The 138098-nt window shown below is 50.3% G+C and overlaps 4 protein-coding genes, 1 long non-coding RNA gene and 1 other non-coding gene across 7 annotated transcripts; 4 read left to right on the top strand and 2 right to left on the bottom strand.

Moving 5' to 3' along the window:
• The first annotated feature begins 2764 nt into the window (after nucleotides 1–2764).
• ABHD2 (abhydrolase domain containing 2, acylglycerol lipase) lies at nucleotides 2765–34995 on the top strand. Of its 2 annotated transcripts, XR_009115195.1 has the most exons (12): nucleotides 2765–2834; nucleotides 12438–12518; nucleotides 13301–13501; nucleotides 21622–21797; nucleotides 22709–22876; nucleotides 25647–25830; nucleotides 29324–29416; nucleotides 31060–31170; nucleotides 32373–32442; nucleotides 33162–33246; nucleotides 34148–34786; nucleotides 34819–34995. XR_009115195.1 is itself a non-coding variant. In XM_058033372.1 (11 exons), exons 3-11 carry the CDS (start codon nucleotides 13308–13310, stop codon nucleotides 34342–34344), a joined length of 1278 nt encoding a protein of 425 aa, XP_057889355.1. In that variant the 5' UTR covers nucleotides 2765–2834; nucleotides 12438–12518; nucleotides 13301–13307; the 3' UTR covers nucleotides 34345–34995. The 2 variants fall into 2 exon arrangements, 1 of the variants encoding a protein (XP_057889355.1); XM_058033372.1 differs by having other exon boundaries at nucleotides 34148–34995.
• Nucleotides 34996–41415: 6420 nt separating this feature from the next.
• On the bottom strand, nucleotides 41416–47694 carry RLBP1 (retinaldehyde binding protein 1). Its single transcript, XM_058033519.1, has 8 exons — nucleotides 47568–47694; nucleotides 46725–46768; nucleotides 46372–46500; nucleotides 45323–45524; nucleotides 43695–43873; nucleotides 42737–42895; nucleotides 41993–42103; nucleotides 41416–41883 (listed from the first exon to the last, which is right to left on the bottom strand). Exons 2-8 carry the CDS (start codon nucleotides 46734–46736, stop codon nucleotides 41725–41727), a joined length of 951 nt encoding a protein of 316 aa, XP_057889502.1. The 5' UTR covers nucleotides 46737–46768; nucleotides 47568–47694; the 3' UTR covers nucleotides 41416–41724.
• A 2504-nt stretch (nucleotides 47695–50198) lies between these two features.
• Nucleotides 50199–74390, top strand: FANCI (FA complementation group I). Its single transcript, XM_058033237.1, has 37 exons — nucleotides 50199–50282; nucleotides 50364–50436; nucleotides 50979–51109; nucleotides 51510–51666; nucleotides 51745–51802; nucleotides 52232–52273; nucleotides 52528–52651; nucleotides 53552–53637; nucleotides 53802–53934; nucleotides 54146–54238; nucleotides 54734–54870; nucleotides 55658–55838; nucleotides 56422–56509; nucleotides 57655–57785; nucleotides 58437–58507; nucleotides 59400–59514; nucleotides 59902–60024; nucleotides 61118–61186; nucleotides 62238–62339; nucleotides 63157–63342; nucleotides 63437–63558; nucleotides 63950–64114; nucleotides 64365–64544; nucleotides 65805–65968; nucleotides 66369–66445; nucleotides 66884–67000; nucleotides 67700–67751; nucleotides 68304–68431; nucleotides 68556–68624; nucleotides 68750–68837; nucleotides 69143–69327; nucleotides 69955–70011; nucleotides 70095–70154; nucleotides 70896–70982; nucleotides 72030–72125; nucleotides 72637–72762; nucleotides 73484–74390. Exons 1-37 carry the CDS (start codon nucleotides 50199–50201, stop codon nucleotides 73547–73549), a joined length of 4023 nt encoding a protein of 1340 aa, XP_057889220.1. The 3' UTR covers nucleotides 73550–74390.
• On the bottom strand, nucleotides 73170–85621 carry POLG (DNA polymerase gamma, catalytic subunit). Its single transcript, XM_058033238.1, has 23 exons — nucleotides 85554–85621; nucleotides 84086–84694; nucleotides 83089–83284; nucleotides 82559–82726; nucleotides 82171–82317; nucleotides 81607–81686; nucleotides 81228–81410; nucleotides 80977–81143; nucleotides 80652–80775; nucleotides 80353–80577; nucleotides 80114–80228; nucleotides 79859–79930; nucleotides 79647–79766; nucleotides 79306–79466; nucleotides 79151–79204; nucleotides 78947–79064; nucleotides 78065–78200; nucleotides 77731–77977; nucleotides 77137–77259; nucleotides 76672–76843; nucleotides 76209–76417; nucleotides 75040–75197; nucleotides 73170–73965 (listed from the first exon to the last, which is right to left on the bottom strand). Exons 2-23 carry the CDS (start codon nucleotides 84664–84666, stop codon nucleotides 73904–73906), a joined length of 3618 nt encoding a protein of 1205 aa, XP_057889221.1. The 5' UTR covers nucleotides 84667–84694; nucleotides 85554–85621; the 3' UTR covers nucleotides 73170–73903.
• Nucleotides 85622–85724: 103 nt separating this feature from the next.
• TRNAR-UCG (transfer RNA arginine (anticodon UCG)) lies at nucleotides 85725–85797 on the top strand. The gene has a single exon. It is a non-coding gene; the product is annotated as a tRNA-Arg (tRNA).
• Nucleotides 85798–96096: 10299 nt separating this feature from the next.
• On the top strand, nucleotides 96097–131603 carry LOC131088989 (uncharacterized). Its single transcript, XR_009115203.1, has 4 exons — nucleotides 96097–96172; nucleotides 96370–96624; nucleotides 106238–106307; nucleotides 130972–131603. It is a non-coding gene; the product is annotated as an uncharacterized LOC131088989 (long non-coding RNA).
• Nucleotides 131604–138098: the final 6495 nt, after the last annotated feature.

The following is a 138098-nucleotide window of genomic DNA, read 5'->3' as shown; positions in this document are numbered from 1 at the left end:
CTAAGAGGTGTTTTCCTTTTTGCTCCCGCCACACACTGCCATAGATGAACACCCTGATGTTTCCTCTGGCAAAAATGTTTCCTCGGGGGTGCAAAGTCCGCAGGAGTCCTTCAGTGCACAGCACGTTTGCTGAGCAGGAGAAAAGCTGGGCCAGGGGAAATGAAGCAGAAAAACAGTTCAGAGTTGTGGCAGCAACAGCCAAAAGAGAGAGGGATGTGAAGAACAAAAGGTGATTGTCACCACGGTGTTGCACGGGGGTGTCTCGGGCTGGCTCAGCAGCACGTGGAGCTCTCTGTGCCTGGTACCTTTCCAACTGCTGCAGCTAAAAAGGTGGGATTTTCATTAGGCTTTTTTTGGCCTCTCTGTACAGAGGTAATTGCCTGCCCAAAGCACAAGGCAGAGCTGCATTCTTCCTGTGCTTGCAGTTTCCAGCATGTACAATTGTCCATTTTTGCCACACAGCTCAGAGAGGGATCCTCCTGTCTCCAAAGCATTGGGGTGTTCCTGGACACTCCCATCCCACCTCTCAGCAATACCAGCAGGCAGAAATATCTGCTGGGCTGAAGCAGTTAAATCCTTCCCTAGAAGACTGGAAATGAAGCTCAGCTCTTTCCAGCACTGTTCCTTTGGGATGGCTCAGGCTCAGATGGCATTTTCTGGGTATGAGCTGTTCACTGTGAGTGGCACAACCTTGCCCCTGGCTCTGGGCCAGAGAGCTCCACCCATGGCACAGGCACCCAGGGCTGCTGCAGCACCAACCCTGCAGAGCCCACCATCGGCCACAGCAACTCCCCACACACACCAGCTGTTTTAGCTGCCCAAAGTCGGATTTGCATTCCCAAAATGTGCCTGCTTCCCCCCAGACATGCCTGCTCCCACGCTACAAGGTGTAGCTGGAACCCCTCAACACTGCCCAGAGTAAAACACCAACAATCTGCTCTGGTTCTTCCCTCCCTTTCTGGAGACACAGCACCTTTTCCATCACTTCCCTCCTTGGGAACACTGCTCAGGATTCTGGCTCCCACTGTAAATTTATGCTGCCACCTCTTCAGTGTTCACCTCTCCTCAGCAAGAAGTGAGCAGCAAGTTTGGTTTGCTTTGTTTTGTGACAGGTCTGTAACAATGCTGTCTTCTAACAGCTGAGCTTCTCTCACTCCAACAGTCTCAAGGACTTAAAATAAAAGCCTTGCCTGGAGGCTCAGCTCAGGTTTGAGGCGTATTTTCCTGCCTGGATCTGTTTGTTCCTGCCCGGATCAGATGGTGAAAGAACTAAGGTACACCTGGAATCAATTGGACTGCAATTTTCTGCAATCAAACTCAAACACATTCCTCAAATACCTAAAGCTGAGTCTGATACCGGATGTTTATCTGCTGAGCCTATCTGCTAACTTGATCACAAGCATAGCTGCCTTGAGACGCACCAAACCTCAGCCCAGCTGAGCCACTGACAAATTTAGCAACCATAAACCCTGGGTATTTTCACAAGGTTAATTAAAAGATAAGGAATACAACTCTGTTTGACTGACTGGTGTGGGATCACACCTGTAGCAAGCGTGGAGAGAGGAGGATGCTGTTTGTTCTGCCACCTTCATTCCAGAATTTCCCTCTCTGCCCTTACCCAGAGCTCCCTCCTTCCCTGTGACTCAGGCTACAGCAGTTACTCATCCCTCCACGTACACAGCGCCCTGGAAAATGTGACTTGCTCCTTGAGAGCTTTCTCCACGTAGGAAGCTCCAACACCCGGTAAACAGAGGAAACATTTAAAATATCTGAAATGAGAGGAAGGATTTTTCCATCCAGTTATATAAAGCAACCATTAACACAGCTCAGAACGGTTGATGTTACCAACAACGTAACGCAGGGCTCTTCTGGAAGAATATAAAAAACACAGGTTTATAAACATCACATCAGGGACAGTTTTTTAACTTATAATTTATTTTCCTCCCAGTGCCATTGAGATAGGGTAGGGTCCATCTACCTCTGAATGGATTTTGCTGTCCCCATCACAGACCCCACTTGGTGGGACAGTGCTGAGGGCTCTGAGGGACCAGGACAGAGCCTTCACTGCTGCCAGCTCTGAGGGACCCTTCACCACTGCCAGCACAGCCCAAGGCTGCTCCCAGCCTTCGCCACCCAGAGCTGGGCCCATGATAAACAATCCCAGCGTGCTGAGGGCCCAGCCACCATTCCTAAGGCTCGAAGGTACTGTTTGTAAAAGACGCAGTATTATGTAAGCAGCAGCGGGTACACCACACGGCTTATCGGCAGCCTGGAGGGATCTCTGCTCCTCACCACCACCCAGCTCCGTGGCACTGAGGAGCAACCGTGTCCTGCAGCTGGAGCCGCTCCCCAGGCTGCGTCCCCCACGCCACGGGGGGTGACTGTGGCGGCAGGAAGTGGCGGTATACTGAAAATACAGCTGAGGAGAAGGCTGAGGCCGCCCCCACCCCTCCCAGCCCGCCGTGCCCTCAGGTCCCGCTCTGTCATGGCCGCGGCACCACCGGCACTGCCGCTGCCCACAGCCCCGCCCTGAGCCCACGGCCGCTGCCCATCACCGTCCTCCGCCCGACTGACAGGTTTCCGAGCCATTGGCCCCGCAGTGTCCCGCCCCCTGCTCTACTCTAGCCAATGGCACCCGCGCGTCAGTGATGGAGCACCCGCCCCCAGCTCGCCTTCTGACCAATCAGCGCGCGGGTCTGGGCGGAAGCGGCGCGGCGGTGGCCAATGGGACGGAGAGGGCGGCCGGTAAAGGGCAGCGGGCGGCGGGCCCGGGGCAGACGGGCGGGAGCGGCGGCAGGAGCTGGCGGGGCCCTTGTGCCTGGCCGGGGCTGCAGGTGAGGAGGGGGCGCCCGGCAGCGCCTTCCCGCAGGGCCCGGGGAACGGCTGAGCCTCCTTCCGTTCCTCTCGGCACGCCTGGGGGGCTGCCCGCGGCCGGGCGGGTCCCTGCCCAGCCGTGCGCTGTGTGCACGCTCGGCCCCGCGTGTTCGTTGCCCGGGGGACGATGGGGATGTCGCTCGGGGGGCTGTGGCGGTTGGGGCCTGGGCCCCTCGCGGTTCTGTCGGCGCTGGGAGCTCTGGGGATGGCGGTGCGGTGACAGCTTCCCCCGTGGCTGCCTGCGGTGCGGGGCTGTGCGGGGCAGGGGCGGCAGCGGGGAGAGGGATGCGATCGGGGCTGGAAGCGGGGCGGAGAATGAGAGCGTGAATGAGAGCCGGGGGATCGTGCCCCTGTCAGGCCGTACTGCTCCCGATACACCAGGCTCTTCCCTGGTGCTCCCACTCCAAGGTCCTGACCCTGCTACCAGCATCTTGTATCAGCCTCAGGCTCCCTTTTGTTGCCTGCTGTTTGTTACCCTGTGTGATGGGGCTCTGCCCCATCCCGAACCTTCAGGTGTAATTTGTGCATCTCCTCCAGCACAGGAAGTGTGGATGTGTCTATCACAATTGATGAGTTACAGCTGCTGAGATGTCTCACCTGATGCTATCTTGTTTGCAGAGGTATGTCAGGAGCAGCTTTATCCATGCAGTTATGGCTGGAGGGATTGCATTCTCTACTTTCAGTCTCATGTAGGTTCTCTCAGAGAATTCCTAGCAGCTTCCTCTTATTGTTGATGAACAATTGCCACTGGTCTGGCAAGTATAAAGATTCCTGTCAGCCTCTTAGATTGCTTTTTGGCTTTCACAGCACTGGTGTGTCCTTCTGTAACAAGTGTTCCTGGCTTGTTAGTCAGCTAGCTGGTACAGTGTGTTCATCTTTCATGCCTCATTTATCAATTATTATCATGCTCAGCCATGTTCATAATATTGCTTAGGTTGATATGTTCAAGTCCCTGCTGATGTGGTGTCCATAGAGCACTCAGTTCAGTTGTTTGTATTTGTGATATCTCATTTTTAGACTTTCTTTGATAACATGTATTTCCTGTGCAGGGAGTTTTGTCTCGGGTTGCTGTCTTATCTTTCATGAGTCACTGTCCCTCTGAGGTGCTTGCTTAGTTCTCAGATCACAAGAGAAGTTTCAATAGCTTCTCTTGCCTCTTCTTAGATCAGAGGACATTCAGCCATTCTTCTTATTCTAGACATCACTTATTTTGGTCTCAAAGTCAAGAGTAAGAACAGGAAGGATATGAAAAGAGAAGTAAAAGCTAATGTTTAAGTTCTTCCATTCTCCTGTCTTAGTCTTAAAAATAGTGCTTTTGCATGGGAGGTCCTCTGTGTTACTGAGTGAATTAGCTGCACAAAAGATGAGGCTGACCTAAGATTGTGCCAGACAGTCTTTTTTAGGTGTGGAAGAGAGGTGGAGGTTGTGGATAAAATCTTCTACCTTGCAGAACTGTTTCTGAAGAAACTTAAAAATTAACTTGTTCTTATTTTCCTTTAAAAGCTGTGTTTCTCTATTCAGAGAGTGAATAGCAGCTTAAACTCTTAGTGTTTCATAAAGCTGCTTTATTAAACCTGTCATGTGAAAACTCAGAGATTAACACATTGAAAGAGTTGTACTGGGAAGGAAAGGTGGTGAAATAAGACTGTTTGACCTTGACACAGGCACATGAAGAGGTTTTCTAAGTTCCAGCTATACTCCAGATGGGATTTGGTGTAGGATAGGAAATGATTGCTTTAGAGCAGTGAAATGCCTGGGTGCTACTGGCTTTACAGTGTCCTGTTACCTTTCTTCATCCACATCTCTTGCCTCTTCATCCAGACTTCCACACTGCCAGCTCTGTACCAGAACTTGGATTAAGCTAACCAAGAGCAGGATTTTTCTGGTAGGAGTGTAAGTGCTGGGCTTGGCTGCTTGTAATTCCTACTGAAAGGTGCCAAGACCAGCCTGAAACTGGTCACTTGGACTTTGCAGCAAAAGCCTAAACAATTGTGGCTTGTTAGTGCTTTGGAGTCTTCATCTACACTTCTGAGTTTCTCTGGAAAAGTGTTTGGTGATGTGTTACACTCTGAATTGCTGTTGTTAATGTGCTGTAGATCAATTGATCTTCTGTGCAAGTATTTACCCTTCTTCTGCCTATATACCTTGCAGAGTTTACACTTAGATGCAGTTAAACATCTGATCAAACTCAGCTGATTGATTGAATTTCAATTGATTTCATTTCAGTGTGCAAGGGCACACTGTCCTTCTTGTGCAGAAGCAGAGTCCCCCTTGCCCAGCACACATGGGTGGGGGGCAGTGATGGTGCCCTGTGGGGCAGCTGTCTTAGCATTTTCTGGCTCCAGCAAGGCTTCTGCACCCAAGGGCTTGCCTTTCATTTAGCTTCTTCAGCTGACTTAATAATAAAGATTGTCTCTGACTGCCAGCCTTACTCAGCCAGTGTCAGGCAGCAGTAATTGAAAATGCTTTGCAAAGCAGTTCAGTACAAACCAGGTGCTTGAAACGTCATTGAGTTCTTAGAGGTAATGGCAGTGGGAGGCAGTGCCAGGCTTGGCAGAGAAAAGATTTTTATCTGTATCTCCAGACTGACCAACCAGTACAGTTGCCTATTACTCTCTCTGCTGTTGAGTAATGTTTTCATTTCTTCTTATCATGGGTTCAGTCTGACTAAAACAAATTACACTTAAAATGAGTTGAGCTCTTGGAAATGCTGAACTTTTCTGAAATGTCTCATGTCTTACTTGCAGGTAACTGAGCTGCAGTCCTATTCAGGGCATCAAGTACTCAAAAAGTATAGTACAGATTCCTCACAGGAAGGGACAAGTGACTGACTGCTGCTGAGAGTAGCTTGTCCTGCTTCTAAACTTACCTCAAAGCATCCTCAAAGATGCTTTTGTATAGAGCTGCAGGTTCCAAAAAGCTTGTGCAGAGGGGATTCAAGCCTGGCTCTCTTATCTGGAACAACCAGTTCTATGAAGTGTTGGTTGAGCATATGTGAATATGAAGGGTTGTACTAAGTGAAATAAGCACATGCACAGTCATTTACAGTGACCCTCCTTGTAAGAGGTAAGGACAAAATGTCCTAAAACACGAGCCTGTAATACCCTAGCCTGTCACTGATTCAGCAGGAGAGAGGGCAATGCAGCTCTTTGCACGTTGAATTGCTGGTGACTGCTGTAGTGCTCCAAAACCTCTCTTTTACTTGCAGTCTGGGAGAACCTAAGTATTCAGCAGTGGTGGTGGCTGTGTGTTGGTCCACCCCTGTCTCTTTGTGTGTAGTTCTTCTGTCCTGAAACGTTTTTGCTTCAATTTCGAGGTTTCTTGTGTGAATTATGTTACTCCTCCAGTGCAAGCCTTCTATCTGTCATGGGCAGGCTGTGAGAGAATGACTCTGCAAATCTCCTGCTCCCCTGTGGAGAGGAGCTGCTCTTCAGGGGAACAAAGTAAGCAAGGTGTTTGTTATTAAAGACCGCAGTGAAACAGCACCTCAGCTTTTCATCCTGTTCAATATTTTGTTTTCAGGCTGCTTGAACTGGACTGTTCTCAAATAAAGTTCTCTTACCTGTGATTTGTTGTAGGTGGGCTCTCCCTGCTGTGTGTGGAGCGTGTTCCCCACTTGCTCAGCCCTCTGGCTGAGCAAACAGCTGTGATGTATTTGCACTTTGAGCTATTCCTCCAGTATGTTCAGCTGAGCCCTGTGGCAGTGTGGGAATGGAGGAGTTGCAGTCACAGGATAAATGAGGCTTTAACAATGTGATGCTTCAAAATATAATGAAGGAATAGAGCAGACTTCCTTGAGAAGAGATGGTCTATAATGCAGTTTTTATTAGCTCACTTAGCTCTCTGTGGCTTGGTTCCAGCAGCATTCCCTCAGCTACTGAGCATGGTTTGTTGGGTTCTCTACAGTCTGCTTACTCCATTTCTTCCCTGGAGCTTAATGCTGGCACAGTTATGTGGTAGGCAAGGGACACCTGCTAATGCTTTAGGACTGTGCAAAGGTGTTTTCCAACATTCCTCTCTGTACCTGGAAGTTATCTTGACCTCTTCAAGGCCTATAGTTACATAAGGTAGTGGTTGGAGAGACAGTCCCAAGTCTCTGCACCTTATCTTATAGGAAAGGCTCATGTTATTTGAGCAAACATAATTATTTGACTACTGCAATTAATAGATTTCAGTGAAGTCAGCGTCTGCTCCTGTCTTGGTTTAATCATGTTCATGAGGTGTGTGCAATAAAAGGTAATGCAGAGGTTTTCAATCCATTTGACACAAACAGGAACCAGGATAAGGTGATGTAACAAGGACTCTACATAGCAACCTTAACTAATGTCTAAAAGCTGCCTGTCCTGAAATAGAACTATTTCTGATTTAGTTAAGATGATATTGTGGGGAAACAATGGCAGTTCCTGTAGTTAGGAGGAAATGAATATCAAGGCTCATTTGACTGCAAATTAACATTGTTAGAGAAGTGAAAGTGCTGAAGAACCTTTGCCCCTCTTGGCTATACATTTATTCTTGGGTGCATTTTTAAGCAACCTGCCTTGGGCTGTACACCCAGCCCTCTGAGATGCTTGATTCCTGCTCTGAAGGTGTAGAACTCCTCAAGGGCAAGGTAAAAAGCTCTAGTTCAAGGCACCTGTCTTTCTGACTGTGCTGCTGTGCTGTTCCTTGTGCTGTGAACTTTATCCCTGTAACCTCACAGTACCTCTGAATTTAGTGTGAGCCAAGTTTGTAGCTGATGAAAAGGTCAAGTTCCAATGAAGGCACCAGCCAAGAATTTTTTTCAGAGCAGGGTGTAAACAATACTTGTTGGTTTCTGTACTTGCCAACCAGCCAAATCCTGACCTGGGTATGGCCCTGGCCCAGGGAGGGATTTGCACTGAGGACTTCAAAAGGCTGTCCAAATAGTGTTCTTTAAACATCCTTATGATGGGGCATGTCAGTGTGCCCTCTTTATTTTGGAGATAAAATCTGTCACATGTTAGACAACAAACCTGTGGTGGGCTTTGCCAAACTCCTGAGGACTGCACTTTATCTCTCATGGCCACATCTAACCCTAAACTTAAGTGCCTTATGAGCTCAGCTAATTCTTAATCATACCCTCTGAGGTCTGAGACTTGGCTGGCTCTTTTAAATGGCCAGAAGTACTGAGTGATGCATCGAGATCTCAGCATTTGCCTCTGACGTGTTCTCTGAGCCACACTGAAGGTAATGGGAGGTTCTGCACTGGGTGAGCTTGGGCTGGGTAGATGCCAGTCTCAAGATAAATGGTGTTATGACTTGCTTTTTGTGCATAAGCTGATGAGGCATAGTATTGGTGTGGCCCTAAAATACTTGTGCCTGTAGTTTTCAGAGAACAAAGCCATTTAGATTTAGGTTTTTCCCATGAAAACAAAGGCAAAAGGATTCCTTTTACCCTGCTGGGTAAAAGGATCTGAAACTGTGCAATAAAACTTGAGGCTTTCCTCATGAGTCCTCTTACACAGGTTCTGTACTTGTCCTCCAGTGCTTAGTCTGGCAGCCTTTCCCATCAGGACACATGCTTCAGAGCCCTTCTCAAGTGTTTTCATCTTCATCTGCATGGTCTCTAAACATTGTCCTCTGCATTTAAGCTGCTGAAAGCTCAGCAGTGTGACACTTCCATGCACTTCCTGGAGTGACATTTGAGTAATATGGAGGCATGAAACTTGCCTTTGTTTCAAAAACTATGCAGGGCTCTACTTTTTACCCTTTCCTTAATGAAGCTCCTTTCCCCATAATGTGGTTCTAAATATCTTACCTGGTAGTGACAAGCCTGTACCTTCTGGTTTTGCAGTGTATCTTTCAGAAAGGTCATTAGCTTTGGCTGATGTTAAAGGTGTTAATTTCCTGGAAACATTCCATAAAGAACTAACTTCAGCCTTCCTCCTTAAAAAGGTGGGAAAAAAACACACCCTATTTCTGATCCCAGTCTGCCTAGGCACAACTCTAAAGTAGGGTAAGTTTGCTTTCCTCTTGTCTGATATACTTGTTTTCAGGGTTTTATTCCCAAACTAAAATGTATAGAGCCAGTCTGAGAAATGTCTGATATGTTAGTTAACAAAGTCTGCCTGCTTATATCTGTCAGAAATGGCCTCTCTGGCTCTTGTGAGTCCTAGTGGGTAAGAGTATTACTGTGCTTGGTAAGCTGTAACTGAATAGGAAAGGGAATTGTTAAAGCCTCACTGTTGGCCAGGCATGTTTCCAGTGTTGTGGTGTCCAGCTGAGCTCTGAGAGCATCAGTCAGCCCAAATGCTGAGGGGTGGGGAGGCATCCATGAGGCTTTTGTACCAAGCTGCCCTTCCTGGAAATGGCATTCCTTCCAGATTCTTCAGGCCATGTAATGGAGAGCAGGAGATCTCGTTAGTGCAGCCCCTTTGCTCTTTGTGTTCCATAAAGCTGCATCCTTGCATTAGCCCAAAGCATTTCTAATGCCTCAGTGAAATAAATGAGTCTGCCAGGCTTTCAATGGCTTGTTAAAAGGAGGGAGGATCCTGTGGGAATGGCTCTCTTTAATATCTTTGCTTTTTTAGTGTTGCTTTTCCAGTATGAAGAGTCAGACTCTGCTTTCGTGGGTGGAGGAGCTGTAAAGCTTGGTAGCTACCAAATCCTGTGTGTGCCCTGTTGAGTCACAGTGGCTTCTGTCTCTGGAAGTTTCCTCTCCACAGGAAACCAGAAACTGAAATGTGTACAGGTCTTTGATTTGTTGATAGTTATGAGTTCACTTACTGAACAAGTAAATATTTTGATTATAGATTTCCCAAAAACAGTGTTTTTGAAAGGCCACATAAAGAATTCACTGTAGCTCTACTGACTTTTGTTATACTTGTGTCTGTTTCTGTCTGGAAAGGGTGAGACTTGGGATTTTTTCTCATTATACTTGTACAGATGATGTGCACTCTGTTAACAGTAATGCTGAAATGTTTCCTGTAACATGATTTTCAGCTTTTTGTGATGAAAGGGCATATCAAAAGGTCACAAATCCAGCACTCACTGTCCAGTGATTAATTTTAAAGTTATCCCTCAGTTAAAATTGGGATTTAACAACATTGCTTGAGAGGCCTGCAGGTCTTTGGGGCTGTCATGCCTGTAAGTGATTTAAAAAAAAAAGAATTCTGCAATTAAGATGCTTCAAAATAACATGCTTGAGGCCAAGAGCTTCAACTTCCTTGGGTTCCTTAATTTCAAATGCTTTGATGGATTGACAGGCTAGATTGCTTCCAGTGGTGTGCTTTTTGGTAATTTTGCCTAGCCTGCCAGCAGTGAATCCAGTGTTTTGTATATGGAAAAAGCCAAATGTTTGTCCATTTAGATTAATGGTGACCCAGATAGGGGAGATTCTAGATTAAAATTTGTCTGGCTCAACCCTGTGGTTATCTATCTTTTTTGTTTAAACAGACAAATTTATTGGGTCAATGCAAAAAGGGTTTAACAAAACAGAAGCAAGGTGACCTCATCCCAGCTGGTTAAAGAGGGAGACATTTGTCCTAGGTGATTAGAGGCAAAGCTCAAATCCATTTTAGTAAGCTAAAGCCTTAAAATTTTAGAGCTTGACTCAGCCCTTGCACATCTGCCCTGGCTGAGACAGGTGTGTTTGGGTCTTCAGAAACACCAGGCTTTGGAGCAAGTGCCTCAAGTGACACAGCTGAATCCACAGAGCATGGAGTCCTCATGGGCTGCATCCACTGCTCAAATAATCACTGCAGAAAGCTGTGCCATTGAAGCAGTGCCAGCTTTGTGTTACATCTACAGGCTGATCTGAGCTTTTGGGTAAAGATTTTGACAAATACATAAACCTCTAGCACATGTTTGTGGCGTAGGTTCTGTGAATGTGTGCTTTAGACTGTCTAAAATGGAAAATACTAGTTCATAAGTGTCAAACATAATCCTGCCTACCAACAGCTGATTTTTCTGAAAGTAATGGCAAGCTTGTATGCTGTTTTAAGGGAGTGACAGGCTAACATGAGATATAAAAGTATGAGAAAAGATGTGGTGTGTTTGTAATCTGAAGATCATATGGGAGAGAACATTTTAAGGGAGGTAAGATTTAGTTGGATTAATTAGACTGAGTCACTATTACAAAATCCTAATGACTAATTGTGCTCAGTTTTATTTTTAAAAATTCACTTAGGTGAAAGTTGTAAACAGCAAACTAGCTTAAAATCCAGGTGTCAGGATGGTCTCAGGTATTAGTGCCTTTTAATTTTCTGAATAAAATGATGGGAAGATGTCAACAGAACTTCAGGGATTTTGGTATGAGAGAGATTTGCTTGAGCACCTGATTGTCCTTGAGTTCAGGAACCTGGTCTGCTCTTCAGCCAGTTGTACTTTCCCTGGGGAAACCATTGCTGTATTTTGTCTGTTGTCTCCTACAGAACTGATGCTGGTGTTGGTGAAATATTACCAAGCAGAGATGTGGGATAACATCCTGCAGCTAAACATTGTACTGGAACTCCTCTCATGATGCTCATGCAGAAGAATAGAAGGCTTTTTATGGCCCATCTTCTCACTTCTGCTGTACTGCTCAGAACTGGAAAAGAAAAGCTAAGGAGTTGTCCAAGATTAAATGTCTCTGCTTCCCTCAATCTGTTTTGCTGTGCAGATGGTTGTGGTGGCAGAAACTTGAAGCTTTCCAGCATGCTGTTAGTCAATAGCTGATGTCACACGTGTTTTCTTCCAAAGGGTTTTGATGTAGCTGCACTGAGTACAGAAAGTACTTCTGAGGCTCTTTACTCCTGCTGTAAAGGAGAGTTAGGCTTTGGTATGGTCTGTCCTGGTAGTGTTTTTCCATTTGGAAGCAGCAGCTGTGGTAGGGAGCAGACAGTTCTGGAGCTTTTCCTGGAAGCCCCGAGTCGGCATCGATTTGTTGTGCCTGTGGGAAGGCAGCTCTAATGGCAAGTATTGCTTACCCTGGTGTGGGCACAGGCTGAAAGCTTTCTCTTTTATTGGCAGCATCAAATTCTTGTAACAAGCCTTCTTGCATGTGCACTGGTGTTAATTAGGTGGCTGTGTCTGAGCCTCCTGTGGCTCCCGCTGTGGTGAAGTGTGATATATTGTAACATCTCAAAAAGCAAGTGTGGGAACAGGCAGAGACTGTTTACAAGCTTCCATCTGTAGGAGTGAGCTGCCTTGCTAAGCCTGAATAAAAGTAGCAGAAACTTCTTTCAGACTGGCTTCACACTTCAGTAACATTGTAGATACTGCAAAGTTGAGAAGACTATCCTGCTAATCCTAGTGCTTTAAATAGGAAGAGATTTGGGTAGGTTTTCTGAGTACAATGTCTCGCTGTCTTGCAGGGATGGAGTCTCTCTGCTCATGAAGTTGCATTTGCACGCTGCAGATGAGTTAACACTGTAGGCAAGTGAGCTTGTCTGGAGTCTGTCCACTGGCAATGAATTTCAGGTGCAGATGGATCAGAGTTGGTGATGATTAACTACACAAATAGCTTACCATGTCTGTGATGGGACCTTTATATAAATTTGTGTTCATCCTTTCTGGCTGAGGAATGCAGCTTGATCATTAATAATCAATTTGCTTTCCCCCCACAGGGTAGCTCAGGCAGCACGTGAATCGGTGCCAAGTCTGCTGAGGACTGGCAATTTTTTCTAGCTTGAAGAAAATTGAAATAGGTAAGACTTGGCTTGTCACTTAGCTTATTTGGGTTACCCATGTTACTTAGGAAAGACCCAGGGAAAAACCTGTGCTTTCAACAGTAAATGCAGCCGGCTGTTTGAACTGTATATTCAAAATAAGCTGGATCAGTTTAAGAATTTGATTTCAAGCTGGAAGGATATATTTTTATACTACTTTGCTTCTGTTCCTTTACTCTGAAGACTAGATATTCATCTAGTCCTTCAGCTGCAGAATTGCAGTGAATAAAAAGAAATGCTGAAAATGCCAGTACATAAAGTGGCCATCTTAAGTGCAGGCAGGATTTAGTACCAGTGTTCTCGTGGAACTGCAAAACTCAGGCTGAGGAGCTGACACAGTAGTTCTTTCAGACTTGCTCCTTTTCAAGTCTGGCTTGGACACCTGTGAAGGAACACCTGTCCAAAGCTGCCAAGGTGCCTTTATAGCCTGTCTTTTCACCCAGCTCCTGTTTGACCTGACTAGTCTTGGCCAAGATCCTGCATCTGTTGACTGACTGCTGATACCTGAGACACTGGTGCAGTTCTAGGACAGCACTGATTAGGAAAAAATCTCCTTCACAGCTGATCATCCAGTTTTCCTTCTGTTGGTCTGGGTGTTTAGAACAATACTAACTAAATTTTCTTCCAACTCAAATGTTGGTATGCTAGGATTTCCTGGCAGTGTTGGCTGACAAATCTACTTGTGTATTTAACATGACAGTTGATATTCATATCCAATGCTATATTTCTAGAAGCTGTAATGTTGTTTTTTATATCTGCAGGCTGAAAATGAGTACAATATTGGAAACCTCTGAGCTGCCAGCAGTGTTTGATGGGGTGAAGCTAGCTGCAGTTGCTGCTGTTCTGTATGTTATCGTTCGCTGCCTGAATTTAAAAAGCCCCACTGCCCCTCCTGAACTCATTTACCAGGACTCTGCTTTGGCTCGCTTTCTACTCAAATCCTGCCCACTTCTGACCAAAGAGTAAGTGGTAAATTTTTTCCATGCTGACCTGTATTATAGGAAGAAGACCTGCACTTATCCATTCTTCCTCATGTGTTTCAGAGACTTGGGTTCAAATGAATGTCAGGGTATACTCTTGCTAAAATAAATCTTTTTAGCATTTCTTTGTCTCAGGTACCTGGATTTGACCAAGCCTTGTTGTGTGAAGTCTTCCACAGACATAGAAAAAGTCATCACTGTCCATCTTTATAGAAGAAGATACAGAATGTTATCTGTATGCTGATGTTGTACTATACCAGCACCAGCAGCTCACTGTGCAAATGGGGGAGGGATGGATGCAGTTAGCACTTGTTCATGATCTTGTACTCCTTTTTATTAGGAAAGGAGTCTGTTGGGGCTCACAGGAGGGAAGCATTTTCATGGTGTGTCAGTGCCCTTATAATGAATACAGGGTTGGCTATTAGTTTTAAAGTGCCTGCTCTTATCAGAAGTACTTCAAGTTGATTGAAAACTAATGAAATTTATTACTGGTAGAGCACATCCTAACTAGTTTAATAAAGTAATGACATAGAGGCCAGCTCCAAGCCTGTTGAATGCACTTTCAAATTGACCTTGTGTCAGCTGTGTATTTGAGCAGGCTGATCCCTGATCTTCCATTCCAAGACCTCCAGAATCAGTGCAGCTGCCCTCAGCTTCACCAAGAACATTCTCCAATAATAGCAAGCATTTAGTACAATTTCATGAGGCTTTGGAGGGACAAGGACTTTGATTACAGTATTTCTCTTCTGCAATCACTTTGAAAACTTGCAAGTCCTATTTAGAAGCTCTAAGTACATCAATTATATAGTAAGTGCTGAGTGCAGCTGCATGAACTTTCCTTTTGGATCTCAAAAGTCAAGCTGACTTAAGGATAGTCATTTTAGGGGAGATGAGAGGCTTTTAGCAGTGCTGTGTTCAGTGCCTTGATTACATAAGGTTTAAGATGTTAGGCCGTGGGCTCTGTAAACTTTTAGAGGAAACAAAGCATTGTTATCTGTTGAAATTGGAACCCGGAGAGGTTTCTGTGATGTACTCCAGGTTAGTGATAACAAATGTGTTTGGATTCTTGATTATGTGTACTGCTTTAACTGCAAAGCAATTCCTTTTCTAAAAAATACCTTGAGGAGGTTTGAGTAACTTGGTGCTTCAGGTAGTTGCCATCCCAGTGTTGCACTCCAGTATGACATGTCCCTAGTCACTGAAAGAGCAAGCATGAAGCTGATTTACCTGCCTTGAAGGCATATTGGTATCAGGCTAGTCTTTGGAAATGGATTGTAAGCTAATTTAGAGTCCATTTGCCTGCTATTTCAGCTCTGTTCTCACAGCACAGGCTCCTAGCACTGCTGTATTATTGACTTTCAGTTGGAGAACAAAGCACTCCCAAAAGAGTGAAAATGCAAAACATGTCCAGCAGGATTGAGGCATCTGTTGTGCATTAATTGCAGGAGTGATGAGCTGCTTGCAGAACCCTGGTGTTGTGTTGGTCGTGTGCAAGTTTGATTTGTTTGCTTTCTCTGGATCAGCTGAGCTCAGGCTTGCCAGCTTCTCTGAAAACTATAGCAGTCCTCTCCAGTACCTGGTCCTTGGGCAAAATATTGTCTGAGAGACTTCCATGACAAAAGGAAGCAAACTCAGCTGAAACAAACCAGAACAAGATGTGTCAATAAATAACTGTTCAGTCCTCTTACCTCTATATCTCTGTTAAGGAAGACAGCACTGTTAGGAATATAATTGCTGTTGGGTGCTAAAAGGATTTACAGGAAAGACAGCTCTAAGATGTGTATGTGATTATTTCTTTTTACTATTCTAGTGATGTTATCACAAACTTTTTTTTCAATATAGAAGTTTTTTAAAAATCAAAGAAATCCTGTCTTTAGGCATAAAAGTCACCTGGAGACTACAGGGAAACAAATGTATTTAAATTCCTGCAATTATGCATGAAACTGTTTGTAGGATAATTAGGGAAAAGCTATGTGAAAACAGCTTGTGCAGTACTCCACCAAAAAATCTTGCAAGGCTTTGATTACTTGCTAATTATTCAGAGTGTTAGGAAAGCTGATTAAGCAGCTCTTTTCAGATTCTACCATGAAAGCAAAATAAGTAGCCCAGCAATCCCTTCTGTTATATTAGTACTGAGTTTGTTGTCAGATCTGTTTTAAGACCAATTCTTCTGTGCAGAGGAATGTTCATAGCTGTGAGCTGACTTTCAGGCCTGGTCTGTTCAGCTCCTGCTTAAGGGAGGAAGGGGTGAGGGCACTGCTATGAAAAACAGGCTGGCAGGGAGAAAGAATAACTTTATTTCTGCTATCTATGCAGGTGTTTAAAAATTCTTAGAGTAAACACTTTTGGACTTTATTTTCCCTTTATGGCACAATCCTAACCTCTGGTCTAATTCAGTGCATTGTAACTGTGGTGTCATTCAGTAAGCCAAGTGGTGGTGGATGAATAATTTAAGAACTTTGAATTGTAAAACTGCTTGAGATGGCTGTGTGCCAGGTACCTTGTACTTGTAGATGTTAGTACTGGTTTTTACAGTTCTGTAAACTGCCAGAAACCTTCTACATATCTGCCAAACATTGGGAAGCAAGAGAATCTGTCTTTCTAGAGCTCATATTCTCTTACCCCTTTTTCCATTGCTCTGACCCTGTCCAGCTCTGTACTTTGGCTTACCAAGTGGAGTAGCATAATCAGGCTTTTCCATTCAAACTGCTGCTTCTTATATGGAAGCTCTTGCAATTCAGCACAGCTATTGGTGCCCTTGAGCACTTGGGCCCAACTGCTGGTGGCAGCTGTGTCCTTTTCCTGCCTTTCAAAAGGGTACAGAAAGTCCTTCATCTGCTCTTATTCCTGTAGAAATGCAGTGCTGGCTCTTTGATTCATGAGGGTAAATTTGGCCAGTGCTTGCTGTGCTAGGTTAGACATTTTTGGCTGTTTACAGTTTATTCTAACAAAGTGTGGGTATCTTTATTTCTGTAGAGATGTAGCACGTGCCATCCATATCGAAAATAATTATCCTTGCTGTCTGCACACTTTTTATCATCAGTGAAGGCAAGCTCCTCAAAGATTGAGGCAAATGACTGTCAAGCCTGTTAGTAAACACTGTCAAAAATCCAGTCTACATCCTTCTTATCCTTTGTTTGCACACCAACCTGTGCTGGGTGAGCAGGCTGCCTGGTACCAGAAGACTCTTTTACACTGTCACTGCTTTTCTCTTAGATGCAAGGAGATGAGTAGTCAGAAAAGCTGTCTTCAAGCTTTTCAGTGCTCTTTTCTTCCCCCTAATAGCAAAGCAGTGTTTGATCCCTGTCAACTCCTAGGTGTTTTACTCTGGGAGGAACACTTCCAGGAGAATAATAAACTAGAAGAGCGGTGTTACCCCTGAAGCTTTGGCAAGTGAACATGCTGAGAGGTAGAGGAGAATGGCAGCTCCCTGTTGGTAAGTTGAAGCTTTGACCTTGCAGAGGAAGCAGCCTCGGGGGTCTGAGTTTTTGCTGGGTGCTGTGGCATTGGCAGCAGCCTTGTGTTCTCCAGCTCTTATCAGCAAGGGAGATTTGAAGTGCTGTAAATCCTCATGCCTTGTTTTGACTAAAATACTTCTTGTATTTTAGTGGGGGAGGGAGGGGTGTGATGGGCTCTTTGCTAAATAAAAGCTTCTTAAATGGTGAAAGGAGGTGGTTTAGCCAAGGGGCCAGTCAGTACTTTTAAATAGTTCTGACTTCACACAGGTACTGTGGGCAGCAGACAAACACTTCTACTCCATTTGTTTCTTTTTTGAGACTCGGGGAATGTAGAAGCTCCATAACTCGCTTAAATATTTTTGTTACAATTTTTTTTTGCTGTGTCCTCATCACATTGAGCAGTTTAGCTGAGCTGATGCAGAAAAAGCTGCTTTCTACATATTTGGGGTTGAGGGCTGAACCCTGCAGACTTCTATGAGTTTCCTTTATTGGAATTTAATTTGCTTTCCCTAGCATCAAATAAAGGACAAGACTCAAAGTTTGATTTTGTGAAACATTCTTTAAATACCTCCAAACTGCTCTGTAAAGGGGAAAATAATCTTACCTGTTGTAATGCAGGCAAAAATTCTTAGAATCCTGACATTGGCAATTTGTAGACTGTTTTCTCATCATCAGTATCCAGTGTGCACATAAAGGCCATGTAAGAGTTAATGTTTAAAGTGTTAATCTCCTCAGATGAAATGAAGCAATGCACCAGAAATAAGCCTGTTGCTGAACTTCCACTTCACATCTTTGAGGACCTGAATGCTGATGCCTGCTAATAAAAATAGCACAGTTTTTATGTGCTTTGTGTGAGCTGCTTATACAGCTGCTGCTTTCCTAAATTCCTGCATACTGGATTATGTATGTGCTTTAAAATGATAATCTACTGCCTGAGAGCCACTAAATTTAATCTACCATCACATGCTGGAATTGTTTTAAATATAAAAATGCCAGGAGAAATTTTTTGGGAAAACCTAAGAGTTGTCTTGTTCTCCAGCACTGCGGGCAGCCGCCTATCAAGATGTGAGGCTGTGCTGCACAGCTGGAATGCAGGTTTGGAGCTCAAACACTAACACTGGTGAGCAGATTTATGTAACTGGCTGTGAATTCACTTAGCCACTTAAGGGTAGTGAACTCTGTACTTGCTGGGCCATGTAAATGACCTTCCATAAAGAGTAAATGCCATCCCCAGGCCTGTTCTCTCTGCCTTCTGTTACAGAGTTACTGGAAGCTACAGGGCTGCTTACTGGAAGACATAACTGCTTCAAATATTTATCATGATTCAGGGTGCCTGCTATCTATTGCAACTAACCAAAACAGGGGAATGAATCAGTTAAAAAGCCTTTGTATCTGGAGAAAGCTAGGAAGCCATTTTTGGTTCACAGAAATAAAAATCTCCATTTTTGGTACAACACAACTTTTCCCTTGGAATTTTTTTTATCAGCATGTGCTTGTCTGGGTTGTTGTGTTATGCTGTCCTTGTCCTCATGTGGAGGCCTTGGCAAGAGGTCCTCCTGGCTGGTGTTCACTGCTCAGCTCCTGTCACCATCAGCCACTATTGCATAACAGTGGAAATGCTGCTTATGGACATGGTGTTTGTTCCTGGGCTTTTGTACATCTGGGAGCAGCTTCTCTGGAACAGGACACTGAGGGATATGTACTGAACCATCTTTGTGCCCTGCTGGAGTAATCTCTGCAGTACACTGCTTTTCATTTCATTTTACAGCAGACAGAGAGGAAGGAGTTGAAAATCTGCTGTGTCCTTGAGTGCTTTCCTTGTTTCTGCTTGTTATCAATGCTGGAGGAAAGCTACCTGCTTTTGAGTGAAGGGCCCTTGTTTGGAAGATATGGTTAAATTTAGCAGTAATTATAGTTTTAGCATAAAATGTGAAGGGCAGTATTCAAATGCCCCTTAGACTGAATACTCAGTTGCTCAGTCTGCATGGTTGTGTTGCATCCTGCTGAGCTTTTCTTAAGGTAAACCACAGGAACAATGCCCTGAGTACAGGCTCTTCTGTCTGCAGGATGGTTGTTTTGAGGAAGCATCTTTTTTCAGCTGTTTGCCAGGAGGAATGTTGACTTCACTACAAAACAATCTGTTCTAGCTCTTGCTATCAGCACTGGGTAGTTAGGTTTTTTCAGCTGAGTTGAGGATAGGAATGTCTCTGGAGCTGCTTTTCACATAATAGGCTTAAATAAAATTGATCTGATCTGTCCTTTCAGAGGGTAAAGGCATTTTGTACAATTCCTGGCAAGTTTTCTCCCTCACCAGTGTGGTATCATGCACCTTCAGGACTGCAGAGTTCTTTCCATGCTCTCTTCTTTGAGTGGGTTTAGTAAAAGAAAGCTGAAAGTCCACACAAACCCTGTGTAAAAAGATGAGCCATCCTTCAGCCTTGTGCAGTCTTGCACCATTAGGCTCAGTACTTGCTCTTGGAAGTTCTTGTAGATTTTGTCTCAGCAAGAGACATAAAAGTCACATGAAGATTTCAAAAATAGATTTGCCCATTGGCAAAATGGAGGGTCAACAGAAATAGTGTGACAGGCAGATCATATGTCTGATTCTGCTATAGATTATAAGGATACCTTGTCCTCAGCTGAGAACAGATTTTACCTGAATTCAGTAAAAGAGAGCAATCACTCTTACTGTAAAGGCTTTACAGGGTTTTGTAGTAGGTTAGATTGGCAACTTGTGTTGGTAAACAGAAGTAATATTTTTATTAGCTGCCTTGTTTTCTGTCAATCTGGTAAGGTAAATTCTAATGTCTTAGTTTTTCCACTGATAATACAAGATCTGTGCTATCTGGGCAGCTTTCTTCCCTTTTGCTGTTAAAGTGTCGTCGTGCTCAGTGTCCTGAGCCTGGATTAAGGAATGTATTTTGCTTCACAAGTCTGTTGCTTAAAGGCTGATGGGCCTAAACAAAAAGACTGGTGAGATAAAAAGCTTCTGCCTGAACACTTGCATGTATTTCAGAGCTTCAGCTGCTTTAAAACTTATTTGTAGTGCAAACTAGAAATATGTCTAATGCCTCAGTAGCAGTTACAAATCTCTGCATCAGAGTACTAGTACATTACTCATGCTGAAGCTTGGCCCTTAAATGTGGCTTTGACTGTAAGAAGTCCCCCTCCTAGATGAGGGAAAAGACTGGGGAGAAAGAGGCCATACTGCTGCTTTTGTCTTGCTAAACAACCCCAAGTGGTTATTTCATAGGAAGCATTTTTATGGCGTGTAGGGGAGGAGGGAGTTGCGGATATGACACATAAGCACTGGCATGGGGAAAGGTCCAGCTGTATGAAGAGGGAGTGTCAGAGCACAGAGGTAGGGTTTCTGTCACATTCTAGTGGATTATGGGCCTAAGCAGTAAATTTGTGTGCTGAGCTGCCTAGGTTTTTTGTGAACAGGGAAGAACACGATCTCTGCTTCATAAGCTCTCTCAAAGTGAAAAGGAATAATTGCAGGAAGCCCAAAACACAACAGGGAGGGTGTTGCTAATCCCTCAGGATCCAAGGTGAAGTCAGAAGCTCTCAAGCTTCCTCTGGGTACCCTGGTCTGTGTACCAGAGACCACAAGTTCTTTAATTGGAAGTGTGTTCCTTGGGACTGCTGTTGTTCTCAACAATAAATCATTCATGCTTTCCTGTTCAGAGCTGATGTAACTCTCTTTTTCAAGGCATTGGCTCAGTCTCCTTAGAGTGACCAGGTGACTTGCCCACATGGTGTTGGTGCTAGGGCACAGTATGTTTCCTGTTAAACCACTTGCAGTTCTGTTTGTGCTAAAAAAATCTGATAACTAAGCCTTTAATGCTTTCCAGCTCGTAGCTGTGTTTCTCACATATCTTTTTTGAGGCCCTGTAAGCCAGGAAAAGAGAGACAATCTGCTTTGTCACATAGCTTTAAATATACCCTTGAAATTGATAAGCATAAGTAATTGGTAGACTCACCCCTCTTACTGAAAGGGATTTATTACTCAGTGAAGTTTGATCAAGTTCTGACTGATTCTCTTAGCACTGTCCAAACTTTTACTTAATTCTGAAAGGCAAAATCAACCTGTACTGTGCTCTTTGCTTAACTTAGTAAAACAGTTCTGTGTAAAATGGTCCCAGCTATCAAGTCTTGGGGCTTTCCATTTTCTGGAACTTGATGTGAATCCTGTTGTTTCTGCCACTGGCTTGTACAAGTGCTTACACAAGTTCATGTGGCTCAGCCCAGGAGGCTTCAGTGTTTCAATTAAAACAGATTTACAGCACTGTACAGTTCTGGAGGTCACTGTGGTTGGTTGGCAACAGGCACTCTCAATCTCACCCAGGCACAAGGCCTCTGTGTATTTAGTGAGAAGCATTTGTTCCTCTAACATCTCAATATAGGGAATGTCTGGGGTTTGGCTCCTGCTGCTGCTATCAGTGCTGAGTTTTCAGTTTTGAGAGTGTTTTGGTCTCTCCCTTTGTGTAAGGCTGCAAAGATCACTGCTGCCAGTTGAGTCAGAGCAAAAACAATTCCATATTTGTTGCTCTATTTGGGAGCTAGCGAGATTTGTTATGGGAGTGCTGATCCTCAAGGGCTTGTTAACACAGCAGGGGTAAGCAATTAATTACTGCCTTTCAGGTACATTCCACCCCTCATCTGGGGGAAGAGTGGACATATCCAGACAGCTCTTTATGGAAAAATGGGGAGAGTGAGATCACCACATCCAAATGGACACCGAAAGTACCTGACCATGCCAGATGGAGCAACAGCCACCTTTGATCTCTTTGAGCCACGCTCTGAGCACTGCACTGGAGGTCAGTCCAACAGCTGCTGCCTGCGTCTAGCTGCTAACCTTGATTGTGTGCTCTGTCCCTCATCTGCAGATTCCCATGGCTCCCATTTGGCTCTCAGAAAAAGCAGATTTCTCTTTTTAAACTGTCAGTGTTGAGATCTTCATGGTACAGTGCTGCACTAGGACAGTTACTGTTATCTTTATTGCTGTGAGCAGTGCTTTTCTAATGAGATAAAAATTCAGTGGCTAGAGCTGGTAATGTTGGAGCTTTGCACAAGAGAGTTACAGTTAATTTTAAGTGCATATGATAATCCTGAATGTAATTTACTGTGCTTACTTGAATTACAGCAATTACTTTCTTGGTTGATGAAATGATATCTTGTTAAACTAGTGAACAGTGTCAGCAGATCAAATATCATTAGATTAGCCACAAAGTAGATGATGGTTAATGTCAGCTGATCAGAATGTCTGTGCTTAGCAGAGCTGCATTTGGAAAATCTGCATTACACCCAGCTCTAGAGGGGAAATGAGGGGGAAATAGCATAAACCAATCTCCTTGGAGTGCTGGGCTCCACAGCTTCCACGCACGTTGCAGTCACAACAGGGTGTCAGAAGGCAGAACATGTGTAGCATCAAAAATGTCCTTCAGACAGAAGAATGTACTCTGGGTCTCTAAGCAGTGCCTGGAGAACTGTTTGCACAGCTTTCCCTGAAGCTAAAAACAGTTCATCTCCCATAGCATGAATGACTTTTTCCCATCTGAAGCACTAGAGCTGCTGGTCTCCTGTCCCATCCGGGATTTTTGGCAGACTGGTAGGAATTCTAGCTTGCTTGTGGTGGGTGGTTTCCCACGGATCTGAAATGGAAGCCTTCTGACTCTCTTAATTTGCATGAAGTGACATTTGCTCAACTTCCCTCTCTCTCTGAGCACAGAGGATGTCACGATGGTGATCTGCCCAGGGATTGCCAACCACAGTGAGAAGCAGTACATCCGCACCTTTGTGGACTATGCCCAGAAAAATGGCTACAGATGTGCTGTGCTCAATCACCTGGGAGCCCTGCCAAACATTGAGCTCACTTCACCACGGATGTTTACCTATGGTAGGTACTTCATGGCACCTGGGGAATTTATTTTCAGGCTCATGGAACTTCTGGGGATTGATCAGCCTCCTCCAGAATAACAGAACTGCTGAACCTCAGTGGGGGTAAAACGGTTTTGTACTGTTTCCTAAGAACTAAACTGAATTTACATGGTAGGAAGAGAGGAGGCTAATACTAAATTCACTTTTGTCTATTCTGCAAGCTCTTACACATGTATTCTCATCAAGGAGGCAGTTTTTTGTAAGAAAAATTTTGGGGAAAAAAGCCCTTTTGTGCCTACCTAGAGCCTGTTAAAATGATTTTAGCGATACTGAATTTGCCAGTTTGATGGAATGTGAAACAAGCATGTCTCTGAAGGATAAATGACACTTCTGAGGCTTTGTAAAATACAGCCTGAGAGGAGTTTGTACCAGCCTATCCAGAAAGTACATTTATATCTTAGGGGATTCATGTGAGGATTTGCTCTTGGATGTTACACAAGTCAACAACAGCAAGAGTTCAGGAGTGTGACAATAAAACTACAGAAGTGGGTAGTGCTTAACTGCCATGATTATGGCTCTCACCTTGAGTATAAGGAAGTCTTTCTTAACCTAGAAATTAAAAGGAATAAATGATCTGAAACTGTGTGAAGGGTGACTCCAGCCTTAATTCCCCTTTTGGTGAGTAATGTGATCCTTGTAGAATGGGGCCTCTTTGCCCATGACCTAATCTGCTTGTTCCTGAGCTCTCTTGAGCCCTCATCTCCCTCTTTGCTGCAAGTATCTATAGGTCAATTCTGTGTTTAGCAGACTTTAGGCTTTATTTTTTAAAGTTAGCTGCACTACTGCTTAGATTTTGGATTAACTGAATAGTTATCTTGAACAGTTAAACTGTCAAAACAGAAATACTGTGATTTGAGATCCCAAGGTCTGGCAGGCAAATAATAATGCTTTGTTGCTTGTTTTAGAATTATTAAATATACTCCTCTTTGGGAAACACTTCAGGAATACCAAATACCCTCATTTGTAGTGAGGCCCTGGGCTGTTATGGCTGCAACACTACCATGTCTTGAAAACTAAATTTTAATGTTAAAGCAATTGCTGTTTTGATAGAAGAGTTTGCTTTCATGAAGCTTTGCTTTAGGCCTTAGGATGTTATTCTGTAGTGTATCTCTTGGGACATACCTTTCTGAGTCTTTTATAGCCCTGGAAAGGGCAAAGAATGACTAGCACTTCCTTTGAGTAAGACAGTAAATCACTTGGCAGAGTTGCTTCTTAAGTAAAGTGCCAGCAAGTTCAGTAGACTTTACTCTGCCTGCTACCCAAATAACTCAGTGCCCTTTCAGCTTTGCTCTGTTCCAGGCATACTTGCTGAGGAACAAGTAGCCTAAATTTGGGATTTGCTGAATCCCAGCCTCTATATCAAGCTTGACCTGTTGATTTTATCGTTTTGGGTTTTTGAGCTGCCCTGAAATCATGAAGGTCAAACACTAAAGTTCTTTGACTGCTGGCTTCTTCTAGAGGAAACCAGAGCAGTGAATTTGTTATCTTGAAGATTGTTCATTAAAAATGTTCACAAGGAAGTGCCCAAGCCCTGCTGAAACACTCAGGAGCTTGCTGTTCCACTGAAGCAAACAAGCTCTGGTGCTCAGGGTTTACTCCAGAGCTAGGTTAAGTTGGAGTCTGTCCACTGAGGATGCTACAGATGGGGTGGGGATGCAGTGGAGCAGTGTTAGGTTAGTACAGGGTGGAATGCTGGAATCCTAGGATTTATCTCTCTGGACAAGTTCCACAGAATAGAGCTGAGTTTGACTCTGGACAAGAAGAAACATCTGGAGTTCTATTTCTGTTGTCCATGTGATGCCTCCTGTGGTTTGCAGCCTTAAATCCAAAGGGAAGGTTAACAAGCTGCATAAACACTTGAAACCAGTGTACTAACGCCATCACTATTGCAGCTGCTGCTCCATATCTCCTTTTCCCATACTCACAAGCAGGAGAAATACTTGTAGGTACTCACATTGTTGTATGTGTGGAGGCCTTCAAGTCTGTCAAACAGTTGGAGGATGCCAGCACTGCCAGAAACTGGATCCCTCAGTGCCTGTGGGATGCAAGTGGGTGTTTGCTGACAGTGGAACAGATCTCTATAGAGACACTTAACCATTCTCTTGGTGAGAATGTGTCTTTCAGGGAGCTGCAGCATCTTTACCTATTCACTGGCTACAAAGGGTTGAATATCTGTGCTTAAACCCTTCTCCCTGATTCCAGAAATCACCTGCTTAGTCAGGCTCTGCAGCAGTCTGCTGGGAGCTCTTCCTGACAAGCCACTCCTTTCCCCTCCCCACGGCAGCGTGGATTTAGGGATCCATATCATCTTGCTTAAAAACAAAGGAGCAAACTGCATGCCAAATACCTCACTTCACTTTAGAAGTGGCAAACTGCCTCAGGAAAGCAATGATGTGTGCTGCTCTTGCATGGTAATGTCAAGCCCAGAGTTGCTGGACTCTGCTTTTTAAAGCTGCTTTAGAAACAAAGCGTTTTGATTATCATGTTAACTGTCACCGTGATTTTTAAGCAACTAAATTTCATCTTGCTTTGGCACTCTGTCAGAACTAAGCATGAGCTAAGCTCCACAGGACTCACAGATGTATGAACACATGTGAATCAGAGCTGTTAAAACCTTAAGGCTGTTGAAAAGTCAGAAAGGGTAAGAAGCTGAATTCAAAGCAGCTGAGGCTTCAAATGAGAATTTAAATATATTAGATAATTTTTTTAAACTTTGTTCTTCTTTTTAGGTTGCACCTGGGAATTTGGTGCCATGGTGAATTACATCAAGAAGACCTACCCTCAGACCCAGCTGATTGTTGTGGGCTTCAGCCTGGGTGGAAACATAGTGTGCAAATACCTGGGAGAGAGCCAGGCCAACCAGGAGCGAGTGCTGTGCTGTGTCAGCTTGTGCCAGGGGTACAGTGCACTCAGGTGAGTCTGGAGCTTTCTCTGTGCTGCTCTCTTCTGGGAGTGCAGGAGGGAGCAGATCTCCGGAAGGGCAAGGTGAAGATGGGTGTTTCTCTTGCATGAACTGATCTGACAGACTGTGTAGGATAAAACCCTCCTGAAGGAGCACCAGAAGCTCTGCTGATTTGCAAGCACAAGTAAACTTGGTCAGCAGTGCAAACAGGTTTTGTGTACCTGTCCAGGTACATGCTGGCAGCTTCTGGGCTGTGCATGTGATGCTGTCTCATGGCTAGAGTGAAGAGGAGGCATTCCCTGTGCAGTCCTGGTGTAATTAACCAGGCAAGCTGGGCAGCCTGAGCAGCTGCTGAGCTGATGCCAGGTCTGCAAGCAACAGTTTACACTGTCTCATCACTCTGAGAAATATCCCATGGTTTGTAATAGCTTGTTTGGCCTCAGTGTGCAGTTTCATCTGGCAGCTCTTACCCAGGGAGACTGGAAAGGCAGAGCACAGACTCTGTCAGTCTGTGCTCCTCTCTTAGTGTCACTGAAACAGTGCTGGGTGATCGAGGGATGGAGAGGTGCTCACAGCTGTCTTATAGGAGTGGGGAAGGTGGGGTGGAAAAGTATTACAGCCCTTAAGCCTGAAAATATTGATGTTTCCCCACCTGGGAGACAAGGTTGTGGCACTTTAGGAGCTGTGATGGCTTCACTTGCATGTCCTGATGGAGGGTACAGCAGTGCTGCTTGAAAACTGAACTCAACTAATGCACTTTAACCTTTCCATATTTGCACAGGTAGTTGAGATTAAAGCACTGTAACTGGCTAAGCTGCTGTTTTCAGTTTTTACTGTCTGTACATATGGACAATTACTAAGGTGCAGCTGACTCTGCAGTAATTTACCTGCAATTTTGAGCTGTGAGACTACCTACAAGCCAAAAGGGACTGTTAGAACTCAGGTATTTGAGTCATAATCCCTTGGGCTGATAGGAGTGGTGAAACTGTAGCAGGTCTGTGAGGGGCTTGCTATGGAATTCAGCCTCAAAGCCTGGTCAGGGTAGCTGGAACTCTTGGTGCTGATGCTGCCCTGTCTGTGTAGGGGCCAGTTTGTTATTCAGCAGCCTGAAGACACCTTTTATAAATCAGGCTCTTTACCTATTCTCAAAGCACAAGAGGTAAAAGCAAAAAGCTTTTCTGGAAGCACTGAGATGTCAGTAAAAGCTTGATATGCTTGTAATATTCTTGCTATCTAATCCCTTTTGAGGTCAGATGTGACTACTGCTAAAAAAGTGTATAATCTGCTGCTAGTTTACACCCTTAAAATCTGAACAGATGCTACAGGAACAGCTGTTCTGTTTTGTTTCAAGTAAAATGTTCTTAGCTGTCCTGGGATTCTGGCATAGAGCACAGAGCATCCTTTTGAAGCCAGCTCCTTAATTGCAACCATCAGAGAGGGTTTGCAGGGATAATATCTGGCTGTGGTCCACTTGGTTCATCTTCTACAATTATGCAATATTGTATTCCTGATCTCCAAAATGCTGTTGTGAGTAATGCTATTATGCTTGCATGGCAAGGACAACCTGATTAACAATTCTCCACTTGGATATTTGTGTGGAAAAACAACTCACTGGGTTTTTTTTCCCCCGAGTTTAATGCACCCCATGGTGTGGGCTGTGTGGATTATTGAGCTCTTGCCTCCACCTGCTGGGTAAACATCTCCTAGCAAAGCTCCTGCACAAAACATCTGCTCTGTATTACTGGACAGCCAGCAGGAAGGATTTCAGGTCTTGTGTCTCCCTTCCTAATGCCCACATCTGCTGTAAGTGCTAGTTAGCTGAAGAACCAGAGGGAAGCAACATCTACTGGGCAAAGGGCAGGAGGAGGGAGGGCCTTGTGCCCTGGTTATGGAAGTGGGAGGAGGAGGTGTAAAGCACCTCCAGGTAGAATGGTGAAGCCACTGCCTTCCTGGGCTTGGTCTGGTACATGAAAATAGCTGGCTTCAGCCTTCAGGGCTACATGGAAGTGAATTACCCTGGTAGCATAACCAGTTTAATTTACAGTTCCATTTTTTAAAATATTAGCTTGTCCAGCATTTATTCCCCAAATAACTTTCATAAGCAAAGGAAAAAAATTTAGTGAGCAAGGTGAATCAAAGATTTCAAATAGGAAAGCCTTTGCAGAGCAGCAGCAATACTAGGATCTGCCAGAACAATGAGATCTTTAATGAATTAACAGTCTAGGGAATGTGTTCCCTGAGGCTAAACAGGGACAGGTCTCCTTATTCCTTAATCTCTGCCTGCATAGGCTTGATTCTGCTTCTTGATCTTGTGGAATGCATCTTCATCATAGCTCCAGGCTGTGGGGAGAGACCTCAGCTCTGAAACCTGGGCAGTCCTCACAATACTAGAAGCTGCCTGTGGGGTTTTTTTTTTAATGCTTGCAGCTCTTCATATTAGGAGAACTGCTGTACACCACAGGAACTGCAGGGAAATGTAGTAGCTTCAACTTCAAACATCTTGTGATAACTTAATAGATTCGCTTGGAAAACCTTTTGTGAAGAAAGAAATGTGCATTTTCCAGTCTTCTTGGTACGTATAACCTGGCTAGACAAAAAGATAATGGATTTTTCTTTTTTTTTTAAATCCATACTCTCCAACATGGCTAATTACAAGAAAACAGTTTGTTCCTGCCTGGTAGGGGATTTGCAAGCTGTAGCTTGGAAGGTCATGCTAAATCTACAGTAGTTCTCGTGGTATGTTAATGTTTAAGTGGTAGGAGAGCTTCAGTAGCTGAAGCTGCTCCCAGCATTCTTCAGTCTCTCAGTAAATGATAGTGTGTTCCCTCAGCAACAGCAAGCCCTGCTAGGAGTAAAGCTCTAACCTGCCCATGACCCTGCATAGCAAAGCAGTGCTGGTGTCTGCCAGAGCTCACACAACTCTGGATGGCTTAAATTCTGTTTTAACAACAGATAAGCTGTGAAGTGCTCTTCTGCTTTGAGAATAGGTAAAGACTTCAACTCAGATGCCACTTGCAGCTGCAGCTAGTATTTATTCCTACAGTTCCTGCCAATGAACTGAAACAATAATAGTATCTGTATATATTGGAAACATCTGCACAAATTGTTTCCTCTGCAGAGCTGTATTACACAATAGACAACACTGTTGAGCAACAGGTTTTAGCCCTTTCCTTGAAAGTCCCATTATGTAAATTACATTCAACTTCTGCAAAGGGATACTAAAGTCCTCTTGTCAGTGTTATGGATCTTGATTGATGGCTCTTAAATGCTCTGATCAAAACTGCTAATTGTATTGTGCGAGATGAGACTGCAGATCTGTTTTCTGATACTAACAAACTTCATCAAAGTGGAAGTCATTTCCTGGAAAAGGTTAAGCTGTGGCAGAGAAGGCCTGGAGGTTTGTTTACACAGCCCCCAGGCTGCCATAAGATATTAACAGGGTATTAATCTGATCTTTCAAGGGCTCCATTAACAGCTTTGTTTGTTCTGCTGTGTTTTTTCTAGGGCACAGGAAACCTTCATGCAGTGGGATCATTGCAGAAGATTTTATAACTTCCTCATGGCAGACAACATGAAGAAGATAATCCTTTCTCACAGGTACTGCAGTACATCACTCACACTGACAGTATTGATTGGGTCAATTGCTGTATTGGATTTGTCTGCCTGGTCCTTTAAAATAGGACTCCTGACAGGTTTAGCACAAGTTCCTTGGTAGATCTTTAGATGAACCAACAGAGAAGGTGAGCCCCTGTCAATCTCATTATACTGTAAAATAGACAAACAAGCTTTGGCCATTTTGTTAGAAGGAAGACATTGTTGTCTCCTTGTGTTTTGTGGGAACTTGCTTAATGAATAAACAAGACATGCACAGGAAAACATTGCAATTAGACTTCAAAGTGGAGTGTTCTGCATCTGTTTTACTTCTAGCCAAAGAATTCCCTATTGAAGGAGCCTCTTGTTCTGCCACCTACCTGAGGTAGGACTAATCTTCCAGATCTGCTGTATGGAGTTGCTGCATATCAAATAAGCAAATAGTCAAACCTGTAGCTCTGGCTTCTAGCTGTTCCTCTAGAAAGAGCATGTAGCCAGCAAAACACTTAACATTGCTGTTCCTGGAGTGCTGTAGGATCCTTGTGCTGCCCTTGCTGATCCATTGCTCTTGCATAACAAGAAATTTGTGTGCTAAATAGGTGACATGCTCATGTTGGTGTTTTCCCCATAAAAAGTTCTCTGGGTGGTACTTTGTAGACAAGAAAATACCTCATCTGTATTGGAATTTGCCTGACTGAAGAGAAAGGAGGGGAATATCTTAAAGCCTATTTCATTGAAGGAGCATGTGTCACTTCAGACTTCTGGTTCTTTGTTTCCTGTGCAGTATGTAACACTTGTAGAAAGAGGGTGGCCAATGCAGGATGATCCACGTAATTCATTCCAGGTTTACAAATATTTAGACAACTTGAACAAATTTGACAAGTGAAGTTAGGTAAGCTCCCATTAAAGGGTGCTTCAATTCTTAACCCACAAAAGACTGGTGCTGATTTGAAAGGAAGTGTGTTGAGCAAACTTTTTCCATAATCACTCGTGCTCTACCTTGCCCAAATCAAACCTAGCTTGCCCTGCAGCTGCCTCTCAAAGGGAATAAAAATCCCTTTCCAACTTGTGGCCTTTGTTCTGTTAGTTTGGAAGAAGTTTGTTCTGGTAAAGAAACATGTCCTCCCCTGAGGGCAATAGCCAACTATGACAAGTGTCCATAGTAAAAGCTTTCTGCTAAGGGAATACCCTGAGTAATTTCTGTGTGTGGTAGCCTGAAGTCTGTGCTGGGGGCTTTAGAACCAGATGATGCAGGAAATGCTGTCCCCAGCATTGCTGGTGCTCTCACCCAAACCACCCACAGGTTTCATCTGAAGCCAAAAATCCCTCTCTCTAACATGTAGCCTCAAGTCCAAATACCCTTAGTGCCCTCTGTTCTGGGAAGTTTCTTTTAAGAGGGCCCCCTCATGCAATTTTTCAGTAGATAAGGAAAACATTTTTTCCTACAAAGAGGCTTCTGGGGTTTGTTATGTCTTGCTGCTAAGGTAAGTGGACAAACAACTGCTCTTGCTCCCAAGGAAGCCTCATGTTTATATAACCCACTTCTGATCTTATCTTGTCAGATTTGGTAAACTCAGTTGTCCTTGAACAGGTCATGGTTTTGCTGTCCTTGTGTTATTTGGATGTAATTCTTGATGTCACTCTTCCAGGCAAGCTCTTTTTGGAGATAACATGAAGAAGCCACATAGCCTGTCAGAAGCTGATCTGGGCAAGCTCTATACAGCAACATCACTTATGCAGATTGATGATAATGTTATGAGGTATGAAGGGCAATTCCCTGCTCCCCTGTAGAACTCCAGGTACCTTCTCTTCCCAGTGTTGCTCTTGTATGCCCCTTGCTGTGCCTGTGGGACTCTGCTGAAGTACAGTGAACACAACTTCAAATTCTTACTTGCCTCCACATTAAAGAAAACTTAGAAGAGAGGAAAAAGACAAACTTACTGTTTACAGTCACAGCTTCTTTAAAATCATCCAGGAGGCATTTATTTATTGGTAACACCTGAACCTGCAGCCTTCACTAAGGTAGGAAGAGGCCAAGGTCTAGCAACAAAAAAAGGGGAATGTGGAAAGAAGCTCAGAACTGCTTATGGATTTCCTTAACTCTGTTTGAAAAATCTTCTCCCCATAAAACACTTCTGCTTTCTCAATACACAATAGGGCAGGCTGAGATAATGCAACCTTTATTTGTCATACTAACACCTAATTAAGTGCTCTGCTTAATAAACAGTAGCCTGTTATTGCCTGTGTCTTTGACAACATCATAGCACTTTAAGTGGCCGTGTTCATACCATGGCATGTTCTGTATCAGGCATTGACCCCTTTCCAAAATAAAGCTGCAAAGTGTTAGCTAAAAAGCTATGACACTTTTGGCAAACTGGGAGTGTGGTTGGCTGCTTATAAAAAAACCATTCCTTGGGGAAATCTCCCTGCTTGTCCCCCATCACTGAGACCTTTCTAGTTTGGACCAACAGCTGTGTTGTCCCTTATATTAAAAAAAAAAAAAAAAAAAGGCACTTGAATATAGGCTTACTGAATTCTTGGTTTGGTGTGAAAAGATCAAGTAGAACCACAGTGAATTCTGGGGAACTTGTTCAGTAAATTTGAGGTTTATAAGCTATGCTGGGTTTGTATTTGAAAAGACTTTTAGGGAAAGATGAACAAGATCCTAACTTCCTTTCATTCACATGTACAATTAAGTGAAGTGGGGTGTTTTAAAAGAAACACCCTGAGGGCTGCTGGTCTTCACTTTGCATGTTTGACTTGCCCATGTTCTCAGAATGTTTGAGAAGGCACAGAAACCATCAAGGCATATGCTGCCAAAGGGTATTGCAAAGAGACTGGGTATTAAAATATTGTCTATGGAAATCGAGCCATTATTTCTGTTTCTGCATGTGTCCTCACTTAAAAGTAATAGTGACATGGCTGGAACAGGTGATATTAATGACAATCTGCTCTATTTCAGGAAATTCCATGGCTACAGCTCACTGAAGGAATACTATGAAGAGGAAAGTTGCCTGCATTACTTGCACAGGGTAAGCTCTTGCAGCAGGCTGTTCTTGCATTAAGGGAAAATACTCTGTGTTTCCTTTTGTGATACCTGCAGATGACTTAGCTGGGATTTTCAGAAATAATCACCCACAGTATATTGGAGTAGAATTTCAGATCTTGCTGCATCTAACATTGGGGCTAAATTATTTGGGTTCTTCAGTGTGTATAACTCTGGCAGGTGATAGCACCCAAGAGATGGAGACAAAGCCCCACATTCAGCTGAACTGCTCTGAGAGTGTGAGGATAAAGTGGGAAATGGGTGTCTGCATGGAGCCTGCACCTCCAAGGAAGAAAGACTTACTGGATTCTATGGAGGAGACTCAGGACACTGACAGGCAGATGCTTGAGCAAAGTTTTGCCAAAGTGTAATTGAGATCAGTTCTTCCTTTCTCTACTGAACCAGAGAATGGAGATGTTCCAAGGGAGTTTCCTGGACTTTAACCAAGGTGTCCATAACAGAGCTGGCAATAGCTGCCTGATGTGCAAAGCAATGCAGAGTGAAAACAGGGTGTAGTTCTTTCAATTCTAAGAGTGAGGACTCAGTCTGTTTGCTCTCTGCCTCTTTCTTTGAGGCAAAATTAACTCTGAAATAAGATCTTAATTGAGTTATGCTAAGATACTTTTACAGTTGGTAGATTGACATTCAAATACTAACCCCTTTCTGGTTTGGTTTCTTCATTTTATGTCATGTTTCCTGATGCAGATCAATGTTCCTCTTCTGTTGGTTAATGCTGCTGATGACCCTCTTGTTCATGAGAGTCTTCTATCAATTCCAAGAGCTCTTTCAGGTATGCTGAATCAGTCTCCTCCAGCTGGGCATGTTTGTGTACCTACAGCTTGCTTGCCACATCACAGTTCCTGATTTCAAAGCAGCTTGACTTGCCTCCTTACATCTGTAAGCTGTGGGAGGTGTGCTAAGCCTCTTTAAGTCACCAATTGCTAGAACTAACAAGGCTAATCATGAGCAGGAGGAATTTCAGTCCTTTCAGGCACCTCTTGCTTGTGTTGATAGCAGCAGGTTACATTCCTGGATGAAAAAAGATTTCCTCACATCTCCATTGCTCACTGGGATTTAGTAGGAAGATGGGTGGTGGTGACAGTCTGGATGAAGCACAGATAAACTCCCCCTTTGCTGATGAAATGGGGACAGTGCATGCATGGCTCTGTCACTTGGCACTGAACTGGGATCTCTCCCTTGAAAGGAGTTGAGCTGTCTGTCTTCAAACAAGGCAAAAGGTAAATTATCCTTAGAAGCTCAGAAGAGGGAGCTGCTGCTGCTTCATCACACAAAGAGTGGGTGCACAGGGAGGGAAGCAGGGTTCTTTCTTTTCCTGGTCAGAGGATGTGAGCAGAGAATTTATTCCCAGCTGCTTTCAGAGAGAAGCAAGCACAGAGAGTTTTTCACTGTCCATGCAACAAGATGGCTGATGCACTGTCAGAGCTTAGTGCAGTTTGACATGATGCAAACAGTCCTAGTTCCAGGGAATGTGAGTTAAAGGTGTTCATTTGTTAAAGAATGACAATTCTTACAGCAGTATTTTTTTATTATTGTTTCTATTATTATTATTATTACTGTTAGGGCCCAGTCAGCAGCATCTCTTGGGCAGCCATTGTCCTGGCAACTCAAGATGCTTTCATTGTCATCTTAAGATGTTATCCTGGAATTTTCTGCCTCTTTTTCTTTTACAGAGAAAAAGGAGAATGTCATGCATGTGCTGCCCCTTCATGGAGGCCACCTGGGATTTTTTGAGGGATCTGTGCTGTTCCCAGAGCCCCTTACCTGGATGGATAAGCTCGTGGTGCAGTATGCCAATGCCATCTGCCAGTGGGAGAAGACAAAGCCTCACTGCTCAGATGCTGAGCAGGATGTGTCTGGCCAGGAGTAATCGACCCAAAGACTCTGGATCACTTCAGTAAATCTCTATTTGGGAGCATCTTGTTCCCTCACCTGCTGCTTCAGGTCTCCATTCTCCTTGATATCCTATGGCTGGGGTTTGATCACCATGTGTTTTTCCAAAATTGAGTTAAAGCAGAGGTTAACAACTGGTCAGAGCCTCTTTGGATATCCAGTCACGTGGATTTGTAATTTACTGCTCTGCTTGAAGAATTGGGTTGCTGTCTGTAGCTTGTTCCAGGGCTACTGAGCTAAAGACTGCTTGCTTTAATATAGCAGAAGTTTCACATGTCAAAATCTCTTTACCTGCTGGTCAAAAACCTGATCTGCAGCATTTGTTTAGGTGTAGATGATGGGATAACTGTGGCTCTCTTCTCTCTCTGGGTGCTGGAAAATCCCTGTACCAAGCCACAAGCCAGTGAGTGATTCAGCCTGTAAGCCACTATAGTGTGGCTTGGGAAAACAGGTGCTTGACTGCAAGTGTAGTGTCAGCTTTGCACCATCTCAAGGGAAACCTTTTAGTACCTAGGAATGCACTTGCACAAGTGAATCACTTTAAAAATACTCAACTTTTCCATGCTTGAGCTGTGAGTGGATTGGGGTGGCTTTATGCTGCATCTCCAAGAAGAGAAAAGCTGCAGCCTGGTAATGCCAGTTAATGTTTCTGTGTAAACATGTTCTCACTTCAGGACCTGATCAGTCACCTTCTTGTCACCTTTGCCTCTTTTGAAATACTGTTTTCTTTTCAGTACTGGATTCTTTGTTTGACCTGAGTCTTTTTAAAGCTGGCTCTAGCTTCCAAATGGAAACCCATGATTAAGAATCTGCAGGACTTTTTTCTGTGAGCTCAATTTGCTTGAAAGACTATTTTATGGAGAGCTGTTGTACTCTCTTAGGGATTAATTGGTGGGGGGTAGGGTGTATCTGTTTAGATTTACTCCCCTTATGTCAGGGTAAATAATACCAAAATTCCTCCCATTAGCTTTCAGAGCATCAGGTGGGTTTGAGACATGTGACTTGCCTTACAGTTGATGTGGAACTGGTGTCCCCAGCCCTGTGCAGCTGAAATGACATCTTTGCATGGCTGACTACTTCCAGATCTGTGTAATCTGTAGGATTACTGGCTCTGGTAAGACACTGGGCTCTTTCTCACCAGATTTTTTTTTCCACAACCAGACATCCCCTTCTAGTTTTAATGTGCAAAGTGAAGTGTGAAAGCTGTTTGCAGGAAAGCTGGCTACTCACCTGTGCTTTTCCCTCAAGTGGCAGCTATGGTCTGTGCCAAAATAGTTATTAAAGGAAAGTTGTCCCATGACAATCTGGAGACTGAAACTAGTGGTAAAAATCTTTTTTTTTTTTTCCCTTACTGTTTGTTCTCTCAATGTTGTAGAGTCATTAATCCATCCATAGAGTTTCTTTATCACCGTGTCAGTGAAGTTCTTTTCCTGTCACAACTTCCCTCATCAGCACTTTATTGCTTCAGCCTTGGTCTGTGTTCAGGCACTTTAATTTATAGCTTAAGGGTGAAACAAGCTGCAAGTCTTCAGGCTGATAACAACAAACCTGGGGAACAAGCCTCCTGGACTGCCCTGTCCCTGAACTTCAGTAGGTTGAGTAGGTGGGGTTTCATTTTAATAAAGCAATAATTAACAATTGTAGCAAAGATGCATTGTCATATCAGGACGTTCCTTTCATTTGCCTTAGGCCAAACACCTTGGCCTGTGATCCACGGTGAACTGTGGATGTCTGCACATTCTCCTAGTCAGTAAATCTGGGCTTTTTTTCTTCAAAGAGAAGATGAAACTAAGTAAAGCTACAGCAAGATTTGGCTGTGCTTGTGGCTGTTCCTTAAGAACTATTTTAGGGCATCAGTTAGCAAGGATATTCTTAGCTGATGGATATCTTGTCTCTGTGTTATGTTCTTATACTGCATCACTAAAGTATGTCATAAAAGGCATTTCAGTTTTTTTCCTTAAGTAGTGTTCATGTAATATTCATTTGGTATGACTTAAATATCTCCTCACTTCAGCAGTAGTGGAGTGTAAACAACACATGTACACATCAAATAGCTATAGTATAAATTTAGGTGTCTAAGTCTCCCAAAATGAGGTGAGCAACTGGACAGTTCTCAAAGCAGCAGGAGCAGTACCTTTGTCTAATCAAGTAGAGATTTTTCTTTAAACTTGGAGAGCCTTTCTGAGGAGTACTCCTTCCTACCCCACAACCCCAGCCTTCAGAAGTGCCAGTGCTGTGGACTTTCTGAAACTCTCCACTACAGAAGTACCATGGGTCTCTGTCTTGCTCCCTTGCCCTGGTTTTGCACTTGAATCTAAAACTGCTCAAATCACTTGTGACTTGACTGAGTCTGGCTTATTTGGGGAAGGACAGCTTTTGTTGTGGCTTTTTTGTGCAAGGTTTCTAGAGCTTGAGTAGGTGGAAGCAGTGTAAAAAAAAAAAGCTGTTCTCTCCATCTCAACAAATTTGATGCTTCTTTCAAAGCAAGACTTGTAGTCAGACTTGCAGCAGTAGTCAGACTTTGTCCAGTCTCATATGAAATGCTCTTATCTCCCAAAATAAGGCAATACTACTCTTGTTGTGTGGGCAGGTGGTCTTTATTTGCCCAGTGAACCCAGCCTTAAAAGCAGTCTGAATTTTTCAGTCTTAGAGGTGAAGTCTTTCATCTCTTGTCCAAACACATGAGGCTGCTGAAGTGTGCACTTGTAGGTCATTGCAGTGTGGTGTGATAGAGCAGTTCAAGATTGCAGCTTGGTGAATCTGACATGTGCTCTGCTTAGTTTCAAACTGGGATTAGAAAAATCACTAGGAGAGCTCTTCCATGGGTAGTCTCATGGTAAACACACCTTCCCCATCACTGAATGTAAGTAGCACTTGAACATGAACCCTGAGGACCCTCTCAATCAGACAGCAAGTTGCAGAACAATTACTCTTTGATGGTTAGGCTGGTCCAACCATCACCTTTGCCATTTTTCTGGATGTATCTGAAGATGGTAAATAAGCAGTTCAGACTTGCTCTGACTGAGCACAAGGAACTTCAGCTTCCACTACATGAGCTCTGCCAGCATTTTTAATTGTCCCTTTGTTCTAAATCAAGGTGTTTTCAGGTGGGTCTGGCAGTGTTGTAGTTGCACTGTAAAGGCAAACAGTGAACTTCCTTGCAATCCTTTTCCTGAGTGCTTTTCTGCAGTTCCTGTTTATGAAGGTATGGGTTACAAAGACAGGGCATTAAGTAAAAATGTTGGGAACTATTAACTCCAGTACTGAATTTAGCCAAGCTACCTGTGTGTCATCTGTCCTGGGCCTGTCACAAGTTCCTAGACCACAGCCCTTTGACACGTGGTGCCTTGCCCTTTTCCTCCTCCTCCCCTGACATCAGCATATCTAGAGACTTCAGTAACAGCTCTGTCAGAGCTTTTGGGGCTTTGCTTTTTGGTGAATGAATTTTCAGACACTGAGGCACACCAGTGATGCACATGGCACAATTGAGTGCTGACTTAAAGGACCTTTGTGGGCAGCCCACAACTGGCTGCAGTCAGTTTCAAGGCTGAAAATAACAATGTATATAAGCAGTGCATCACTTTCAACTCTCTGCTCCTTTAGCAGTAGGAATTGAGTCATAGAAGCAGGATTTGCTTTGCTTAACGTGTGACTTGTTATCCTGCAATCCCAAAGTTTTTGTCTGCTAACCCTCCAGCAGCATAGCTGGAGGTAAATTGCTCAAGTGGCTGCATCTCAAAGGAAAGAGCAGAGAGTACCATCTTCAGGACTTAATTGCCAGTTTAGTCACCTGGATTGCTTCCAGGTTTTTCTGGAAATGCTGTGCTTGTCTGGAGCTTAATGAAATTCTTCAGTCTTTTTTTGTGAGACCAGAGAAGGCCTGAGCCTTGTGCTGCCTGTGTAAGTCACTTGTTGTAAAGAACATCTTGTTTCTGGTTTGAGTCATACTCCATGTCTGTATCCCTTCTGTGGGTTGGCTCATTTGGGAAGGTGCTGGAGCCACAGTGACTCAAAGCAGTGTCTCTTCCATGGCTTCTGGGAGAAAAGCAAACAGCCCTTCTTTGTGAGGACTTGAGGATTTTTCTCCAAGCTTAGAATGCCTCAGAGCAGCACCAGCCTGAGGGAGGGTGCCCTGTTCCTGTACCCTCCTCTCAATGACAGTGACACTGGCCTGGGCTTCCTCAGCTGTCAGGGCAGCTTAGGCACAAGTGCCATCAATGAGTCAAAGCAGTTGCCAGCTTTCCATGCTGTGCTGGAAAGGTTTCTGGATTACCCTGAACATCTGTACGAGGTGGCACAAAGCCCCTTTGCTTTGGTCTGACTGACAAGCTCCCATTGTAATCAAAGTTTTTGTATGACCAGAGAGGAGATACAGAATTTTCTTCTTGGATCTCCACTATAGTTCTGCTGGGATGTTGACCCATCTCATGGTCTCTGCCAACTAAAAAGTCTTTATTTTAAAATTTTTTAAAAAGCCAAATAAAACCCATTTGTATTTGTTATAACCAAATCCTACTGCTTTGCCCAAGTCAACAGCTTTCCAAAGGGGCATTTTGTCTCATTGTTACATGATACTTGACTGTAATTCCCAGTGACAGATCTCTAGCCATTCTTCTTGAGAAAGCATAACCTCTTTCTCTGAAAGTTCCTAGCCAAAAAGGTGTGTAAAGAGCTTGGGAAGAGGAGACCTGTGCCCTTGTTTCTCTTATGCAGCTGTGTTAGAACAGGCAGAGTGACTTCCAGTGGTCTTGGTGAGCAGTTGACTATGGAAATATTTTCAATTTGGCAAAATTATATTCTGTAACTATCTCGAAATGCTGCCCTGAAGAAGCCTGTATATTGAGACACCCTCCCTGCTGCCATGTTCTGAGTCAGATTCTCTGGAGCTGAGAGCTGCAGGGGAGATGATTTGCAACTAGCAATGCAATTTTTCTATATCTGCTGATGTTTACCTTTAAAATTATATATAAATATATATAAAACTGTCTTTGATTTTTTTCTTTAATTTTTGTTCTTGTGTGGTGTAAAATGGAAGTCATTGCAAAACAAAATGTAATTTTGTTATCTTTGATTCAGTGGGGTTTCTTTATTTAAAAATAAAGGACTTATTGAAGTCAGTGCTCCAGCTAGTGCCTGTGTGTGAAGTTCCATATGTTGGCAGAGGCTCTCAGTGTTCCCTGAGGCTCAGCTTGGGGAGCTGGCTGGGGGAAGGTGATACAAGTGGTGCTCAAGCCTTTCCCTGGTTGCTTTTTGTCTTCTGCCCAAGAAGAGGTCTTTGATGCCACTCTGGTGGAGAATGTATGGCATCAGCTTAAAAAGGGCACATCTGCCATGAAACTACTGAAAAAGAGTTATTTTTGCTGCTGGAATAGAACAGCTGCTATTTTTCCCTATGTGAGAGCAAGTGCAGTGCCTGATCTTTCAGCTGCTGGCAGAAGAAACACAAACCAGCTCCTGTGGCCAGGACAGTGACATGTGTGAGCCTTGAGTGTACAAAAGCACTGCTCACCTGACCTCACAGCTCTCCACTGTGTGATTTATTGCCTACAGCCCAAGGGAGGGAGTTGTGCAGGGTGACTGGGACTGGTGCCATGCTGGGGCAGCTGGACTGGGGTGCTCTGTGGGACACAATGGCCCTCATCTGTAATTTATTGGCCATTGTGAATTAGCTGTTAGATCCACTTCAGAGCTCCTTCCTGCCTTGCTCAGTCGCTCAGCTGCCAGCTCTGCTGTGCTGCTCTGTGTCTCCCCATCACAGCAAGCTCCTGCCTGACAATTTGTCACAGGAGTGCTGAGCAGCCCCAGACACCTCCCAAGAGCTGTGACTGTCCCAGTGCAAACCCCAGAGGCAGCAATGTGATACTCTACTCCTGTCTCTGTGGATGAGGTTTTTTTTCCCCCCTTGTTCTGTTTCCACAAGCTGCAGTTGCTCTGCCTCCCAGGCAAGCTGTGCTGTTGTGTTTGCACTGGCCTGATGCTTGCAGGGTTGTCCTTGGGATGGCTCCAGGTACAGAAAGGAGCCAAAGGAGGTGGAGAAGTGCATTTTGCTCTGTCTTCTGCACAGCCTCAGGCTTCAGGACTCTCCATGCATGGACTCAGCAAGCAGCTGAGGCTGGAGCAAACATCTAACCCCAGGCAGGCCCTGTCCTGTTTGGTTTGAGCCTGAGCCAGTGCCCTGCTGAATGTGGCTCTTGTCAGCCCCTCCACCTCAGCCAGCCCTGGGTAGGGGGGCTGATCTGGATGATGAAAAGGACTCACATGGGGCTGGGAGGGGGGACAGGACCCACTGTGGGAGCAGGCTCAGGGAGAATGTAACCTTGACAGAGACCAGGAGCTTGTTCCTCTCTGAGCCCTGCTGCTGGCCAAGGGAGGAGATGGTCTGGGAATGGGTGTCCAATTTACTCTTTGGAGGAGATGCCTGGTTCATGAACCAGAACAGACTCTCTAGACAGGGACAGCTACCTATGCCTCCCTCCTCCCCACCTGAGCAAGCTGTAATTAGTGTCAGGTGCAGCTGGTTTGCTGCACAGGTACCATCCTCTGCCCTCCATGGTGACTTTTGGCAGGGCCTCCCTGAATGAGCTCCCTTTCACAGTGCAGTGCTGGGAGAAACAGCTGTGCTGAGGCTTTTGAAGGATTTAGGAGGGTATATTCTTGTCTTTCAATTGTTTTGTGATTGAAATAATCTCCTGGTCCCAATGGCTCCTGCAGGTTCTGTTCTCCTCCCTGCCCAAGCAGGAATTGGGCAGAGACAGCTCCACCTGGGACCCTGGTTGGGTTTTTGTTTGCATCTGTTTTCTCTTCCCTGGTTAGAACAGATAAGGAAGAACTGGGGGCCCTTTCTCAGGCAAGAAAAGGACTTGATCTGGAATGCAGGGAGGATGGAGATGGGCAGTGCCTTGGTCCTGGTGCCAAAGTGCAGTCAGTGATGAGGGCACTGGGGTCTCCTGCCAAACACTGGTCTCCTTAGAACCACCAACACAGCCAGCACCCAGAAAGCTGTGCCCCTGCTCCTCACCATGAGGCACCAGAGCTCTGCTTTAAACACTTTATTTCTCCCTCACTGTAGCCCTCCCTTCCCAGAGCAGACACTCTCCTGTCCTCCCCTTGCAGCTCCAGGAAAGGCTGTGGGAGAGGGCTGGTGGCCTCCTTTCTCCAGTAGCTCCAGAGGGAAGGATGCTGTGCCTGGGAGGGACAGCCCTGTGCCTGGAGTGGGGACAGGAGGGATGGGCATGGAGCAGCACACCCAGGCTGCTGCAGCACGAACAGTCACTCGAGCAACGCTACAGGAGAGAGGTGGTGGGGTTAGAGGGCCACCTCTGGTGCTGTGGGACAGGGGAGGCAGCAGGCTCCTGCTTTAGAGAGCTGTGTCCTCAGACTCGATGCGAGGCCCAAAGAGCTTCTCTGCAGTTGCTTTGCCATCGTACTTGGGCAGGTTGCCACCAAAGTCTGCTGGCAAGATGTCAGCATCGATCTCCTGGTAGAAGGATTCCAGCTCCTCGCCGTGCACAAAGACCTGGGGGAGATGGGAGTGACCCTCAGCAGAGGACCAGGACAGCTCTTCCCAGCTGCTCTGTTCCACCCAAGGAGGTGCCTTTGCCTGCAGGTCCCTTTCCCACACTCACCCTCTCCAGCAGTTTGCTCTTCAGGAAGGGTTTCACCACGTTGTAGGTGGTGGTGAAGTACCAAGGCTGGTGGATGAAGTGGACGGCCTTGAACCGCGCTGGGAAGGAGTCCTGGGATCCCAAACCCAGACACAGATGGTTACAGATCTTACCCTTGCTCAGGAGGGTAACCCTAACCCTAACCCTAACCCTTACCCCGATCTGAGCAGGCAGCAATGGATACACCAGCACTGGCACAGCACTCCTTGCTCCATGTCCCCTTCTCTGTTCTGACCCAGAGGATCAACCACCCCCACCTCAGGAGCACCAGGGAGCTGAAGAACCTCCCAGACTGCTCCCACCTCATGAGAAGGACCTTCCCTGGGAAGAGCCAAGTGTCTTTGGCATTTGGTCCAAGGGCAGAAATGCTGGAGTGCCTGTGTCTCCATTCAGCCTGCAGCAGGCTGGGCTGAGAGGCTCATGAGGAAAGCCCTCCAGGCCATGCCCTAGGATGCTGCAAGGAGTGGTAGCACTGCTTCTGGTCAGGCATTTGAGAAGGCAGGGAGATGGAGTGGGGAAATTTTTGCAGGGTTAAGCCAATTAGCTGGCAAGGCAGGGAAAGGGTGATGGGGAACAGCCTCTCCACAATGTTTTCACATTGTTCCAGCACGGTGGCAATCCCAAACCCTGCTAGCCCTGCCTCTGAGCTCCCTGCTTGCCCAGGGTCCCCTCTGCCACTGCTGGGTGCAGACTTTGCCACCTCACCTGCAGCATGTCCACCATCTTCTTGAGCTCAGAGGGTTTGATCCCTGATGCCTGCTGCATGGTGAAGCCCTTGAAGTTCTCAATGATGCAGAACCCATTGATCTGGGTCTCTTCATTCTCCAACAGCTTCTCCAAGATAATACAATAGGCACGAAGGATCTAATGGAGAGGAGAGACAGCAGGGTCTTGTATGAGGTCTCACCTGCCATAGACCTAGGGGGTACTCAGGAGGAGTCCCATGGAGTGTTATCCAGGGTCTGTTGGACTCCAGCCTGCTTGTCACAGCCAGCCCCCAGATTTCAGAGCAGGGACAGGGTGAACACATTCTCTTTTCAAGTCACGAGCATCAGATCTGGATCAGTGATACACTGAGACCAGATTCAGAGCTGAGCAGGAAAGGAAACTGGGAGAAGATTTGAAGACCTCTTTGCCAAGAAGCCCTTCCCATGCCCTGTGCCTCAGTTTCCTCCTCTGGCCCTGATTTAATGGTGTGGTGCCTTTCTTCTGCCCATGTTACAGAGGCTGGGGGATGCACCCATTAATTTGGTATCTTGCACTGCATCCTTTGGGGTGGACCATGCTCTCCCAGGCTCCCTCAAGGGATAAATGCAAAGGGCTGCAGATTTACTTCCACCTGTATGGCTGGACAGATGCACATGTATGTGTAAGGATGCTGTGCTCACAGTGAGTGTGTGTAAGGATGCTCTGTGTGTGTGTGTAAGGATGCTCTGTGTGTGTAAGGATGCTGTGCTCACAGTGAGTGTGTGTAAGGATGCTCTGTGTGTGTGTGTAAGGATGCTCTGTGTGTGTGTGTGATGTGTGTATAAGGATGCTGTGCTCAGTGTCTGTGTAAGGATGCTCAGAGTGTGTGTGTGAGGATGTTGTGCTCACAGGTCCCAGCAGGAAAAGCCCAAAATCAGCACCGCAGCTGTGGGAGCAGCCTCTGATCTGGGCTCACCTCATCGAAGGTGATCTCCTCGTAGTCCCAGTTCTCGATGTTGAAGAGCATCACCACGCGGCCGTACTTGTCCCTGCTGGCCAGGATGCCGGGGTAGCCCGCCTCGATGGTGCTGCGCACCGCCTCGGGGCTCAGATTGTCAAACAGCTCGGGGTACTGCTGCCGGAAATTCACGTAGCCTGCAGAGGCAAAAATTGGGAGCACTGGCTGCTTGCCCAGCCTCGGGAAGCTGGGGGAGCTGCCAGAGATGGGATGGGCTGGTGATGGTGAGATGTCAGAGCCCAGAGCTGTGGAAAGCTCTGCCTGTGGCACACGTGGGTCAGGTCTCCTCCAGCAAAGGGGGAAAGAGGGAAAGCAGAGAGGGAAAGCAAAGAGGGAAAGCAAAGGGGGAAAGAGAAACTCAGCAGCAGACCAGCCCCAGCATGCTTGGTGCAATCCCTCCCCGCTTTCTCTCCAACACCTTAACAAGCAGATAAAGTAATTTCCCCCTCATTTCCCTTCTCCTTTTCCTCCCTGTTTGGGTGAAAACCCCCATCTACCCTCTCTTAGCACCCTGCAGACACAAAACAAGGAATTTAATCCTGGGAAAATGCAGGCAAACAAAACAGCTCGTCGGAGAGCCAGCGCTGATAATTACAACTCATTATCCCCTAAGCTGACACAAAGAAGAGCAGAGCTGGAGCCAGGCAGGTTCCAGCCAGCAGCCAGCCTCTGGGCTGCCCTTCTGCTCCCCCTCCACCCCTCTGGGTCACTCCCAGGGTGAGGAGAGGGTGCCACAAGCGCCCCAACCTGTCCCCAGACCTGGGGGTGCCCCAGGGGCGAAAAGATCCCCAGCACCGTGCACAGGAGCATCAGGAGGGTGCAGAGCTGGCTCCTTACAGGGGTACAGAGGGAGGAGTGTAGGGCATGTACAGGGCATGGGTCTCTCAAGGGGATGCAGCTCAAGCCAGCTGGGTTTGCTGCGTGAGCAAAACCATCACCAAATGTGAGAGTTTTTTTCTGTTTTTTTTGGGTAAATTTGCAAGGAATGGGACTGTCCTGGTGCTGCAGGATGCCTGGTGTCACCCTCATTTATTTCCTCCCCCATCCCAACTCCTTCCAAGCCCCTCAACCTGACGTTTTCTATTCATCCCCTCTCTTCAAACCCTGACTTTTTCTATTTATCCCCTCTCTTAATTCCCTTCCCATATCAGGGTCCTGCTCTGCCAGCACAGCCCAGTCTGGGCTAGGAGGCACCAGCACAGGACTGTGAGCTGCTGGGGGATGTGTACCCTCATTCTCACCCAGCATCAAAGCCCAGGAGCCATCCCCACCTTTCAGCAGGTTAGAGGCTCTGTGCTCTCCCCACCTTTCAGCAGGTCACGGGCTCTGTTCCCTCCCCACCTTTCAGCAGGTCACGGGCTCTGTGCCCTCCCCACCTTTCAGCAGGTCATAGGCTCTGTTCCCTCCCCACCTTTCAGCAGGTCATAGGCTCTGCGCCCTCCCCACCTTTCAGCAGGTCACAGGCTCTGTGCCCTCCCCACCTTTCAGCAGGTCACAAGCTCTGTTCCCTGCCCACCTTTCAGCAGGTCATGGGCTCTGTGCCCTCCCCACCTTTCAGCAGGTTAGAGGCTCTGTGCCCTCCCCACCTTTCAGCAGGTCATAGGCTCTGTGCACGTCGAACTTGCGGGCGCGGATGAAGCGGAGCAGGAAGGAGTCGTCCCTCTCCTGCACCTTCTCGGCCACCTTCTGGCAAACATCCTCACCGCCCGCCCGCTCCTGCACCAGCTCCCGCAGCGCCTTCACCGCCACCTCCCGCTTCTCCTCCGTCTCGTTCAGCTCGTCCTTTGCCTGGGGGGAGCAGAGAGGGCACCCAGTGATGGGCACGCGTGCTGAAACACCCCAGGGGTGTCACAAACATCTTTTATGAAAAATCCTTTCCTTAGAATTTTTCCTCCTGAGAAACCTCAAAAAACAAAATGTAAACGATGATTATCTGCTGCTGTAGAATGCAACAAGTAAATCTGTAATTAATCTCATGCAGTTGTTTCTAATTAATAACCAATCACAGTCAGCTAACTCAGACTCAGTCCAAGTGACAAGCCTTTGTTATAATTCCTTTTTTTTCTATTCTTAGCTAGCCTTCTGATGAAATCCTTTCTTCTATTCTTTTAGTATAATTTTAATATATCCTAAAATAATAAATCAAGCCTTCTAAAACTTAGAGTCAGATCTTCATCTCTTCCCTCATCCTCAGACCCCTGTGAACACTGTCACATGGGGGTCCTGAAGGTACTCAAAAACTGGGGGAGGACAGTCAAGCTCCTTGCAGCATCCCAGCACAGGGAGGGCAAGGTCACTGAATCCCCAACCTGGAGACATTTTGGTGAGTGCATCCCCCCTTCACTGCCACCTCCCTCTTCTCCTCTGTCTCGTTCAGCTCGTCCTTTGCCTGGGAGGAGCAGAGAGGGGAACCAGTGATGGGCACACATGCTGAAACACCCCGGGGGTCGTGGAGGCACCCAAAAACTGGGGGAGGACAGTAAAGCTCCTTGCAGCATCCCAGCACAGGGAGGGCAGGTTCACTCCATCCCCAGCCTGGAGACATTTTGGTGAGTGCAAGAGACAGCAGAAAGTCTCCTCTGTCCCCTGAGGAGCAGGAGCTGCACCTTTCCCCCGTTCCCCACAGCTGCCTCACCTTCTGCAGGGTGTGTGGGGGGATCTTCTCGCACTTCCCGAAGACGGGCCCGTGGTCCTTGGTGGTGAGGCGCTCCAGCTTGGAGCGCAGCGCCTGCTCCTCCTCCGACACAATGCGGAACGTGCCCGTCTGCGGGGAGGAGAGGCTGTGGGGGCTCCCCAGACAGCCCCCAGCCCCCTGCCCCACCTGGGAGCTCTGGGCAAGGGGAGAGGCTCCACACAAGGGGGTGCAGGGGGTTAGGGATGGGCTGTGTGCTGCTTGGACCGAGGTGCACCCTGTGCACCCCATCCCAGCGCTGCAGGGAGGGCATGGTCAGGGCACAGAGGATGGGGCAGCGTGGGGATGGTACTCACAACTGCAGACATGCTGTCCTCTGTCTTCTGTCGGCAGCAGGACACTGGCAGAGGGAAGGAGGAATCAGCATGGATCCAAATGGTCTCCACAGCCTCCCTTATGCCCCATTTCCTGACATATTGCACAAATAGGGGCAGAAGTGGGGGTCCAGAGGAGACCCCCAACCTTCCTCATCTCCATCACCTACTGCCTGCATTTCTGCCTACCCGAGGAGGCCAAGCAGCCTGAAGAAACACCAGGGATGTTTGCAAAAGCAGCTTAAAATCTGTGTGTTGATCATCTGATACTTCATATGTTTTTCTCAGTCTGCCTTTCCTCTTTTGGCTGGGGGTATCTCAGCCTGCCCTCACCCAGGTAGTCTCAGACCACCTTCCCATTGGCAGAGACAAGCATCCAAATTTGGCCAGGCAGCCAGCTCATCCTTTTATTTCTACTACCAAAATAAATAATATTACCAAAATAAATACTCATCCCCAAAGTATTTCCCAAACCCTCGAGTCTCACTGCTCCACCAGCAGCAAGGCTGGACTGCAAACCTCTCAGCATCTTTCCAACGCAGTCTGGGTGAAACACCTTGTTCCCATCCACGAGGAGGAGGAGGGCTGCCTTCATCCTGCCTCCAGCACCTACCCCTGCCTGGCTGTAGCCCCAGCTCCAAGCACAGGCTGTGTGAGCGATGCTTGGCTCCAGCTCACCCATTTCCCAGGGCCATCCTCTTTCCCTCAACCTCCTGGGGAAGGGACAGGCATCAAAACCAATTCAAGCTCTGGACATGCCAGGTTGAGTGAGGTTGATGGTCTTCAACGCTGTTCTTCCAGTTGAAAAATGTCCTGGGTACTCACCAGGAGGAGCAGAAGTGTCCTGAGCAGGTGAGTGCACAGAACTGAGGTGGGAGCAGGGGTGGCGAGGCCGGAGTGGAGCAGGAGGGAGCCGGGCGAAAGCTTTGTAGAGTCACCGGGTTGGGATTAGACCGTCACAAGGCATCAACTCACTGCAGCTTTGCAATTAAGTCAGCCCAGCCCAGGAAAGAAACCCCATTAAAACATTACAAAAGGCAGCTGAGGAGAGAGAAGGAGGGAGCCGGGGCTCCACGGCCAGCGGGAGCGTGCGTGGGGAGGCGGGCTGGATGCCGGGCCCGATTAACAAAGTATAAAAGCTCCTTGTTGTGTAACTCGCTCATTAGCACGGGGCAGGGGCAGAGGCAGGGGGTGGGCAGCCTGCCATCCCGCCCGCTCCCCGGGGTGAGCAGGACAGGTCTGTTCCCCAGCTCCTGCCCCACAAACCCTGGCAAGGCCCTGCTGTGAGTTCGGCTGTGCGGGCAGGGTCTGGCTGCGGGGATGGGTCTGTGGCAGAGGATGGATGCTCCTGAGGCTCTCCAGTTCCTCCCCTATGGGGCCTCCCAAACCAGCATCCATACAAGGCCCCTTTCAGCTTTTATAAAAAAAAGGCACAGATGAAATCTCTACAATGCCCTCAAGTGATGATTGACTGCTCGGAGCTCTGGGAGCTGGAGATGCCACAGACCCATAAGGGAGGGGAGCCCCAGGATGTGGGAGAAACGAAGCTCAGCCCACATGTGGGTGCAGCAGGATGGCAAAATGGCTTTTCTGGGACGCCCCAGCATGCTGAAGCTACACAGGGCAGGAGAGCCCTTGCAGCCTTAATTCTTTGGGTCAAGGGTTGTGGGATCTGTGTGAAGATGTGGAGAGGATGGAGCGGTGCTCAAGCCCAGGAGAGGAGCTTGGCCAGGCTCTTACCATGGTGGGGATTTTGGGGAGGTGGCAGGGCCGGGCTAAGCACCAGAGCAGGGCTGAAAGGGCTTACACAAGGCATGTTTTGTAATGCCCCTGGGATTTAGGGATTTGGTTTCCACACAGGGCTGTCCTGCAAGCGGAGCTGAGACCCCAATGTGAGGGAGGGAGGAGGAGGAAGGCACGAGACTCCAGATGAAAGGCTGGGGTGCTGCTGAGGGAAAATTCGGACCTGTGCCAAACCCCTGAGCAATGCCACTGCAGCCTGAGGCAGCGTGCACTGCTCTTCAGAGGAGACCCCCAAGCCTCCCATCCCCTTCCCACAGCCCTGGTGCAAGGCTCAGCTCCCTCCTACAGTTCATTGGACCTTTGTGTGCAGCTCAGTGCAAAATAGTGCATAACAGGGGTACATCATCAGCATGAGGTTTCCCAAATATACCCAATAATCCTCTGTTGGGGTGCCAGAGAGAACCTGTGATCTCTGGGGCACCTGGGCATCCCGGCCAGCATGGTCATCACAGGTGAAATAATTTTGCAGACACATGTACAACCTCTGGCATCACAAAGCGAGCGTTTTGTCCTGGGTAAAGGGGTCTCAAGGGGGACCCACCCTGATGTGCTGTGACAGAGCCCTAAGTGCACATCTCCCTTCCAGGTCTGGTTATCCCCCTGCCCACAGCCCCATGTCAAACCCTCAGCACATCAACTCCTGATCCACGTGAGCACAGGGCTTGTGAAATATCCCACACTGTGCTGGCTTGGGATCCTTTGGCCAAATCCTGCTGCTTAGAGGCAGGCTACACCTCCTGGTACGCTCAAGGCCACCCCGCATGTCCCCCGGAATTAAGGGGTTTACTCAAACGTATCCGAACCCCACGTGGGTGTGTGAAAAATGCCAATCACTTGTTTATAAAGTTTTAAAAGTTTAATAGTAATTAAATGGTTATAAAAATAGCAATACAATTAGAGTAATAATAACTAGGACAATTTGAATTAGGACAATATGAGACAATAGAAACAAAGAGTTAGGGTCAGTCTGGGTACCTTTTTCTGGGCAGCACAAGCCTGAAAATGACACTCGTTAACAGAGGATTAACCCTTAAAAGCAACAGCCTGTTGCATATTCATACACTACACCTCATACATGATGCATAAATTTCATTAAAATACAGGATTCTGTCTGGTCAACTTCTTCCTCTGAATGCTGACAGTGCCTTCTAGGCGGGAAGAAGTTCCTTTCTTCTGATAAGACGGCAATAAATTCTTTTTCTCTGAAAGATTCAGGTGTCCTGTGGCCGCCATTTCGCTGCAAGTCCTTTCTTTAAAAAAAGTATCTTACACAGCATAGTGTCTATTTTAACATATTGTTTTTATAACTCAAAACTATATTTAACACTCTGCTTAAGAGAATTAACACAGCATTACTTTCTAACACAATATATATAATATTAATTTTAATATTTGGCGAAAAGCCAATCATAAAATATGCATTTTTCACACCTAGGACGAGCCTGCTTGGGCAGGGAGGCCGGACCAGGCGAGGCAGGGCGGACCCGCGCTGTGACACAGCGACACTCCCCCGGCTGGACTCGAACCCGCGGCCCCACGGGCGGGCGGCGCGCCGGGGGCGGGCGCTGTTCCCCGGGTGACGCGCGGCCACTTCCGGGCGGGAATTTCGGGGCCCGGAGCCGCGGCCCGGCGGTCCCGGTGTTTGCCGACCCCATGGCGCAGCGCATCCTGTCGCTGGCGGCCGAGGAGGGCCCCGAGCGGCTGCAGGAGGCCCTGCAGAGCCTGGCGGAGGGCGAGGTGGGTGCGCGGTGCCCGCGGGCCGGGCGGGAGCGGGGGTGCTCCCCAAGCGGGGGCTCACAGCGTCCCCTTGCCTTGCAGCTGGGCGACATGGTGACCAGGCAGGCCCTGAAGGGCAGGGAGACGGCGGCTCTGCTCAGAGGGATCTTCAAAGGTGGGTGATGTGTGGGCTGAGCTCGGGGGGCTACGGGCCCAGCCCCGGTGGGGGCCGGTGGGTGCAGCACACAGGAAAGTGCTCAGCAGCACAGGGAATTGTCACTTCTGGTAAAAACCCGCTGGTCAGGGCTGTCGCAGGGAAGCACGACATCCAAAATACACGCATAGAGATCGCAAACTGGGCTGGAGTTGTGAAGAGCCCGTGGTAAGTGCGATTTGCTTTTGAGAGCCCTTGCAGTAGCACTGAGCTGGCCAGGGGAGAACTAATTGCCCAGCTGGTTCTTCTCAAAGTTTTGACATTTCCTAATCTCTGGCTGCAGGCTGAGTGAACCACAGGATGCGGTAATAGGGTGGCCGACTCTTTTATCCAAGTATCTTGTTTCCTGTTCTCTGGGATTTTTTGTTTATTTTGCCAGATAGGTAAAATAGGAAGTTGCAGCCAGGTGACAGTTTATCCCTGCTGATTTCCTGTCGTTTCACAACATGTTACTTGCATAACTTTTCTCCCCACTCTTTTGTCCCTTTTTTGCTCGCTGTAAGGCTCCCCCTGTTCCCAGAGGAGCGGTGTCCTCAGGAGACTCCAGGTTTACAAGCACTGCGTCCCACTAGTGGAGTCAGGGGACCTGCATCTGGGCAAGGTGTCTGAAATCATAGGACTGCTGATGCTGGAGGTAAAGCTCCTTTGGGCTGGCTTTCCCGGGCTCTGCTTGTATAATTTAATATGTAAATTGAGATACTTCACTAAGCCACCGAGGAAAGTTAGTTGTATCCTTTCCATGGATCTTCCCTGGACTAAATTAGCTTGTATTGCAATTGGCTCAGTGAACTTGATTATCTTTGGATATTTAATCCTAGGCTCAAAACTCTAAACCTATAATCACATAATCTTGATTTATTGCTCTGTTCTGTAAAGAACAGTACAAACCAGAGATCTCAGGGCTGAATATTTCTTTAAAGGGAGCATTTCCCTATAAGAAATTCTGTCTTCTGCTGGGTTTTGGTGACAGTTTGGATGTGTATGTGGAATTCTGTGTACTGTCTCAGGCTCTCTCCTGTTGTATGTTCTGCCAGGCCCGCCAGCTGCCAGGCCATGCATTAGCAGAGCTTGCCAGCCTGTTTGTGGATGTCATTAAAGGGGGCAGCCTGACCAATGGGAAATCCTTGGAGCTGTTTTCCACTGTTCTCACAGCCCTGGCCAGTTCAAAGGAGAACTTGGCTTATGGCAAAGGTAACCCCTATCAGCTCCTTCTCTGCAGCTTGTCCTCCCTTCCTCTGCAATCAGCTCCTAAGACTTGTGCTTTTTCAGGTGAACTGAATGGGGAAGAGTTTAAGAAACAGCTGATAAATACCCTCTGCTCCAGCAAGTATGTATGTCTGGCAGGTCTTGATTTCATGGCAAAATATTGTGTTTCACATTGTGCTTGGAAAAAGGCATCACCATGGGCTGTGTGTCCTGTCATCCTTGAATCTGTGCCCTCGGTGACAGTGTCTTCTCCAGCTGGGAAAGCAAGGGAGCAGCCTGTTCCCAGAGCTTGTGAGACTGCTGCATGAACTGGTCTCAGGAAGTGCTTGTTTTTATTCCTTTTCTGTTATTAAGGGGGCTGGGGCAGTTCAGAACTCTGGAAATGTGGGTGGTTGGATTGGTGCTGATGATTCCTGGTGGAAATCTGCCTTGTAATTTTTGTATTAGAATGTAACAGGGAAGTGGTGCCATTGAATAATTGTGTAGGAGGGGAGAGCTAAATGATAATCCAGTTTGCTCTCAATCTTCCAACATATCTTTGTTTTGCCAGGTGGGATCCTCGGTGTGTAATACATCTTGCCAACATGTTCAGGTAATTCTTTTTCTCTTCAACATCAACTTGTGCCATGGTTCTGTCTGTGTCCTATTTCATAAGCAGTTTGGGGCAAGTACAAATAGGAGCTCTGACCATGCCAGGCAAAGCATCATGGATGGTTGGTCAGTGAGCATCCACACCACATTTGGATGCAAAACACATCTGGGCATGGCATCGTGGTTTTTATTCCATGTGTGTGAGTCTTGGCAAATAAATTTATGAAAAAAAAAAATAAATCTTTGATTCAACAGGGATATTCCACTATCAGGAGAGGAGCTGCAGTTTGTGGTGGAAAAGGTCCTTAGGATGTTCTCCAAATTAGACCTGCAGGAAATTCCCCCTCTGGTTTATCAGCTGCTGCTGCTTTCTGCAAAGGTAAAAGCTCATGGGAGCTGGATTTCCCTCAGGTTTAGTCTAACAGAAAGAAAATGTCCAGAGTGATCTGTAGTCTGGATTTTGGCAGGGATTCTGATTGTTCCCATGCTGTAGGGACACTACAGAACATCAGTTAGGTTTTGTTTCCTCTAACTCCCTCTAGCCTGAAGAAATTGACTGCTCAGAGAAAGATGGGATCTTGGTCTTCTTTGTGGGAAAAGAAGCAAACCTTTGGGAAATAGGGGATGAGCACAGAGCTAGCAGACAGCAGAGAGGATTGGTTTGTTTTTAGTGTAGTTTTGCTCACTCTCTGTGATCTGCATGATACAGTAATAGCTCATGCACTGTGATTGTCTGCTGGGCTGTAGTCTGACTTGTACTGGGAATGTGTCATCTCCTGTGCTCTTCTCCAGAGCAGAGACTGCCAGGGACATCTCTGCCCTTTGACAGGGTGATATGGCTCTTTTCCTTGCTTTATTTGTGACCAAGTCAATGCCAAAATGATCCAAAGACAAATTTTATGTATGTTATAGAGGGTCATTTGGGTCCACTGGCCAAAATGTATTGTTAGATTTAAAGTTAGGAATTTGAAAGCCTTCCCAATTGATTAAAGCATAAAGGATCCTTTCTAATTAATAACAACTTAAAAAAAAAAAAGAAAAAAAGACAATCAGAATGCCTGAGAGCTTGAGTTTCTTCCAGCTATTCTATAATGCAGTCAAAAGAAATATGAAAACTGGAAATCTGGAAATGAGCCATAGAGGAGTGCTCACCTGCCTTAGCAATTTATGGAGGGAAATGAAGGATACCCTGAGATTTGTGATAGGTGTGGGAATTGAGTATTGTTCTCTGGGGTACTGCAGGCCCTGCAATGGCTTATTGTAGTGTCCTGCCTTGCAGGGCAGTAAGAAGACTGTTTTGGAAGGAATCATCAGTTTTTTCAATCAGCTGGATAAGAGACAGAAGGAAGAACAGAGGGTTCCAGAGTAAGTTCTTGCTCTGTCATCCCTCCCTTTACTGCCTGGGTATTTGTAGTCACACTGCTCCTGCCCAGGGCTCCTTGAATTTGAACACTTAAACCTTGTACCAGAACATCCTGCTTAATCATAAGTAATAATTTCTGGCTGTTATTTTCTGGTAAAACTTACAGGTCAGTGGACCTTGAGGTGGCCACAACGCCCCTGGACCAGCTCCGCCACGTGGAAGGCACCGTTATCCTCCACATTGTTTCTGTCATCAACCTGGACCAGGACCTGGGTGAGGAGCTAATTAAACATCTGAAGGTATGGCAAAGATGGAGCAGCCACTGTTCTGGTTTAAAAACTTAATTTATTATCTGGACAAGGGATTTAATAATTTTTATGATTGCAGTCATGTTCTCTTTAGCGAGTGCTGTGATATCTTTGAAGAGACGTGTGCCTGATGGCTGCCTGAATTTCCAGGGTGTTTCAGTAAAGATAACAAGTTTTCTCACTGCTCCTTGCTGTTTCCCAGACTGAGCAACAGAAGGACCCTGGTAGAGCCCTGTGTCCCTTCAGTGTGGCTCTTCTGCTGTCAGTTGCTGTAAAACACAGACTGCAAGAGCAGGTATGTGCTTGATAAGCTTGCAGAGGGCTTCCATGGGGATGCACTCTGCACTCCCTGTCAAGGAAAGGAAGCATGGTTAGGTCAGAGTCCCATCAGAATTAGGCTTAAAATGGTTTCAGGATGCTCATGGGTAGGCAATTAGATCACTGGTATGCTGTACTTTACTGAACACTGTAAAAGACCCCAGAGCAATATCATAATTTTCCAGAGCAGTGATTCCTGTGGGTTGGTATTGTTGGATGAGAAGAAAAGCAGTCTATTTTTCTAATGTTTTGGCTCTGTGGTGGCCACATGAAGAGCATCTGGCAGCAAGTCACCCTCCTTGAGGCACTTAATGAGACTGGTGTATTTGTCCTGACAAAGAAATGAGTTAAGATTTTTGGCAGGCTGTAGTGGAACTTGTGTCTGGCTGGTGCTCTTACTGGAACATACCCAAGACTATACAGGTCCCATTTCAAAGATCATTTCCTCACACGTAATGATTTTATGTTCCAGATATTTGATTTCTTGAAAGCATCAATCACAAGAAGCTGCAAGGACCTGCAGTTCCTTCAGGCCTCCAAGTTTCTGCAGGATTTGTTTCCTCAACAATATGATATAACTGCTGTCATTCTGGAAGTGGTGAAAAATAGGTGAGTTGTGCTGCCACGTGCTGCAGAACATTCAATGGGCTTTAGAAGTGGGGAGAGTTTCAGCTTTGTTAAAACACTCTGGGGTGCTAAATACTTCTGACCATGTGCTGGTAGGGATCAGTGTCAAAATCCAAAGGTTTTATCCCAGTTTTATATTAGCAAATTAAAAAAAACAACAACAACGTGAGGCCTGTATAAATCTGCTCCTTCTACCTCAAATCTCAGGCTCTGGTGGTACAAAGGACTAAACTGATCAGGGCCTAATCTGCAGTGTGAGTCATGCTGCTGGCTGTAGTTTGTGTTCTGATCAAGGGATGAGGAGTAGGTTCACTGTTTAATCTGGTTTACTGGTTAGTCCTTTAAACATCCTGTGGGATAGCTCTGGTCTGTCACCACTTGTCCTTTAGTTTGATGGGAGGCATTCCTCTTCTCTTTTTCTCCAACTTCAAGTTCTTGACATCAGTAGGGTACCTGTGCATCCCAACTGTAACCTGCTGTTATGTTCAGGTCAGACCTGAGGGGCACATCATTCCCAATGGTGAGGAAGCCTTTGGGCTGGAAAGGAATTCTGATGGAGAATCAGGAGCAGAGATGTGCTGAGTACCTGTCCCTCAGCCTAAGGACACTCACAGGCTTGTGAAGGCTGTCATCTTCCCTGCTGTCATCAAGTGTCTCTCACTGCTGCTTTGGACCCTGGAATGACTGCAGAAGATTTTACCTCAGCTTTAATCCAAACTTTCCTATGACTAAGTTGTTTCTTTCCTCATCTATTTCATGTTTTCCTCAGTGCATTTGGTTGGGACCATGTTACTCAAGGCCTGGTGGATCTTGGCTTCAGCCTAATGGAATCCTATGAACCAAAAAAGCCCTTTGGAGGAAAAGCTGCTGATAACAGTTATGGCCTTTCAAAAATGCCAGCCCAGCAGGCTTGCAGACTGGGAGCAAGTATCCTGCTGGAAACGTTTAAGGTAATGTAGGTTTTGGAGAAGGTTTTTTTTGGTGGGAGGAAAACAACTCTGTTCTTATGCTGTCTTGGTAAATGGTGTCAAAACCTTGCCTGCTATATCCATTGTGAGTGTTTTGCAAACAATACTAGATTTTGTCTCCTATTTGACCCTTTCCAGCCATCCTCATGAAGACCTAATTCTAATCTGTTCCAGCTGTCATGATACTTATGTAATCCCTATTATTATAAACTGCATTACAGTTTCCAAGAAATTGCAGAGGTAGAGAAATTCAGAGGTACAAATAAAATCTGACAAGGTGGGATTGAAATCCATTCATCTTGACCAAACTGGTGAATTTTGATCCCATAGATGATTGGAACCATCATGTTCTGAGTGTACTGTGTGTGCCTTGATGTGCTGGTTCTGATTGTCCTGGGATGAAATCTTAATCAATCTGTGTGAATTTAGCTGAAAGGGGACTTCTGGTGACCATCCTTGCTTACCTCTCAGATCTGGATTTGCTTTGTACTGTACAATGCCTGTGATGTGAAGTACAGGAATGTCTTAAGGTTTTGATTTTTATTTATTGTTCTTCTTCATTCAGGTTCATGAGCCCATCAGAAGTGATATTCTTGAGCAGGTCCTGAACAGAGTCCTCACAAAAGCAGCATCTCCTGTCAGCCACTTCATAGGTAACAGAAAAGAGAAATGTGCTCTGCTCTGTGGACAGTCACAACACAGCTCCTCAAAACTCATTATAGAATCACAGAACTGGGTTTGGGTTGGGTGGGACCTTTGAAGGTCATCTAGTCCACTGCCTTGTAATGAGCATGGAGATCTTCCACTAGACCAGGTTACTCAGAGCCTCACCCAACCTAACCTTGAATGTTTCCAGGGATGGGACATCCACCACCTCTCTGGGCAACCTGTGCTAATGTTTCACCACCTTCACTGTAAAAAATTTCTTATTTATATCCACTTTGAATCTACCTTCTTTTAGTTTAAAACTATTATCTCTATTCTTATCACAAAGTTACTCATAAAAAGTCTGTCCCCATCTTATAAAGCCCATTTGTATACCAAAAGGCTACAACAAGGTCTCCCCAAAGTTGGCTTCTCCAGGCTGACCAACCCCAATTCTCAGCCCATCTCAATAGCAGAGGTGCTTCAGCCCTCTGAGCATTTTTGTGTCCCTCTGGACCTGCTCCAGCAGGTCTCTGTCCTGCTTGTGCTGAGAACCCCAGAGCTGGACACAGTGCTCCAAGGGGGCTCTCACCAAAGTGGAATAGGGGGGACAATTCTCTCTCTCAGCCTGCTGGCCAAGCTGCTTTTGATGCAGCCCAGGATGTGATTTGGTTTCTGAAGCACCTGCTGAAGTGACCTGAAGCCAAGAAAATCAGTTGTTCCTACTCCTCTGACTGAGGTATCAGCTGCATCAGATTGCCTTGTATTCATCACAGGTGAAAAATATGTTTGCAGGCAGTTGCCATGGAACAGCTGACGCACAAAAAATCAGAATCATCAGTCAGTTGCCTGTTCCACGTTCCCAGCCTTGCCTTCTCCTCGTCCTTGGGCTTGGGAGCCACTGGGCTGCTGGGATGTCAGTGCTGCAGCCTCTTCCCTTGCATCTCAGTGCCCTCTGGTGGGCGAGGCCCTTCAGCTGGGCTGGGAGCGTTTTTAGTGCTTGGTGTCTGCAGCAGACTCGGTTTGTCAGTGACCTCTGTGTGCCATGGAAGGTCTTTGATTAGTCTGTAATTGTTAGCTCTACAGACATCTTGTGCTCAGGCTTTTCTGGCCCCTTGGCATCAGCTGTTCTTTTTGTCCTTTTATTTTTCAGACTTGCTGTCCAACATTGTTGTGTCTGCTCCTCTCGTGCTTCAGACTTCATCCTCCAAAGTCACAGAGACCTTTGACAATTTGTCCTTTCTGCCCATTGACACAGTGCAAGGCCTTCTCCGGGCAGTACAGGTAAAACTTTGCATTTCTCCATGGATCTCCTTGCTCCTTCAGTTCCAGTGACAGCTCTGGGCCACAATTACATGCATGATCTGATAACCCTCATGAAATCAGCCTTCATTCTCTGCTGTGGGTTGTTTGGTGTAGCATGGAACTGTTCTTCAAGCATGGATTTGCATGTGCCCTCTAGCAAAAAGCATATGGTGTGGTCTGGCACAGGACCAAAACTGCTCTGTGCTGACCTTTCATCTGGAAGATGCCCAGATGCTGCACCCTGTAGAAAACTAAGTCCACAGTGTGTAGCTGAACAGCTGTAGCTGTCACATTGATTTTTTTCTCCTTCCAAGCTCCATGTCAGTGTTCCTCTTTGCCTGGGCTGAGGTACTGCCCTGGTGTTTTACCTTTCACCTGTTTTGTCCAACCTGGGAATAACAGTTATTTTCCTAAGCCCTTGCACTGTGTCCTCACTGACCTGCTAAGGTGTCTCACTGCCACAGCTCTATGGGTTTTCTTGTCTATTTTAAAATGTTTTGGTCTTCCTACTGTACTGATGACAGTACTGGAAATGCAGGGCCAGATGGGCCTGAGGAAGATGAGCTCATATGCCCCAAGGGCTTGGCATGCCTTAGTGCTTTTCTCTCCAAAGGTTATTTTCCTTTCCAGCCTCTGCTCAAAGTCAGCATGTCAGTGAGGGACTCCCTGATCCTTGTTCTCCAAAAAGCTATCTTTTCCAGGTAAGCTGGGGAGAGGATTCTTTGAAAAAAATTCTACAATTCATTTATGGTTTTGGAGCAGAAGTATTTTTTATTTTGAGCTAAGTGTCTTCTTATAATGTTCTTCCCATAACTGGGTAGTGACATCTCCTGTCCCTTTAGCCTGAAATTGTGGTACAGTCACAGCTCCACTGAATGGTAACAAAAATCCCAATCCCCATCTGAATGAATGGGCTCTGCAAGTTCAGAAAGCTGTTGGGAACTCCAAATACATAGGCAAAATTAAAACCAATTCCAACATGTGTCTAACACAGCTAAATACATCCAGGCAGGGTCTGAGAGGAGCCACTGATCAAAATGCTGAGCTGCCACGTTCCCTCTGATCTCTTACAAGGTGTTGTCTTGGTCATGCTTGGAGCAAACCCTCCTGCTGTGGCTGTAGACTGGATTTTGTTGGCCACTGTCTGCCTGGTTATGAATGTAGAATTCAAAATTCAGGATTATTTTTAAAAGCAAGGGACTTGGTCTTGGGAAAGACTTGGTGTTTCTGTGAGTAAAGCAAACCACCAGGTTTTTATTAGGAATTTTCCAACTCTGAGGTCTGTGATACTCTCCCAACTTTCAAGGGATATTTAATACTTGGGTCTTGGCCTGGGCTTTTCATGAATGTTAGCATTGTAAGACAGAAAGGAGTTTGAATATTTTGAGAGTGTAGAGCAGAGGGAGTTTTCAGCAAACTGCCCAGCTTTGACTGTTTGGGACTGCACTGCCCTTTTGGGAAATACAGTTGTACAGGGCCCAGTCACTCTGTATTTGTGGCCTTTTTTCATTGCTGAGTTGATATTTTATGTGCTTCTGAGCTTCTTGCTTCCACATTTCCTTACATAACCCTCTTTCCTGTCCCAATTCCCAGGCAGCTCGATGCTCGTAAAGCTGCAGTCGCTGGTTTTTTGCTCCTGTTAAGAAATTTTAAGGTTCTGGGCAGCTTGTCCTCTTCCCAGTGCAGCCAGGCCATTGGTGCCTCTCAGGTGAGTGCTGTTCTGCAGTCCCATGTGAGACAGTCTGTCTAATAGCCACTGTTTGAAACAACTCAAAAGGGAAGTGTTGCCCCAGAATGGAAATACAGCTTTAGTGAGGATTACTGCTGGAAATCCAGCAAGGATTTCCTTCCTGTAAGGAAAGCTTTAGGAAGTGCAATGTGCAAAGAGAAGCTGGCCTAGAGATGTTGCTTCTCAGAGCCATTCTCTCTCACAGCACCAGTGCTCTGGGGAGCATTCCCACTGCTCTATGGCAGTGATGAGGAGCCTGGCAGCACAAGGACTATCTCAGTGATTGTTCAGGGGCCAGACCCTTGTCACCTTGCTCCTGTGTTGTGATACTGTAACCAGTATAACGTGACTAATGTTCCTTCTCAGGTCCAGGCAGATGTTCATGCCTGCTATAATTCTGCAGCTAATGAGGCCTTCTGCCTAGAAATCCTGGGCAGCCTGAGGCGATGTTTGAGCCAGCAAGCAGACGTTCGACTCATGTTATATGAGGTAAACATGGTTTCTTCTGTCTCTTAAACAGCCACAAGCTCTTCTGTGGTCTGATTCTTCTCTAGCCTCAGGTAAATAGCAGCCATGTTACTGTGAAAAACAGGCTTTCAGCTCAGTTTTGTTCTTCATGGGACATGTGTAACATGTTTTCACTCCTTCTGTTGCTGTTTTTTTGACCGTTATGCACCCAAAGACATTACATTGATGTATCTTCTTCAGCTCATGCATTGTTTAAGAGCAAAAATATGTCAAAGTCTGTCTTGCTGTGGTAGGGCCTAGGGAATGGGAAGGATGTTTGATGCCCTGTGAGGAGGAGTGGTATAACAGGCGCTGGGTAGATGTGGAGCTGTTGAGAGTAAATTGTGGGCTCCAAAGAAAACCCTGTCTGGAGAGTATGGAGAAACTTGCTTAGAGACTGCATCAGGGATGTGTCTTTTCTCCTTTTCCTTTCCAAGTTTCTATAAAATCTTGGCTGTCCTTAGGTCTGTTGTGATAGGCCTGTTATAAAGGGCCATTTTTGGGTGGATATCTTGGGTTGTGTTATAGCCATGGGGTATCACCTTGAAGAAAAAAACCCTGTACCAGTCAGAGAGGTTTTGTTTTCTTCTTATCTTGGGTTGGATTGACCTTTGATGAGCTGCAAGTTCTGGGTGTATTCATCACTGTTGCTAGAAAACTTGTGCTTGCTTTATCCATCCACTGAGTTTTCTCAGTCTGCAGGATCTGTTGCCTCCTACAGTTTCCCCACTGGCTTGTTTTGCCTTTGAAGCAGGGTTTCACAGTTTGAAGTTGGATCTTGTGCTCGTGTTAAATAGCAGTGAAAGTCACTCTGGGCTTGATGCCACCGCTGCTAGGGAGATACAGCTTGTGAGAGGGCCCCTGTGAGGAAATTCATACTTTTTCTGATTCATACCTTCTTTCTGTGGTGCCTTTGCTTTGCCAGGTATGGAGTTTTGCACTGAGCACATTGTTACTTCCTCATGGTTCCTTGCGGTGCCAGAGTGTCGTGGCAGTCTGATGACGCCAGCTTCTTATGCCTGTGGTTCATTTTCTCTGCTGTGTCAGCCAACTTGTCCTTCCTTCCTGTCTCCAGGGTTTTTATGATGTCCTTCGCAGGAACTCCCAGCTGGCCAGCTCTATAATGGAAACCCTTTTGTCCCAGGTAAAGTCCTGCTCCGTGGTGAGGCTGCAGAATTCTGCACTTCGACCAAAATGGCAAACAATTCAGGTTAAATATTGGGGAAATTGTTTTTTCTCACACTGGAAGCATGTTTGGGTGCTGTGACATTTCCCTAAGGAGGTGTTCAAACCCCTGCTACACTGAGAGAGCAGACTGGGTAAACATCTGGAGACAAATTTCCTGCCATCGGGTTGGAAGAGGAAGGATCTCTTGGAGCTCTTTCCACCCCTTCAGTTCTTAGGTGCTGTGGAAAATGTGAGCCCAGAGAAGTTCTTTGTGCTCTCCCTGTTCCTTAGCAGTGCACAGCAGTTACCCTCCCATAGTTCCCCAAGGATATGTGCTGACACAGTAATTATTGTTGCTGTCTTCCCATCGGGAGAATACCCAAGTCCATGTAGGATCTGGGAGGATTAACTCATCCCCCAGCAGTGTTGCTCATGGCAACAAGACAATCACATTTCCTCAATCCATTGGACAGGCTGTGCTTTCTTTGAGACAAGTAATTTTCTTCCCTTTAATCATCCAAAGAGTTCATGCTGACTAATTCCAGCTTTCCCATGACAGTATAGGGTCTGGGAAAAGAACATGAACGGAGCCAAGACAGCTTTTGGGTAACAGAGGGCACTTAATAGTAAGTTGGTGTAAAGGTGTAAAATTTTATAGCATCATTCTGTATCTATAACTTTCTATAGCAGCAGCAGCTATTGATCCTCACTGTTTAAAGGAGGGATAACACTGCAGGTGGGGTGCAAGTGATGTCACTTGTTGAGGCAACAGAACAGCAAGTGGTCAGCTAATCTTGTTTTAGGGCACTGACGTGTCCTGGCTGAGCTACAGGAGCAACTTAAGAAGGGATTTTAATCACCAGTAGAGGAGATGACATGGCTCATGTACTTGTACAGTCCCCTTATCACAGTGCCAGGTTTTGCTCTCTATAATGGGGTACAAAGATGATTGTGCTCTGTTTTCAAACATCTTAAGAGGCTCAGTTACCAAGTAACTGGTTATTTTTATTTCTTGTTTTCTGTGACAGATAAAGCAATATTACCTGCCCCAGCCAGACCTCCTGCCTCCACTCAAACTGGAGGGATGTATTATGGCTCAGGGAGATCAAATCTTTCTGCAAGAACCACTGGTAAGAGCTATATTGGTTGGCCACAGCTGCAAGCTCATCTGTTACTAGCATTTTAGTTGTCCTACATGAGCTGAATACCTTGTGCTTCTTCAGCCTCTTCTAGCCTGGAGCAATTCTTTTAATAGCAACAGAGCTGGGCATCTCACCCCTGCCTCAGGCTATTTATTTGAGCTCCCCAAGCATAGTGGTTGTGGGGACCTGTGTGAAAAATGCTCTAGGAATAGTGTTCTTCTGTTATCCTCCACTGAGTTCACCCTACGGGGTTTTTTCCCCCCTTTAACTTAATTCCACATAAAATAGTTGTGCAGTGTGTATGTGTGTATAGCAGGGGGAAGAATTTGTCCTTTGGTTTTGCTCCTTTGAAATTGTTGGAGATGAAACCTCAATGATTTGTTGGATTTCCAAGGGAACAAGTTCAAATTAATCATTTTGTTTTCCCCTAAGGAAGCTTGTGTGCAGTAGCACACCCAGGAAGGGCACAGACACTTCAGCTAGAGTGAGAGTCCCTTTGGAAATTCCCTTCCCTTCTCCTTCAGTGCCTGTGGTGGCTGGGTGGAGAGAGCAGCGGGAGTTAATTCTTTACGTCCCAGCTAGAAAAGCTCAGGCACAGAGCACTGTCTGAAGCTGGAACTGAGCAGCTTTGTGTGAGATTACTGATCCCCTCAGTTTGGGAATCAGGCATATCCTCAAGGCTCAAGGCAGTTGCAAAGGCAGCCACAACTCCTTACATCCCACCAGAACAGTGTGGCCCCTGTCCCCTGCTGCCAGTGACCTCCACCTCAGAGGCTGAGTGTGACTGTGTGGCTGCTTCCTGCAGGCCCACCTGCTCTGCTGCATCCAGCACTGCCTTGCCTGGTACAAGAGCACTGTGCATCTGTGCCAAGGAGCTGAAGATGACGAGGAGGAGGAGGAGGAGGGTGTGGGATTTGAGCAAAACTTTGAAGAGATGTTAGAATCTGTCACACGACGAATGATCAAGAGCGAGTTGGAAGACTTTGAACTGGTAAATCAGATTTTCAGTTTGACTCAGTGGGAGAAGATGCCGAGTTCTTGTCAGTTTTTGAAAAGATTTTTCACTTGTTTCTTTTACCTCTCAGGATAAATCAGCAGATTTTTCGCTGTCTTCTGGTGTCGGTGTGAAAAACAACATCTATGCCATTCAGGTGATGGGAATTTGTGAGGTTCTGATTGAATACAATTTCAACATTGGGAATTTCAGGTAAAACATTAAATGTTGCCCTATAGCAGTAGCTGTGCTATTATTTGCCCAGCTCTTTGGAGTACAGCCCCATTGCAGGCACAGGATGGTAGTGCCAACACAGAATCAGTGATCTGAGTGTGAGTGCCTCGTGGCAGAGCCACTCACAGAGCCTTGGGGAGTGTTTTCCTTTGGAATGTCATGTGCTGTGGGAGATGGGATCTGACATTTTGTAGAATTGCAGGCTGAGGAGGATTGGGTGAGGGATACACTGTTATGGAGGCAGGGAGATGTAACAGGTTTCATCATTTAGGCAGCATCATTGTGTAATTTGGCAGCTGAAGCTTCAAATGAGAAACTCCAAGAATGCATTTTCTCCATTAATACTTTCTACAATACTATTTTATTGCAGTAAGAACAAGTTTGAGGATGTCCTAGGCCTGTTTACATGTTACAACAAACTCTCTGAAATCCTGAAGGAGAAAGCTGGAAAGAACAAATCTGCCTTGAGCAACAAAACAGCACGGAGCTTCCTGTCTATGGGTTTTGTATCTACTCTGCTCACAGCTCTGTTCAGGTGAGAAGGTGTCCAGTCCTCTGTGGAGCAGAGCCAGACATCAATTCAAACCATGTGTTAGTGTGCTTGGAAAGGCTGGTGCACCTCTTATCCTCTGAGTGTTCACTACAAGCTACCAAAACAACGGGTCTTTTCCACCCTCAGTTCGGCCAGAGCTTTTATTTGCAAATGCATATTAAGTTTGGAATTTCAGGGAATTCCTGAGCTTCCTGAGTGCATCCCCAGTTGTCTGAGAGTTGTGGTCCTGCAGGGACAATGCCCAGAGCCACGAGGAGAGCCTGGCTGTGCTGCGCTCCAGCACGGAGTTCCTGCGCTACGCCGTCAGCGTCGCTCTGCAGAAGGTGCAGCAGCTGGAGGAGACGGGACAGACGGATGGACCAGACGGACAGAATCCTGAGAAGATGTTCCAGAACCTCTGCAAAATCACGCAGTGAGTCAGTGTGGCACGTGGAGACAATCAGCAATGCATTTGGGGGATTTTTATTCTCGTTCTTCTTTGGAAGAAGAATGCAGTCCATAACTGTTTCATGCTGTTGCTGGGTTGGGGTCAGTGCCTTTCTGTGCTCCTGAGAAATCAAGTGGAGGCATTACAGTTTCTGTGCCACAGTGAGTGATACAGCTTTAATAACTTGGCCTGGAAGAACCAAATGCCATCAAACATTTTCAGCTTCTTTCTGACTTCTTGTTCATCACTCTTTGTCACAGAGAAGGTAAGATGATTACAGGCTGGATTCTTGAGGCCTCTGGAATGCAGCAAAGTTAAAATTCACTTCAAGCTACAGAACAAAACAGATGTGTGAGGGACACAAGCTTTAGAAATCATTTGTTTAGGACTTCTGCAAGATGCTTGAAGACATTCATGCATCTAATCCTTTGGAAATCCAAGAATGTGAACCATGTAAATGTCTTTTGGAATCTAGGTCATATCTGCATGGGGTCTTTTCAGAGCCCAGTCAGCAGAGAGCACAAAATGCAAATTACCCTTGCCATGCATAATGCCGGTTTTGTGTCTCACCCCAAATAATAGAGGCTATTTTTGTTGCAGTCATTAGGACTACATGTGAGCTACATGTTTTGCGTGATTGGACATTGAAACAGAATAAGATCATCTGTGCAGGCAACAGAACTAATGAGAAGAAAGGAGAGGGAACAAAAAAGGGAAGAAGTGGGGTTAGGGAAGCAGGAAAATGATGTTTGCCTACAAATAGAAAAGTCTTCTTTGGGCCAAACAATTTTGCTTTCCTCACAGATTTTTACTTTGCTTTGCCTGCCTTTACCTTTCTGATTTTATTTATAGAGAGCCCCGTAGTGAATTCTGACATTTCACAGAACTAAACTGCCATAAATAAAGCTCTTTTTGTCACTGGTGGATTTGACACCAGTGGTCAGGGTAGTCTGAGAAAAAAAGAAAACAGGGTGGAAGAAATGAGTGTAAAAAGATGGACTTGAAATGGGATTGGAAGGTCCCTTGGCACCTGGAAAGAATTAAATTATTTAGCTGTGCAGGAAAAATGCAGTAGCTGTTTTGCTGACATTGAAATAAAATCTTTTTTAAAAAGATCTCTTCCCCACCATTTTCTGTAGGTAAAAGACCTTCCAGTTATATTAAAAATGGGATCCTAAGAGTAGATCTAGTTCTTGACCTATGCAGAGAGCTTTACTGCAGTAAATCTCATCTGCCATCCCACAGGGTTCTGCTTTGGAGGTACACTTCAATTCCCACCGTTGTTGAGGAATCAGGGAAGAAGAAAGGCAAAAGCATCTCACTTCTGTGCTTGGAAGGTTTGCTGCGGATCTTCAACACGGTGCAGCAGCTGTACTCTGCCAAGATCCCCCAGTTCCTGCAAGCCCTGGGTAGGCACATGGCCACCATTCTGCTCTGCTTTCTACCCTCCAGGTTCCAGCCCATGTGTGGGCAGGTCCCTTTATCCATAACCAGGGAGAGATGGGTCTGGTTCTTCTTTCTCAGCAACAAGGTGGGCTTAGTAGCATAGATTTTCACACCAGAGACAGGTTCTAGAGATATATTCTACCTGCCTTTATAGAGCTCTCAGTCTGTCAGCAGAGGATAGCTGGGGTCTGACACAGCATTCATCTATTTGAAGTTTGCCTTTAACATGTTTTTCAGCTCACCGTGGTTCTGCAGTCTGTATTCCTCCTCTAGCTGTGAGCAGTCTTTCCCACTTTTGGAAATAAATCCTGTATTCTGCTCTTGGCATTTAGCTTTTTTTCTGCACCTTTCTGTCTCTGCCAGATATTACTGATGGTGACGCAGAAGAAGCGGATATTAATGTCACAGAGAAAGCTGCCTTCCAGATCCGACAGTTTCAGGTGAGTACCACTGTGTGCTGCAAGTGTTCCAAAGCATTTGGGATTCTGGCAGGAAACACTGCTAGCTCTCTGTTGCTTGACCACAGGGTTGAGTTTGTGATAGCAACTGTGGCACTGACTCACTAGCAGTTCAGAGAAGTTTCTGATCCCTGAGGAAAGCTTCTTTAGGGTGGGTGGATGTGCATGTGTGTTTACAGAACTCTGGGTTCTTCAGTGCAGCATAAACTTACCTGAGTATTCTAAAAGTCACACTGACCATCTGCAGGCTGTATGTAAGCACTCCTATCAAAAATCAGCACTTGTTCTTGAGAAGAGTCCTGTTTTTGTACTCTTTGTCATTCTCCTTGCTGCTGATCCCTTTATCTGCTTGCAGCTTCTGGTTATTTGCTTATGCAACACATATTCACACTCAGGGAGTGTTTTCCTTCCCCTAACCAGAGGTCCCTGGTGAACCAGCTCAGCAGTGCTGAAGATGACTTCAATGCCAAGGAAACACAGTCACTCATCACTGTTCTCTCCACACTGTCCAAACTGCTGGACCCAGCCTCACAGCAGGTACTCCTCAGCCTTCACTTGGTGGCTGGGTGTCATAGCCAGGGGTGTGGGAAGAGATTATCAGATGGGGTTGGCATCTGTGGGCTCTGGCATGTGTGTCCCTGCCTCCTCCCACAGACCACACCAGGTCAAAGGGACAGTCCTGTTACACTGTGAAGGGCTCTCCTGTCACACACCCAAGGACACTTCAGAGGAAGTTGTCTTGCCATCCCACTCCTGCACATTCTGATCCTGCCTTTGGGCACCTGAATGATTTGATTGCCTGAGCAGGGACTCCTAACATAGCCTAGTTGTGGTGTGGCCTCCACATGGGAGTAGAGGCAAAAAAGGCCAGCAGACTTGTGTCCAGTCCAAACTGGCTGACTGCCTAATTCCTTCCATGCAAGGAGTCATTTTCTAAAGTGCCCCAATTTTACAAGCTAGGAACTGCACTAAGTGTGCCAGAAGTCTGGAGTCATCATTTACCTTAAATTAAATGGAGCTGTTACTCTGTCCAAGGGGATGTATAGCCATTACCCTGTCCTGGGTCTCAGTTTTTGACTTGTTAGTGGGCTAAGTGTCCCTTGTGGAACTTCACAGGGCACAGCTGGGTTCCCTACTCATCTTCCTCTGCTATGATTCATTGTCTTGGATTTGTTTTATTAGTACTAGTTTTGAATTCTGTTTCAAAGTCATGGTATCTTTTCTTCTCCTTAATAGTTCCTTCAGTTCCTGACTTGGACAGTCAAAGTTTGCAAAGAAAATGCTCTTGGTAAGTAAGCTTTGAGGAGCATGTTTAGATGTGATGTGTCAGGTCTGGCATTAGACCCTTACATGCTCTGTCCTGGTTTTACCTCTTTGTCAAAATACATTCAGGTCCCATTCTGTGGCAGATTGCCACAACATTGTGATATAAGTACAAGTTTTAGAGAGGGAGCTCTATCTCTAAAACTATTAGCATTTCTGAAGGAAAGGAAACGACTCACATACTTGACTTTTCTGCCTTGTTATTTAGGCTTAAATTGGGATTTATACTCTGGAAAGACATTACTCTTGCCAGGGTTTGTATTGCACTTCCTCAGTGCTTTTGGTCACCATTTTCCTATCACTCAACAGCTCCAGTGGGCCATAGTTCACCTTGCACTATTGCAAGGGATGCCTGATGTTTTAAACCTTGCTTTTGTAGCTGAGGTTATTTGGTAGGATTTTCACCTACTGCTGAATCCATACTGAATCTAAGACTTTCCCTCACTGGATGTCTGATGTTCCTAAGTAGCTAGGCAAGCTCTGCACCTGGCACTGTGTCACTTTCTCTTCCCCACAGAGGATATTTCCTGCTGCAAGGGTTTGGTGTCTCTGCTCTTCAGTGTCCATGTTCTCTACAAGAGCCCGGTTGGTCTCCTGCGAGAGCTTGCACAAGACATCCACGCCTGCCTGGGAGATATAGATCAGGTATGATGCAGGAGCAGCTGAGCTCTTCCTCACATAGTGCTGTCAGAACTGACTGCATCTCTGGTGCAAACTGTGTGACAGCAGTTGAAATCTTACCAGGATTTGTTTTCTCTCCTCTGCCCAGGACATAGAAGTGGAGGGTCGGTGCCATTTTGCCGTAGTGAATGCCAAGACTGCAGCCCCCACTGTCTGTGTGAGTCAGAACAGCCTGTGTGTGACACCTGCAGAGTCCAGGGCTACTGTGCTTGGAGCAGCTTGCAGGTTCCTGTTGTGCCAAACTCCTCCAAAAATCTGTTTTGTTATTGGTTTCTGTCTCAGCTGCTGGTTCTGGGTCAGGTGGATAAGGTCCTTGAAGAGGTGGATTGGCTTATCAAGAAACTCACCAGTCTGGGGTCAGACACATCAGGTAATGAAAGTGGTCCAGTTCTTACTGTTACAGCTTTGTCAAAAACAGGTAAAGACAGAGAGCAAAAAGATATTTGAGGATTTTGAGATAGCATCATCTGAGGTCAGGTTATAGTCTGCCTTGAGCTGGTTCCACATGAACAAAGTAAGAAAAGGGTGTTGTCATAAAATGTCTCCAGTGCTTATTTTCCCCTTGCCCCACTGGGGCTTTATGCATCAGACCCAAAGATGGTCTTTTGTGCCTCCCACCTGCACAACTGGATTCATTGGATATATATTCACCAGATATTGATCTCTTTCTTGTAGAAGACCCCTCTCAGGCATCAAACCAAACTCAGGCTCTGGAGAAAGGTGTAATTCTGCAGCTGGGAACTCTTCTGACAGTCTATCATGAGCTGGTGCAGACTGCACTCCCAGCAGGGAGCTGTGTGGACACACTGCTGAGAAGCCTCAGCAAGACATACACAATTCTCACCTCCCTCATCAAACATGTGAGTGTGCTCTGCTGACAGTGGGCTGCCTCTGAGCTAAAATCCTTCTCCCCATCTGCTGCAGCAAGCTCACAGTGACCCCTGGCAGCAGCTGTGCTCAGGACTGGCCTGTTGATCTCTTGAAGGAGTTGAGCCCTTGTTCTGCTGGCTTTCATATGCCCTCAATTTCATGCCCTTTCTGAGCAGTGATAGTTGTACCAGTGGAGATAAAAGGAAAGCTTCTCTCCAGCTGAATTTGGCTTTGCATGGCTTGGAGTTGCTGTTTCCAGTGTGGGTTCCTCTGCACAACTGTGCACAATGAAGGGCACTCAGTGTTTTCACAGTGCTCACCAGCCCTGCCCTTGCCTCTCATTCCCATTCCCTGAAGCAGGACCTGGGAGAACTGGGCCATGAAACTCCACAGGCCTGTGGAGCTCCTTTGAGCTCCATGAGGTGGTGTCTGCCCCAGAGCTCTCCTCTCACAGCTCTGGAATGCAGACATGCCATTTGGGATATAACCAGCCACTGGGGAGGATATCTGTGCAAATCCTGCCCTCCCCACTGTGCCATTGTGTGAGCTGCTTTGAGCTGCAGCTGGACACAGGATGGGAACAGCACACGTAGAAGAAACTCCTCTTTTCCTTGCAGTATATCCAGGCTTGCCGCAGCAGCTCAACTACCATCCCAGGAAGACTGGAAAAGCTGGTGAGTGTGAGCAAATTCCTGGGGAAATGGCTCATTGCCTTGAGTTAGGAGTAACAGCAGCCTCTCTGTCTGCTCCTTTGCAGGTGAAGCTCTCAGGCTCCCATCTGACCCCACAGTGTTACTCATTCATTACTTACGTACAGGTGAGGCCTGAATTAACTGGCAGAATCACAGGCAGTCTGTCTGATGCTGAGTGGTGTATCAGCTTCAGTACACAGGCACTCTTGGGGATTATTAATCTTCTTGACATGACCTGAGTTTCTTACAGTTCAAGCTTTACTTTGTCAAATATAGCAGAAGACATTTCAGCACCATTGGGACTGAACATGCTGATTTCTGCTTGAGCGGGGAAGGAGCTGGGCTTTAGCTGGGTTTTTTTTCCCCCTCTGTTCATGTGGGGCTTTTTGGATGAGATTAATACTGCTGTTAACCACAATGGCAAATAAAGGTCAACAACACTGCAGTCATCACAGTGTGAAGTAATGTGGGTGCCAAAGACTGCAGTGCTGGAGCTGGGATTTATCTGCCTGGAGAGGACCTGGGTACTTATGTGAGGACCACAGGAATTTTACAACATATTGGGGAAGGTGTCATGGTGTGCAGAGCTATCACTGCTGGAGATTTCTCATGCATGCATATTTCTGATTGTATAAATTACAAAATAAGTTTCTTTCTTGGTTTTGGGGTGTTTTTTTTTTTTTGGTTTTTTTTTTTTGGTTTTTTTTTTGAGATCACACCTAATTCTACCCTTATATTGCTATCTTTCTGTTACCTAGCTGGTAATGCTATTAGCTGGCTAGAGCAAGGACTTCTCTGGCCTTTCTTGGCTAGCCTTTCTTTCCTGCTTACCCTCTAATGACACATCTTTTGGCATTCTCCTTCAGAACATCCACAGTGAGAGCTTAAGCTTTGTAGAAGAGAAGAAAAGGAAGAAGAAAGAGGATGAAGCTGCTGCAGTCTCCACAGTAATGGTAAGACTGACTCACTCCATGAGAACATAGGCAGGATCATGTACCTCGAGGTTTGTGGTACCTGGTGGCTTCTTACAGATCACCAGACAATTTGTCATTTGGACCTTTAAGTAAAAATGAAATTTAATATACTGTAATTTAGAGAAAAGTCTAAAAAAGCACAAACAAACAAAATACAACAACAAAACAAAACAAAACAAAAACCACAACAAAAAAGCCATCTTCACTAAATGCAGCTTAAATCCCATAGACATGAAACAAAGGTCAATCTGGATAGTCTGCCTTGTCTGGTATTTTCACCATTTGGGGTAAGCTATGAAATTAGAGATATGGGCTAATTTATTGGAACTGATGTTGCATCCTCTTTAAGTGTTTCTTAATTTTATCAGTACATTTAAAGATGAAGGAAGGCATGGATTCCACTAAAGTAAAGCAGTTGAAAATGACTGGATTATTTGTTTGGGAGCAAGTGAGCAGGCTGGCAGGTTCCTGGTCCTTGATGTCCTTTGTTTGTGCTCCCAGACAGCATTTCCTCCGTCTCGTCAGCTGTCCCAGACATTCCTGTGATGTTAAGGGTTTAAAAAAGCCACAGTATGATCTTCCTAGCATTTCCCTGAGTGTATGGAAATGGGCAGAAATGCTGCATGTCCTTCACCACTCTGTCACCATGGGGAACAAACACCAGTGCTGGTGAATAAGCAGGACAACAATGTGGTGAAACATCAGGGTCCTCCTTGCTTGGATAGCTCATGCTTGTGGTGCCTTGGGAGAGCTGGAGCAGAGGAGGTGCTGACAGGGATGTCAGGGCTGTGGACTGCAGGCAGAGCACAAAACAATGCACAGGAGAGCCTCACTGCAGAACCATCCTGGGAGTCAATTTAAAGCTAGTGACAAAGCTGGCAAGGCTTGCAGGGTGGGGCAGGACTGGTACAGAGCAAGGCTACTGAAGACTCTTTTCTAAATTGAGAATGTTCTGGTGTTCATGTCATGCTACAGTGCCACTGTGCCCTTCCAAATCTGACCCATCTCACTCCTCTCACATTTCAGGCCAAGGTGCTTCGGGAGACCAAGCCAATCCCAAACCTGATTTTTGCAATTGAGCAATATGAGAAGTTCCTTATCCATCTCTCCAAGAAGTCAAAGGTAAAGTAAAGCAGAGACATCTGCAACCTGAACCTGGTGAACAGTGGGATCAATGGCATGGTGGAAGGCTGTTGTTAAAGTCTCTGTTAATGCTCAATTTAGGAAGGTGTAGGAACCTTTCAGCCTTTGCCCATGCTCCTGGCCCAACACTGCTGAATTGTTGACACATTGATACCAGCCCGTGCCACCATCAGCCCACATCTGTGGTTTCAGGTGGAGCAGAACCATGCACAACTCATGCCAGTCTCCCCTAGTCTGTGTCATGAAATGTACCACAACAAGGCCCTACACGAGAGTGAGAGTAGCTGGCAATCACTTGGCTTTTAGGAGAATGTAAATGGGCCCCTGGACTGCACAGGGGCAGGAGCTTTTTCACCTTCCTTGTGCTTCAATCCTGCATTATTATGGACTCTGTGATGGACTCTGTCCCAGTGCTGTGCAAAGGACTAGGCAGGGTAGGAAACTAAACTTCAGAGGCTCCTGGCTGAATGTTTCCCCTGGGTTGCTGCAGGTGAACCTGATGCAGTACATGAAGCTGAGCACCTCCCGGGATTTCCGCATCAACGCCTCCGTGCTCGACAGCGCCCTGCAGGAGCGCAACTCCGAGGACGCTGAGAACGAGCCCCACAACGAGCAGGTCAGAGTTCATCCAGCTGCTTTTACTGAGAGTTTCCTCCTCTTTAGAAGCCAGCCGTATTTGTGAGTTGTGCAGAACAGCTTGTCTTCCCTGGGTTAGATCTCACTCTAATACTAAGCTGATAGGAAGGAGCGAACAGCTTCTCTCAGAACACCCACTACAGCCCAGCCCGCTGCCTCTAGCAGCCTTTATTTTCATGCACCAGCTCTGTGTTCCTGGTCTAGGGGAAGTGCAACTGTTAGCCAGAATCAGACCTTTGCAGCACAATGCAAACTGGTTTTGTATATTAAGACCTGTCAGGGCAGATTCTACAAGGCATCATCCTCCTCAGACCCACCTCTACAACATAGTGCTGGTGAAGGCAGTGCAACATGCTGGCTAAGAAAAATAAACAGGTTACTCTGCTGATTGTCCAGGTTTTTATTGGTGCTTCTGTCCATATTTTCCTGAGTGTTTCAACAAGCCAAAGCCCAGGACAGAGTCCCTATCCTGTGCCACTGGTAGCCCGTGGTCTAAGTTCCAGCATGAAGTTGGGAAAGTCTTACCATGGGGAAAGTCTCAGTGGCTGACAGGAATCCCATATTCAGGTCATTTTGCTAGTGAGAAAAAAAAGTTAAATCCTGTTCTGCACAGCTGGCTTCTTGCTCTAGGTAACCATTCCTTAGACTATTCACACAAAAACAACCACACTCTACTTCTGCTCTCTCCCTCCCCTCTCCAGAGCAGCACAGCAGAGCAGACAGATGAGAACCAGGAACCCAAAAAGAAGAGACAGAGAAAAAAATAAACTGGAGTTGCTGCCACTGCCTCCACTCACAGTGCCCATTCCATGGTGGACTCTCCTTGGTCTCAGAGGCTGCAGATATGGAGATGATGGCTTATTGCTTCTCTTGCCAGATGCTTCTGCCTTCTTCCTTTGTGTCCACGGGAGCAACTCTGGCCCCTGTCTCAGGTTTCACAGCTGGCTGCTGCCATCAGAAGTGCCTCTGCTATTTGAATCTTCCCCAGGAATATCCCTTCTTACAGCAAAAGGGAAAGGGAGCAGCTGGGATCAGTCAGTCCCTGCCAAGAGATCTGCTTCTGAAAGGACAGGGAGGCTTTGGCACGCGGTCTGGACAATTGTCCTGGCCCTCTGGTGTCATCACTGCTTCTCCAGCGAACCTTTGGTTATTTCAATTATCTGATATATATCCAGTGCTTCCCCTGGAAGACAAGGGGACAGTCAGTTCCCTGCAGTACACTCAGACTGTGCAGTGCAAGAAAGCAATGGTTGGGATCTGCTTTAGTTCAGAGCACCTAGCACAGAACGCCCTAAATTTACTCAAACTTATGTTTTGGGTGGTGGTGAGAATGCAGAAACCAGCACCAGTAGGGAGCTGGGAACATGAGCTGTTGTGCCTTGGAGTTGAAGCTGCTGTGTGCATCTCCTGAGCAGCCAGAGGCCACAGCTTCCTCTGCCCAGGCTGGTTTTGCTGTTATGTTTTTGCTGACCCTGATTGTGATGCACTCGTTTAATTTGCCTTGTTCTTGGTGAAAAGTCCCCATTTTGCCTACAGAGCACAAATCCTGTTTCTGAAAGCACCCTTTGCCTGTAAGAGTCCTAATAAAGGTTATTTAAGGGCAGAGCATCTGATGTGTGCAGTGACTGAGAGAACAAATGTGAGGGCAGGTTCTTCCCTTATGTGGGGAAGAGCTGCTGCACAGTGAGGAGGAGCTGCTTTCCCAACCACGAGTTAAATGTTTGCTTGCAGCAATTGCAGGGCTACACTGAGAGCAGACAGGGGTGGCTTGAGGCATTGGGCCTGCTGAGGAAGCACCCAGCAATACCAGAATAGTGCTTGGCAAAGCAGGGAAGGAGGGAAAGGAATGAAAGATTTTGGGTCTGCAGGGCAAAATTGATAAAACAAGGTTGCTGAGGTGCTTCCTTTCAGAGAAGAAGAAATTAAATTTGGTTTGTGTTAAAAGTGCCAGGAGGGCTCCTCCAAGGGGCACAAAGCAAACAAAGTGTGGGAGAACAGAGCCAGGCCTGGCTCATCACTCACAAATATTTGGAAAGCAGCAGCATGAACACTTGAGAACTGAGGAAGGAGGGGCAGGTTCCAGCACAGTGGCTGCCCTGTAGGTCAGAGGATGTGCCAGGAACCAAGGGGCTCATGAGGTGCCTCAGGGAATGACTGCTCAGGCCAAGTGCTCTGCTTAAGCTGGGAAGGCTCATGCAGAGGAGATTCCATGGGGCAGCTTGCAGGTGGAGAGGAGATTCCAGGGACCATTGCTCACCTTGAGGGATGCCATACTTCTCCATCCCCATGGGATTTGATGGTGTCACACAGTTCATGGTCACCTCTTTCCTTAAGCACTGGTCAATGTCCACTGCACTGAAGAAAGCCACTGACTGTGGCAGGTCCTGGAGGCCCAGTTTGTAGGCAAACATGCACCTGCAGAGCAAGAAAGCATCAGCCACATTTACCAACCTGGCCAGCCACCCCTCACAGGGTATTCTCACTCAGCAGGGGGGGGACAAGGAGCTTTCTAAGCCCTGGATAGCAGGAGGATCTGGAATTGCTATAGTGAGCAAGGGAGGAACAGCAATGGCGCCTCCTTGGAAGGAATGGAGCCTCCTCAAGAAAAGGGAAGAATCTAGCCCCTCACTGCTGGCTAATCCTCCCTGGCAGGCAGAGCAGATGCAGGATTTTCCCAGCAGGAAGCCCTGTGCTCACAGGAGCCAGCACAAAGGCAGGAACGTCAGGGTGCCTGCCCTGCTGTGGCTGCAGAAAGGCTGTTTGTGTCATTCCTGCCTCCACACAGGAGCAACAGCTCACCTTGGCCAGCTCCTGTGTAACCAAACACCCCACGGTGCTGGGAGGGGGATTTGGCAAAGCTGGTTGGGACAGAGCTGGATCAATAGGAGCCCTTGGAGGTCAGGAGTTTCTAGGCTGAGCTTAGTTCTGTGTGGGGCAGGGAAGCAGCAGGAACACCCCATGTTGTGGGAGGAGGGACAGCACTGGTGCTCACAGCAGAGATGAGCCATGCCCCTTGCTGTCCCCTGAAGGCAGCAGGAGATGAGAGATGGGACAGTTTCAGGCTCCCAGCTCCTCAACCAAGCCCAAAGGCTGCTGCCATGTGACAGCTGCAGACCCAAAAGGAGTATGAAGTGATGCACTTGCATCCCAGCACAGCCAGTGACTGGCCCCATCCCTGCAGGGCCAAAAGCTCATGATAAAAAAACCCTTTTGTCAGCACATTATCCCTGAAAATCAAAGCTGAGGTCCATTTATAGCATGAAGGAACTGCAGCCTCCAGTGCTGCTAGCTTGCCCTGAGCAGGAAAAAACTGCTCTGCACCAGCTTGCTGCAGGCAAAGCCAAGCCCAGCCCCTGGGGCTTGCCTGTCCCACTCTGGAGTCACAGCTGCTGCTGCCCAGGAGGCAGCAGAGCCATCAGAGCTCACCTTGTGAGGAGGTTGGTGATCTGCAGCGCCAGGGCGGCCCGGTAGCGATCCTGGTGCTGCACCAGGTACCGCACCTCGTCGTGGATGCTGATGCAGAAGCGCCCGTTGATGTCAAACTCCTCAAACAGCCACTTCATGGCAACCAGCATGAGGTGCAGGTAGTCCACAGCTGAGCTCTGCACCACCCAGTTCACCCTGCTGGTCACAAACTGGGGAAGGAAAGAGATGCACAGTAAGAGAGCACTGCAGTCAAGGGCATGGTACCTGTATATGGGAGAAATCTGTTAAACTCAGGGTGGTTGGGTTTTCTTGGTGGCACGGAGATAAAGGCACAATGGGTTTCCTGAATGGCTACAAGAGCCTACTGGGCCTCCAGCAATCTGAGAGGGGCTTAACAACAGCCACCCATTTCAGAATATATAAGCAAAGCCAAAATCTCAGCATCCCAGAGCTGCATCCTTACCTCCCCCTTGACCATAGCAGGCTCCAGGGCCCTGCTGATGTGGCAGCCCAGCACTGGGGTCTGTGGGGAGGGGGATAAGGCAATGCTTTCCAGCTTGTTGAACATCTCGGACTCAGTGCCTCCAGCCCACACTCTTTGCTCCACCACATTCCACTTCTTCTCCCACCGGGACCTGTGGGGCAGAGGGGAGGTTTGCTGGAAGAGTGGGAGGGGGCTGCAGGTCCCCATTTGAGACCCTCAAACACTCCCTCCTGGTTTGGGGCAGCAGATTGAGACTCTGCTAACTGTTCAATGGGAAAGTGGGTGAGGCTGACAGCCCTCAAATCAAACCTCCTTGGCCGTGGAGGAGCAGGAAGGGTGGACCAGGACAATCCAGCCCCACATCTCCTCTCTGCCCATCAGGCTGCAGCCCTCTCCCCCTCACATCCTGATGCCACAGAGCCATGCAGGGTCAGACCATCTCACCCTTTCATGGCTTCCCTCTGGAGCCGCTGGACATCCTGGGCCGACACCGATCCATCCTCTGCCCTGTCCACAGCCAGGTCCAGCTTGGTCAGCAGCCACTCCCCCTCCTCAGAGAGATGAAACCTGTGATGGCATTCACAGGGGTTTTTGGACGAGGGAAGAGACTGAGGGAGGATCTGACTCCATGTTGCAGAAGGCTTGATTTATTATTTTATGACATATATTATATTAAAACTATACTAAAGGAATAGAAGAAAGGATTTCATCAGAAGGCTAGCTAAGAATAGAGAAAGAAGGAATGAATAACAAAGGCTTGTGGCTCGGGCTCTCTGTCCAAGCCAGCTGGACTGTGATTGGCCATTAATTAGAAACAGCCAACATGGGCCAATCAAAGATCCACCTGTTGCATTCCACAGCAGCAGATAATCAATGTTTACATTTTGTTCTTGAGGCCTCTCAGCTTCCCAGGAGGAAAAACCCTAAGGAAAGGATTTTTCATAAAAGATACCTGTGACAGAAACCTGCAGGGGAGAGCGAGTAACCCAGCTCCTCTGGCTGGAGCAGAACCCCCAGCCCTGCCCAGGCTGCACCCACCTGCGGATGCCCTTGGTGACGGCGTACATCTGCTGGGCCTTGTCCCGCGCCTGCTGCGGCGTGAGCCGGTGGTTGAACTGCATCAGCAGCCGCTCGGCGAAGGGCTGCCCCGCCCCGTAGATGCGCCCGTAGTTGAAGACCTTGGCGTGCTCCCGGCTGATGCCCACCGTGGCGGCCGTTTTGCTGTGCAGGTCTGTGCCGTCGCTCTTCTTGCCCTGCAGGGTCATCCAGCCGAAGGCTGTGCAGCCTGAGGGAGGGGAGGAGAGGGTGGACGCCCAGTGGGATCAGGATGAGGATCAGGGATCAGCCCCTGCCCGGCAGAGCCCCGGCTCACCGTGCATGCCGGCGAACTGCGCCTCGCCCAGCACCGCCGCGATCCACAGCTCCTGGGAATCCACGTCTGCTCCCACCAGCGCGTAGCCAGGGGGCACCTGCACCATGGCCTTCAGCTCACTGCCCACCCTGTCGGCCTGCAGGACACGATGGCCAGGTCAGCAAGCCCCTCTCCTTCTCCGTGGCACAAGAGCAGCCTTCCTCCCACAGCCACAGAGTGCTGGCACAGCACTCCCTGTGCTCCTATATTGTCATCTTTATTGCAGGGGTTCCATACTGCTGTCTCCTTATCACAAAAGTTTCACACCTTCTTGTTGTTTCTTGTGGGCAGCTCCTCAGAGCACTGACTTTCTTCTTCACAAAGCAGCCAACTGACTCCAGTTCCCCTCTCAACTAGCCAACCCACTCTTTGATAGCATCTTCTTCTCATTGGTTACAGCTGTGGCCTGTTAAAGTCAGGCCTGTTCCTAATCTTTGATAACTGGCCCAGCTGCAGCTCCTTAGGGGTAAGATTACGTTCTACACTATTATTTTCTTATATTCTATTCCCCTACACCCCTAAGTTTTGCTCTCAATGTAAAAACCAGGTTTAACTCATGTGGAGCATCAGCCATTTGATTACCCCAGCAGAGAAGAAGGGGAGCTTGAGAAAAGACAGAAATTGGTATGCTGGTGTTTTGTTCCACTTTCACCACATCCTGAAGCTCCAGAGCCCCTGCCAACTCCTTCCCTTCTCCCACATGAAAACACATCAGCAAGAGGATGTGCTCTGGCCCTGCTACCCCAAATCTCAGCATCCATATCCCACCCAAGCACCTCCCATCAGTCCAAAACACAGAGGGGGCCCCAAATCACCCCCACAAGGATCCAAGCGTGGCCATACCCGGGCGTTGCTGGCTGTCAGCCAGGTGGGCTCCACGGCCCGGCGGGTGACAGTGCCTGCAGTCACCACCTGCGGCAGGATGGCCCCATAACTCTCCTCCTCGTTGTAGTCAGGATGCCTGGGACAGAGGCAAGGATGAGCATCACCCTGCAAGAGCCCTCCTGGTGCAGGGTAAAGGGAACAGTCCAGATTTGGGTCCTGTACCTGGTCACCACACGAGGCAGCTCCCCCTTCTTCAGCCACACCACCATCTGGGAACTGAGGGGACACATGGCAGGTGAGAAGCTGAGCCCCTGTGCATCCACACAAACACCCCTGCCTCCACCCACAGCGGTGTGACCATGAAAGCAGCTGCTCACCTGATCCTCTTGTGAGCATTCCTCCAAAATGAGATCATTTTGTTGATCTCGAGGGCTCTTGTCCCGTGGGTGCGGCCCACAGCAGCCCTCAGGGTGCCGTCCTCCATCTGGGGCAGGAAATCCTTGGCAAAAGGGCTTCCCACGTTGTTATCATTCCCATCCTTTAGCAGCAAAAGAGGTGTCAGGGCTCAGCAAGCCTCCACTCCCCATCAGCAAAGCTCTGTGCATCCCCCTGTCCCAGCTACAGAGATGGATTTCCCCCACCCAATCCCATGGGATGAGATCATGTGGGTCCCAGCAGCACGGTGGGGACAGGAAGAACCTCAGGAGCCCCAACTTGCCTTGTGAGGCAGCTTGAAGAACCAGCACCCAGGGATGTTGACATCGTTGTAGGGACCATTGCCATGGTGGAACGAGGGTTTGCTCTTCTTCTCTGCACACCTCAGCTCTTCCATCTCCTCCTGCGACCAGCAAAGTCAGGCAATGCCAGGAGGGGGAAACCAAGGAAAGAGAGACCAATCCACCACCCCATTCCACAGGAAACCTCCCTTACCAGCACCAGGCTCTGGTCTGCTTTGCTCATTTTCTCCTCTGGATCCATCTCAATCCGGCTCAGCTCCTCCATCTGCAGCAGAGAGGGACCGTGGGGGAGCCAGATCAAACACCAATCCTCCAGCAACCCTCATTAAAGGGAATTTCTTACTTGCAGCCCCTGGAGCTGCACACAGGGCTGGTTTCTGCATGCACACAGGAGGAAGCACAGCCCCACACCTCCCTCCCACCAGGGACCCTCCATCCCTTCCTTCACCTTCTGCCAGATCGTGCTGCTGTCCATCACCTCATCCTCCACAGCTGCCTCCAGCCCCGGGGGCTGCTCCTTGCCCTTCTCCAGGCAGTGCTGCCTGTACAGGCTCTCAATCACCCTGGCAGAGGAGAGGGCAGGGCTGATGCACCCACAAAGGGCAGCACCTGGGCAGAGTGCCAGGGAGATCCCAGATACCCCTTTGGGGCAGCTCCCAGCCCAGCACTCCATCCCATCCCTCTCACCTGTGTGGGCAGGAGGGGCCCTCGCTCTCTCCGGGGGCTGCTGGCAAGTTGTCCTGCCGTCCTGGCACCAGGTATCCCCAGCCATGCTTCTCTGAGTAGTGGAGGGGGAATCCATCCCAGGCCAGGCGCATCAGCTTCGGGGTGACCCTCATCTGCAGGCTGATGAGGCTGGGCCCAGGCACCCAGCCCTCCTCCTCCAGCCGCGGGCACAGCTTGCGGTACCAGCTGGGCACGGGAGCAGCAGGGCGGGTCAGATAGTGCAGGGACAGCCCTGGGGACACACAGGGTGCCCAACTCACCCCGGGTGGCCTGGCAGGTGCTGGAGTCTCTTGGGTTGCAGTGTGACCGTCTCCTTCAGGCGCTCCAGGCAGAGCTGGCTGGCAGAGACTTTCAGCTCCTCTTCCTCACTGGGGGGACCAGGGTCTGCTGGGGCAAGGAGAACTGGCTTGCACAGGGCACCCTCTGTGCCACCCTTCTGGGGACAGGGACACCAAACCATGCCCCACCACATGCAGCAGCATGGGAATAGGCCAGCGATGATTCACCCTGCAGCAGCAAACCTTGTCCACCCCTGGGAAGGCAGCCCTGGAGCATCCCTCACGCCCAGGTATCCCCTGTGCTCACCCTCCTGCCACTCCTGGGCTGACTCTTCTGCTTCCATCACTGCTGGGGAGACTTGGCTGTTCCCATCCTGACCTTTCTTCTTCTTCTTCTTCTTCCCTGGATTCTTCTTTTGCTTAAACTCCTGTGTGTCCCACTCGAGATCCCAGAGCCAAGGGTCATCCTTGTACCTGGTGACACACCATTGTCACACCACAGCCTTGCTCCTGTCCTTCACAGCCACCCACAGCCCCACATGGACCAGCCCAGGGTACCTGTGCTCGTGCAGCAGCTGACAGGCATCGTTGGCCAGGTTCATCAGGGACTTCTTCATCTCCTTCTGCAGCTCCTCATAAATACCCTGAGCATCATCCAGGTACCTGTTCCAGTTCCCATTGACAGGCAGGTAGGACACTCCCATCTCCAGCATCCCTGCAAACGTGACAGGGTGGGGGCACCTGGACCCCAAAGCAGCAAGGAATTAGAAATCTGCCAGAGGGGACAGGCCCTGGAAGCACCAGACTACAACAGACATGAATGTGTCTTCATCTAGAGCTTCCCAGCCTCACAGAACCCTCGATGCTCTTCCCCTCCCCAGTGCCCACCAAGCCCACAGCCCCTTGGCCAACACCAGCCAGAAGCTGGAGCCCTCACCTCTCCATAAACAGCGGCAGCTGCTCTTGGAACACCTCATGGGTGGCCTGGACATCACGGGCACAATATGACACCAGGTCCTGGGGAGGGACAGCAGCAGGTGAGGGCAGGCAAAGCAGCCACCCCTGGGCCAGCACAGGGCAAGGCATGGGGGCTGCAGGAGCACAGAGCAGGGCACAGCCCCACGCACACCCAGGGCTGCAAGGAAGGGCAGCAAAATGGAAACTGCCCCAGCAAAATGGAAACTGCCCCAGCAAAATGGAAAGTGCCCCAGCAAAATGGAAACTGCCCCAGCAAAATGGAAACTACCCCAGCAAAATGGAAACTACACCAGCAATATGGAAACTACACCAGCATGGAAACTACACCACAAAATGGAAACTACCCCAGCATGGAAACTACCCCAGAAAAATGGAAACTGCCCCAGCAAAATGGAAACTACCCCAGCAAAATGGAAACAACCCCAGCAATATGGAAACTACTCCACAAAATGGAAACTACCCCAGCAGCCACGACCACCCTGCTCCCCTCTCCAGCTCCTGTCATTAGGATGGCCTCCTGCACCTGGAAGTTGCTCCTGATGTCAGCCATGGTGCCCTTGACAAAGAGCTCCCGTGCCTCCTTCTCCAGGGGCTCCCCCCCGACGTAGAGCGCGTGCACATCCGCCAGGTTGTTGATGCTGCCCACGTGCACCCAGTCCCACGAGGTGACCTGTGACAACAGGGGGGTCACACAGCGTGGGAGGACAGCCAGCTGCAGCCAAGATCAGGAGGAGTACAGGATGCCTCTGCTCCAGCTATGGCCAAGGCCACCTTATCTGAAACGCGCTAGGAGAGCTTCACTCAGCGGAGCTGCTCCCCTCTGCCAGAACAGCAGCAAACAGCCCTGGCACAGGAGCACAGGGTCCCCTGGCACCCACAGCACTGCCAGCAGCTCAGCTCCCCTCACTCACCGCCGGCCCCTCGGCCTTGCTGCGTGTTTTCTTCATGTGCTCCTTGACCTGCTGCAGCCCCCTCCTCTTGCCCTGCTTGGCAGCCATCCAGAGGCTGCGCTGGAAGCCCGTCAGCCCCGAGATGGCCATGTGCATGCTCATGGTGTCCAGGAAACGCATCTTGGAGCCCTGGGACAGCACAGGGGGACACAAGAGAGGGTTTGGGATATGCTGGAGGAGCTACAAGTCCTCTGCTTAAGCTGCTTTTGCCTCCCACACTCCCCTTTTGAGAGCCAAAAGCATCCCCAGTGCAGGCTGTCAGTTCCTCAAAGGCTGCTGCCCCTGCAGCCTCCAGCAGCCCTATAGGGTGCAAGAATATCTTCTTCTAAAGGGATCCAGCCCCAAACCTGTTCTGCAGGACAAAGTGAGCACAAACCTGAGGTACCTGTGCAGAACAGCATCTGCCAAAATAACCCTCAAGAGCCAAAGCAAAGTATCATCTCGGTAAGAAATTGCAGCTGCCAGAACAAAGCCAAGGCTCAGTGGATTACCTGGATGAGATACTGCTCCTTGATGAACGCCCGGTCAAAGGCCACGTTGTGCCCCACCACCACTCTCTCTGTCCAGTCCTGTTTGCTGGCACAGCTGGCACCTGCTGGGCTCTCCATGGGAATGAGGTCGGCCAGGGTGAGGTGGCTGGACCAGGAGTAACGCTGCTCCAGCAGCCGCCTGCTGCACCACGAGTACCTGCGGGGGACAGGTGGCACCTGCGGCTGTCACCGAGCAGCCACAGTGCCATGGGGGGCTGAGCAGGACCCATCTGTTCAAGGGAGGTGACAACCCAAGGGAGAGCTGTTCTAGCTAAGCAGGACACACACCCCACATCCCAGAGCCACGCTCTGGGGCTTTGCTGTGTCTTCCCTGCAAGCCAGCAGTGGATGCAGGAAGAGGCTCCACTCAGGAGCCTCCCCATCTGCCACAGACATCTTTTATGAAAAATCCTTTCCTTAGGGTTTTTCCTCCTGAGAAGCTGAGAGGCCTCAGGAACAAAATGTAAACAATGATTATCTGCTGCTGTGGAATGCAACAGGTGCATCTGTGATTGGTCTCATGTGGTTGTTTCTAATTAATGGCCAATCACAATCAGCTGCTCGGACTCTCTGTCTGACACACAAGACTTTGTTATCATTCTTTCCTTCTCTATTCTCAGCTAGCCTTCTGATGAAACCCTTTCTTCTTTTCTTTTAGTATAGTTTTAATATAATATGTATCATAAAATAATAAATCAAGCCCTCTGAAACACAGAGTCAGATCCTCATCTCTTCTCTCATCCTCAGACCCCTGCAAACACTGTCACAAGAGCTGTTCTAGCTAAGCAGGACACACACCCCACACCCCAGAGCCACTCTCTGGGGCTTTGTTGTGCCTTCCCTGCCAGCCAGCACGGACTGCAGGAAGAGGCTCCACTCAGGACTATCCCCATCCCCTCACAACCATCCCCTCCAGCCCTGCTGCGTCCCCAGCCCCGCTGCTGCCACCGCATCTCACCATGCGTGCGGGGACACCGCCACGGCCAGCGTGGGGCAGTGCCCCTCGGCCACGCACACCTCCACGTCCAGCACCAGCGCCCGCTCCTCGGGGAACTCCACGGGCTCCGCCTGGCCCTGGGGGCCGTAGCGGGTCCAGCCCAGGCGCCAGGCCCAGCGCTGGGGCAGCGGGGGCAGCTGGCAGCGCAGCAGCTCCTCGGCCGCCTCCAGGTAGGGCAGGCTCTGCTTCTGCGCCAGCAGCCTGAAGTGCTCGTCGATGTCGCGGCCGTACATGCGGGGCAGGCGCAGCTCCACGTCGGGCAGCGTGGAGGTCTCCCTGCCCCACAGCCCGTGCTGCTGCAGGTGCCGCACGCTGCGCCGCACCTCCTCCGCCGAGTAGCGCACCCGGGCGCCGCGGAAGATCTGCTCGTGGAGGCTCCTGGACAGCATCTGGATGTTGAGGGGGTTCATGCGCCGCTGGCCCGTGGATGGCTCCTGGCCGGGCTCCTCTGGCAGGGGGCGGCTGGCCGAGGAGCTGGAGGGGCAGCGCCGGGGCTGGGGGCTGCAGCCCCGCACCGAGCGCACCCAGGACACGCGCCTCATCGTCCCTCTGGGATGAGGGGAGCTGCAGCTGCAGGGGGGAAAGGCAAACGGTGAGCTCAGCACTGATCACTGCCGTGCACACACTGTCACACGCTCCTCTGTACAGCTGCGCCCCCATACAGCCTTCCCCCCATATAGCTATGTCCCCATACAGCCGTGTCCCCCAAAGAGCTGTGCCCCCATACAACCGTGTCTCCCATATAGCTGTCTCCCACACAGAGCCATGTCTGCCACACAGCTGTGTCTCCATACAGCCATGTCCCCCATATAGCTGCACCCCTATACAGCCTTTCTCCTATATAGCTGTGCCCCCACACAGCCTTCCCCCCATATAGCTGTGTTCCCATACAGCCGCGTTCCATATAGCTGTGCCCCCTACAGCCGTGTCCCCCATAGAACTGTGCCCCCATACAGCCATGTCCCCTATATAGCTGTACTCCTATACAGCCTTTCCCCCTACATCGCTGTGCCCCCATACAGACATTTTCTCTCACATCGCTGTGTCCCCATACAGATGTTTTCTCTCATTTAGCTGTTTTACCCCATACAGGTGTTTTCCCCCATAAAGCTGTGCCCACCATACAGCCGTGCCCCCAAACAGACGTTTCCCCATGCAGATAGTTTCCCCCATACAGCCGTGCCCCATACAGATGTTTTGCCCCGTACAGCCGTGCCCCATCCAGATGTTTCCCCCATCCAGCCGTGCTCCCCATCCAGCCGTGCATGCCGTACAAATGTTGGCTCATACCGATATTTCCCCCATAGAGCCGTGCCCCCATACAGCTGTCTCCCCCCATAGAGCTGTCTCCCCCCCATACAGCTGTTCCTCCCCATACAGCTGTTCCCCCCCATACAGCTGTTCCCCCCCCAGTCCCCCCCGTCCCCACCTGCTCCCCGCAAGCGCCACCGGGGCCTGGGCCGCCGGGCAGATCCAAACCGGGGCGCCCGGGGGAGCTTCCGGCCGCCGTGACGTCCCGTCCCGTCCCGCCCCCCTCCGCGCGTGGTACGGCCCGCCGGGATTCCCTGAGTAAGGCACGCGGGGAGGCGGGAGTGGAGGTGGCCGCGTGGCCTAATGGATAAGGCGTCTGACTTCGGATCAGAAGATTGCAGGTTCGAGTCCTGCCGCGGTCGCGCCGACAGCACTGTGTAGTGCTTATTATTTTGCTCCTCCCGCCCGTGCCGGGGCTGCGCGGTCCCGGTACTGGGTTCAGCGCACTCCCGGTGCCCGTTTTGCGTGAGTTTAACCGGCCGGAAGAAGGAGGCGGGGCGCGGGAAGCGGCTGAGTGCGAGCAGGTTGGTACACAGGGTGGCGGGGCCAGCGCGCACCGCGCTTGACACCCTAAAAACCCCAAATCCCACAGATAGGTTGGGGATGGAGCAGTGGGTGGAGAGCCGAACATGAGCCCAGGGTGTGGGATAATGGGCTGTGAGGAGCAGGAAGAAGGTGTAGGGTGGAAGAAATGGGATGCAGAGTGCAAGGAATAGATGTAGGGGGACGAGAATGAGATGTGGGGCGCAAGGAATGGATGTAAGGTGCAGGGAATGGAATGTAGAGTGCAAGAAATGGATGTAGGGTGCAGGGAAAAGGACACATGTGGAAGGAGTAAGATGTAGGGTGCTGGGAATGGTGTTGGGTCCAAGGAATAGGATGCAGGGAGAGAAAAGGCCATAGATGCAGGAATGGAAGGCAGGGCATACAGGGTGCAAGGAATGGGATGTAGGGTGCAGGATGAAATGTAGGGTGCAAAGAATGGACTGTGGGGTGCAGAATATGGATGTGGGGTGCAGGGGAGGACATGTAGGATGCAGGGGAAAGGCCACAGGTGCAGGGAATGGGATGTGGAGCACAGTGTAGGGGATGCAGCGTGCTGGGAATTAGGGTGCTAGGATGTGAAGTGCAAGCTGTGGATGTAGGGTGCTAGGAATGGGATGCAGGGTGCAGGGGAAGGTCCCAGGTGCAGCGAATGGGATGCCAGCTGCGGGACAGGTGGGTGCAGGGTGTGGGGGATTCAGGGTGCCAGGAATGGGATGGGATGGAAGGGATGGGATGGAAGGGATGGATGTGGATTCACAAGGAAAGGAAACAGGAGGTGCCACGGTGCGGACAGGTGTGTGCAGGCTCCGTGGACGCCGCAGGAGCTGTTGTGGCCGGGACGGTGGCTCCCGGCACAGCCCTGAGAGCCCTGACATTGATGAGCCGTGCCGGGCCGTGCCGAGCCGGGCCGTACCGAGCCGTGCCGAGCCGTGCCGAGCCGGGCCGGGCCGAGCCGGGCCGTACCGAGCCGTGCCGAGCCGCCAGGTGGCGCTGCGGCCCCGCTCCTGCGGGACGGGCCGGGCCGGGCCGAGCCCCCCGGGGCCGTCGGGGCGCGGACACCGCCCGGGTCCCGTCCCGGTCCCCGTGCGGCACCGGGCAGGGCCAGCGGGCACCGGGACTCCCGTTCGGCCCTCCCGGCCCCTGCGGAACTCCACAGCCCGGGCGCTCCTCATCACCCACTCCAGCCCCTCATCACCTTCCTCATCCCTGGGGGGTGCAGGCTCGGGGGGATGCAGGCTCGGAGCCCCCGCTGCCCTCCGCTCTCCGAGAAGGCACAGCCAGCGTGGGAGCGGTGCGGGATGTGAGGAACCCGCACTCAGGGCGCCGTGCAGGCTCTGCGGCTCGGAGCGCGTTCCACAGCCCCTTGGTGCCCCCCAAAGTCCCTGCAGCCCCCCAGCCTGAGGTTGGATGTGGGGTTGTGCTGCGGTTTCACCCAGCTTTGCCTGAGGCACCCGCTGTGCCGGAGCCCGCCGGGAGCCACAGGCGCTGCCTGTCCCCGGCCAGCCCCGCAGCGGCTCCGGGCTCCCGGCTCCTTCTGCCGGAGCTCGGCGGAGATGCTCGGAGACATGCTCCAACACTGCGGGTGCTCTGGCCGGGATGGAGGAGCCGTGAGTGCCCTGGAGTGAAGGGAAGAACGGTTTAGGAACCCCCGGGTCACGGATGCCTCTAGGAAAGGACCTGGGTGCACTTGTTCTCCCCTCCGCTGCATTGTGTTAACGCCGATTTCTCTTATTTGGCATCTTTTATCTCCTTCTTTTCATAGTGTTCGCAAAAAATCAAATTCTAAAAATTCCAAACCTGCCCCATTAAAAAAAAATTCTCCTCTCTCCAAAGCGTAAATAGCAAAAATAAATTCTCTAAATGTTTCTCGCGGCAGAGCTCTGGGGAGGGATGATGACAACGAGCTCCGCTGCCTTGTCTGCAGGCAGGACCGGGCCGGGGCTGCCTGTGCCTCACCTGAGTGTGGGCACGAAGCTTCGGCAAGGCACGGCACCACTAAAAAAAAAAAAAAAAAAAAAAAAAAAAAAAAAAAAAATCACCACTGTGAACAACCCGAAATAACCTCAAAAATCCGCCGTATCAGCAGAGCTGGCTACAATGCATAATTCGGAATGGGGTGTGCATCGTCTTTTTTATTTTTTAATAATTTTTTTTCATTCTCTAGGTTTTTTTGGTTTTATTTTTGTCTGTCTGTCATGCAGACAAGCATCCCCATCCCAGGTGCGCCCCGTCGGGGTCCGGTACCGGCGGTGGGAGCTGTGACTTCTCGCCAGCTTCTCGGAGACCCCGCTCCCCGCCGGGAGCTCAAAGCTGTCTGTCGGATAATGGGGCGGTGGGACTTTGTTTAACCCCGTTGCCCCTGGGGCCAGGGGTCAAGGGCTTCCTCTTCCCCCGGGACACGGCGGAGACGCCGCTGGTCACAAGAGGGGACGGCGGCGAGGAGGGGAAGCGATGGCCGCAGTGTCCCCCTGTCCCCGCCGCGGCCCTCCCGTGCCATCGCCCTGGGATCCCCTAAATCTCTTCTCTCCCCGGCACCGAGAGGCTGAGACGGGCTCCAGATGGGTGTTTTGGGGGAGTAGGGGGAGGCCAAACATCACCACGGGGCAGCGGGTGATGATGCAGAGAGGCAGCCCCTGCTTTCCAGCATCCCGCGGTTCTGCTTTCCCCTCCCGGGTGGAGCAGGAGGTTTTTAACGGGGTGCGGGTTTAAAGGGTGCTGCACCCCCTCCCTCCGCAGGTAGAGATGTCTCAGCTGCCCCCCCGGAGCCAAGAAACGGGAGAAACGGGCAATTTTTATAGGTGACGTACGGGCTTACGTGGGAATCCGTGCCCAGCACTGCTCTTTCAGCTTCTTTTTCTCCTGAAATAACCCTTCCGTGAAGCTCGTACCCCCCTATTCCAGCTCGCAACCCCTTTTTCAGGCTGGGGAGGAGTCGGGGGAGAGGGAAGGAAAAGAAAAAAGCAAAGCCCCCCAACATCCCGCTCTTTCCCTGCTCGGGAAGCGAGCCCCGGAGCTCCCAAAGTGAGCGCTGAAGAGGGCGACAGGAGACAGGCGGGAGCCGGCTCCGAGCTGGAGGGGTCGGGGGTGGGATGACAGCAGAGGAGGACCCTCCTTTTCGGGATTAAGGGAGAACCAGAGGAGGAGGGAAGCTGGCGGCACCGCGGGCATCCGAGGTAAGTGCCTGCCGTGCCCGCAGCGGTGGTACCTGAGCCAGGGCGCTGCTGCGGGGATGCTTTGAGGGTTCAGAGCAGCCCGATCCCGGGGGGAGCCCCTTCCCGGGGCTGCCCCACCACGAGCACCGCGCTCTGCGGGGCCGGGGCTGCTTTGGAAGCTGCGGCTCCCGTGGAATCGGTGCCGGTGTTCCCGGCCCGGGGCTGCGGCAGCGCCTGCCCCGCTCCGTGCCCGCTCCCTCGGGGCTGGGCCGGGGTCCCCCCGGGCCGAGCAGCCCCACGGATCCCGCTCCCAGCCCCCGGGGCTCCTCCCGTGCGTGTCTCAATTCGCTCAGGCTTGACTTGGCAATAAGCTCTCTCAATAGGGTGACAATAGAGCCCCGGTGGGACCCGAACAAAGAATTTGAAAGTAGTTAAATTGCAGGACACGTCCATCGCCTGGGTGCTTGAATTAAAAAAAAAAAAAAAAAAAAAAAAAAAAAAAAAAAAAAGAGAGAGAAGAAGAAGAAGAAAAAAAAAAAGAAAAAAAAAGAAAGAAAAAAAAAACAGAGAAAAGAAAAAAGGAGAGAGACTTTTCTTTGGGCTGGTGAGAAAATGCTCAGGGTAAAAGTTGGTTTGGCGTCTTCATTTCAGCGACAATGGAGCAGAGCTAATTCAATAGGAAACGCGGGGATTTTTTAATGAAAAGACCGCCGGGGTTACACCGAAGTTAAGCTCTTGTGAATTAATTATTAGGGCAAATAAACTGGGAGAGGGGGAGCGCTCGGGAGGGAGTGTTGCAATTTCTTAATATTCTCCTTTTCGTGTTTAACGACAATGCCATTAGGTTTTCGACTCTGGGTGAGCAAAAGGATTTCTTACACTCCCCGGGAAGAGCAGAAGACGCGATTTCTTTCTTTCTTTCTTTCTTTTTTTTTTTTTTTTTTTTTATGGTGTTAATTGCTTTTAAAATAAAATACTACGGAATTTGGCAACGAGCTCCGGTTTCTGCTGGCGGTGGCATTTGGGGTTGTATTTCCTTTCGCGGCAACTCGCAGATGCAAAAAAGGAAAATAACGGGGGAATTTAAAAACACGAATGTAAAGGCGAGGCGGCGTGTTCGGCTGTTGCAGATCTCTCGGGCTCGATCGGTTTATTTTTTCCTACATAGAAAACCTGTCTGGGGATCCCTGTGTGTTCATCGGGGCGGCGAGAGACTCCCCAGAGCCGCTCCGGGGCATCGGTGGAGTGAATCGGAGATAAAAATTAGGAGCCAGGTTAAACGCAGGAAGGAAGAGGAGACGTCGAAAGCGGAGCAAAGGTGTGCCAGGAGGGACTGGGGCGTGTGGGGGGGTTGTGGGTTTTTGGGGAGGGCTTTTTGAGCCTTGCAGCAGAGGCTGCAGGCGGTGCAGGATGTGTGTGCTGCTGTAAAGGCGAGAGGGAAGGCAGAGAGCGAGGGGAGAGCAGCGCGGTGCCCGCGCCCCATCCCAGCTCGCTGTGCCCACCGAGCCCCGCGCTGCGGCTGTCGGGGCCACCCGGGCTGCGGGCTCGGCCTGCCCGTCGGGGAAGGCACGGCCGGGCACGGCACGGCACGGCACGGCTACAGGAGGGACCCCTTTGCCAGGGCCGGGGACTCGGCCCGGGGGCAGCCTGTGCCCCGCAGGCGGGCCGTGCCGTGCTGTGCCGTGCCGAGCCGTGCTGTGCCGTGCCAAGCCGAGCCGGACCGAGCAGTCTCGGGTCCTTTCAGCATTTGGACAGCGGTGCGGGGCCGGGAAGGCGGCCGGGGGGCGGTGGGAGCTGCCCGGGCCAGGGGAGGTTTAGGGGCGGCCTGAGCCCTTTCGCTGCCCGCCGGCACCGGGCCCGTTGCTCAAGGGCTGGGGGGCACCGCCAAGAGGGGGCTCGGGTGTCGGGGTGCGGGGGGAGCTGGCCCCGCTGTGCCCCCGGAGAAGCGCTCCCCGGGGCCGGGGGAAGAGCGGGGCGCCCGGTGGGGCGGCCAGGTGAGCGACGGCGGCCCCGGGGGAACGGGAGGCAGCGGGGCTCTCCGGGGGGAAAGGGGGGTACGGGCCCCCCTCCCCCGCGCAGCCCCATCCTCGGGGGGTAATTAAGGGGTGAGGCGGAGGGGCTGCGCTTTCTGCTCGGCGGAGCCTGCCAGCCACCAGCCCCCGCCGCCACCGCCGCCTTCCTCCCGTCCTCCTCCTCTCCCCCTCCCTCCCTCCCACCGCCTCCTCCCCTCCCCCTCTCCCTCCTCCTCCTCCTCTCCGCCATGGTTGGAGTGAATAGGCGGCTGCCGGGCTGACGTCAGTGCGGGCAGAGCCTGCCGGCGGCGGCAGCTCCCGGCCAGCGACCAGAGCCGGCACCGGCAGCAGCCGGGAAGACGCACGGAGCCGGGGCAGAGCCGCCTCCGCCGCCCCCGCCGGTCCGCGCCCGGGGCTGGGGGCTGCGGGAGCCGCCGCTCGGCCGGGGGCAGCCCTGCCCGCCCCTCCGCCCGCCCCGGGGAGGGGAATGGCCCCGCCGCCCGCTTCTCCCGGGACCACCGTCCTGCCCTCCGCACGGCAGCAGAGTGAGTGTCGCGGCCGGGCATCGCCGCCTCGGCGGGGCGGCCCCGGGATGCGGGAGGCGCGGGGGGACAGCGTCCTCCGGGGGGACACGGCGGCTGCCGGAGGGGAGGAGGGAGGCAGGGAGAGAGGAAGGGGGATGCGAACTCGGGCCGGTCCCCCGCGGGAAGTTGGGCTCCTGCAGGTGCCGGCACCAGGCGGGACCGGGACCGCCCCGCGCCGCTGCCCGGCCCCGGCTCACCCTCGGCGGGGCACGAGTGGGAAACACCCCGCGCCTTCTGCTGCCGTTCGCTCCGGCAGCTTCTCCTTGGGTGCCCGGCACGCTGCAGCTCGGGAGAGGGGCCCGGGGCGGGCTGAGCCCCGACGGGACGGGGGGGAGCTGGGGCCGAGCGCTGCCGGGGGTGCCGGGGTTCCCCCAAACCTCCGCTCTCGCCGGTGGGAGAAGCGGCACCAGCCAAAACGCCCGGATGAGGCCGAGCCTCCCGGGACAGCCAGGCTTTAGGCCGCGGGAGAAATCCCGAGCTCCCGAGGAAGTTCATCCTCCCGGTGCAGCGGGTGCTGCTGCAGGGCCTGATTTTAGGGATGAGGGGATGGACGTCAGGGCATCCCGCTCCCCTGCTCGGATTTACCCCTGAGGAGCAGCAACGGGGCTACCGCTGCTTGTGCCCTGATCTGCCACCGGCTTCTGGTGCTGGTGGATTTTTTTCATTTTTCATTGGCTGTATGCATTTCCTTTGCTAAAAAAAAAAAAAAAAAAAAAAAAGAAAAAAAACAGGAAAAAAAAAGAAGAAAAGGGGGGAAAGCATTTTTATTTTATTTCATCCTTGTTTATTATAATTTTTTTTCCCGTTTTTACCATCATTTTCCATTTTTTAAAATTTTCTATTTTTCCCCCATTCATTCTTCCTTTTTGCTCCCTGCCTTCCCGCGACTGCTTAATTCCTCGGGGCTTGTTGTTTGGCTTTTGTGTTTTGTTTTGTTTTTGTTTTTTTTTTTTTATTTCCCCTGTATCACCCTGGAAGTGAAACGCATTTTAGGCCTCAGCCTTAAGGAAACCCGAATCATAGCAGTGCAGGTGGCCTGAGAGTCTGCACCTGGCCGGATCCCTCCGACGTGCCTCCACCCCCGGCCCCGGACGGGCAGCACCTCGCCCCGCCGAGCGAGGAGGCTCCGGACCGGTCCCCACCTGGGTCCCGGCCCCGACGGCCGGAGAGAAAAGAGGAGCCGGGGGTGAGACGCAGCCGCTTTCCCTTTTCGGCGCCGGGGCTTGCTCAGAGGCGGCTTTTAATTACTAAACAAAGCCACGCGTTTCCTTCACGCCCGTCGGGAGCTGCCGCTTCTTTGCCAAGCCCCGATGGTGAGGGGAGAAGCAAACCCACCCCCCCCTCCCCGCCAAAAGAAAGAAAGAGAAAAAAAAAAAAAAAGAAAAGAAAAACCACCCCCAAAAAAAACCAATTAGGAGATGCAGCTCGAGGCTGAGAGGCGTGGGGGGGTTACTCCAGGTTGGCTAAAAATAACTTCTCCTAATTAAAGAAAAGTGACGTCAGACGTGCAGGACGTAGAAGAGGGGAAGGCAGCGGACTCGTTCCCGGGCGATCACGTTAAATAATTCAGGGCCGGCCTGCTGACCGGGCTCTTCCGAGGTGCGGCCAGCGGGGCCGCCTGGCCTGGCGCCGGGGTCAGCCGAGGAGGGAGCGGCCGGCGGGGCCGTCCTGTCCGCAGGGCCGGGGCCGGTGCAGCACCATGGCCAGAGCCCGGCGCCTCCCCGTCCCGTCGGGCCGCCCGCCGCCGTGGGGGCTTTGCTCTGGTGCACATGGAGGAGAGCCCCGTGGGCAGGGCAGGAGGACGCGAGCTGGCTCCGGGTGATGCCATCGGAGCCAGAGCAGCCCCGCCGGTCCGTCCCCAGGCTTCTCGGCGGTGCTTTGCGCCGTGCCAAGGAGCCATTTTGTACGCATCCTGCTCAAATTGCGCCAAAAAGAAAGCCCAAACCACCCCTGCCCGCCACAAAAATAACCCTCCAGAATAACCAGAATTAAAAAAAAAAAAAAAAATCCCACAATATCCAAGCCTAAAACCAAACAAAAATACCCCGAGCGCATGGTATTCTCTCCCACGTACTGGGGCTCTGCCTACACGGAGAGAGAGGGTCAAGGCGAGAGCTCCGACCAGAGCAAAACACTGCCGAAAAGGAGCAGGGAAGACAAATAATATCACATATATTCCTGCCAAGAAAATCACCTCCTTTGACCGGCACAGAGAGAGGGGATCTCGTCTCCAGCCCCGGGAAGCCCGGCGAGGTGCGGTGTTTTACCCGCAGCATCCTCCGCTGAGCGGCACGGCGGCCCGGGGGCTCGGCACGGCGGGCTGCACATCTCGCACGGCGGCACAGCCGGGCACAGCTGAGCCTTAGCTGGGCTGGCTGTGCCCGCCTGGGCCCCCTCGCCGCTGCCGCAGGGACAGCGGGGCCGGAGCGGGGCCGCATCGCCGCCGAAACGGCCCCGGGAGCGGGGGAAGCGGCCGGCGGCGCCCCAAGCTTCTCCCCGCGGTGAGTAACGAGGCCTCCCCCGTTAAAGCGGGTACAGCGAGGCCGGTGCCCGGGCCAGGAGAGCCCTTGGTGGTGCCCGCTGGGTGCCACTGTCCCCGCAAGCCCGGTCTGCCCTCCGAGGCAGCGGGGCGGGCGGGCGACATCCCCCGCCCCAGCCGCCAGCATTCTGGCAGCGACCACCCTAACAGCGAAACCGATAAATTAGGAGAAAATCCAAGGCCGTAAAATTAAGGAGATCCTATTCATTGCAATTTTTTTCCCCCATGCCTCTAGGATAGATTGAAATAAACGCCGGGCAAGTCCCCTCCCGAGCGGCTCCGGGCCGCGGGGAAGGCACCGAGGGGCTGGGGACGGAGAAAATATTTCTCCCCACCTTGCCCAGCCCCGTCGGGGCGGCCAGAGCCCAGGCGGGCCCGTTTCTCGTTAGGCAGGAGGCGGGAGGGAACGGGCAGCTCCCGGGAGCCAAGCAGCGCTGGCCGGGCTCGCCCGGGCGCCGGGAGCAGCGCCGGCTCGCAAAGGGCTGGCAGCCCTCGTCCTTTAGCTTTTAGCCTGATTGAGCTCGTAGATTTTATTTATTTAATTTTTAAATTTTTTTTTTAAGGGGATGGCGGAGAGGGGGAGGGCGAAGAGAGGGAGAAATAAATAATCCGAGCGGAGCTCGCCGGGAGCCGGAGGCGGCGGGACCGGCAGGCAGCGCTCTGCCGCGGCTGCTCCCGCCGAGATCGCTTCGTTTTGTAGCAGGTCACATTTACCCTCGTCTGGGATTTAAAGAAAGGCGATGTTCAGAAGCGGCGAGGGATTACAATTTTTATTTTTTTTATTTTTAAATATGTTTTTTAGTGAGGAGTAGGTCAGTTAAGCACCCCAGATAATCATATTTATCTCCTGGCATTTTAGTCTGATTATTGTTGCTGTTATTATTTGTATGTGCCGGATTCGCCGCTACACGCACATCGCGTTCAGAATCTGTGCAGGAAATAGCAGAATCTGGAGGGGAAATAATTAAAAGTGCGGGGAAATGGGGAGCAGAGAGGATCTGTGGGGGATCGCGGGTGCGTCCCGGGGCACGTTTCGGGACGGGGGGCCCCGAGTCTGGCTGTAGAGAAAGGGTTGTGCCTTTCGGGCTGCCCCCAGGTGCGGAGGCCGGACGGGAAGGGCATTGCCGGGGGAGGAGAAGGTGTGAGAGAGGTTCGCTGCATGGGGGGGCGCATGGAACACTGAGGAGAGGGAAAAATGGGAGAAGGAGTAGGGAATACGAAAAGAAAATGGATGGAAAGGGAAAAGGTGGGGAGAAAGGAAAGGCCAGGGAAAGGGAGAGAGTGAAGAGCAGAGGGGATGGGGAGAGGGAAAAGGAAGAGAGGGGAAAGGGAAAGAGGTGAAAAGGAGCGAGGGCAGCGCCGGGGAGCGGCAAAGGGAGCTTAGCTGCAGGTGCAGGGCTGCGCAGGGGCGCTGCTCGCCTCTCCCCCGGCCCAGCGGCGCTGCCGCGGGGGCACGTCGGGGCGGGAGGGGGCAGGGGAGGCGAGCGAGGCTCGGCGCAGCCCCGGCACAGGCCGGGTAGGGCGGGAGCAGCGGCGCAGGGCCCGGTGCCGCCCGGTGCCGCCCGGTGCCGCCGGTGCCGAGCCCCGCCGTGCCGGCCCGCCCCGTCCCATCCCGGGCTGGAAAGCGCGGGAAAGGGGGCGCTGATTTAAATGAGGGCTCGGGGATTGGCTGGGCGCGGCGTGACGTCACTTCCCAAAGGGGGCGATTACCATGCGAGGGGAGTAGAAGTTGGGCAGCGGGGCGGGAGCGCGAGTGCCGCTCGCCGGGCCGGGCCGGCGGGCTGGGCACCGAGCGCCGAGCACCGGCCCCCGCAGCCCGGCCCGGCCCGGCCCGGCCCCGCGCTGCTCGGCCCGGCCCGGCCTGGCTCGGCTCGGCTCAGCTCGGCACAGCCCGACCTGTCTCGGTACGGCGCGGTTCGGCTCCGAGCCCCCGCGGCAGCGCGCCGTGCGTCCGTGGCTCTGCCCCGGCTCATCTTCTCTGCTTCGTATTTATCTTTTTTTCTCTCTCTCTCTTTTCTTTTTTTTTTTTTTTTCCTTTTTTTCTTTTTTTTTTTTTTTTAATTTTTTTTTTTTTTAATGTGTGTGTGGTTCCCGGTGGCAGCTCCTGGCCGCCCTGCCCCGGCCGTGCCCGCACCTTGGAGCGGACGGACGGAAGGACGGACGGACGGATGGCCGGCATCCCCGACGGAGGGATGTTTCTGTCTTTGGTTATCTAGCTGTATGAGTGTTGTGGAGCCATCATAAAGCTAGATAACCGAAAGTAGAAATGACTTCCAGACCTGCTCGCCCAGGGGAAGCGGCCGCACCAGGACCGGCAGTGCAGAGACGGCCCGACTCGCCGCCCTGGGGGCTCCAGGTAAGGGCTGCGGGTCCGCGACCTCCCCGTCGGGCCGCTCCGGGCCGCCCGGGGCTCCGCGGCAGCAGGCGGGAGGGACGGGGACAGCGAGGCGAGCCCTGCGCCAATTCTTCCTTTGCCAAATAAATCCGGGCTTTAATTACCGGTTAAACGCACGTCGAAATTCACTCCTAGGCTGCGGAGTGTTGCGGCTCCGGGAGAATGGAGAGAGCGAGCACCCTCCCCAAATAAACCTTTCCCCCGTCCCAGCCTACTGGGCAGACCACGAAACCCCCCAGCTTTTGGATATCTTTCCTTCTCTCTCTCTCTCTCTCTCCCTCTCTCTCTCTCTCTCCTGCTCTATTTTTTCGGCTTTGGATTTGATCCTGGCCTCCCTTTGGAAGGTCAAGTTGGTGAGAATGCGATCACTTTTCTTGCGTGGTGGCTGTTGCTTTTGTTCGTAGCTGCGGGGGGATGCCTGGGGAAGGGGTCCCGCTGCTGGGTGCACCCCTCCAGCGTGCAGCCGCCCGGCCCTGAGGCTTCTCTGGGAGCCGAGCGCTTGGCAAGGCACAAAGCCTCCCTCACCTCCGCTGCAAGCCCCAGAAGTTGAAACATAATATGTATTACAATGTCTGGCAAATAAAAAAAAAAAAAAAAAAAAAAAAAAAAAGGAAAAAGAAAGAAAGAAAAGAAAAGAAAAGCAATTGGCACATCTGCATTCCGTTCCCATGGCGACACAAAGCACCGTGCTCTCCGCCGAGCCTCCCCGGCACGTTTTCCCAGCTGGCGTGGGGCGAGCGCCCCTGGCCGGGAGCGGGGTCCCCCGGGCCCCCCGGCACCCCGGGGCCGCCTGCGAGCATCGCCAGCCGCCCCTCGCCCGGCGCTGGCCGCCCGCGCCCCGCAGGGACGGTCCCCGCGCTGCCGCCAACCCGCGCGGGTCGTGACAGCTCCGGGGAGGCTGCGGAGAGAAACCTCCCTGTGGCAGCGGGCTCTTGGCTGGCTCTCTGCCCCCCAGGAGATGCTGCGGGAGATGGGGAGGGCTGGGAGAGGCGCTGCCGCCTTCCCACTGCTCGGCGAGGCGGAGCGCGGGTACCCTGCCCCATCCTCCGCAGCGGGCATCCCTTGCCGAGGGAGAGAGAGGGGAGCACGGCGGGGCCGAGCCCCGGAGAGAGGCGGGAGCCCCCCGCACCTCGCAGGCAGGTTTTCCACCTTCCCTTGCACGGGGTAATGGCGTCAGATGGCACGTAGGCCCGCCAAGCTAAATCTGCCTGTGCACCCTTCCAGGGCCAGCAAAGCACCGCCATAACCACAGTAAGGAAAAAGGATCTCAGCCTGAATTTGGCTATACCGGGAGAAAGAAAAGTTCTGAGGAGCTGTTATTATATATTCTAATGAGAAGTCATTGGAGAAATTAAAAAGGGCAGAGAAAGACGAAGACGCCAGCACTAATTCCGCAGGAAGCCTCCCAGGGAAAAGGCTGTGTGAGTGTGAACGCTGAAAAGCATGAAGGCCTGGAATTAGACTATCATTTAGAAAGCGTTACTAATCCGAAGTTACAGCAGTAATTCCATGATTTGCTGGGTCCCACACGCAGCGCCAGAATTAAAGATACGGATTTTCTAGAAATGTAACTCAACTGTGGCACCGAGTCTCGGCAAGATCCGAATGAATCATTCATTCCAAAGGCAGCGAAAGACGTGTCATTAAGAACCAACCTCCTTCTCTCCAGCCCATCTGGAATATGTATACTCGATGCAATCCCAGAAATTGTGGAAGAGATCGGAGGTGGGGAGGAAGGAATGTAGTCCTTTCCCTCCTTTATTATGTTGGCTATTTTTAAGAAATAATTTTCCAATTATTTTCACAATATTGTGAGTGGCGCTCAATTCTTCTCCTATTTATTTTTTTCCCCCTTTGGTGCGCTAGCATCGAGTCAGGTGCAAACGGTTTCAGTGGAGATGCTTTAAAACTAGACTGAACAAAGCAGGAGGGAACTGAGCAAGGTGGTTGATGAATGCATTTATTCCGGAGTAATGATTTGATGGGGGATGGAGGAAAGAAACATTCAAATTCCTAATGAATGTAATTCAGGAGGAATCATTCAACCAGCATGTTAGAGAAAATCTGTTTGGTGGGAGTGTACTGCACTGGCAGAACCCAGGAGGTATTTCTGTCCCTGGCCTTTGTAATTGCAAAAGGTGAAAATATAAAAAGAGGATCTGAGGAAAAAAATATACACACATATAATAAATGTCTTTGTGTGTGTATATATAAATACATATATATATATATATAATTTTATGAAATAAAATGGAAGTGTGGAAATCCGTGTCTACATGAGAACTCTTACAAAGGATTGATGCCAGCCTTTTCACCTTGCTATTCAATCAGCTGGTCAGAAACCACTCTTGACTTTTACTATTTTTTTTTTTTTCTCCACAAAATCACCTCTCCTGAGCTGATTTTTCAGGTATTTTTTCAGGCCATGTACTTGGTACGCTTGCCCCAGAGCAGTTCCCCCGAAGGGGACTCAGCGATTTGGCCTTTAACGTCCAGGAGCAAGAAACTGAGGTTGAATTTTTTCTGCTGCTTTAATACTTCATTTTTGCCCCCATTGTTGGCATGAACCTAAGGGTGCCTCGAGGAGGTGTGAAGGCAGCACCCCCTCACATAACAAGGGAGGTGGCAGTGAGTGATGGGGGACAGTGGGATGAGAATCCCCAGCTCCTGTGTGTGTGGGTCGGGGGTGAGGCAGTGGATGAAGCCCCTCAGCAAATCTCTGCCTGTGGCATACCCGCTGCATTAGAGAGTCCCTGGCAGCCCACCGACAGGTCTCTGCTTTCTGGTTTTTTTTTAAGTGCCATATTGGAAGGGAGGTCCCCAAGGGTCTGTCCTTAGGCCAGGGATGGATTTTGGCTGGATAGAGTTCCCTTTGTGGCTTTTTGCCCTGTTAGGGTAGCTGTTGGTTTGGATGGGTCTTTGCCCTTGTATAGGCAAAACCCAGAGGGGAAGGCGTCTTTTTGGGGCGTGCTGAGATGAGAGTCCATGTCCTGGCATTCCTGGTTCTTTCTCTTCTCAGTGGGACTCTCCTGGTGGAGAATAGGATGCAGCGTAGGCCACACATGGGTGAGGTTCCTGGAGCTGGGTTGTGATGTCTTTGTTCTTCAGGCAGAGCTGGGGATGGGCAGAGGGAGACAGAAACAGAGGAATCAGCATGTGCCATTGGGGGATGAATGGAAAATACAGTTTGTGGGTTTCACCCCACGGAAATGATGCTCTGGGAGATCGCGTGCTCCAGCTCAGGATTTCCCACCTTTTCCTAAAACTTGTCCGCCATGCAGTGGGTTTGGCTTGGTGCATGAGATGAAGGGGCTTTATACCAAATACCTGGGGAAGCCAAACTCACCAGGGCTCGGGGTCAGGTGTAGAAGGGATGTTCAGGCCCTGCTGTTGGAAGGAGCTCCCCTGGAAGCCAGGCTGTGTGAGCGTGCACGCTTGGTTATGGATGAAATCCCATCAATGGGCATTTTTGTGGAACTGCCTGGCAATGGCGAGTTCCACTCTTGAGGCTGGGCTCAGCCATTTCTTTTGTCTCTCTTGGCTCCCATGCCCTGCCTGCACCCTTGATGCAAACGGACAGAGCCTCCCTTTACCTACTGTTCTACCCTGGCTTTGTCTGTGCCGCCGCAGAAAGGGCAGAGCCGAGGAGCTTGGAGGGTCCATCCAACCTGTGGCCATGGATGGGTGCTGCTGGTCCACCAGGGAGGGATCACAGCTGCCTGCTGGAAATCCTGGTGTGTCTGGCTGGAGGGAAGGTGCTGCTTTGGCATCAGCACTGAGGTGCCTGGCACGAGGTGGTGCACACACACCGTTCGTGGTGTTGGTACCGCGTGTCACCCTGGCACTGCTGCTGCCACAATGCAGCCCCTCAGTCACCCTGAGTCTCTGGGTGTCACCAGGGGCCACCAGCATAACAAGGACATGAGGCTGCCCACGCTGGCTTCCCCAGCACACGGTACAGGGGATTTTGGTGTTTCATGCCCACAAGCCTGGTCACCTTGGGAAGATGTTTGCCAGCACCCAAACTGGAAAAACATCATCTTGGGCTTCTCACCATCCCTCTGTCCTTGTGAGTGCGCGTGTTTGTGACCAGAGCCGGCATACAAGGCCGGGCCATCACACTTCCCACAGGCGGGCTCTCGCACAGAGTCAGGACGAGGTTCTGGCTTTCGTGTTTTCTAATATTTATTCAGGGGCTCGGGTTTGGTTAGGAGCGTTTGCCTCGAAAGCTAAGGAGTGGGGGTAAAAAAAAGAAAATGGGGGGAGCAAAAGAACACAATCTCCGGCAGTTAGCTGTCTCTTGGAAACTCAGCTTGCTGTTCCTATAGAGGCTTTCTCTTTTCCTTCACCCTGGTCTGGCCTTAAGTACCACTTTAAGCGGGCTTTGCTCATTCACATCCAGGCTCCTTAGAGCAATTGAGCCCGCGGGGGTTTGAAAAGAAGGGACAGTCCTTCAATGGCAGGACCTTGGGCCAGGCTAATTGGTTTTGGTTCAAGGGGATACTGGATTTGTGAAAAGCCCAAAGACATCTTTCCCACGCCAAATCCCGGCTCTTCAGAGGGGGAAGTGAGGGGTGCTAGGTGGAGAAGGGAGCTGAAAGAAAGATGGTTTAGTTGAGGAACCTCGTCAGGCCCCGGATGCCCGGCAGCCTCGGCAGGGATGGGTGCAGCAGGGGCAGTGCCCAGGGTGGCACAGCAGCAGGGGCATGGTGCCTTCCTCCTCCTCCTCGGGGTAGGTGGACAGTGGTGGCTGGCTCCTGGTGGCATGCTGGCAGCAGTGGCCTGGTTTCATTAAAATCAGGCTTTTTCAGTGCATGCCAGACTCCCATGGAGATGCCATGAATGCAGGAAGGATGGGACATGGGTCCAGAAACCAAATTGTGTCTGTGTGCTCACCTGTGCAGCCGTAGGGGAAATTTGTTGAGGTCTCTTGTATCTCATTTTGATTTAGGAATTTATTTATTTTTAAACATTTACTCTCTCTGGCGCCATTCCAGCAGTCCCACGACCTTTACTCTCCCCAATCCATAAAAATCACTTAATTATTGGGCTGAAAATCAAGGCTTGGAAACAAAGCCAGCTTATGGGACCATCAGTTCTTGATATATTTCCTGAGAGGACATATTTCTGGGCACCTTCAGAGCAGAGCACGCAGCTTGTTGGATATGAGATATCAAGGCATTATTTATTGAGGAAGTCTTCACACTCCCTCATCTGTTATAATTAACTGATGACATTTTTTCTTAGGTTCAAAATATGGTGAAAAAGTATAATTAGCACGAAGCTGAGGCACTGCATTAAAATGTCTCCTATAGTTAATGTAGGGTAGTCGTGCTATTTATTATAGGAGGAGCTGGCTCTGACCTCTGTGTTGCCTAACACTTTTTATTGTAGAGATTCTTGAACTTTTTTTTCTTTTTGAGAACCTCTGACACTCCCATTGTTTGCTGTGGGCCCTTGAAATTCGTCTGGGGGAAGCTCTTCGAGTCGAGAAATGCCTGTTCTTTGTCCCTTAAATTCCTTTCAGGTTTAGCTGAATTATGAATTGTTCAGAATCACGATTTCCCTTCACTTGCCTCTTGGGGAGGGGGGGAAAAAAATTAAAATTTATTGTTTCCCTGGAATAATAATAACAGATTAGGAGCAGGGTGAAACCATGCACTCCCACCACTTTATTGCAGAGCTGTGGACCAGCCAGGGAAGGTGGGAGGGTGTTCACAGCCAGCTCCATCACCCCTTTCCACCTTTTGGTCATATCCTTCCAGCACAGACCCTTCTCCTGGGAGAAAACTCCTCCGTGTGCTGGTGCCAGGAGGGAGAAGTGAAGGGGATGTGGGTGCATTGGCCTGGGCACTGCCAGCCCCAGCAGTCCCCTTCTCTGCCGGCCCCAGGAGAGCAGCCTTCTGCCGCTGCCAGATAACATTAGCCCTGTATTTCATAGTGGCAGAAATCTGTGCCGAGGCTTGGGGCTTGAAAATCTCTCTGCCCGCACAGGATGAAGCAGGGATGGGTGCGGGGTGGAGGAAGGGGAATTTGTTACACTTGCCTACAATTGTTTTTCTTTTTGCTTATATAAACAATCTATTATTTATTAGCTATAAATAATGCATTTTTCTGTATGTTTAGAATGCACGTGATTTCTGTATATTAAAAATGTACATGGTTGAAGGCACCAAAGCAGGCGCTGGCAAGTCGGGGGGTACCTGATTTCATTCTGACCATGAGACGTTAATTCAGCCTCTCCCTGCCCATGCCCTTACGAGGCTGACGACACGGTCACAGCCTATTTTTAGCTCACTCCCTCTTTTCCTGTCCAGAGTGGCTGCACAGCGAGGTGGAATTGAGGTTGCGTGGACAGCCATAAATTGGACACTTCCTAACTTTGAAGTGCTTGACCACGCAATCTCAGTGAGGGCTCTTCAGGGCAGTATTTCTGCATGTGGCGTTAACTGCATTGGCTGGGGACGTCAAACACAGGGGTAGAGAAGCTGTAGAGCAGAAAAGACCCATCAGACTATTGAAAGTGTTCGTCTGAATAGGTGGGGGAGTCAACACAGCCTACACTTGATCTGAGCTAAATGGCCAAGAAGATGTCTCCAAGCTGAAAGGGGGGAAGCCTTTGTTCCTTCAGTCCCTGCCTTGATGTTTTCTTTGCCTTTGGTTTTCCCTCGTTCCCTCCTAAGGAGGTTTGGGCTCCTGCTCTAGAGGAACCTTTGGCCTGTGTAGTGGATTTATGTGCTGGTGGGAGCGGGGGTGTCCCTAGGAATGTGCACACGCGCGCGCGCTCCCGTCATCGCACCAGCAGACGTGTGCTACCAGCTCACAGGTACCTGCTGATTGGCGTCCTTGCCTTGCCTTGCCTTGCCTTGCACACTCCCTCTTTCCCATGTCACTGTCAGGAGCCATTCCACATGTTGGAGGGAAAGGAGAGGCTTTTGTGTTTTACATAGGAAGGATAATCTCTTTTTTAGCTGCTGGAAGAATTACTCCAAAGGTGATTATATGCAGAGCACATTTATCTTTGCCAGAAATAGCACTTTTTTTGTTTCCTTTTTTTCCTTTGTTTACTGGTGGGTATCTCCATTCTGGCTCTCAGTAAGATGCTTGGCTGTCTGTTTTTGAGTGGAGTGGACACCTTGAGCAAATCAGTCTGGAAAGTAAGCAGCCCTTTGTTTTACTTTCCCAGGTCTAATGCAGTCACAGCCCCTTGCACATACCTTGTGCCGGTACCAGAGCACTCTCCCCCAGCTGGCAGTGTATTTGCCCTGGGTTATAATCATTTGACTGAGCAGTTTTGTGTTTCCAGAATTCCTGGAACCTGATACCTGCCTGGGGCCGTTTCTGGATCGGCACAGGTTTCCTAGTGTCCTGTGTTTGGGTTTCCATTGTTTGGGCTTGGCTTGTGTTTCATGAGCATCTCTTTCATAACTTTCCCCCTCTCTCCTGCCTCTCAGTTCAGCAAAGGGCCTGTCTGTCTGAATGCAGGCAATAAACATCTGTTCTCACCCTCACTTCTGTTAATGAGATAGAGACAGGTAAGCATCACACATACCAACTTCCCTGCTCTCAGCAACATCAAGGAAACGGTGACAAGCTATTAATGGAAAGTGATGGTCTGGGTGCTAATTAGTGCTTCCTTTTCAACTTTTACCTACATGTCTGCCGAGATGCCCATCCCAGCCTCTCCTCTCTCCTTGCATCCCTTTGTTTCCAGCACGTTGTGTTCACTGTGCACATTCCATGTCAAAGAGTCTTCTCTGTTTTTTCCCTACCAATCACTTTCTGCATCCCTTCATTCCCTTTTTTCCCCTTTTCCCTGGCACCCTCATTCTTCTGTGGTTGTTCCAGCCAAAGAATAAACGCGATATTATAGTAGGATCTGAAAGCTTGGGGATGGGATATATGAAGTTGGTCAGGAATTGCTCATCTTCATCACTGGGTAGTAATATTTGCTTGTGGCACTGGTGCACGGGGTCAAATTACCCTGGGGATGTGAGGTCAGAGATCTATCCCCTCTTCCCACAGGTAATGCTGTAGGGAGCCTCCCAGCAGCTCACAGGTCTTGATCATGGAGCAATTAGTATTTAAAGTAGATCTTCTGGTAATGCCCAGAGACCAAGAAGGACAGGCCTCCATGGTGTGAGCCTGCAGGAGATGACAGGTCCTGCCCCAGAGAGTTTGTGATCTAAACCCTAAGTGGTTTTGCTGTCCAGCAGCCCCTGGTTTTTTAATGGCTGGTTTTTGAGATCCACCCCAATTTATGCTGCTGCAGCAACACGATTCCTGGTCTCAGCTTGGTGCCCGGTCTCTCCCTTTTCTCTTTCTTCTGGTCCCTGGGCTCTGTCCCTTCCCCAAGGACACTAATCATCCCCTCCTCACCTTTTCTGCACGGGCTGTGGGTTTCTTGCTGCCAGGCTTGTGTCCCAAGGAGCTGCCTAATCTGCCCCTGTCATTCCCAGTCACAGGCTCTGCACACACCATAGCTTTATGGGGAATGCTTGCAGGGCAGTAGGAAGAGGCAGCCATGGTTTGCACATCAGCTAATTAATTTTCATGACTGAACGGTGCTGCCTGGTCTCTTGTTTATACTCCTCGCCTCTCCCCTTCTCCCCCTCCTCGCTGACACACACACAAGACGACACATCTCGTAGGAACGTCAGCATCCTTCCACAGCCTTGAGACGCGAGCGGTTATTCTGTTGGCTTGTCAAACGTGGGTTTCCCTGCTTCATGGTACACAGGGGCCCCCTGTTTCACATTTGCTGATTCTTATTAGACCCAGCGCGCCAGGGCCCTGTCTCTCCCTGCAAAGCAACGCGCCGCATCCCATCCATAAATCCAACCCTGGAACAAAGCCTCTTCTACCCTGCCCCATATTTCTACCCAGCCTGCCCGCTTTCCCCTCTCTCTCTCTCTCTCCCCCTCTCCCATGCTGAAGGTTTCCTAGTGCCAGGGAGATATGATAATTCTTGTGAAGAGAGCATGAAATGCCTCTGCTCTTTGTGTCTGTTTAATTCAATGAGAATCCCAGCCCCAGATGTCATGAATGGTGGGCTTTGTGCTGGCCCTTCCTAAGCCCTAACCGCCAGCCCAGCTCTCTGTCTTTCTTGTTTCCCACCACTGGATACTGATTAACAAACTAAATTATTTTTCCTCCCTAATGATGTTTTCCCACTTTGCCCACCAGGCTGGAAGAAGCCACGGGGAGGAAAGAGTTTGTGCAAAGGATGAGATAGCCAGGGAGAAAATTAAAGAGACAGTGTTGCTGTCTGGGGTCTGGCAATGCAGGTCCACTCGGCTTTATTTCCTTATTAGAGAACGGGGTCGTGTCTGGCTGTATTTTACGTGGCTGGGTGTATTTCAGCCGAGGGATGGGCTTGAAAGCATCTACACAACGTATGCTCTGGAGCATGCCAAGGTCTGTAACTCACTTGCAATTGTGTGTGCAAGTTTGCACGGCCCCAAATTTAAGGTCTCTTTTCCAAACGTGAGTGACATGCAGTAATTACTTGACATCCGTCCACGCATATGGGAACCTCTTTCTAATTGAGACAAATTCTCTTTTCCTTAATCAGACATGACTGAGAGTTCCTGGAGTGGGATGCCTTGGGAAGGGCTGGGACGTCTCCACCTGAGCAAGGAGAGGTGAGTCCCTGGAAGTCTTGCTGAAGGACTGAGTCCAACTCATGCATGGGAGACCAGCTCTTTTACCTGATCCCTCCCTCTCTCCAACAGCCAAATTCCCAGCCAGGCTTTTGAATCAGGGCCAGTTGTTAGCTGCTGCTAGAGAAGACCAGCAGCGATAATCCAGGGGGCCTGGATGGAGCTGGAGGCAGGTGGCCAAGGCAGGATTGTGCAGAGCCACCTGCTTCTTGGAGCCCAGCAGTGCCTCCTTGCTGGACACCAGCGAAGCTGTGTCCAGCAAACACCCTCCTGTAGCAGTAAAAGAGGGTGGGTGTCAACCTTGTGAGTAGAAAAGATGGTAGGGAGGGAGAGAACCTTTTAACAACAATCTGGGGCTCTGAGTTGTGCCATTGGGAGTAATTGAGAGGGGGTTGGTTTGGCATTTTGATTTTAAAAAACCCCCAACAAACAAAAAACAAGAGGAGCCTCTGTGTTGGTGGTGTGGACTCTAAGCTGGGACGTGGGCAGGGACAGGTGTGATGGACAGGGCACAACAGAGGGCTGGGTGTGCTTAGGAAGGCTCTACAGTGGCGCAGTGCTCAGCCCTGCATTTATCAGAAAATACAATATATGTATTAATCTCTCACAATTGAGAGCTTGAGTCAGAGAGAGCCAGAGCAGATTTCCCTGTGCAGATCTGGGAGGCTTGTGCAGGCTCAGCTTGGCAGTAGCTGCTCCTGTCAGAGCCACACCAGTGCTGCAGTACCCAGCCATGGTTCCCTTTTTCCTCAGCTTTGACTCAAAGGGGGAATAAACAGGGAAAAGGGAGTTGGTTGCCTGCACCCACCAAGCCCCTGCAAGCACACCCACTGCATCCCACAAAGCACTGCCTCACGTACGGCCTTTGCTTCCCACTGCAGTCACATCTGACCCTTATTACTCCTGCAAGTTAGAACAAGGCAGGAAAAATGGCTGTGCAGTGAGTTTCTTCATGCGCCAGGATTTATTAAGAACAATAGGGGAAATCAATCCATCTATGTAGAATACATCACAGGCTGCAATGGGATAAAGCATTTATTCCGCTCTTGAAGGGTAGAGCTATAACTCACGGGAGGCAAAACCCTTAGTGCTCTGGAGTCCCTTCCCTTCATGTGTGCAAAGAAATGCTTTAGCCCATGGCAACCTACCAGCTATTGAATTTGTGTGGAGAATCTGCCGTCCTTCCCCTTTGCCGGCCCCTTTTTGGAAGGCGAGTCACTCATTAAAACACACCTCTGGAAAAATGAAGGGGCTGTCGGTTCGAAGGCATCTCTGCATCTCGGTTTTACTTTAAACAGAAAGGGAATAGAAATGTCTCAGTGATTTAAAAGCAACCCCCCACCAATTTTGAATGGACAGATTGTGCTTTAACCAACGTAGGATTTGCTGCAACTTTCTGCTGATGCCCAAGGACCAGGCGCTGCAATTACAGCAGAGAGGGATGGGTTGGGGTGTTGTGACAAGGCGAGATGCTGTGCAGGGAGATGTGTGTTGTGCAGCTGAACACCTCCAGTGCTGACTAGATAGATGTGTGTGTGTATATATAAGTACTCCCTGTGCCCAGCTCTCTACTCGTGGTAGAAGGCATGCGGTGCAAAGACTGGAGCAGTAGTTAGCAGGGGCAAAAGGTGATCAGGATTTGTTATAATCTTTCTGGTTGTGAGAGAGTGTGAAGCTGGTGGGGGGGGTTGTGGAGGGGTGGCATTAATAGTGAAATGGTCTTTTCACTAAGCCTATTTTCACTGGGTCTAATCTATGTTGTGAGAAGAGGATCTCTTCCATAGGGCAGACCCAGCGAGGCTGGTGAGCTGTTTGGAGGGGTCTGGGCTGCCAAGGAGTGCGGGCAGTGGGAAGCCAGGCAATTGAGCATACACGTCAGACAGCCTTCCTCAGCAGAGATGACTTGGTAGGTAGCGTGCTGTTGGGCAGATGGGGTTAATTCTTACACCCAAATCAAAAGGCAACCGAGGGGGGAATGTTTTATTAATGAAAGCAGCCCTTTGTGAGTATTCCTCCCGAGGCACGTTCCCTCCACCCGCTGCCTTCCCCCCTGGCTGCTGTCTGGCCCCACGTCTTGCTCAGTACCTGCTCAGCTGCCACTCACCCACTGATAGGTTTCATCAAGAAATGTCTCCATATGTGTCTGAGTCCTGAACCTGGGTATGTGGGATGGGAGGAGGAGGAGGAGAGATGAGTCCTTGGCCATGCTGGAGACAGGGGTTTGCCACAGGCAGGCAGAGCTCAGGCTGTCACAGGTTGCCCATCAGCCCACTGATTGTGCAATGGTGCTGCAGGAGTCACCTCTTGCTGGCACTGAAGAGCAAGAGGAACAGAATGCAAGGTAAAATGCAGGTTGAAAGTGGGTACTCCAGTGGGTAGGGGATAAAGGGAACAGCTGGAGATTAGGTTGGAGAGGTTGGAAGTTGCCTTGCCCACCATCCACCCAGTCCCCTTCCCATCCCACCACCTCTCTGCCTGCCAAGCAATGGATTCAGGAGAGGAGCAGGGGATTTCTGTGCACCCAGAAATCAACCTCTCCTGGTCTTTCTCACCCTGCTGTCTCCCCATGCGCATGTCCTCAGGGGCCCTGGACACCTTGTTCTGTTAAAGGACAGGGCCGTGGGAGTGTCAAGGGCTGTGTGTGGAGATTAATTCTGTCGCTTTGTTAAAAATAAAACAAAAGCTGGTTTATGACAATTGATTCAGGAGAAAGAGGAAGTGGAGCTCAATTCCCAGAGCACCTTTTAGCAAGGCTCTGCATGCGCGCGCGCGTGTCGTACGCGTGTCAGAACTGAGCACCCACGGAAGGCCGGGTCGGGAAACCTCACATGGAAGCGGGGAAAAGACCCCAGTGCATGGCTGCTTCCCTGAGGGAACCCCCGCAGGGCTAATGTTTGATCTGAGGCTCCCTTGTACTCCTCTGAAACCTTGGGATGTCAGGAGCTCGAAGGGAGCCTGGGATGGAAGAGGATGCTATTTGCATTTTCCTATGAATGCATCTATTTGTATAAATCTGGTGTCTCTGTGCATGCGCACACTCCCCTACGCATGCATTTGTTTGAAGAGCAACACGCTGTCCCTGTAGTGTTCTCTGCTCAGGGCCAGAACTGGTTAGTCTGAAATTCAGACTCTTCCTGAAGGAGCTGCAACTCCCCTCCCCGCTTCAAATCTAGCAGTGGCTATGGACATAGGAGTCCCGAGATGGTTCACCATGCGATAGCAGAGTTTCATTGTGGGGGATGAAGGCTCCCCCTTTCAAATTTGCACAGACATCAAAAGAATCTGGAAGGTTCAAACAGATCACAACGTAATCAAAATGCCAAGCCACCGTCTGCTTCTGCCTTTGGGTTGACAAGCAGGATTAGCACCCAAGGGAAGCAGGGTGTAATAGTGTTTCACGGGCACTGTGAACAGCCCAGGAGTGTGTGGAGTACAGAAAGGTTAGCCGAAGGGCAGGTCTGGCTACAGACGGACGGTTGGGGGGCGGATTTGAAAGCAAGGAGCTGTACTCGTACAACCTCCGTGGGTATTTACTTTAGCAGAAGGCAGGATTCTCCTGTATACCAGTGATGTCACGCTGGAAGCAGTTTAAGCTAAACTGGAGAAAGCCAGTTTAAGAGTGAAGATGTGCACCAGCGTGGCGAGGAGCAGCAGCAGTTGACCTATAGTGCTGTCATTATAATGGTGTGGTTTTCCGTGTAGACAACCCTGGAGCGGAGCAGCTAGCCTGCCATCCCTTATGTTTCACTGTCTAGCTGAGATGTATAACATGGCCCTGCCTGCATGCAGTTGCAATCACCCTCTGGTTCTCCACAGAGTACTGGAGCAGAAGCCGAATTTTCAACGTGCATTGTGTGCCTATTGCATCATCTAAAGTAGTCCCATCATAGCTAAAGATACATTAAATGCTTCCCAAATTCTGCTTTAGTATCAGTAATTGCTGGTCTTGTCCTGAGGGCAGCCTGAGACCAGAAATGAGGGTTCCTTGGTTGATGTTTGGTGTTGCTCATTTGGAGAACTGAGCAGCACTGGTGTGTCCACTGTAAAGCTCCCATGGAGTGAGAAATGTATCAGTAGCTTTGTCTGTGTCGTCTGTGTAACCATGCATTTTATAACTGACCTTGTTTTAAATTTGTGTTAAATTAAGGTTTGGGAAGCTCATGTCTTCTTTACTGATATCACTGCAGTTTCGGTTTGGGATTTATTTTATTTTGGCCAGGAGAAAGGCATAATTTGCCTATAACTCACTCTCTGATGGCTGGACAGGTGACATGTTGCCTTGTAGCTCTCAGAATGCTCTATCTGTCCAGGCTGTGTCTTCCAGGGCCACTCCAGTGCCTGGCAGCGTTCAGAACTCCCTGGGACACAGTGAGGCAGGCTGTGTGGGGTACGCCCGCTCATGTCCAACGGTAAAGCCATGGCAAGGGCACAGCCGCCTCTGCGGCCACAGGCAGGGCCCAGGCAGTGTGTGCTGCCTGGTGGAGGAGAAGTGTACCAAGATTGTTCCAGCAAGGAGGGCTGGGGAGAGAGCTGTGGGAGCGTGGCGCGCCCAGTGCCTTGGCGCCGTGAACAGGGCCCGGGCTAAGATGGCCGCTCGCCAGCGCACTCTGGTCCACCATGGCAACTCCTTTTCTCCTGGGGCCCCCTTTGCTGGCTGCCACTGCTCCCGGGTGCCCACTGCCTCGGGGCTGGCGGAGGGGAGCCCGCTGGGATGGGCCAGCTGCGGGCCTGAGGCACTGTGGGCCCCGGCGGCCATTTTGCGGGAGGCGAGCGCCGCCTGTAAGATGGCCGCATGGGCATGAGGTGGGGTGCAGCGCTGCCTTGTCCTCGCCACGCTGCCTCCCTCACGCCGTCCCCTCCTTATCTTGCTAATTACCGATGAAGGCAGAACAATAACGGGAGCTGGCATGCCCCAGTTCTTTCTCTGCCACCTCCTTCCTCGGGCGGAAAATCTGCGCACACACCTCCCCCCCACCGCCCGCCAGCCCCTCTGTGATATTAACTGAATTAACATACTTCCTAATTTGCCCTGTGTTTTTCCTGCGCCGGCTCCCAGCCGCCTCGTCATGGCTTCTCCAACTGGTGGGGAAGAGGCGAGCGCGTTCATCCCCTCCGCTCGTTTGGTTGTATGCGAAAAATCCTTAATGACATCTAAAAGGGGTGGTGGGACAATAGCCCACGCGGGGTTTGGCAGGAGACGTGCGATATTTACCCCGTCAGACCATCCTCGCTGCCTCTTTGCCGAGGGATTACGACGGCCGCCGTCCCCGCGTTCCTCCATTTATTTATTTTGCTGGTGGCGGGGGGGACGCATTGGCACGCGGCTGCTTTGTGTGCCTCGCTTCACCTATGAAAAGGACATATTAAGGTGTTGCCATAAACCCCCGGATGACAAAGAAAGAGCCTTTCTCTTCTGCTTGTGGGCAACAATGACAGAAGGCTTTAAAACCAAGAAATTTTTTTACCCCCAATTGCAGAAGGCTTCCCCTAAAAGGAACTTAAATACAAACCATTAATTGTAAAGCGCTGAGCTCCTGCTAACTATGCCATGCTTTTTGTTTCTGATAGGTATTTGTCCATTGCAGAGAGCAAGCCAAGGATGCGGAGCCTCCCCCGCCCTCCTCCCTTTGTTTAAGTGACAAAATGTTTCCATGTTCTTGTTTAGAAAATAAACCTTTGTGGGTTTTCCAGATTTTAGTTTTATTTTTTTTACCCATTTATCGTGGTGTGAAATCCAAGCTCCCCTTCTTCCCAGATCTTGGGAATCCATGTTCCTCATGATCAATTTTCCCTCCTTTATCTAAAAATACAACATTATTTTATAGCATTACTCTGAAAATGCAGCAGTTATATTTTGAATTTGAGTATTCAGAGCTTCAGGATATTGCAATATTTTTTTTTACAAGCGATGAATGAAATGCAATGATTTAAGTGTGTAATGCACAATACAGATGCCATGCATTGTAAATACATTTCAGGGGCATAAAATCCAACACAGAGAGCTGGTGTTCCACGAAAGCCGGGAGTCCAAAAATAACTGTAAAAATGAATTGTCTGTCGGGACGAATCTCTCAGATCCAAGCCAATATTTGCAGGGTTACAATATACAACTGGCTTACTTATTGGCATAAATATCTCATTTTAAAATGCCGATGATAAACTGAAAAAGAGGTGAAGGAGATATTTGACTGATTACTGGATGCCATGGATTCCCTGCATTTAATTTCATACTTACATGCTATTTACTTATCCCATGTTTATGGGTATGCGCTTTAGCTTCATATAAATCTCTCCTGTCTGTCTGTCTCATTGCGTTCTTTTCTCTTCTGCCATCCCATCTGCTTCTCATGGTCCTTCTCCTGAAACCACATCACAGGATCTGATGGGGATAATGGGAATCCGCCTCTGGTCTCTATCATAAACATGCCAACGTGGGCTATTGTGTCGGGAGCCGGCGGTCACCAGATGGTGCTTGGTTGCCCAGGGTCTGTGTCACTGGGTTTGGTCTCTCGATAAACCAACAGCTCCTTTAGCATTGTGTTTTCCCCCAAGATCTACCTACCCTGGCTGAGGAAGGTGTAAGGACCTTGGGTAATGAATCCCCAAGGGATGAAATCCTTCTGGGTGTGTTGGGCGCTTTGCAGCCTCAGCTATGCAGCTATGAGCTGCCCTTGCAGAGCTGAGGTTTGTTAATCCCTGTGCTCAGCCGTGTTCACCCTGTCTGCATTCCTGGAAAGGAAAATGAGTGTGGTACTTTGGGACTGAATGCTGTCTCCACGTGAAAAGCGGTCCATGTCAACCTAAGCAGACATCTTTCTACCTTGATGTACCGGGCTTGGGAAGACAGGGCAGAGACATCTCTGTGATGCAGACAAAATCAAGCCGTCTCCACTTGCCTGGGCTCACAGACAACTCTTGAGTGTCTGCAAAAGAACTGGCTTGTGGAGGTATCATTGAGAGATGTAGATGTTACAGAGTGACTGAGGTATGGGTCTTTCCCTGTGAAAAAATGTCCTCCAGCCAGGAGAGACCCAGGGACAAATCCTGCTCTTCATTATGTGTCTGTATGTCCTCAGGAGGTCCTGGACATTGTTGTACATGTGATCTGCAGAGCGGGGATTAATGCAGAAATAAAGATTGAAGATAAAAACAGTGAGAGCGATGTCTCTTCCTGAACGCAGACAGATGGAGAGAGCCTGGCATAATTACATTTAGCAAAGGGCCGCCATGAATGAAACCAATTAAAGGAGAAGCAATGCTCATATCAGAGAGAGAGGGAGAGAGGAAAGGAGCCACCTCTGTGGGTCTTCTTGGGCATTCACGTTCTATGTGGGGTGAGTCACGCACAGTCCCCAAGCCAGGGGTGAGCTCTGCATGCACCTGCCTCCTGGCTTAGGGGGACTTAGCTTATCTGCCATGGTGAAAAAAGAGGGAAATGGGAAACATCGGGCGCTGGCAGGGCCGGCATGGAGCTGGCTTGCAGCCAGCCCCAGCCTCGCCGTCTCCATTGTCTCATGGCTTTAATGCGTGCCTAGAAATCCAGTATTTAGGATTCAGGTTACCATTGTAAAGCAGAAAGGTCGTGCTCAGCGCCGCTCGGTGTGGATTCCTCCGGCAGCTCTTTTGCCTGCGTGCCCCATGTTGGGATGGTGTTGGCAGAAGGCCTGGGGCCGGGAGGCTGCAAGCAGCACGTCTTTGCTGCCTCTGGCATGGTGTGCACCTTCCAAGGGATGCTGCTGGCTTTGGGATTTAGGGAGGGCAGCGGGAGGTGCCCAGAAAGCCACACAAAGGAGAGGTTTGCTCTTGCTGGGCAGCCAAAGCTGAGCATGCCTTGCTGACAAGCTTGGCATAAAATCCAGCAAGGCAGGATCAATGTGTCTCTTCCTTTGGCTCTCACTTGGTGGGAGCTTCACGAGTAGCTGCTGCTGGTGGCCAAGGCTAAGAGAGGCTTTTGGGACTGTTCCTCCTGATTTCATTTGTAGTCCCAGAAATGGCTGTTTTCCAGCTTTCTTCCCTTCTTCTACTATCCTGCTCTCAAGGGAAGGTGCCTTTTGGGTAGAAGAGCAGCTGGCAAGGCTGGACTAGAATAATTCACAAGGGTTTTAGAGCAAACCTTGGGATTTGGGGTGTCTGTTGCAACTGTAATCAAGGACTCTTTAAAAGTCTCAGTTCTCACTTAAAATTAATAGAATTATGCTAACAAGAAATGTATTTAGGGACATCTTAATTGCAGGGAAAACTCTGGAAACAAGTCAAATACCTTGTAGGGCTTAGGCATTATCAGTCTGAAGAAAACTCCTCCAATTAGTTGGTTTTTGGAATGAATCTTAGCAATTTTGGGGATCAAGACTCAAAGCTCGAGGCTGACAGTGCAGGAAAGCTGTGTAGCACCCGAACAGGGAGGAAAAGAGAGACTGACAACTCAAAGTGTCATGGATCACACTGGGTTGGATAGCGGCTGGCTTGGGTCTCGTTTAAGCCCCTAGACATACTGAGGGCTCTCAGGAGGGGTCCCAGACACTGTTGTATGGCCCTGGGCACAGAGGTCTGTGCTCCAGAAGGTAATAATTGGTGATGTTGGTCCCTGTTCTACAAGAGAGGGATGCACATCTCTGAATGTGCTAATGAAGGTGGTGGGAACAAGGCTGTACAGATGCAGATTGGCTGTGCCTGTGGATGCATGTGGCTCTGTCTCATTCTGGGAACAGCTTGAAAAACAGTGTTTGACTTCCACGCTGCCAGGACTCAGAAAAAAAAATGCTTTTTAAAATTTATTTGGTCGTTGCTTTAACTGAGAGGTCATGTACTGTGTGCAGCACTGTGGAAGACTCTGCTTAAGAGCCAGAGGAGGAGATGCTGTCTCTGTGGTGTCCTCATGGTACTGTGCAGGATCTCCCCAGGCTGCTGCAGACATGTCCCAAGCTGCCACTTGGACCAGTGACTCAAGGGAATGTGCTCCTTGAGCCCATTTGTGATACATTTCATAGGTATTGCCCTGGTCCCAGTGGCTGCTTGTCTGAATGTGCTGTTGCCAGTGTGAGTTTTAATTTATCTCATGCAGAAGTGTACTGGAGCTCCCCAGAATGAAGGGCAAACTGCATGTGTGAGTCTGGACCTGTACCAAGCTCTTAAGGCAGTTGTGGTCCTGCACAGTCCCCAGGCTGAGCTTTCTGATGGCGTGGCACTGAGGAGCAGGGTAGAAATAGAGGAATTCTGAGTGGGTGCAAGGCTGGGACCCATCTGACTCATTTTGCTTGCAATCAGGGGAATGGGTGATGTGTCAGAGCAAGCTGAGAGCTTGGGGAGGAAACAAATGGCTGACATAGATAAGTGCTGGCTGGGGAGCCCATCAGGTTCCTGTTCCCTTGCGAAGGAAAGATCCTTCCTGCAGCTTGTTGCCTTTCTGTAGGCTCTGACTGACTTCTGCCTCCTTGCCTCCTTCTCATCCCCAAAGGACAGAGACTAAAGGAGTGCCTGCTATTGCTGCAAGAGCTTGAGGATGTGGTAGGAAGTGGCTGGTCTCTGCTACCTAATTAACAGCATGGCTGAGTGCTGGGAAACAAAGGCTCCGGTTTCTACACTCTTCTCATCCTTCTTCCCTTCTTCCTTCCTAGCCCCTAAAAGAAACCTCCCTACTGATGCCATGGGATGTTTCCATAGATACCTCTGTGGCTGCAGGGATGTGGAGGGGACTGTCTTGCTGTGTGCAGTGGGATGAGGATGGTGATGGTGTGCTTTATTCCAGACTTGGATCAAGCACTCCAGGGAAGGTGTGGCTGGAGGGACAGGGATGCATCTCTTCTGCTTGGGCTATTTCCAGCTGCAGCTGTCTCGAAGCTCTGCAGAGTGCCCTTCTGCCTCCTTTGGGAAAACCCGGCCTGTGTTGACCCATTTGGGCATGGAGCAAGCAGAACTGGCCACAGATGCCTGCCGCAAGAAAGGCTTTGCCTGTTCCATGCTCCAAAGGCAGTGCCAATCTACTGGGATCGTGGCACCAGTGGTCAGCAGGGCCAGTGCACTTGGCTGAGGGGCTGAGAGCTGCAAGGGCTCTGCTGAGGAGGGATTCTCTGCATCTTGGGGAATTTTCACACTTCCATCCCCTGATCAGACCCACTCCGTGGGAGTCATGGTGGCAGGCAGAGGGACACGGGGGTGTTTGAACTGCATGCTGTACTCCTGAGGGACTTGCTTTATGGCTGTGCAGAATTAGTCTGTGTTTTCTAGGCCACGTTTGAAAAGCGGCTGAAAATTTGATTTCCATAGCCTAAAAACTGAGCTCTGTGTTTGGCTCCTTAAAAGACAGGCAAGGACTAGAAATCTCCTGTGACCTGAGAGCCCAGTCAAACTGAATGGCTCAGTGAGGGTGGAAATGGGCTTTGCTTTTACCACAGTCAAGTTTACTGCTGTTGTTCCCCCAGTTTGTGCACAAGTGCCACACTGAGGAGCTTCCCAGCTGCTCTCTGCTGCCTGAAGTTGCTAGGGCAGAAAGGCTCCTTTGCCAGGGCTGGTTTGGGAAGGACTGGAGTGGTGGCTGTCAAGACTGGCACCTCTTTAGTGCTATGTTTCCATGGCTGTGCTTGGAAAGGGCGGGTGGGCGCGAGGCCACCAAGCCCCGAGAGGAGGGATGTCTCTGGTGACGACCACTCATTTTGCCATGCAGCCCTGAGGAGAGGGAGGCTGTGTGTCAGCCCGATGGAAGCTCTCTGCAGGTCCTCTTGCCCGAGGAGCAGGCAGTGACACATTTCTGACACAAACTGAGAGGAGATGCCGGCGTGAGATCCCGGTCATGTCATCTGGGATCAGGTACCAAACCCAGCCGTGGCTGCGAGCGGTGAGGGAAGCAGCTGCCCCGAGCGATGGTGAACATGATCCAGAGCTAATCCCGGGGCATCTTCTCCCTGTGTGTGCCCGTGGCAAGGTGCTACCCCCAAGGTCTCCCAGCCCCACACCAGAGCTGCTCCTGTGCTCTGCAGAGTGGAGCTGTGGATGCCGGGGGGATGCTGCCTGGGGATGTGACAGGTTTGCACTGGGCTTGCGTTGGATGACGGGTGCCGGCTCCACAGGGTGCAGGCACAAATATCTCAGGGGGATTTGCTTTCCTACAGAGCCTACTGCTCTCACAGGAAGATGGAAAGATTCGGGTCCTAAAGGGATGAACACTGCCTGCACTTTGAAGGCAGACATCCCAGGAACCATAAAGAAAAAAAGACACCCACTGATTTTTTTTTTTTTTATTATTTCTCCCTGTTTCTGTCTGCCTATCAGCCTGTCAGCCAGCTAGATGCTAATCCACAGCAGCAGCAGCACAAATAAAGCTAGGCTAGAGGGATGCTAATTTATGCCTGGATTTCATGCTTTGTTTTACTTCCCCACTTTATTGGACAGAGTAGGCTTTGTGAGTGACGTAAAATGTTGCGTGTGCTCTCCCCATGGCAGGTTTCTGCACATGCAGCAGGAGAAGTTCATTTCTCTGTAGCCCTTGCAGCCTTACACATGCCTTTCTCTGCCTCCCCTGGATCATTTTGGGGGGGTCATTCCTGATAAATCCCCACCTGATGAGGATTCCCTCTAAGTTTTGTTGCACTGTATGTGAAACCCAGGGATGTGTTTCCAGTCTCGTCGTGTCTTCTCTCATGGTGCCAGCATTTATGCATCTAAACTGTAATTTTTTATGCTCTTGCTGGGTAACTAGACTACAGCCTCGGCAATTTGCATGAATAAATGTCATGTAAAATCATCTGCTCGTGGGTAGTGGCCAGCCGAGAAGTTATGTTGTGAGGCAATCTGTTCTGAGTGATCTGTTTAATGAAATGTTGAGATTTACAGCTCTCAACATCCATGGGGAAAAGCACGTATGGATTTGAGATCACAGCCCTGAGGTGACTTTACCTGTGTGGTACAAGTAGGTGAGGAGTTGTATTACTTGTTGCTTGGGAAACTCAGTGTGTTAAACTGTGCTGTTGGGCAAAAGCCTTTGAAATGCCCTGTCTTGAAATAAAGGGAAATGTAAAGAATAGTCAGAGGTGTTAATAACAGAGGTTCTTGCAGGGTTTCTTGCAAGAGTCTTGCATTAGATCCCCACTGGGACCCTAACAATTTTGGAAAGGAAGGATCACCCACCAGAGGCAGGGAATGGATGTGTTGGGGCTTTGCTGAGGTTTTCAGTTCCCCATTAGAGGAACTGAAGGGAAGGAGATGCCCAAATACCATTGAGTCTCTGTGCTTGCCATGCTGGTACTGACTGTTCCCTGCAGCCAGAGCTCCATGAGCAAAGCAGCAAATCACTGGGGAAGGAGAGAACAGGCAAGACAGAGCAGAAGGGGGCTTTGAAATGGCCACAGTGGCAGGGATCTATGAATTCCCTTGCTTTTTCACTCAGTTTTCTCACAGCTCCTGCTGGCCTCTGCAGAGCAAGTTGAGGGGAAGAGCTCAGAGGTGGGTCTTTGTAGCAAGGTCTGCCCTCAGCTTCACCAGGTTAAATCCTAAGCGAGGATTTAATTGCGTTCAGTAAAAGCTGCCCAAATTTACAGCATGGAAATGAGAGCAGAATCATGAGTGTCCTTGTTTCCTTTTACCATCAAATAGATTTTCTCAGCCTTGAATTCCGCAAGCTGATCTCTGTAGGGTTTTATTTCATTCGCTGTCTTCGTTGCCCTATTAAAACAACAGCTCTGTCCCCGAGTCCCTGCGTGTCACCGTGTGTCGAGTACTTATCCCTGTGTATTGGGGCACAGGAATGTGGCAATAAAACTGCTCACAACCACTTGTTTGGATAAAAAGCATAGATTTGCTTACCTTGCAGTACTTTCTCTTTTTTAAGCAGAAATGTTTGCACAGGTGACTTTTGGTTTTGCCTCATGTACATTCTTGGGTTTCTATGTGACATTTTGCCCGGCCTTGTTTAGTAATGTCCAGGAATTTCCTAGCTTTCCTCTTATGGAAATCACACAAAGGTCTTCGGGGTGGATCTGACTGCAGGAGCAATGCTGGGGGAGCTGAGCTACCTCTGCCCACCAAGGCAGGGCTCATGTGGGTTTGCATCACAGCTTTTCTCTTCTCTGACTAAGCTAAAGGACGGGAATAGTTTTGTACTCCTAAGGTGCACCTGTTTGTGTAGGAGGATGTGGGATTGTGGCATTTGTCTTTGCAGCTTTCACTGGGCTCCTCCACCAGGCTTTCTTTAGGCTGATATCTGCTCAGATTTGGGGGGAACCTCTGGGCAGCCCTGCATCCTGCATTGCACGGGTCCTCACGTGCAAACACCGTAGGTGTGCGGAGGTATCTGGCTTTGTGCGGGTCTCAGAGCCAGCCTCTTTGAGGTCTCTTTGTTTTGTCTCCCTCTGGGTATCTTGTGTGGATGCATTTGCATATATGGAAAACGTTGTCATCGTCTTCTCCCCCTCCCCAGCTCCCGTTGCCTGTGCTCTGCTGGCTCTTGGGCATTTCCAGCTGAACGGAGCCTGCCAAGGCCAGCCAAGCGCGGTGGGGCTGGGGGAGCACCCCCATCTGCACCTTCGCTATTTCCCTCCCCGGACGTGCCTGGGGGTGGGCAGGGCATTGGGGCGTTTTTCCCTATTTTTTTTTTCTCCTGGTATTTAATAACCAGCAGTAAGGGTCCTGAAGGGAGTCTGGTCCATCCTCTGAGCCCCCAGCTCTAACACCCTGCTGCTCCCCCCTTTCTTCTCATGCTGTAGCATGTCTGGCTGGCTGCAGCACCAAAGAGAGCAGTCCAGACCGTGCAGCGAGGCTGCTCACTTGCTCTAAATCCACGAGGCCAGGTTTAAGCACTTTTTGTTCCTGCTGGAAAAAGCCTTGGAGTGGTTATACCAATAAATCTCTTGCTCCTCCATGAAGATGTCCTTCCCAGGACATTTTAAGTCCCTAATCCTCTCCGAGGCATCTCTGGCTCTATCTTCTCTTCTCTAACCTGTACCTGCCCCCCTGCTGCCAAAGACTTGAACGCCCTGAGGCTTCATCCCTTCAGCCTGCCTGCTCTCCGTGCACCTCCGTGCAGCCTCTCCGCTGTCCCGACATCCTGCTGCCCGCCTGGAACTGGGGACAGGCTGGGCCATTGGAACGGCCGGGGGCGGAAGAAGGGGGTGGAGGAGAGACGGGGCAGCTGCGAGGCTTGTGTTAGTAAACACTTCCTTGGGTTCACATTTTAATTCCTTACCCCCCCTTCCACATCTTCTCCCCCATCCTTTCCCTTTTCTATATGCTCACACAATGAGACCATTGTCAAGGGGTGATTTGAATGAGGGGTCTCCGGGCATGTTCCCAGCATTGTCAAACAGAGTGGGAAAAAAACCACAACTCCAGCCTAGCCAGGAGGACCAGACCAGACTGAGACAGATGCCTAAATTAGTGACAAAGCCTTTTGAATGTCCCCCCTAGACAAGGGTTGCCTTGTGCATGCGTGCGTGTGTGTGTGCATGCTCGTGGGTGTGTATTTGTGGCTGGGTGGCAGCTTGCATGTCTCCCCATGTTAATTAGTTTTGCATGCATGTCTGATAAGGTGCCAATGAATATATTTGTACTCCTTCCATTGGTGAAAGCTGTCTCGGCGGCGGGGGAGATGCGGGTTGGTGGGGGTGTGCTCAGAGCAGCCTGGCAGCCCGGGGTAATTGAGCTGTGCGGGGCTGGGAGAAGGGGTGAGGGTTACACCGCCACAGCTCGGCTTCCCAGCCATGAGATCTGCTGCTTTCCTTGCAAATCATGGAGAGTTTAAAAGAGAACTGAGGCTTTTTTTGGTTCACTGGGTCTTTCTCTTCATCTTGGCTGATTGTCTGGCTGAGGGTCTGTAGGCTCTTTCTTCTCCTTTGCCCTGTGTGTCTTTCTCTCAAGTCCCTTAAAAGGTGTTTATTTCCAATGGATTTGTATCCATCTTTGTATACACACATACACATGCAATCACTCACACAAAGCCCCAGTAACAAAACCTCCGCCTCTTTCTCCAGAAAGGGAGTCAAATCTGCTACCAGTTACAAAATATGGGAGGGAAGTGAAGCGTGTGGGTGCCAGGGGTGGAGCAGTGGAAACAGGCAAATAGAAATGCAGAACAGGAGTTGGAGAGACAGAGATAACATGCTCTATAAAGGATTTATCAACATTTGCTCAGGATATAGTTATTAATTAGCAATGCAGAGAAAAGTCTTTCTACATCCCCAGCGTATGGACCAGCACATAATGTCATTCCTAGACTGCTGTTATCATCCATCCATCCGTCCATCTGCATTCTGTAGGTTCACACAAGAATTCATTGTATGTGTGGGGATGTAAACATCAGTTCACATCTAATTAATTTCCTGTCTAAATTAATTTTGTATCCTTTCCCTTAAATCAACAAGACTTAAGAGCCCACATACATTTCTTGAGCAGAACGGGAAGAAACTCTTGAATGGGCCAAGATGTCTTTTCTCCCTGTGGTCCCATCTGAGCAGCTGCCAGATGCTGAAAGAGCATCAATTTACATGGCACAAGGCTGCTCTGAAGCAGGGGTCATTTTGGGAAGTTTACTGGAGCACAGCTTGCCTCCTGTGAAGCTTGGTAGCACCCAGCTTCACGCTGGCTCCAGTTTGCTTTGCCTTTTCTTCCATACTTGGGTTCTGGTACAGTGAAGGAATGAAGAGCAGGAGCTGATGCACAATGGAGCAGGGCTGGCCCTGCAGGGAGCCTGGGTGAGAGATGCTTGGTCCAAACAGCAGAGCATGGGGTTTGCTGCTGATGGGCTGGCTGGGGAGGAAGGGGAAGGTCATGAACAAGGTAAGGTGGCTGTTGGCATCAGCAGGGTTTGGGTTGGGTGGGGCTGATGCCTCTTCCCCCATTGACTTTGTAGTTGCGCTGGGTTTTCGTCTGTTACTGGGAGGGAAGCTGGGAAGTGACATGGAAAGATGGTAGAGTAGCCAGGAAGCAACAAAGCCACCTGCCTGGAGGAGAGCTGACAAGTCCCTGGTGGGCTGCAGGAGGAGCAGCTCTCCTTTGTGCTCAGAGAAGTCCAGGAACACAGGCAGGGCCAGGCTACACCTCCCCATCAACCTGCACAGGATATCTATGAGGGCCAGCCCAAAGAGTGCCCCAAAATCCTCACTGCCGCTCCAGCAGTGGGTACAGTGGGCAGCTCATCAGTAATGTGCAGGAAAAAAGGGATTCCCATGAAATGCAGGTCTTCCAGTTGGAGAACAAAGGCAATTTCGTGTGACTTATCAGCGGTGCCTAATTGCGCAGGGTGAATAATGAGCAGCTGGAGAGGCAGCACCGCCGTCCCTCCGCGGGCTGCAGCCGGTGGCCACGGCTGGAAACCCCCATCAGTGCCAGCAGAAGGTGGGCATCCTCAGAGAGGGGCAGCCCCAGCACTCTGTGCCCGTTTCAGAGCTGTTTGGGCTCCTCCATTGCAAAGAAATTGTGCTAATCCCACATGGATGTAAGAGGGGAACCTGCTGCTGGAAAAAGTCTCTCTGCGGTTGCTCAGACCTTTCATTTACGCAGAGGGTGAATGTGTCATCCATGCCTGACCCAGATGCAAGGTGGCCTTTAATCACAAAGAAGAACCAGGCACCAGCATCCTGCAAAGGGCTTGCAGTTCCCTCCCTGTCTGGTGCCTCATCTCTCAGCAGTGGCCATGCTAAGGACCCCTTCCAGCTGACCTGCCACCCCTGTGCCCTCCTCTCCTGTTTGCACATCCCTATCTCTCCTTAATTCAGCTCCCAGACTCTGGGCAGGGCTGTGGAAAGCGCTTTGTCAGAGCTCCTCGCCAGGTTGATCTGCAGAAAGGGTTTTTTTCCCTTTCCCCATTGGGATGACTATTCCCACACAAGCAAACCCTCTTAATGAATCCGTGGCAGCAAAGTAGGTAACGTGCTCTCCCTGCCAAGGCTGCTTGGCACAGCTGGGGTCACGTAATCAGGCTAGGCTGCCAGTCGGGGACAGAGTGGGAAGAGTTAAACTGAGGACAGTGCAGGGACAACTAATCCCCAACAGGAAGAGCAGCAGAGACCTCCCTGTCCTTCATCATCCTCCCCCTCCATTCATGCACTTTTCCTCCCTCTCCACCACATCCTATTCCTCTCCCACATCCTCCCTCTACTTATTTCTTCTTCCGTCTTTCTCACCCTCCTCTCCTCCGTTGCTTTCTCACTCCTCCCCCGTGGTTTCCCTCCGCCCCCCCATCCCCGGCCCCGTCTCCTCTCACATGCTCTGTCATGTCTCCAGAGCTGCTTTTCGAGTGGGACCGAGGGACGGTGTATTTGGGCTGCGGTGGAGGTCACAGCTATATGGGGATTGTTTAAAAGAGATTTGCCCACATCCCAGCCCATGTGACCAGCCTCAGCTGCAGGTCTCTCTTTCTTAATCTGGAGATAAGCGTGATTATCCGAGGAAGGGCTGTTCGGAGCTTTGTAACTGTGACAGGGGAGCTTTCAAGTCGCACTTTGCTGGCAGAGCAGCGTTTAAAGCCGGGGAATCAGATTCCAAGCGTGGCTTTGCATCTCTTTTCTGCTGGGAGCATGGTGCAGGGCTGGCAGTGGGGATGGGAGCTTTATTAGGACTTTGCTTATGATGCGGAAAAGGAGTTAGGGGAGGGAAAATGGGGGAAGAAGGAGGTGAAAAAAAAAAATCCCAATTCGCTTTTTCCCCATCAGTGGTGGCCCAGGAGAGATTGGCACTGAGTCAAGGGGACAGGCCAGCCTGAGCCCTGGTGCAGAGCAATAAGGTCCATCAAACCTGGGGTCTGCCTTGTTTTTAGCCTGGGGTTGTGTCTCCTTGTTCTGCTCTACCCCGCCTCGCTCTGTTGAATCCTTCACACAAGAGGTCTCTGGGGCCCTGTTTGGAAATGAAATGCTGTTTTAGCAGCTCCCATGGCACAGCTTCCCTGGGAGAGATGGCAGGGCCAGCTTTGCTGCCCGATAAACACACCGGCCCCAGCACTCAAGGCAGCCAGCTCCCTGTCCAGAGAAATATTTGCTGGAGATGAGCCCTTGTGGGCCATCTCTGCAGCCAAGGTAGAAGTGCAGGGTCGTACAGCAATTGTGTAGTTCAGTATTGTATCAGTGTCTTGTATTGCTGGAGGTTGAAATATGTAACATCTCCTACAAGTGACACGGTCCCAAAAGATTTCTTTGGCCGGGACAGGCATCAAAATAGAGTTTAGTGGAAATGTTCAGCTCCGGAGCAGGTGCTGCCTTGCTGCTATTTGTAGACTAGAAGCTCAGAGCAGAGCCTCGTAACAGCGCTGCTTCTGATGGAGATGGGTCAAGGAGAAAGGAGCCTGGATGTGAGCCAAGGGCGGGAATCTGGGGCGAGGTTGAATCGGGACAGAGTGCCAGCGCTTTGGACCGTCACTTGGGCAGGACTCACTGTTCTTGCCATATCCTCCCTGGAAACGCTTCAGCTTCCAGCACAGCAGCTGAGGCCAGCCTGATCCAAAGGACACCCTGAATCCCATCTGCTCTCCCCACACCACCCATTCCCAGGGGGTGGGAATTTGCAGGGCGAGCACCAAACAGCCCCTCTGCCTGGGTTTGTTCGTGGAGGGGCAGTTCCTTGCCTGTGTCAGAATACCAGGGGATGGAGTACATCCCTCTTCTTCCTCTCCCACGAAGGCACATCTCATTTTTGCGTCATGCTGCCACAAGGGCCAGCCAGCCTTAAAGCAGCCCAGGACAAAGTCCTGTGCCTGGAGATTGAAATGTCTCTCTGCAGGGCAGGTAGCTCAGTGTACCTCCAGTGGTTGAAGAAGGGAAGCGGTTGCAAATGTATCATTTTGAGAGCAAGCTCTGAAACATCTCCCACGTTGCCTGCCTGTCTCCAGAGCCCCACACAGCTGCTCTGTGGGTGGAAGCTCTGTTTTTCGTGTGCCCCCGTGAACTTTATTTTTTGCTATTTTTCTTTGAACGCTGCTTAGATGAATCCTCTTCAGTGCCTACAGCTTATTCCAGGGCTTTACTGAGGATCTGGCCAACACTTGTAGCCTTACTCCAGGGCATGGTTCTTGAGGAAACCAAATGGGTACAGCATCTTTTTAGTCTAGTGTCTGCAAGACCAAACAGCCCAAATCCCAACCTGCAGCCGTGCTGTGCAGATAATTCCCATGCCCCATTGGAGAACAAGAGCTCCCCTTGAAATCCCAGAGCCTGGGATGTGGCAGCGGGAACGTGGGCAGGAACATGTAGGTGTTGGCATGTGCAGGCAGGAACACGTGTATGCCAGGGCAAGTGTGCCCATCTCTGCAGGCACAGGCTGTCTCTGCACCAGCCTCACAGGAATCTGCCCCACACCTGCCTGAAATGAGGGTTATGGGGTGTAGGGCTGATGGTAAATTAACCAGTGGTAAATGGAGGGAAGCACAGTAGATGGGTTTAATGGAGAGAGCCATTTGGGATGCAGCAAAGGGAAGGTTTCCTGATGGAACAAACAGAAGGAGCTAGAAAAGGGAGCAGAGTGGTGGATAGGAGTGTGAGATCAAAGGCTGTGACGGGGCCAAGAGCGATGAGAGGCGGGAGCCAGGAGCAGTTTGCGTTCCTGGGTGTCGAGCAATGCTGAGGAGAGTGAAGGAAAAACACTGGCTGCTCTGAACAAAAGCCACTGAATGGGGAGATGGGAATGGCGCGGAGGGGACAAAGCAGGAGTCACAGAGCAACCAGCACCAAGCTCAGGCGTGGGTGGCTTTCCTTGCTGGGTGGAAGATGGGCTGGAGAAGAGGCTTGCACCCAGTGAGGATGTGCAAGGTGGTCATGGCCCATGACAGGGAGCAGAGTGCCACAAGTTTGGGTCACAGAGTGGCTTTGGGCTGTCACAGTGACAAGGTGGGTGTTTCCCCAAAGGAGGCCAGTGTTTCCAGGATAGGGAAAAGGAGCCCTACACCTGGGATGGGAAGAGCTGAGACATTTCTCCAAACACCAGGTTAGGCCAATGCCGGAGTTTGAGCACAAGCTGGGCAGTAACACAAGCCTGGACAGGAATGCCTGCACAGCATCCCTGAGCTGCACTGGGCCTGCAGCTCACCCTGCAGCACCAGGGCTCTGCAGGGTCCAAGGGGAAGGGAAGAGCTCTGGCTGTTGACTTTGGATTCTCCTTTCACCCACCCAAGCATCCACCTTCACTGCACAGGCAGCTGAGACCAAAGGGCAGTTTGGGCCCTTGCTATCATTGCTGTTGATCAGAGCCTTTTCTTACAATGCCCTGGCACCTCCTTACATGAATCTGGTTTTTGTGATTGATGACAAGCAGAACTCTTGTCCAAAAGGCCATGATGTTTGCTTGCCACCTTCATTGCTATAGTAACAGAGGTCCTCAGGACACCTCAGAAGTAGGTCACCACGGACCCCATTTTGCTGTGCCTCCCAGTGCAGCACAGCTCCAGAAACAGAGTGCACTCACCCCAGTCCAGCTGGGCATCACTCTGGCACAGCCCAGAGCTCTCAGGCAAGGCCAGGCTGCAGAAATGCCCTCCAGTTACAGCACCCAAGGGTACAAAGGGCTGTCCTGCACCTGGTCACAGGAAACTTCTGTTCCTCGTGCAGCCCAGTGCCAGCTAATGGTGTTCCCCAAGTCAGGGCTCACTTCCAGCCTCCTGTCTCCCCATCCCCCACCTCCTTGCTGCCTCCCTCCCCCCTTTCCCCCAGTGCCTCTCCTCCTGCTTTGCATAATTTTCCATTTTCAGTGTCCCCTTTTCTTTTTCTCCTCTCCATATGGTGCGTCCCCCTCTCTGCCTGGTGCAGGAGCCATCCTTAACAAGCTCGGCAAAGCCCTCTCTCAGGGGCTGCACATGAAAGATGCTCTGTAAAAACAGAGGCTGGGATGGAGCTCCCCCTTTTTTCCCCCCTTGATTTATATGGGGCTGGGATGTGGGAACGTTTCTGGGTCGCATTTTAGAGCCGTCGAGTGCTTGTGCCTGTTCTCTCCAGCCATTCAGTGCAGACCCCTAAGGCCAGCTCGTCCTCAGCCTTTGATCTGCAATGCAGAAAGAGCATCCAGGGCAAGTTTGTGCCTCTCATCCAGCCCCTGCCCTCATTTTGGCTGGCAGGGAGGGATGCCCTGTCCCACCACACCGGGGAGAGGCCGTGCCCTTTCCTCTCAGTGTCCGGTGGCCTTTTCCAGCTGGCTACTTTGGCTCCCTCCCACATCCCTGGCACCGTGAGGACCTTCCCACTCACGAGGTCCAAGGCACTGGGTCGTGGTGAAGCAGCAGGTCGTGGGATTTGTGGTGCACGGCGATTCTGCACGTCTAACCCACCCCTGCCCCTCTCCAGCTCCGCTGCAGATACTGGCCAGTGAGCACCCAGGGGTGCCTGGAGGGTGCTGGGGCCGAGCAAAGGGTGCTGGGGCTGGCAGCGCCTGCCCAGCATTTGATGGGTTAAGCCAGTCTCTAGCTAATTTCTCCCAGAGGCTCCCCTCCTCCTCCTCGTACTTCTGTATGCAGCAGGCAGGGCCTCAGCGCAGGTTCCTGCACTGAGCTGTTGCCAGGGGAGTAGTTAGGCGAGTCTGAGCTATGTGGGGAAAAGGCCCGGGCTGTCAAAGTGTCTGAGATGAACCATAGCCCGGTCCCCCTGCAGCTGGGCCCAAGCATGCATCAGCCCTTGTTTGGAGCCTGGGAATGGCAAAGCCCAGGGAGGTTCAAGGGCAAACTTGCTATTCATTAGTCAGGGGTCCTTGACGTTCCCACTCTCTGTCTCCCTTCTTCTTCTTCTTCTTCTCTTTTCTGTCCCTCTTTTGACAGATTCCTGGGTGCTTTTGGGGAAAACTCCCCTCCTCCTCCTCGCCCCAGCAAAAAGCCCTCCACATAAACTTCCCCAGCAGACAAGGCAGGAGGACAATAACGTCAGGGCCGCGATGCAAACGAGAGCCAGCGGAGCAGCCGCATCCCCCGGGTGTCCTTTCTGCCCGGCCCTTCCCGCGCTGCTGCGGGAGCCTCAGCCGCCGCATTCATTTCGCTCATCTTGCCCATCTCCGATGTTTTATTATCTTGATGCTTGCAGGAAATTGTAACTTGAGATAAGGAAAATGTCAGGCGCCTTCTCCTCTCTCCTGTAGCCCAAAGCAGCGCCAGGTTGCTCCGTAGGAAATGTAAATGCTTTGCCCAGGTGCAGAGGATGAGCACGAGATGGAGGGAGCCTCGAGAGGCCGCGCGAGCATCTCCGTCAGGAGATAAAACTCGCGGCGTAGGCGGAACACGGAGCCTCCCTCCCGCCCCGCTGAACGGAATATTTCATAGCTCTTAGAAGCCGAAGCTCCCTTGTAATTATCCAAAGCAAACAGCACGTGTTATTAGTTTAAAATGATTTTTTTTCCCCCTCCCCGGGCCCCTGGAGCAGAATGGAGGTGTAATTGTGCTAAGGAGTTAGCAGGGGAGAGCACAGCTTTTGGTCACATTCAAGTTGGAGGGCTTGAGCCAGGGAGGCTGGTATGAAAGGCTGGTATTTGCATAAGCAGCGTGCATCCCTACAAAAAAGAAAGATATCAGGGGCTTGCAAAATTCAATCAAGGCTGGGAGGGAAGAAAAAAAAAAAGGGGGGGGTGGAAGGGAGGGGGGAAAAAAATTGACAGTGAAAAAGGTTTTTCTAAGTAACACCCTGTCGAGATTAAATTGTCCAGAAAGTTTCTCCGTGTGAGCCGGTGAAGCGGAGGCTGGGCTGAGGGCAGGGGAGGAGCGGGGTCCCTCCTTCCTGGCCTCAATAGGGGACAGGAATCTGATTAGGCAGAGCGTTCTGCATCCATTTACCATTATTTGAGGTTTTTTTTTTTTCTCTTCCCACCGCCCAGAATTGCTGTGGCAGGGCAGTTTATCAGCATATAAACCTCAGTGCTGGCTTTGTAAGGGCACAAGGAGGCACTGGAGCAAGTGTTGGGGCAGAGGCTGAGCTATAATTTCACTTGTTTATTCAGCTTTAAAAAAAAAAAAAAAAAAGGGACAGTAAATCTACACACGGAGCAATGTTTTCCCTGCGCAGGGCACTGGGGAGGGTGGGCTGGAACTGGGTCCTGGTGGAGCCCTATTTTTGCAGGCACCCTCAGTGCAAGGCTGAACTTTGCACAGAGAGAAAGTGCATGCAGGACATTTGAGTTTTCCTGAAACTTATGTCGAGTCAGTTGGGTTGGTCCAGCCCCTCCTGCCCTCAGTTACTGAGTGCCAGAAGTTTCAAGCCCACCAGGCAGGCAGTGGGTGATTTCCAGGCTGGGTTGATGTCTGGTACCAACGAGCATCCCCTCTATCCACACTACATAAGAGTTTCTTGTAGGCCAAAGCAAGCTCAGCCTGTCCCTGCCAGGACAGGGGACTTTACCTGCCAGGTAAAGGCTTTTCCCTGGTGAGAACAAGGATTCATCTTCCTCCTCCTCTCCTGGGCTTCTGAAAGCACCCACCATCATTCAGATCTCATCTGTCCTGACCTCAACATCCTTTCCAGGCTTGGGGCAACATTTGGGATGACTCCTAATCTCACATAGGATAAAGAAGTGCTGAGCCTTGGCTTTTTGCAGCCTGGGTCTCCCTAAACACATGCAGCATGGGGTCTGTCCTCTCAGCACCAAACCCAACCACATGGGGTGGGTTTGGCCTCTGCCTCTCTTAAGTTTTAGGCTTGCTTCAAAGTTGCAGAAGGGAAGGGATTTTCCTTGGATTTCCATCAAGTGCTTTATGAATATTGCAATAAAGGGGTTACAGAAGATCTATTTTTAAGAGAGAGAAAAAATACCCATGAAAATTGCAGCCTGGACCCCAGAGTGTAGAGTATTTGCACAGTTCAAAGAGTTACGGTGGTTCATCCAGTCACAGCCTGGGAACGCCGCGGTGCGACCTACAGCAGATCACATGCCGGCTGCTCCCAGGGCGGCTCATTAGAGAGCCACACACAAGATTTATCTCTTAAAATGGGCCTGCAAATATTTTATAAAATTTGCAATATTTTATAAAATTACAATTTGGTGCAATAAAAAGAATAAATTAGCCAGCTGATGGTTCCTTTTGCAAGTGTACTCAAGGATTTGTTATGTTAGTCTTTGCTCCTTCCAGTGTAACAGTTTGTGGGCAAAGCAAAGGGAAGATAGGAAAAGGGTGGGACTGGTTTGGGGGCTAGGGAATACACACTCAACATGGATAAAGTGTAAAGGAAATAGATGAAAAAAATCAGGAAAAGGGGAGGAGAACGTGCTGCAAGGTGTGAGATGTGGGAGGCGTGGGGAAAGCCGAGAAGGGGACTTGGGCTGAGCGTCACAGCTCCAGCTCCAGCTCGGTGGCTTGGTATCACTTTCTCCAGTCAGGCAAGGGCGCCGAGGGCAGGGAAAGTTAACACGAAGATTAAAACATCAGAGGGCTGTGCCTTTAGTGGCTCTGACATGCAGAGTAATCCCATGCCCCAAAGCCTAGGGAGGAAGGACATGCCGTGAGCCCTCCCCTGGCTGGCGGTGTGCGGGGCAGGCAGAGGTAGGGGATTGAGGAGGGTGCAGGGGAAGCTTGGCTTCTTGGGGACTACAGTTTTCCCTGTAAGGAAGAGGGTGAGGTGGTCCAGAGCCATGAGAAACGTGTGGTGGGGAGGGAAAGAGGATTGGAGTTCTGCTGCACCAGGGACAAGATGGTTTGTTCTCAGCCGAACACTACTGGACCATTTCTCTGACAGAGATCATAACCACTCCATTTTCTTTCTTTCCTTCCTAGATCCCAGTGAGTGGACAAGGAACTTTTGAAGCCTGTGAGTTCCTTCTTCTAGTTGGCTGCCACCTGCCTGGACTTGCCATCTGACTTCTCCGAGTTTCTCCAGAAGTGTCCCAACCTGCTTCTCCATTGGCCCCAGAGAGGAGACAGCTTTGTCTCGTGAACACAGTGGATTTCTGCATCACTTCGAAACACAGCGGTGCAGCCATGGGGAGGGAGCCAGGGCAGCACAGGGAGCCGAGGGATCATCCCACATCACTCCTGTACGTTGCCTTCAGTGCCCTCAATACCCCAGAGCAGGACCAAAGTGCTCAGGCAGAGAGACCTGAGCCAGTCACTGTCTCACCTGGTGAAATACCAGGTGTGTGAAGTTTGGCTTTGCTCATGGAGCAGAGCTCAGCCCTTGCTGCTCTTGATCCCTGGGTCTGTGGAGCTGTGGGAGTGCAGCCTTCCCAAAGGCACTGTGCTTGGGGCCCAGAGGACCATGAGCTTTTCCAGGCCATGCAGCCCTGCTGCTGTTGTACTGCACCCTCTCTGTTCCTGTAAGAGAAATGTACTGCCTGTAATTCTCTCCCATTCAAATCCTCCCAACCCCATGCACTGTTGAAAATAAACTCTCTCTTTTGCAAAAGCCAGCGTGTGATTTGGTGCAGTCTCTAGACGGAGGAGGCAACGGGCACAAAATAAACCCAGGCAAATCAAGAGGGAAGGGGGAGCAGCCGAGGGCCAGGCAGCCGGGCTGCGCCGTGCCCCGCATCAGGCACATTTCCCTGAAAGCCCGAGCGAATCCCTCGCCGCTCAATGATCTTTATTTGGTCTGAACCCCGTCTGGGAAGTAACCGCTAAACCCAATGCAAACAGACCCCCGTGAAAGAATATAATGAATATGTCTCTCAAATGATTTGGAGCCCTTCTGCCTGCAGAGCAGGGTTCCCCATTGTGCCCCGCTCCCGGCGTGCTCGGGGCAGGCTGCGCGAGGTGGCCGCTTTCCCAGCTGAAATCCGAAAAAAGCAAACAATGGGTCAAGGCCGGCATTGTGCGAGCCCAGGCAGGCAGAAGGAGCGCAGCCCGGCATGGCCAAGTTCAAGGCTGGGCAGGGGGCCGGGCGCGGGGATGCTAATGGGGGCTGTGCGGGGGCTGCGGAGCAGGGGGGCCGGGGGGGGCTGCGTGCTCCTGCCCTGTGCAGCCCTGAGCACCCAAAAACCACCTCACAGAGAGGCAGCGATGGCCAAGTGCAGCGAGGGGTGCTGGGTGGGGACAGCGGTGGAACTGGGAGGAATTCGGGTTGCTGGGGGGCTGATGGTGCTTGGGGGGGGTGGTATTGCTGTGGGGGATTAGCGTGAGTTGGAGAAGAACTGCTACTGGGGGCAGACTGGTGCTGTGGAGGTGTTTCAGGGGGAACTGGTGCTGTTAATGGATATTACAGGGGGAACTGGTGCTGTAGGGGGGCTGCAAGTGATGATGGCACAGTGCAGGGCCCTGCTGGTGCAGTGGGCATCCTGGGGGCGATCTGGGCTTGAGAGCCTCGCAGAGGACGCAGCTTCTTTGGGTCTGCCTGCCGCTTCAGGCCCGAGCAGAGACCCCTCCACACCCCCTCATCTCCCCGCCGCTCCCCCCTCCCCGGATGAAGTGTGCGGAGACAGGCGGAGCGGCCCGTGGAAAAACACCATGGAGGGCCTGCACAAAGGGGGTTTTATTCAAATTTGTTTAGAGTTTAGCGGATTTGCATGAAAAATGTGTGAGAAAAGCCGGCTCCAATGACCTCATCCCCAGCTGCCATTAATGTTCAATTAAGTGCTGAATAGTAGCAAAGGGGGGACCGGCCGGGACGTGCAGAGAATCCAGGCTCGGGCGCAGACTGTGAGAACCGGGCGGCCCCCCCGACCGTCTGGCCCCGGCCAGCCCCGACGGGGTCCCCCCGCCGCCGCCCCGCTCTGCACCGCGAGGTGCGCCGAGCCCGTCGGGTCTCAGCCCGTCTGGGTTATTCCCCGGCTCAGCCGCATTCTGAAGCAGAGTGCCCCCCCGCCGCGCCCAAGGTGCGTGTTTGGAGGGTGTTTGCCCCCTCTCTGCGTTGCCGGGGCTGTCGTCGCTCCCCCCGCAGCCCACCTCGCCCGGCCCGAAGCCGCTCTCCGCCTGGCAGACGGTGTCAAAGCCCAAGTTCAAGTCCACGCCGAGGGGCTCTGCCCTGGGATTCCCAGCTCCTTTCCATCCTCCGCCTTTTGTTCGCTTCTGACAATTGCTCTTTATTTCTTACACACCCCCAGCCTCCCCCCCGCACCCCCCTCCCTGCCCGCACTTGGCACCGTTTAGCTGTCTGCCTGCAAACTTAACAACCCCGGTTCTTGGTATAAGCACTCAAATTACCCTTCTTTCTACATATAAACACGGCCCGGGGTGTGCGGCTCTCCCCGGCCGCGGGGTCCCCCCGGCCCAGCCCGGCTCCCCCGCACCGACCCCGGCCCCGGCCGGAGGGAGTTTCTGCTGCGGGACACGGCAGGAGAACGCGAGCCGAACCCAGAACCCCCGCTCCGCGTGGCTCCCCCGGGCTAGCGCTCAGGTAAGGGAACACACCCCCCCGTTCGCTTTTGGGGGGCTGCCTCTGCTTCGGGGCGTGATGACACAGCAGCTTTCGGGGAGCGATGGGAGGGTGTCTCTCTGTAGGGGCTCCCACATACTCCTGGCAAAACCGGCCCTGCCCGGGGCACGCTCCGAGCCGGCCTCCCCCGGCCGTGCGGACCCACCCCCGGCCGGGCGCGGCGGGGACGCTGCCTGGCGGGGGCAGTCGGAAAGCCAGGGGAGGCGGCCTTCCCAAACCTGCCTCTGCCCCGGCCTGCCTCTCTCCGCCCCCCTCGGGAGGGGAACACCCACCCGGGGAGCGGAGCGCGGGGCTGGGGGGTCTTTGAGGGCCGGAACCCCCCGGGCTCCGCAGCACCGACACCCCCGGAGCCGCTGCCCTCCGGGACGGGGCTTGGGGCAAAGCCCTCGCCGAGGGTCAGCGGCGCCATCCCAGCCGGGTCACACCTCCCTGTGCGCAGGTGTGATGACAGGGGGCAGGGGAGGCCACAGCGTGCTGACTGACCCCACAAATAAACCCCTTTCCCCTACCTGTGCCTGGGTAGTGCTGGGATAAACTGGTCGGGACAGGGCGAGTCTGGGTGCCCCGGGCAGATTTAGGTTTTCGGCTGATTTATTTTTTTTCTAAGATAATTTCGGGTGGAGGGGAGGGTAAACACGCATGCCCCTCCACCTCCCGGGGCTAAAATAGAGATAACCGATGCAAGGAGCGAACACACCTTCACCGGGGAAGTGAGCGAGGTTTGGGAGAGCGCGAAAAGAAAGGAGGGGATAAGAGGCTGAGAAGGGACAGGGAGGAGGAGGAGGGATAACGCGTGGGGAGACCGGAGGGGATCCCCCGAACGCCGCCGTCGAGGCCAGCGCAGGGACGCGGGCGCCCTTCCCAGCGCCGCGGGGCGGGCCCGGGGACACCGGCGGGGCCGTGCCGTGCCCAGGGCCGGGCGCTGTCACGTCGCATCGCGTCACGCAGCACCGTGTGGGATAACACGGCGCCATAAACCATAGCGGAACATGAGGACATACGTGTTCTTTATTTATGTATGGAGTGGAGCGCATTGAAGGCTGTATTGCAGTGCAGGCGGGAGCCGTCCCCGAAGCCCCCGGGGTGTGGGGAGGTCGCGCTGTGCTGTCCCCGCCGAGGGTGCGCTGGGGTGGCCGCAGCCTCGCTCGGAGAGCGGGGACAGAGCATTCCCCGCTCCGCAAAACATAAAACATCCCTTCTCTCTCACGTGCGGGTTTGAAAATAGCGGCGTGGGCGCACCCGGCGCCGTGGGAGAGGCCGCGCTTTTTTTGCCTTTTTTTTTTTTTTTTTTTTTTTTTTGGTGGCTATTTCAAAACCCCACACTCGCACCAGTGCCTCCACTACCAGTCCTTTCCGTGGGCCAGCACGCGTGAATGTACGCACGGCTGCTTCTCCCCACCCGTGCCTGGGGACACTTCTCGCCCCCCTCAGCAGAGGAACCAGGGGCGAGCCCCTCGGGGCACCCACCCTGGTGGCTCTGCACCCACTGCGGACTGCACACGGTGCCGGCCGAGGTCACAAACTGTCGGGGGCTCAGCACCCGGGGCGAAAGTCGGAACCCCTTGGAAGGATGGAAAAGATTTTCCCCTGGTCGGTGGGAAATCAAAAATATCCCCGTGCATGGAAACAGTGGAGACTGGGGTCTGGGTTTGGGGAAAGCGGGACAAAGTGGGGGAAAAAGGAGGGATGGTAAAAGGAATGGAGAGTTGAAGGAGAGGATGGAAGAAAGGAAAGGGAGAAGGAAAATGAAAGGATGGAAGGGGAGAAGGAGGGATAAAGGGTAGAAAAGAAATGGAAGGTGGAAAAGGAGGGATGAAGGGTAGAAAAGGAGGGATGATGGGTGTAAAAGGAGGGATAGAGGTGGGATAAAGAAATGGATGGAGACGGGAGAAGGAAGAATATAGACTGGGAGAAGGAGGAATGTAGGGTGGAAAATGAGGGATGGAGGGGAAGAAGGAGGAATGGAGGATGGAAAAGGAGGGATGGAGGGAGAAAGGAGGGATGGAGGGAGAAAGGAGGGAAGGAGGGGGGAAGGGTACCGCGCCCCCGATTGGCTGCTTAAGCACAAAATCCGGAGGTGGCTTTGCGGGGTGGGGGCGCGGAGGGGCCGGGCACTGCTGGGGGGCAGAGGTGGGTGCTCGGGAGGCTGCAGGCCCCCCCGGCAGCCATTTTGTGGCAGTACCTGCCTCGGTGCCAGGGCTGGGCGGTGGGGCCGGAGCCGAGCCCTGCCCGACCCTCCCGGGCCCGGCGGGGCGGTGAGGGGCGCGGGGAGCGGGGGGGGGGGCTGGGGAGGCCTCCACGCCACGGTGGGAAACGTATTACCGCGCCCGCCACGCTTGCCCATTGACAGAGATAAACATGCAAATGAGTCTCTTTGCATGTCATTAGCATACAGGCAGATTGTGGGGGGAGGGGCCGCAGTGTGCGCACTGCAGCGTGCTTTAATGCAACACCCAAACAGCCATTGCGGGTCTCTCCCGCCAGCAGCACCTGCGGCTCCCCGCGCCCCCCGCCGCGGGCACTGCCACCCCGTCACCCCCTGGCACCCCCCCGGCCCTCCGAGCCAGCACCGCGCCTGTCCCGCCGGGCACCCGGCTCGTCCAGCCTGCCCGGGGCTGTAAGGCACAAGGATAGGCAGGGATAAATAAAGCCGAACCTCGGGAAGCGGCTCTTTTTGGGGCTCTTTCTGTGTTTTCACCTTTTTTTCGTGTTCTTTCACCTTGTGCAGGGAAGGAGGCGGGCGGGGAGCCCTCGGCCGCCGCCTCTTGCAGCCCCGCTCCCGCCACCGCCCTTAATTGAGTGGGTTGGGTGGAGTGGGGAAAGGGAGTGACAAAGCCGAGGAATTTGGGGCGGGAAGGTGCAGGGCAATGGGTACCCGGGCTAGGGGATCCCCGCGGCTGCCGGAGCCGGGCAGCGGCCGGGCAGGGAGCGCGTTTGCAAACGATGGGTGCCAACCTGGGGGCTGTGTCCGTCTGAGGACGCGGCTGTGACCGCGACCCCCGCGAGTGCCGCCCCGTGCGTGCCCGCACACGCGTGTGGCAACCCCGCACCGCACGCGTGTCCCCGCTCGGGTGGGTGTGTCACCATCCGCGGGTGTACGAGCGTGTCCCGCACACGCGTGTGTGCCCCAGAGCTCAGGGTGTTGGCACACACACTCCGGGCACCCTTCCGCAGCGTTTCTCCCACGGGCGAGCACCGCACCCACGGCCAGGGGGGTGCGGGGGAAGGGATGAGGTGCGGGATCCCTCCCGGCCGCGCTTCCCCTCCGTGCCCGCCGTGCTGCGGCCAGGCTGGCACCGCGCAGGGCCCCGCCGTCACCGCTCCGGGTTTTCGTTGAAGGGGGAACAGCTCTCCCGTCCTTGCCAGGAGGGCAGGCAGACAGCGTGCCACGGGCCGCGGAGCGAGGAAAACGCATCCGAGGGGCAATTCAACCTCAGCGGGAAAAGGAGGGCACCTCCCGGGCACCTTTGTGTGCCACTCTCTGCCCCCCAAATTCCCGCACATCTGCGGGGACAGAGCGAGGAGATGCCCTGGAGCCGCGGCTGCGGGGCTGGGCGCGGGGCCCCGGGGGGACCCGCTGGGGAATGAACCCCAGCCCCATTTAGGGGACACTGGGCTGGCAAGGCACCCCCTTTTCTTCTGCGTGCCCCCGAGACACGGCACAGCCCCCCGTCCCACACCTCCCCGAGCAGCGGCTCCTCCCTCTGCAAAGAAACCGGATTTTTGGTCCCGCAAGTACACCCGATTTTTATTTTTGCAGAGGAACACTCTTTTAATTCCTCCAAATAAACACGATATTTAAAAAAAAAATCTTGTAAATAAGCCCGATTTTTATTCTAGCAAACAAGCCAGCTTTTCTCCACTCTGGTGGTTTATTTCTGGCCGGGAATGACAAGGCGGGGAGAGGACGTGGGGCCGGACCGGGCAGTGTTTTGGGGAGGGGAGAACCCCAACTCCGGCAGGCGTTGAGAAATTAAATCGCCCTGGCTCATCTTCGTGTCCCATCACAGAGGAGATAAAAGCGCCGGCGAATTTGTTTTCTAACACAATTTTTAAAACCCCGAGTATGTCCTTTGCCCGTATGTCCTCGGGAGAGCGAAAATTCACAGAGCATTCCCGTAATTAATTTTTTTTTTGCTGAAAATTCCTCCCAAACTCAGTTAATAGATTATGATTACAAATAATGCTGCCTCTTTTTTCATTGACTAAGTATACAATTGGAAATTAGAAACCCCGATGTTTTGGTATCATTAGTAGTATTTTTATTATAATAATAATTTTTATTATTATTATGTATATGGTTTGTTTTGTGTGTAGTGGGTTTTTTTAAGTTTGGAGGTTGGTTTTTTTTTTTTCAAATAAACCTGAAATATAATTTTCTTAAGCTTTAGCAGCCTTTCAGAAGAGGACTCCAGATAAAATTCGGAGTTTCTGCCTTTTAAAACGACAAAAGTGTTAAGCGAAGGTTCTGGGAGAAGCCCCGTGGCACGGACAATGCCGAGCGGGGATGACTCTGTCCGGCGTGTGCCACTCA

Source organism: Melospiza georgiana, chromosome 13 (genome assembly GCF_028018845.1).
Source record: "Melospiza georgiana isolate bMelGeo1 chromosome 13, bMelGeo1.pri, whole genome shotgun sequence".
NCBI classification, from domain to species: Eukaryota; Metazoa; Chordata; class Aves; order Passeriformes; family Passerellidae; genus Melospiza; species Melospiza georgiana.
This window is presented reverse-complemented; position numbering and strand designations above follow the sequence as displayed.

What these genes read in the sequence shown, in the direction of transcription:
- ABHD2 (XM_058033372.1), top strand. Translation starts at nt 13,308, where the DNA reads ATGAGTACAATATTGGAAACCTCTGAGCTGCCAGCAGTGTTTGATGGG. An exon ending in CAGGGGTACAGTGCACTCAG is followed by an intron (nt 25,831 to 29,323) that starts GTGAGTCTGGAG and finishes TGTTTTTTCTAG; the next exon opens with GGCACAGGAAACCTTCATGC. An exon ending in AAGATAATCCTTTCTCACAG is followed by an intron (nt 29,417 to 31,059) that starts GTACTGCAGTAC and finishes TCACTCTTCCAG; the next exon opens with GCAAGCTCTTTTTGGAGATA.
- RLBP1 (XM_058033519.1), bottom strand. An exon ending in AGATGGTGGACATGCTGCAG is followed by an intron (nt 42,104 to 42,736) that starts GTGAGGTGGCAA and finishes TTGGGATCCCAG; the next exon opens with GACTCCTTCCCAGCGCGGTT. An exon ending in AGAGCAAACTGCTGGAGAGG is followed by an intron (nt 41,884 to 41,992) that starts GTGAGTGTGGGA and finishes CATCTCCCCCAG; the next exon opens with GTCTTTGTGCACGGCGAGGA.
- FANCI (XM_058033237.1), top strand. Translation starts at nt 50,199, where the DNA reads ATGGCGCAGCGCATCCTGTCGCTGGCGGCCGAGGAGGGCCCCGAGCGG. An exon ending in TTGCAAAGAAAATGCTCTTG is followed by an intron (nt 67,752 to 68,303) that starts GTAAGTAAGCTT and finishes TCTTCCCCACAG; the next exon opens with AGGATATTTCCTGCTGCAAG. An exon ending in ACGAGCCCCACAACGAGCAG is followed by an intron (nt 72,763 to 73,483) that starts GTCAGAGTTCAT and finishes TCCCCTCTCCAG; the next exon opens with AGCAGCACAGCAGAGCAGAC.
- POLG (XM_058033238.1), bottom strand. Translation starts at nt 84,666, where the DNA reads ATGAGGCGCGTGTCCTGGGTGCGCTCGGTGCGGGGCTGCAGCCCCCAG. An exon ending in CTGCCGCTGTTTATGGAGAG is followed by an intron (nt 81,411 to 81,606) that starts GTGAGGGCTCCA and finishes TTTGGGGTCCAG; the next exon opens with GTGCCCCCACCCTGTCACGT. An exon ending in TGACAGCCAGCAACGCCCGG is followed by an intron (nt 78,201 to 78,946) that starts GTATGGCCACGC and finishes CGTGTCCTGCAG; the next exon opens with GCCGACAGGGTGGGCAGTGA.